This window comes from Anolis carolinensis, chromosome 4 (assembly GCF_035594765.1).
Source record: "Anolis carolinensis isolate JA03-04 chromosome 4, rAnoCar3.1.pri, whole genome shotgun sequence".
NCBI lineage: Eukaryota > Metazoa > Chordata > Lepidosauria > Squamata > Dactyloidae > Anolis > Anolis carolinensis.
The window spans coordinates 130,555,379-130,672,348 of record NC_085844.1 but is presented as its reverse complement, the minus strand read 5'-3'; the positions used below and the strand labels follow the sequence as shown (position 1 = coordinate 130,672,348).

General features: G+C 41.3%; 2 protein-coding genes and 1 long non-coding RNA gene across 5 annotated transcripts; 2 read left to right on the top strand and 1 right to left on the bottom strand.

Annotated features, from left to right (window-relative positions):
• The first annotated feature begins 13,641 nt into the window (after nt 1-13,641).
• On the top strand, nt 13,642-81,772 carry nos1ap (nitric oxide synthase 1 adaptor protein). Of its 3 annotated transcripts, XM_062977809.1 has the most exons (12): nt 13,646-14,035; nt 23,274-23,345; nt 44,595-44,690; nt 46,784-46,842; nt 48,254-48,362; nt 50,886-51,027; nt 51,301-51,461; nt 57,501-57,668; nt 60,204-60,369; nt 64,509-64,661; nt 78,118-78,388; nt 78,900-81,772. In XM_062977809.1, the coding sequence occupies exons 1-12, from the start codon at nt 13,913-13,915 to the stop codon at nt 79,372-79,374; spliced, it is 1,995 nt and encodes a 664-aa protein (XP_062833879.1). In that variant the 5' UTR covers nt 13,646-13,912; the 3' UTR covers nt 79,375-81,772. The 3 variants fall into 3 exon arrangements, with proteins under 3 accessions (XP_062833881.1, XP_062833879.1, XP_062833880.1); XM_062977811.1 differs by lacking the exons at nt 78,118-78,388; nt 78,900-81,772 and having other exon boundaries at nt 13,642-14,035; nt 64,509-72,161; XM_062977810.1 differs by lacking the exons at nt 13,646-14,035; nt 23,274-23,345 and having other exon boundaries at nt 44,601-44,690; nt 46,771-46,842.
• Nucleotides 79,192-86,483, bottom strand: LOC134298260 (uncharacterized). Its single transcript, XR_010005235.1, has 3 exons — nt 84,544-86,483; nt 81,091-81,299; nt 79,192-79,329 (listed from the first exon to the last, which is right to left on the bottom strand). It is a non-coding gene; the product is annotated as an uncharacterized LOC134298260 (long non-coding RNA).
• A 76-nt stretch (nt 86,484-86,559) lies between these two features.
• On the top strand, nt 86,560-104,198 carry uhmk1 (U2AF homology motif kinase 1). The gene is made up of 8 exons (XM_062977812.1): nt 86,560-86,791; nt 88,116-88,408; nt 89,200-89,391; nt 90,348-90,442; nt 95,153-95,229; nt 97,003-97,101; nt 98,824-98,912; nt 100,777-104,198. The coding sequence occupies exons 1-8, from the start codon at nt 86,560-86,562 to the stop codon at nt 100,921-100,923; spliced, it is 1,224 nt and encodes a 407-aa protein (XP_062833882.1). The 3' UTR covers nt 100,924-104,198.
• Nucleotides 104,199-116,970: the final 12,772 nt, after the last annotated feature.

The following is a 116,970-nucleotide window of genomic DNA, read 5'->3' as shown; positions in this document are numbered from 1 at the left end:
TGTATGAGTCTTCACTGACCATAAAATGCACCTTCAACTGGATTATATGGCAGTGTAGATGGGGCCTAAGTCAGAGGGATCTCTTGGACTGGATTATATGAGTCTACAATGCCATATAATCCAGTTTAATGCAATTAATCTACATTCTGAAACTGCATCATATGGCCATGTAGATCCAACATGGGCTCTTCAGTTCTGCCTCCTAGTCTATGAAAACATATGGCTGCCTGCTATAAATAGCTTAGTTGAGATCTGAATTGCTCCCACACCGGCATGTCTATGTGAATTAATTCTGGACTTGAGTAGGAAATTGATGCTCTCCAAGGAGTAACCATGGCTACTGATGCATGTAAATCCAGATATACACACTAATGACTTCTCCCTTTCATTGCTATGGAAATAAAATAAATATCTGTGGAGGGAACATTTTCAAAATGGCAGAGTGCAAGGTTTATGACATAAGCCAGGGGTCCTCAAACTTTTTAAGTGGAGGGCCGGTTCACGGTCCGTCATACTGTTGGGGGGGGGGGGCAGACTATGAAAATTAGGATTGTTGTTGTTGTGTGCCTTCAAGTAATTCAAGTAATTTCAGAATTAGGTCAACCCTAAGTCTAAAGTTTAGGACAGGGGCCAGGTAAATGTCCTTGGAGGGCTGCATCTGGCCCATGGGCCATAGTTTGGGGACCCCTGACCTAGACGATCTCATAAGACCATCGGTAAGGAAAGGGACCCTCAAAGGCCATCTAGATGATCTCATAAGGCCATCAGAAGATCATAGGTAAGGAAAGGGTCCCTCAAAGGCAATCTAGATGGTCTCATAGGACCATAGGTAAGAAAAGTAACCTCCAAAAGCCATCTAGATGTTCTCATAAGGCCATAACTAAGCAAAGAGACCTTCAAAGACCATTTAGACGATCTCATAAGACCATAGAAAAGCACAGAGACCTCCAAAGACCAGGTAGACTTAGGTCAACCCTAAGTCTAAAGTTTAGGACAGGGCCCAGGTAAATGACCTTTCATGTGCTAAATTGGCAACATGGGCAAACATACTGCCAACCTAAAGGCATCAGATTCTGTCTGCTCTTGGAATCTAAGCAGTGTCAGCCCTCAATTATTTATTTATTTATTTATTATTTACAATATTTATATTCCGCCCTTCTCACCCCAAAGGGGACAGGGTAAATCACAATGTGCCTATACATGGCAAACATTCAATGCCGTTAGACATACAACATACAGACAGAGACAGAGACAAAGACACAGAAACAATTTAACATTTTCCAGCTTCTGGCTTCCTGAGGGTATGCTTGATTCCGGGTCACAGGGGGAGCTGCTGCTTCATCATTCACTGTGACACTGAGTCCTTGATGGAGTACTTCCTCATTCTTCCGCATGCTGCTGGACGATTTTTATGGTGTCGTAAATTAGTTAAATTAGCCTCCCTGCATAAACGGTACCTACATTTCCTGATAGATGCAACTATCTTTCGGGTTGCTTAGGTCAACAACAAGCTATGCTATTTTAATGATCGGACACTCAATTCGACCCGGGCTGGTTCAAACTCATGACCTCTCAGTCAGTAGTGATTTATTGCAGCTGGCTACTGACCAGCTGCGCCACAGCCCGGCCCATTTATTCTTGAATAGGAGTTCATCAATCAATGTCAGGTGCTATAGGCTGTATTTCTGAGGAGGGAACAGGCCAATGCACCTCTGGGTATTTCTTGCAAAGAAAAAAAAACTTATGGACCTCATCACATGTAGAAATTTCCTTGTTTCTACACATTTTAAAAACAAAGTTCTGTGGTGGCGATCACATGATGCAAAGCTACTTCCAGGGGTCACCTGTTGGATCCCATTTTTATATTTCATAATAATGCTGAGTTTTTGGAGTCGGGTATCTATCAGCTCTACTGGTCTCTATGCATGTGGAAGCAGCAAACTTTCATGTGTGATGGAAAGTGTGAACCTTCATGTGTGATGGAAACGGTTGGAGTTCTCTGAGTAATTCTGTATTATGATGTATATTTGTGGGCAGTCTTTACACTTTCCCCTCAATTTCTCTTACCGCCATTACTCTGTGAAGGCTAACCCTTTTAAAGTAAGTTTTATTTTATTTTTAAAGGACACCCTGAAATTACACAATCTTCATTATTCAATGTATTGAGATTGTACTCTTTCCTTTTAAAGTAGTTCTCCTTTTGAGATAATTTTTTTGGAAATTATTTTATTAATTATTTGACACAAACAATCAAATATAAAACCAGAAAATATACATTCTAAAATAATGAAATGTGTCTAGATCTGTATTCAACTTGTGCAAAATAAGTATAACATACTTTATCATTCACTCGAATTCAAGACATTTTCAAAGCAAAATCCATGCAAACTACAATAGAGTCTCACTTATCCAACATAAACAGGCCGGCAGAATGTTGGATAAGCAAATGTGTTGGATAATAAGGATTAAGGAAAAGCCTATTAAACATCAAATTAGGTTATGATTTTACAAGTTAAGCACCAAAACATCATGTTATACAACAAATTTGACAGAAAAAATAGTTTAATACGAAATAATGTTATGTAGTAATTACTGTATTTACGAATTTAGCACCAAAATATCACAATTTATTGAAAACATCGACTACAAAAAATGAGTTGGATAATCCAGAATGTTGGATAAGCTAGTGTTGGATAAGTGAGACTCTACTGTATTCCTAACTACAGTTATTGGTTGCTATGTTTTAGGAAAAACTGTTTCCATCTGGATACTAGCAATAGTGCCACTAGCTATTTCTCTCCCCCCCCCCATATCATATGCAAAAACCCTAATGTAATTAAAAAAATAATTTTGAAGTAATTTGCATGGTAACTAACCTGTGCACAGTTCAATAGAGAAACTTTTTTTTAAAGGAAAAATTAAATGAGATGTGTAGGGACTCCACTTCTCCGTGTGATAGCAAATTAAGTGGGGGATTGCGGATGAGACGGGCACATGTGATGGGGAGACTGAATTCTCCGTTTTATTAATACACAGACTACCATTGAACACCATGGTTCAATCCACCTTTTTTGTCTAATGTGATGAGGTTTTATGAAATTCACAGGATTGCCAAAAGTCTTCTGATAGTGACTATAATCTGGACTGGACTATAATCTTGTGGTCTCTTCCAACTCTTATGATTCTATAGTTAGCAAGTGACTTGAAAGCACACGGGCAGACATCAGAAAACATGAGCCATACTTTCCCTTGCCTTACTCCACTTGAGAGCAAGAAGTGGAATTCCCCCACTGCCTATAGTTTCAGTGTGAGTTTGGATGACTAGGTGTTCCTCAATAAAGCTTTACTCTGAGCATTTCCTTCAGTTCATGGAATGTCTGGAAAATTAAGTCAATGCTATCTTCTGTTTATAAGCCTCATTTGTTTTATCACCATTTCTTCTGTTGGGTGTCACCTGCATATTGAGTAACAAATATTGAGTAACAAACTGTCACCCAGAGTTCTGGAAATGATAAATCAAGCATCATGGAAAGAACCTCAAAAACATGTGTTAATACATTTTATTTCTGATTAGGTCTGATGTCTTCACTCACTTAAAACAGAAAACATTTCTTATTGACTGTCATGTTTAAATTTATTGTTTTCTAATGTGGAATTTTTATTATAATGTGTATGTTATTGTCATTTTATACTTTTGATATTAATGAAGAAATTGTGGCATTGAGTGTTTGCCGTTTATATGTATGTTAACTGCCCTCAGTCCCTCTGGGGAGAGAGGGCAGTCTAGAAATAAAGTTTTAAAATTATTATTATTTTATTATGACACAGCAAACAAGTTAGATATGCTGGATTTCGTATCACAAAATCACAAGTCGAACACTTCCCAAGTGTCTAGGACTGTGTGATGTATTTTCGGATGATGCGTGCAGATCCCAGCAGGGTGGCCTTTTGCAGTTGGCAGATCGTAATTTTGTCAATGTCTATTGTTTCCAAATGTCGGCTGAGATCTTTTGGCACGGCACCCAATGTGCCGATCACCACCGGGACCACCTGCACTGGTTTCTCCCACAGTCTTTGAAGTTCAATCTTGAGGTCTTGATAGCAGCTGATTTTTTTCCTATTGTTTTTCGTCAATGTGACTGTCACCTGGGATGGCAACATCAGTGATCCATACCTTTTTCTTTTCCACAACTGTGATGTCTGGTGTGTTGTGTTCCAGAACTTTGTCAGTCTGGATTCGGAAGTCCCACAGTATCTTTGTGTGCTCATTTTCCAATACTTTTGCAGGTTTGTGATCCCACCAGTTCTTTACTGCTGGGAGGGGGTACTTGAGGCATAAGTTCCAATGAATCATTTGGGTCACATAGTTGTGCCTCTGTTTGTAGTCTGTCTGTGCTATTTTCTTACAGCAGCTGAGGAGATGATCAATGGTTTCATTGGTTTCCTTGCACAGTCTGCATTTTGGATCATCAGCTGATTTTTCGATCTTGGCCTTGATTTCATTTGTGCTGATGGCTTGCTCCTGGGCTGCAAGGATCAGGCCTTCTGTCTCCTTCTTCAGGGTCCCATTCATGAGCCATAGCCAGGTTTTCTCCTTGTTGTTGTTGTTGTTGTTGTTATGAAACTATTGCACCTGAGGATTTTAGATGAGAAAACTGCTGAATTAATACCATGAAACCTCACAAGATCTCGTTTTCATTCTCATTCAGTATGTATTCATTCATAAGTCTCTGAGTTGTTCAGGTAAGTGAAAAATGGAATCTTTAATGACTTCCTAAACTTCTGATTTTGATTTTTAAAACAAACAAAAGACTTGTACATGCCACTCTTTAAGATCTTCCTCGGCATTCTTTAAACGTGCACATTAGTATTTATTTGAAACCCAAACAGTGTTATTGAACAGGAAAGCGGAAGCTGAAATGTTTAATTAAACTGTCTTAAAGCTATCTCTGTTTGCATTCACTTGAAGGGAACAAAAGCTGCAGCTGCATTTTGTGCTCAGAGAAATAGTACTGCAATGTTTGCTTCCTTCCAATATACCCAGCTTAGCAGCGTGGGGATTCACAGGGATTTTTGTGTGGGTTTAATTTTGTTAGGAGCACTCCCAAAACTACAGCACACACATGTCTTCCTGTACACGTGCTGATGCTTTGTTTCCTTAACATCACATACAGAAACTTCAGTGTGACAGAAAATGCTAGATATTGCCAGCATTAATATGGAAGAGCTTTATATGCTTGTTTCACACATGGGGCATCATGAAGTTCTTATGAACTCGTCATTGACCGTAATAAAGTGAACTTGAACTTGAACTTGTTTTGAAATCACTTTGATTGATAGCGATCTCATCCTTAAATCCAATTAGCCCCAGCAAATCAATTCAATTAATAGCTTTTAAAACTAAATCTGCTCTAGTTAAAATAACAACTGGATTTAGGCCTTTGGAATGTACTAGGCATTTTTCTGAAATCACTGTTATCACATGGATGGCTGTGCTAAGAATGCTTCGCTTTAATGGGTTCTTTAGGGCAAATATGTCTTTGGGCATATATAGAGTGACTGTCCATCATCCCACAACAAGAAGAAGCTTTTAAAAATGTGAATGATAGCTATTACCAAACATAGAAAGAATTCCTCAGGCATCTTTTCAGCACTCTGTTTCTGGACAAGGAAACTAATTTCTTTCAAAAATCATGACAGGAGATATATAGATGGTTTCTGACACCAGAGAGGTTTTCTAAAATGTATAAAAGTAGATCCAGCACCTTTTGGAAATGTGAAAAACATGCTGGGACATTTAACTATATGTGTTGGTCTTGTAAAAAGGCCCAGAAATATTGAACTCAGATACACATGAGGCTAGAAGATATTGTAAAGGTTACAATGAAACCAGAACTATATTTGTTGGGGATGATGGATGACCAATTAGAAAAGACACATGGAAGATTACTATTATATATGATTACAGCAGCAAGAATAATCAATGCACAGATATTATAATACAAAATGATAAAAGTTTATTTCTAGACTGCCCTCTCTCCCCAGAGGGACTCAGGGCGGTTATGTGGAAAGAACCAGATATACCAATAAAAGATAACTGGCTGATGAAAATACAGTACTGTCTCACTTATCCAACAAAAACGGGCCAGCAGAACGTTGGCTAAGCAAAAATGTTGGATAATAAGGAGGGGTTAAGGAAAAGCCTATTAAAATTAAGTTATGATTTTACAAATTAAGTACCAAAATATCATGTTTTACAACAAACCGACAGAAAAAGCAGTTCAATACATAGTAACATTATGTAGTAATTATTGTATTCACAAATGTAACACCTAAACATCACAAACAATGTATTGAAAACATTGACTACAAAAAATTGACTACTAAAAAATTTACTACAAATAAAGATAAATAAAGGTAAAGGTTTTCCCCTGACATTAAGTCCAGTCGTGTCTGACTCTGGGGGTTGGTGCTCATCTCCATTTTTAAGCCAAAGAGCCAGCGTTGTCTGTAGACACCTCCAAGGTCATGGAGCACCGTTACCTTATTGCCGGAGCGGTACCTATTGAACCTACTCATATTTGCATGTTTTCGAACTGCTAAGTTGGCAAAAGCTGGGGCTAACAGCGGGCGCTCACTCTGCTCCCTGGATTCGAACCTTTGACCTTTCGGTCTACAAGTTCAGCAGCTCAGCACTTTAACACGCTGCGCACAAGGACCCCCACACAAATAAAGATAGAATTGCGTAAAATGAACTTACAGTAACAACATTGTTGGAAGCTAAATCCGTAAACAGGCTCTTTATGATATTCTCACAAAGAAGGTAGTAAATCGTGGGCTAGACAACACTATGTTAAGTGGATTGGAAATTAGTTAACTGCTTGAACCCAAAGGGTGCTCACCAATGGCTCCTCTTCATCCTGGAGAGGTGACTAATGGGGTGCTGTCCCTGGCCCAGTGCTGGAACATCTCAGAGCCGGCCCTAGGTATTTTTCAAGTGTAGGCGAACAGAATTTTGCCCCCCCCCCCCCCAAACCAATCACTGAAAAATAAAAGCGTTGGATAAGCAAAAATGTTTGATAATAAGAAAAAGCCTATTAAACATCAAATTACATTAAGATTTTACAAATTAAGCACTAAAACATCATGTTTTACAACAAATCAACAGAAAAAGCAGTTCAATGCCTTGCGGAGGCAGGCCGCAGGAGACAGGAGTTGCCTCGATGGCGCCCCCAACAAGATGGCGCCACAGGCAACTGCCTAGTTGGCCTGGTGGTTGAACCGCCTCTGGGACATCTTTATCAATGACTTTGATGATGGAATAGAATCACAGTTTGGAAGAGACCACAAAAAAGTCATCCATACATGCGCATCAAATTTGTAGATGACACCCATTTGGGAGGGGCAGCTAATACCCCTGAGGATCAGATCAGAATCCAAAATGACTATAACAGGTTAGAGAGCTGGGCCCAAATTACCTAAATAAATTCCAGCAGGGCCCAAAATACAGTCACTACACTTAAATCATACAACTGAAATGCAGAGATGCAGGAAGAGTGATACCTGGCTTGAAAACAGTACATGCGTAAAGGATTCAGGAGTCTTAGGAGACTATAAGCTGAACATGAGTCAACAGCAGGAGAAAAAAGCCCTTCAGTTCACTGCAGAAATTGCTCTCTCTAATCCCTGCACACCCAGTTTCTGGGTTTGTTCTTTTAGAGCAAACTACAGTGGCATCCTGATCTTCCAGTTCACCTGCAAAAGCAGGATTACCGCCCTGAGCTCAGGGGGTAAGTTGCTGTTTTATACACGCAGTTGCAGTCTTTCAATTTCCTTTGCCTGCTGTTTGCACTTCCAAACCTTATGGACCATGTCAACACAGAGAAGCCTGCAGGGCCACTGTATATATATATATTCCTAATTTATTAGAGAAAATGTTTTGTTTATTTGTTTTTACTATTATGACATAGATTGTTTTAGCTGCTTTGTTTTAATTTATATTGTCACATTTGGGGAGAAAGATGGAATATCAATCAATCAATCAAATAACCAGACAAGGTGTTTATTTATTCATTTAAATGGAATAATCTGGGAAACCCTGCTACATGCTTAATGTATCAATCTGAATGTCATAAGTAGCGTCTGTCCCCCTTTTGTGACATCATCACTATCTGTATCAATGACCTCTCAAGGGAAACTTTCACCCGTACCAGATCAGATCACAAAATTGTAGATACAAAAATTAGAAGCTGGTTTTGTTATCTCTAACACACGGGATATTTGTATTTTTAAAAAATTAATAAATTTCCTATAGACAAAAATGTCTATAGATGGTGTTGGTCCATGTGGTACATCACACATACAGAAAAACTGATGTCCCTATAGTGATACTTAGCAAATTTTTGTCTACACAATACCAACTTACTAGAAGATTAAATTGAATGTTTAGGTTTCTCAGGGAACAATTAAAATTTTGATAAAGATTTTTTTAAAACAATCTGACAAGAATCTTCGAGACAAACTTCTAACGGAGAAAAGTTGGAAAAGAAGAAAAAAGGACACGAGCTAATACAAGAAGATATAAGAAGATACGAATATCAGGTTTAAAATTAGTTGAGATTCTCACTCTTCTTTGTTATAGAGAATATAAGGAATTTTTAATACTTTAAGTTATGTAAATATGTGTAACAAAACAAACAAAATAAATGCAATAACGATAACTATGTACATTGCCTTTTTCCTGTCCCCTCAACCCTTTCCCCCTCCTTTGTGACATATTAGATATCAGTAAATACTTAATCTACTAACAATAATTCAATTATCCCAGCCTCCTCCCCCACTCTATTTTAACTGGACTTTTTAATCTTCCCCCTTTGGGTACCATTCCATTATCAGGACGGAAGCCACCAGGGGGTGCTAGAGAGAGAAGGATGATCCATTGGGGCGGGGGGGTTGAAGGAGGAAAACAATTTCCCCGATTTTTGCTGGTTATTCCCCCTCCCCCTATCATAAACTAGGGTTGTTTCCACAACGGGGACATGAAAGGGGAGGAATAAAAGGAAAACAGGGGAAAATAGTTTTCCTTCAAATCCCACCCCCATAATATGGACTATCATTCTCTCTCTAGCACCCCCTAGTGGCCTCCGCCCAGATAATAGAACAATACCTGCTGGATATGTGTGTGAAAAAAGTCAGAAATGATTAGTATGTGTGTGTGTGTGTGTAGGTACTGTTTCATTATCCGTGCAGAGCCACAAGGGGATGCTAGATAGAGAAGGATAGTTCATTTTACAGGGAGGAAGGGGGTTGAAAGAGTTAAACCATCCCCGCCATTTCCTGTTATACCCCTCACCCATGTCGCCATTCTTAAAACAACCATAGTTTGTGATGTGGGAAGGAAGGGAGGAATAACCAGCAAAAACTGGGAAAATAGTTTTTCTCCTTCAACTCCCCCACCCCCACAAAATGGCCTATCCTTCTCTGTCTGCCCTGATAATGGAGCAGTACTATATATATATATATATATATATATATATATATATATATATATATATATAGTGTTTCCCAAAAAATAAGACAGTGTCTTATATTAATTTTTGCTCCCAAAGACACGCTAGGTCTTATTTTTCAGGAGATGTCTTATTTTGCTCCCTCCTCCTCCCTTGAGGAAAGTGCGTGCGAGGAGAAGGAGGGAAAGGCGGGCACCTTTCTGTCCTTCTTCTTGCCACTCAGGCCTTCCTCGGCGGAGGAGGGAGCCACCGCCACCGAGGAAGGCATGTGCATGTGCCTTCCTTGGCGACAGCAGCTCCGTCCTCTATGGTCTTACTTTCTGGGGATGTGTTAGATTTGGCAATTCACCAAAATCTCTACTAGGTCTTATTTTCAGGGTATGTCTTATTTTTGGGGAAACATGGTGTACTGAAGTATGAATTTTTATTTACAGATGATATGTTAAATTGTGTGTATTTGTTTTGCAAGGGTAAGTATTATAGTTATTGCATGAAGGGGGTAGCCATCTTAGCATTCTGAAGCTGGTTACCATGGAGAAGTAGATGGAGCCAACTGCCGTTTAGCAGAAAAGAGAGCAGAATTTGAAAAGAAACTCAGTCTGTGATCTGAGAGTCACAGGGAAGAGACTGGTTCCAGGTTAGGGAAACCAGGGAAGCTCAGATCTCTAGTTGTGTCATATTAAGCAAGTCAAGTGACTTGTTTGGGTTTATTGGTAGAATCTAAGTGGTAAAAAGGAAGCAATTCCAGTTAGATCCGAAGTGTTCCGTTAATAGCATCAGTTGAAAGAATAGAAAAAGGTTTAAGCTGCTCAAGGAAAGGAGAAAGTCTTTTGAGAGTGGATTCATCATATGTTATTATTGCAACTGTTGAAGAAAGTGTACCTCTAAGTGAGAAACAACATTGTAACCACTAAGCTCTGTGCCTGAATAAACTTGCTATTGTTCTTTCAACACCCAAGCCTCTGTCGTATATATTCTAAACCAAGTTACATTACCATCTAAAGTGAAGAAGAAGAAAAAAAGTAAAAGGTCTCCTCCCTGAGTCTGAGTCTTTGGTGGCCGCGCATTGCTGAAATTGGAGGCACCTCTTTGCCAATTGGTGCCGCCATGTTGCAAACTGGTGGCAGCGGTGGGATAAAAAAAGATTCACCCCGCCTGAAAGAGCCTTAGTCGTTATTAGTCCTTTGCACATGGTAATATATATATATATATATATATATATATATATATATATTGTTCCATTATCTGGGCAGAGGCCAAAAGGGGGCGCTAGACAGAAAAGGGTAGTCAATTTTACAAGGGGAAAGGGGACTGAAGGAGTTAAACTCTCCCTCCCCCCCCCATGTCGCCATGGAAACAACCATTGTTTATGACATTGGAAGGCAGGGGGTGGAAACAACCAGCAAAAATGGGGGAAATGGTTTTCCACCTTCAACATCCCCCCCCCCAATAAATGGACTATCCTTCTCTGTCTAGGCTACCTTTCAGAGTCCACCCAGATAATGGAACAGTACCAAACACACACACACACACACACACACACACACACACACGAAGAACTTCACATAAAGAAGTTTTGGTACTGTTCCATTATCTGTGCAGAGGCCACAAGGGGGTGCTACACAGAGAAGGACAGTACAGGAATGAAGGGCTTTGAAGGAGGAAAATAATTTCCCAGTTTTCCTGTTATTTCCTCCACTCATGCTGCCATAGTAGTTTATAATATGGGAATGAGGGGGGAGGATAACCAGTGAAAATGGGGAAAATTGTTTTCCTCCTTTAACTCTCCTCCTCCATAAAATGGACTATCTTCCCTCTAGCAGTCCCCACTGGCCCCAATAATGGAAACATACTTATATGTCTATATCCATACACATCTATACACATAACAGAAGTGAAAAATGTGTATGTGTGTATGTGGCAGACACCCTCCAGCCTATACTAACAGCTGTAGTTCCTACTGAGCAGGAGATACCAATGGCCCTCCCTCCACTGACATGCAGGTTATAGTGAGCACCATGAACATGGAGCCCAAACCCTGCCCATGTCCTCCACAAACACCACTCTGCCTCCCACCCAAGTGAAGGCTTTCATGCAGGGACAATTTCATCCTAGATGTTGTTTTTCCTCCAGAATGGACATCCTTGGGTTCCTTAATTTGCATGACCCCACCCACTGCCTCTCCCTTAACCCTTTCCTCTGGTACACAGTTAACAGAAGAATTGATCAGCAAGAACAAGAGGTTTGGAGAGAATTAACCATGATTTACAAGAGTTGTATTTGACCTACATCCAGAGAGCACTGTTAACCCAACCAAGGATGGATCTGGACCAAAATTGCCACGGTTGATGGAAACTTCCAGTACCTTCACTGGTACTGGGATCCCTACCAACAAGGGACTGGTACCGAACTTGGCACAGAGAAGCCCCATGACCAACTGAACATACTGCAGGGCTTTGTGGGAATGGATCTTGATTTTGGGAGTAGTAGTTCACCTGCATCCAGAAAGCTCTGAACCCAGCTGACGTCAGATCTGAACCAAACTTGGCACACAGACCCAACTTGGCCAAGTGTGCATACTGGCAGGGTTTGGGAGTAATTGCCCTGGGAATCTGGGAGTTGTAGTTCCCAGAGCCGGCCCTAGGTATTTTTCAAGTGTAGGCGAACAGAATCCCCCCCCCCCCAAACAATCACTGAAAATGTTGGATAATAAGGAGGGATTAAAGAAAAGCCTATTAAACATCAAATTACATTAAGATTTTACAAATTAAGCACCAAAACCTCATGTTTTACAACAAATCAACAGAAAAAGCAGTCTCGACTGCGCCCCTGTATGTTTGGCGCCCGAAGCGACCGCTTAATTCACCTCATTGTTAGACCAGCGGAGATCAGAGGAGGAAAAGGAAGAGGAAGAGGAGGAGGAGGAAAAAGAAGAAGAAGAAGAAGAGGAGGAGGAGGAGGAGGAAAAAGAAGAGGAGGAGAAAAGAGGAAGAGGAGGAGGAGGAAAAAGAAGAAGAGGAAGAGGAGGAAAAGAAGAAGAGGAGGAGGAGGAAGAAAAAGAAGAAGAGGAAGAAGAAGAAGAAAAAGAAGAGGAGGAGGAAGAGGAGGAAAAGGAAGAGGAAGAGGAGGAGGAGGAAAAAGAAGAAGAAGAAGAAGAGGAGGAGGAGGAGGAAAAAGAAGAGGAGGAGAAAAGAGGAAGAGGAGGAGGAGGAAAAAGAAGAAGAGGAAGAGGAGGAAAAGAAGAAGAGGAGGAGGAGGAAGAAAAAGAAGAAGAGGAAGAAGAAGAAGAAAAAGAAGAGGAGGAGGAAGAGGAGGAAAAGGAAGAGGAAGAGGAGGAGGAGGAAAAAGAAGAAGAGGAGGAGGAGGAAAAAGAAGAGGAGGAGAAAAGAGGAAGAGGAGGAGGAGGAAAAAGAAGAAGAGGAAGAGGAGGAAAAGAAGAAGAAGAAGTGGAGGAGGAGGAGGAAAAAGAAGAAGAAGAAGAAGAAGAGGAGGAAAAGAAGAAGAGGAGGAGGAGGAGGAAGAAAAAGAAGAAGAGGAAGAAGAAGAAAAAGAAGAGGAGGAGGAGGAGGAAGAGGAGGAAAAGGAAGAGGAAGAGGAGGAGGAGGAAAAAGAAGAAGAAGAAGAAGAAGAAGAAGAGGAGGAGGAGGAGGAGGAGGAGGAGGAGGAAAAAGAAGAGGAGAAAAGAGGAAGAGGAGGAGGAGGAAAAAGAAGAAGAGGAAGAGGAGGAAAAGAAGAAGAAGAAGTGGAGGAGGAGGAGGAGGAGGAGGAAAAAGAAGAAGGGGAGGAGGAGGAGGAGGAGGAGGAGGAGGAGGAGGAGGAGGAGGAGGAGATGTCCCTGGGTTTGTCACTGCCTTTCTCTAAGGCTGAGAGAGTGTGACTTGCCCAATGTCACTGGCTGGGTTTGAATGAGCGGGAGGGGGGATTTGAAACCTAGGCTGGATCTATTCTACACTATCCCGAATTATCTGCTAGTCCCAGGCCCCTTCCAGACAGCTGTATAAAATCCACATTGAACTGGAATATGTGGCAGTGTGGATTCAGCTCGAAGCAGAGATTGTGGATGATCTGCCTTGATATTCTGGGTGATAGGGCTGTGTGGATGGGCCCCCAAGGCCAGCCCTCCCTGGTCCTGCCATTGCCGTCTTGCACAAAGAAACCCCGGAGGAGTGGGAACTATCCTCCTGTCCCAGTCCCTGGAAGGGAGGCTTTGCCGCTGGATTCTCATAGGAAGGGAGGAAGGGAGGGAGGGAAGGAGGAGGGAGGGTTAGAGTCCAGCGGGTGGCCAGGCAGGGCTCCTCCTCCTCCTCCTCCCTCCGGCCCCTCCTTCCTCCTCCTCCTCCTCGTCCTCTTGCTGCTGCTGCTGCTCCTGCTGCTGCCCTTCGCGCTGGCTCCCCGGAGGCGCCATGCCGGTGGGCGCCTCTCCCTCGGCCAGGTCCCGCTACAGCCTGGTGGAGGACCGCCACGACCCGCGCCTCCCGCCGCACAACGACGACGCCTTCCAGCACGGCATCGCCTTCGAGGCCAAGGTGAGGCGCCGCCCGGGGAGCGGCTCGACAACCGCCCTCCCTCCCTATCCGCCCAGAAAGTGCCCCTTGCCGCCATCGGCACCATAACGCCCCAAACCAACCCTTTTGCCGTCCCTTTTGGCACTTCCTCAGTGGCCTGGGACATCTTCTGGGAGGGAGAGCCTGCGCCAGGCCACAGCTTGGCTTGGCACTGTTGCCTAGTGGTGGCCTTCCCTGTGCAGTTTGTGTGTATAGGCTGATTGCTTATTTGGATAGACCTACAAGTGTTTCAGCCGGTGGCCAGGGCAAGTGTTTTAGACTTCAACTCCCAGAAATCCCAGCCAGTTTACCGGGCTTTCCCCGTGCAGTTTGTGTGTATAGGTCAGGAATGGGCAAACTTCGGCCCTCCAGGTGTTTTGGACTTCAACTCCCACTATTCCTAACAGCCTACCGGCTGTTAGGAATAGTGGGAGTTGAAGTCCAAAACACCTGGAGGGCCGAAGTTTGCCCATACCTCGTATAGGCTGATTGCTTATGTGGATAGACCTACAAGTGTTTCAGCAAGTGGCCAGGACACAGGCATGGGTTGGGCAAGTGTTTTGGACTTCGTTGTTGTTTCCCTGGTGGCACAGTGCATTAAAGCGCTGAGCTGCTGAACTTGCGGACCAAAAGGTGCCAGGTTCAAATCCAGGGAGCGGAATGAGCGCCTGCTGTTAGCCCCAGCTCTTGCCAACCTAACAGTTCAAAAACATGCGAATGTGAGTAGATCAATAGGTACCGCTCCGGCGGGAAGGTAACGGCGCTCCATGCAGTCATGCCAGCCACATGACCTTGGAGGTGTCTACGGACAACGCCGGGTCTTCGGCTTAGAAATTGAGATGAGCACCAACCCCCAGAGTCGGTCACGACTGGACTTAACATCAGGGGAAAACCTTTACCTTACCTATGACCATGTTCCAGAAGCATTCTCTCCTGACATTTCTCCCACATCATTCTCAGAGGTTGTGAGATATATATCTGGACCTTCCACAGATATATAAACCTCCCTTGCGTCGTTTTCCAACAGACCTCACAACCTCAGAGGATGCCTGCCATAGATGTGGGCAAAACGTTAGGAGTAAATGCTTCTGGAACATAGCCACACAACCCGGAAAATGCACAACAACCCAGTGATTCTGGCCAGGAAAGCCTTCGTCAACAGGTTTTGGACTTCAGCTCCCAAAAATCCCAACTGTCATGAATTGTGGAAGTCCAAAACACCTTGGGCTTCTGGGGCTGCATCTGTTCGTGGTACTGCCATTAATCAGGCCATGTTATTATTTTAGAATCATAGAGTTAGGCCCCTTCCACACAGCTGTTTAAAATCCACATTGAACTGAATTATATGGCAGTGTGGACTCAGGGTCATTCCACACAGCCATAGATAAAGTAAAGGTAAAGATTTTCCCCTGACATGAAGTCTAGTCATGTCCGACTCTGGGGGTTGGTGCTCATTTCCATTTCTAAGCCAAAGAGCCGGCGTTGTCCGTAGACGTCTCCAAGGTCATATGGCCAGCATGACTGCATAGAGCACCGTTATCTTCCCGTCAGAGATCACCTATTGATCTACTCACATTTGCATGTTTTTGATCTGTTAGGTTGGCAGAAGCTGGGTCTAACACAGCCATAGAACCCAGAATATCAAGGCAGAATAACCCATAGTATCTGCTTTGAACTGGGTTATCTGAGCCCTCCTTCAAGGTCAAACCATTCACTTCAAGAATACCATCCATCACTGCCATATATCCCAGTTCAAAGCAGATAATGCAGGACTTTATTCAGCTGTGTGAAAGGGGCCCCCAGACAGGCCCTATATCCCAGGATCTGATCCCAGGTTTTCTGTTTATCCCAGATTATCTAGCAGTGCAGACTCATATGACCAGAAAATCTGGGATGAGATCCTGGGGTATAGGGCCTGTCTGGAAGGGCCCTCAGATAATCCAGTTCAGAGCAGATACTGTGGATTATCTGCCTTGATATTCTGGATTATATGGCTGTGTGGAAGGGCCCTTAGAAGAGACCACACGGGTCATCTAGTCCAACCGGCTGCCATGCAGGAAAAGCACAATCAAAATACCCTCGACAGATGGCCACCCAGCCTCTGTTTAAAAGCCTCCAAGGAAGGGGCTTCCATCATATTTGTTGTGAACATGAGTGGTCAGGTTGCCTGTCCCAGGCCCCTTCCACACAGCTGAATAAAATCCCACATTATCTGCTTTGAACTGGAATATATGGCAATGTGGACTCAGATGACCCAATTCAAAGCAGATATTGTGAGATTTTCTGCCTTGTTATTATGGGTTTTATGGCTGTATGGAAGGGCCCCCAGACATTCACTGAGTGGGCTCTGCCTCCTTTGTTTTGCTTCTCTGATCTGGTACGGGTGGATCTATGACATCCTTTGTGATGTCATCGATACAGATATTGATGATGTCACAAAAAGGGGATGTCCGCTGCTTATGACATTCAATTTGATACATTAAGTTTCTAGCAGTGTTTCCCAGAATTTTTTTTTAATCCAGGGCTGGTTCACGGTCCCACAGACTGTCGGGGGGACAGGGATGGGACGGGACAATAGTTTGGAAAAAACACAAACGAATTTCTATGCACACTGCACATGTCTTATTTATAGTGCAAACAATGAAAACAATATATTATTTAAAATGAAGAACAATTTTCACCAACATAAACTTATCAATGGGAAGTGTGGGCCTGCTTTTGTCTGATGGGATAGTCACGTTAATTCAGATTGTTGTTGTTGTGTGCTTTCAAATACCCTGTTTCCCCAAAGATAAGACATCCCCCAAAAAATAAGACCTAGGAGAGGTTTTGCTGAATTGCTAAATATAAGGCCTCCCCCGAAAGTAAGACCTAGCAAAGCTTTTGTTTGGAAGCATGCCCGGCGCCCGCCAAACAAAACACCATAGCATGTAGGATTGGTAAATGTACATACCAGTTGTATATGGAAATAATGGTAGTAACAAGAAATTCTTGACAGGAGTCACAGTTTGTCTGGTTTAGTTATGTTGGTTTGTGATGACAACTACTGTACAGTATAGAATAAATGTTCATTTTTTTGTTCAACAATAAATGTGAATTCTTCATGGAAAAATAAGACATCCCCTGAAAATAAGACCTAGCGCATGTTTAGGAGTAAAAAATAATATAATACACTGTCTTCTTTTTGGGGAAACATGGTAGTTTTAGACTCAGGGAGACAAGAGTCTAAAATTTAGGGCAGGGGGCAGGTAAATGGCTTTGGAGGGCATATCCAGCCCATGGGCCTTACTTTGAGAACCCTGGTCTATTTATCGTGTCAGAAGTGACTTGAGGATCTGCAAGTTGCTTCTGGTATGAGAGAATCAGTCATCTAGGGGACGTTTGGATGTGTTATGATCCTGCGGGGAGGCTTCTCTCATTTCCCCTACCCCTGGTCTAAACAGAAGGAAGTAGGTGAGATTTACATTGGTCAGATTTCATCTGGAATACTGGATCCAATTCTGTGCAAAATGGTGTGGAAAAGGACAACGTCAATCTGGAATATATCCAGAGAAAGGCCTTTAGTTTGGGGATCCTTGGTCTAACGTTTCAGGAGCCAAAGGTGCCTTCTCTCTTTTCAGCAAACACATCCTTGCAGTTTCTCAAGTCGCTCCTGACAAGAAAAAATAATAATCCTGGAACAATCACAAATCGGTTGCATGAATGTTTGGTTTGTTGAGGAATGAGAATGGGTGGCACATGGATTCCCTAAAAGTACTAAGCTGTTCGTCCCCTCCTGAATCTGAGCAGCCAAGCCCTGATTCAGCTTGCTGTGTTTGTTTACCCACAGGAGAGAGCACCTGTGCTCCGGGAATAAAGACAGCAGCTGAAGAGCACCTGTGCTTGGAGTATTGTATTTCACTATGTAACAAAATTTGGAAAAAAAAATTATGTTCCTGGTTTGAAAGTGTTATTTCCTGTTGAAGTGTGCAGTACTTATTTTGAAAGTAGTTATTATACTCCAGAAACTTTGTTTTTGTGACTGCCACAAACTCTGTTGAATTGGTTGACACTTGAAAAAGATCACAAAATGTGCTGCAGGATGTCCCACAAAAACGAAAGTTTTTGCAGTTTAATTAACTTTTTCCATGTTTTTATGATAAAACCAATTAGGAAATGACATTTATAGCCCAGGAACAAACACTGTGTTATATAGTGTTATTGCTTCTCAGGATCAGATCTTAACAAGAGTGGCTGTGCTATTGTATTCCTTGTTGTGGGAGGAAATGGGATTGCCTATGCTAATGAATAGCTAACTCCAATAAGGAACTTCCTTATGCGCTGTTCAAGGCAAGGTAGTTTCCTGAGTGCCTTTAAACCTTCCTTGATTGCATTACTCAATGCTTTTTTAAAAGGACAAAACTGAAATGTTGCTCATGCAGTTTCCTACTGCACTCAGCTGGACAGGAGGCTCAATAGGGCCGCACTTTGTAGAGATTTGCACCTGTGCTGAACAGCAACTGTCAGAAAGAAGGATTGCCCTCCCAGTCCCCTGGCATAATACATGTACTTCAATATCTGTGCAAAAGAAAGTGGAGGAAAGAAAGAGTATAGCAGGAACAGATCCTCTTGGTGCCAGAAATGGGAATGGTAGAAATCCTGGGGATGAACAGTTAGGCATGGATCAATGGTGGAGCAGACCTGTGTTTGTTAGCTCTTGAATAAATTATGCTTTTAATTAGTTATAACTTTAAAAAGTTTTTAAGTGCATTATAAACTTTTGCATGCTGTGAATGTTTTATCTGTTACAAGCCACCATAAGCCCCAACTGGAAAAAGATGGGAGATTAGTATAAAATACTACACTTGATCTTAGCCAAAAGGGCAAGAAGCGCTGCATAGCCAAATCTATACACATAATAAAAGTGAAAAATGTATATGTGGAGTGACCACTTACACAGTCAGCCTCCCGCCTCCACAAAAAGCTATAGTTCCCACTGAGCAGGAGACACCCATGGCCCTCCCTCCACTGACATGCAGGTTATAGTGAACACTGTAAACATGTAGCCCAGACCCTGCCCATGTCCTCCACAAACACCACTCTGCCTCCCACCCAAGTGAAGGCTTTCATGCGGGGACAATTTCATCCTAGATGTTCCGTTTTTCCTCCAGAATGGACATCCCAGGGTTCCTTAATTTGCATGACCCCACCCACTGCCTCTCCTTTAACCCTTTCCTACCCTTTCCTATGGCACACAGTTAACAAGAGGTTTGGGAAGAATTCACCATGATTTACAAGACCTACATCCAGAGAGGACTGTTAACCCAACCAATGATGGATCTGGACCAAATTTTTCACGGATAATGGGACTTGCAATACCTTCACTGATACTGTGATGCCCACCAGCAATGGACTGGGACCAAACTTGGCGCAGAGAAATCCCATGACCAACTGAACATACTGTACGGGTTAGTGGGAATGGACCTTGAATTTGGGAGTTATAGTTCACCTGCATCCAGAAAGCTCTGAACCCAGCTGATGTCAGATCTGGACCAAACTTGGCACACAGGGATGATTGCCCTGGGAATCTGAGAGTTGTAGTTCACTCTTATCTAGACAGCACCAAACCCAGCCAACGATGGATCTGGACCAAACTTCAATGATGTTACCTAACATCACAAAACATACAATGCCTTCTTCTAATAACCCATGCACCACTGGGTCCCCAAGCTAGTTTATTATAAAAGCTGCCCACCTGAGAGATCTCTTTCTCTCACAAAATGGGCTCTCTTGTCGTGGTGATGAACTTATTTAAAATCATTTTGTAATTCAATTTAATCTGATTTTACCAAATTTATTATTTAATCAAGTTTTAAGTGCTTAAATGTCTTTTAGCTAACTATTACAGGAGTGTTCGGATAGGGATTTGTGTTTATTACGTCTTTGTAAACCTGTCTTTTGTCTTTTACTGTTGATATGGTCAGGGGACTAATCAATAAACAAATCTAATCTAGTATAAAATACCATAATATATATAATAACATAATACTCCTACCACATTAACCTAATTTATTAGATTTATAGTTGTGGAAGGCTTTCACAGCCAGAATCACTGGGGTATTGTGTGGTTTCTGGGCTGTATGACCGTGTTCTAGTAAAATTTTCTCATTTGTAGCTGGCATCTTCAGAAGATCAAAACAACCATACAGCCCAAAAACCACACAACACCCCGGATTTATAGTTCTTTTTCATTCTAAGATTTCACACATACACCCCCTTTGAAGTAATACTATATTGCGCATATTATCAATCATTTCTTCATCTTCACCATCTTTTCCTAGTTTTGTTTCCTATGGATTAGTGATGGAGATTCTAAAATCCCCCAGCTCTCACTGTTTCTGAATTGTTGAGTGCCAAAGCTCTGAGCTCATACATCTGAATCAATCACTTCTGGTTGTGCAAAAGCCTGATGGTTTTGTTTTCATAATAACCAGTGTGGTGGGTAACTTTGAGGTAGCAGGAAGCTTACAAATAGCTGTTTCCCTAATTGACTGTGGGAAATAAAAATTGTGTGGCCAGGTGGTTTTTGCAGAAATTGGATGTTGTTTCTTCTGTATATATATAACTGGTACTGTTCCATTATCCGGGCGGAGGCCACAAGGAGGCGCTAAAGAGAGAAGGATAGTCCTTTTTAAAGGGAGTAAGTTGAAGGAGGAAAACCATTTCCCCTGCTTTCTCTGGTTATTCCCCCTCCCCCCCACCCTATATCATAAACGGGGGTTGTTTCCATGATGGGGACATGGGTGGGAGGACAGAAAACGGGGGAAATTATTTCCCCCTTCAACACACTCTCCACCCCTGTTAAATGGACTGTCCTTCTAGCACCCCCTTGTGGCCTCCGTCCGGATAATGGAACAGTACCAAAATGGCTTAATGCAGGTACAAATGTTTATTTAACTTTAAAAAGTTAGTCAGCCCAACTAGCATTGGGTATTTATTTAATAAGTTAATATAATATTTAGTTCTGTGCAACTGTAATAGCTTTATTGGAACAACAACAATTATATTCCCCTTTCCAATCTATATATATAAAATGGTAATGAAATTTCGGCCTAGGACAAAACAACAAAACTACACATCCCAGAAACACTAAACTTGGCAGCACAATCCCTCATCCATGCCTCTACGTTCATACAACAAAAAGGAAAGAAAAATAAAGTCCTAATTAGAGGGAGAGGAAGAATTGTTTTTATCCAATTGCTGCTAGTCTTTATATATAAAAATATAGCTTGCGTATGTTTGTGCATGCAGAACTCGAAAAGAAGTTGGTCTATCAACTTGAAATTTGGACACAACATGGCATACCAATACATGTGTGTTTTAATAATGAGTTTGGGAGAGAGAAAACCATGGATGATGGGATATGCAGTACTTTCAAACACTTCACCTCCCACAGACCCCTGTGACTTGCACCAATGACAGATCAGGACCAAACCTGGCACACAGACCCCCCATGCCCCAGTTTACTTCCTGGTGCAATTAGGGGAGGACAAACCACAGATGACGGGATTTGCAGTACCTTCACCCAAATCAGACCACTGCCACGCCCACGAACGACGGACCTGGACCATATTTGGCACACAGACACCCAATTAATTACCCACTTCACGTCCTAGTGCCAAAAGGAGGAAGATGGATCACGAATGATGGGATTTACAGTACCTTCACCCGATTCAGCTCCAACTTCAACAGACCGCTGAGACCCACACAAATGACGGACCTGGACAAAACTTTGCACAAAGACTCCCCATGACCAACAAAAATGCTGGAGAAGTTTGGGGAATATTGACCTTGATTGATGGGAGTTATAGTTCACCTACATCCAGATAAACTGTGACCCACACCGACAATGGACCAGAACCAAACTTGGCACAGAAAACTCCCATTACCAACTGAACATACTACTGTAGTTTGTGGCATTGACCATGATTATGGGAATTGTAGTTCACCCTTATCCAAAGTGCACTAAACCCAGCCAACAACAGATCTGGACCAAACCTGGTTGTTAGAGTGGTCCAGCATTTCTGTGTTCTCAAATAATCAAGCTGGCCAATTGCAACATTGACAATTGCCTCCAACAGACAAGAGTTCTTTATCCCACCCTGGACATTCCACAGATATATAAACCCCAATTGCTTAGATTCCAACAGACCTCACAACCTCTGAGGATGCCTGCCATAGATTTGGGTGAAATGTCAGGAGAGAATGTTTCTGGAACATGGCTATACAGCCCAGAAAACTCACAGCAAAAGTTGCATCAAAATTTTCAAGTACACATGTTCACGGATGGATTTTGATGCATCTGTTGTAACATTGCTCATTCTGGTAAAAAGTATTACATATAGGTAGATGAGCTTTTGTTATTATTCTATGAGAAGAATCCTGTTTGTGGAGTTTCAATCAAGCGACAATAAGCAGCTGCCTCACTGAAAGGAATATCCCAAGCAGGGGAAGTCTGATATGGATTCATGGTGGTTTATCTGTTTCATTCTCGCAAATGCTTACAGGCAGATGTTTTTAATCTGTAAGTATGTGTGTGTGTGTGTACTTTGGCCTTTCTATCCGTAGGCCTGAATTGAGATACACATACAATGCAGCAATAAGCATATCTAGGAAAGGGATTTAGGGCTGATCAGGGAAATAACTTTTCTCCGTCCTCGGGACCTTCTTCTCTTTTTTACATGTCTTGTTTCCATAGGACAGTGGTTCTCAACTTGGGGTCTCCAGATGTTTTTGGCCTACAACTCCCAGAAATCCTGACTAGTTTACCAGCTATTAGGATTTCTGAGTGTTGAAGGTCAAAAATCATCTGGGGACCCCAGGTTGAGAACCACTGTCTTAGGATAAGGCTTACACGATCTTGGGGTAGGCGATCTGTTCTTTCACTGTCAACAAGGTGCTTTGACTGAACAGTTGTTGCTATCACATACACAATTTAGCTGGCTGGATGTCTTCCAAAATAAGAGTTTTGTAGCACTGTAAAGCTCAAGCATGTAGAGTTCATTCAGGTCCATGAATTGGTCGATTTAGGCAAGAAATGTATACATGCCATGAGTACAGAGAGAAGGTAAAAAGGGATACATCAGCATGGACAGAAGCTGCCTGGAAGATTGGATTCCAAAGTAATTTTTAACTATTTAATTGATTTCAAGATATTATTGGGTGTTCTTTTTTCTTCCAGTATATTGGCAGCCTGGATGTACCCAGACCAAACAACAGGGTGGAGATTGTGAGCGCTATGAGACGTATCCGGGTAAGTGGTGGCATCATTTAGATTTCAGCCTCTTCTGAAAATACTGACCCAAGATTTGGGTTCTCTCCAAGTTAGCAGCTGTCTAGACAGCTGAGCAAGTTCCTAACCAGAAGTAGTAGCGGATGTCTTGACTGTCATCCTGCGTTCCCTGGATTCAGGCAGCCTGGGGACATTAACATCATTGTTTCATTTCTTATGCACATCTCCTTGTATCAGGTTACAACATAGCTAAAAACAAATAAATATTATGTAAAATACACATATTTAAATTATTTCTATGAAATACATACCCGTATTTACTCAAGTGTAGTGTGCCATCAAATCTTATGCTCACCTCAATTTCTCAAACCCTGAAACCAAAAAATGTATTTTCTGGTGAATGTAATGCATAGCGGCGAAAAGTGCACTCTTTGTCATTTGGCATTGAAGTTGCTACCTGCTTAGGATTTCCTCTTTAAAAGCAAAAGTGTTAGAGCACCAAAGCTTCCAACAATGGAAAGGAAAATCTTGGGAAGCATCTATGCTGTAAAATGAATGCACTTACTGCTTTGGTTCAATGCTATGGAATCATGGGGGCTGTGATTTAACAAGGCCTTGAACCTTCTCTGCCAAAGAAGGCTGATGCCTCACCAATCTACGTCCCAGAATGGCATAGCATTAAGCCATGGCCATTAAATTAGAGAAGACGTCCCTTGAAGAGGAGCTCCAGGTGCAGCTCCCAAATCAACTTACACTTGGCTTTGGCTCACACTAAGATTATTGTATGACATGAAACTAATGCACACCCTAATTTTGGAGAGGTCATTTCGCCAAAAAAGGTGAGTGTTAGATTCAAGTAAATACAGTATATTAAAATACACAAATAAAAAATTAAAATATATAAAATATTACAAGATATAAATTAAATTCATAGTTAAAACTAGCTGGGTAGGACTGCCAGTAGAGATAGATCTTTAGATGTTTAGCTGTTGGAGCTGCTCTGGCAGGTTGTTCCACAATCTTGGAGCAGCTGATGAAAAGGTCCTCTGGGTGACGGTTGTCAGTTGTGTTCTGTCGGACTGGAGTAGACGCCACCAGAGAACCTCATTGTTGGGGGCAAATTGTACCGAAGAAGGCGATCCTGTAGGCAACCTGGACCCAAACCCTGTAGCGCTTTAAAGGTTAAAACCAACACCTTGTACTTTGCCCAGAAACTAATTGGCAGCCAGTGAAATGACTTTAGTATAGATGTAATATACTCACTCATAGATGTTTCTGTAACCAATCTGATTGCTGTGTTTTGAACCAACTGTAGTTTCCAAATTTGTTACAGAGATAGCTCAATTTAAACCGCATTCCAGAAGGCCAAAACATCTGGGGACCCACAGGTTGAGAACAACTATTCTAGGGAGAGAAACCTATGGGAGGAAGAAATTTCAGCTTCTCCTCATCTTCATAGTTGGAGCTTCAACAGTTTCCCTGGTGCTTAATTTTGTTGGAATCTCCTTCCATTGTTTGAAAACTTCAATTTTGAGTACAATGTTAGGAGCACACACACAGTTTGCATTTGGAGTAGAATCAGCAATGCTTAGTCATTACTTTCAATTCATATTTTAATTTCCTTACTGGAAATTAAGTCCTGTTGGTCTGTTGTTTGACTGCTCCGATAAGCACCAGTGCTATCCACCCTCCTTCCACTCCCTCATTCCTAGTTAGTCCTATACAAATGAAGGTAATTAGAATTCCTCAAATTCCTGTCATGATCTATTGCTCTGAATCCCGTCTTGAAGAAATACACAAAGGGGAAATAAGCCAGTTCTAAGCAGTATTGCAAGAGTCCTTGGCCTTTTCTGGAACTTATAACCATAGGGCGTGAAGGTCGGAAGCAGGTTGTTATGAGATAATAGAAAATACAAAGCCAACTAGTTGTACACCCTCAGGGAATCCTATAAATTATCATCAGTTCAAACCCCCGCTGCTATCACAAGCTGGGAAACAGTGGAGATATTGAGAGGATGTGCCACATAAGGAAAAAGATGCACTTAAATTATTAATTTATAAACATTTTAAATACAAAATTGAACTAGAATAGTATTAATACTACTACTTATATTTCTTACCTGCCGCTCCTCATAGTACATTACTAATTAGCTAAAAACACACAATCAAACATTATATAATTACACATGTCAAAACTTAAGGTAAGGTACAGGTAAAGATTTCCCCCTGACATTAAGTTTAGTTGTGTCCAACTCAGGGGGTTGGTGCTCATCTCCATTTCTAGGCCCAAGAGCCGGCGTTGTCCATAGACACCTCCAAGGTCATATAGCCGGCATGACTTCATGGACCACCGTTACCTTCCCGCCAGAGTGGCACCTATTGATCTACTCACATTTGCATGTTTTGAACTACTAGGTTGGTAGGGCTAACAGCGGGAGCTCACCCCACTCCCCGAATTCGAACCACTGACCTTTTGATCAGCAAGTTCAGCAGCTCAGCAGTTTAACCTGCTGCGCCATTGGGGGCTCCTCTGCTAAAACGTATTTCCACAAAATACACACCGTATTTACTTGAATCTAATGCTTCTAAGCAGGCAGCCTCTCTACATAGTTTATTTGCAATAAATCTTTTACTTTCTCATTTGTGCTCTTTTTCTGTGGCATGTTTGCACATAGAACTACTATATGTCCTCCTTTTCCTAGACTAATTCTCTCTTTCATAAATACACATTTGTGCCATGGGGACTTTTTTAAAATGTCAGATCTTTTCTCACTGAATAAACAGATGTTCCGTCAAGACTCTCCATCTGTTGCCTCTTCACTGTTTACAGCTGTTACTTTTCCTCTCCAGTGAAATTTTCACTTTTTCTTAAGTGTAGAGTTTCAAGTACTGTATTACAAAAGAAGTAATAAAATCTATTTAGAACTGAAACCAGTGAGCAGAGAAGAGTTGTAATAGGCCTGGCCTGTACTGTCTGTTTTAGAGTGCAATGGGTTGAAAGGCAGGCCCAGTTAAATCAGTGGCTTTTGACTTAGCATGTATAGGATTTATAGGATTATATCAATCTTGTATTTAGCTACATTTCTAGGTAGTGGCAAAGGGAAGCAGCAGTTATACTCAAAAGAGCGACAGATAGTTCACAATGCGCCACACCTTCTTGGGAATAAACTACACTAAAACTGGTGGGTTAAGTTTCTGCAGATCCACTGCATAATTGTTACCTGAAGCTGTTTTGGTTCTTAAGCTAGCAAAGATTCTTCATCCCGGCACAAAAGATTATATATATACCCCCTGCAGAGAAGAAAGCGTCCAAGGAAAGAACAGTTGGCAGTAGCTAAGCTACAGGAATTCCTTGAATATTTGTCTAAGGGTCTGTTGAAATTGAAATCTCAAAGTGCTTCCTAATCAGTATTTATCTAACATCATAAAGCATTATATCAGATAATAGATTTGGGAAGGCCTGGGAAACCTGTGAAGATTGGGAAAACAGGGCCTTTCCCACTTTGTTTCTTTGTTTTCTCTCCCAATTTTTCCATTTTTTCCCCATCTTTCCATTTTTCTTCCCATGCCTTTCCATCTATAGATAAGCTCCATCAAAGTTGATCAACCATTACAGTAGAGTCTCACTTATCCAACATAAACGGGCCAGCAGAATGTTGGATAAGCGAATATGTTGGATAATAAGGAGGGATTAAGGAAAAGCCTATTAAATATCAAAGTAGGTTATGCTTTTATAAATTAAGCATCAAAACATCATGTTATACCACAAATTTGACAGAAAAAGTAGTTCAATACACAGTAATGCTATGTAGAAATTACTGTATTTACGAACTTGGCACCAAAATATAACGATTTATTGAAAACATTGACTACAAAAAAGCATTGGATAATCCAGAATGTTGGATAAGAGAGTGTTGGATAAGTGAGACTCTACTGTACCTTGTTAATGTGCCTATAGGGTTAGTCCTGCAAACCCTAACTAACCAGTATCCAGAAGCATATGGCTTCCTTTCCTACAAATATAAATCTTCTAACTCAGGAAAACCACCTCCTTCTGGCATAGGAACAGAGTGCCTCCTATATTCAGCCTGCATACCATATTTAATTGCGTGATAGTTGTCACTGCGTAATAATCACACACCCATTTTTGGACCCTCCCCCCAATGTGGTATTTTTGCTTTTAAGTACCGTAATAGTTGACCTGAACTATCCACTTAATTCACGCTCCTGCCCCCTTCAAGCTATGGTGCTTTACTCAGTAAGTGCTTTGCTCAGCCAAGTGAAACCTTGTAGGTGTACAGGTGGCAGGTATTCAAATCCCTGTAGCTATACATTTTTTGCCATCTAATAGTTGCACCCCAATTTTTTCAGCCCCCAAAAGAGATTAATAGTGCAATTTTTGTGCAATGAAATCTGGTATTTAAAATGGAGACTTGATTTTGTTGCTTATTTTGTCATAAGTAAATGCTTTATCAGTGTGCAGCTTTAGAAGACCTAGAGGCAGCTTCTTTCACTGGGATCTGCTGTAAATCCTCCACCTGTTGAAATTTAGTTCTTTAAAGGTTCTTTAAAGCAGTAAAAACCTTTAAATATTAAAACGGCAGATGCTGGGACTCCAGTAGGGGACCTGCATGCACTGTCAGCTGAGTAATATGGGGAGCTATTATGAGTCCAAGGATTCCAGACAATATTTTTGTAGTGTTTTTGCCTTGCTTTGCTAGCATTTTTGGTATTTGGGATTTTCTAATTCTTATCATCTTCTATTTGAAATCCTCCTCTGTTTTCCCACTGTGTCTTCTACATTTACTTAATACCAAAAATCTCTTGAGCAGGAATTCATACAAGAATAAAACAATGGTAACAGACAAATTATAATCCTTACAGGGTCATGAGTAATACATAAATACAAACTGGTTACAGCATTACATCAAATATTATATTCATGTTTGTATGTTTTTTCAGTAACAGATAAGTATGTTCAATAACTGAGTACAACACTTTAAATTCCAGTATTGTCCCACGTAGATGGGACAATACTGTTACCATTGTTTTATTCTGTATATCAGTTAGTAATAGGACAACTGTATTTTTACACGTATTATAGATTGCTGTGTACTTTAGTGTCAGGAATTCATACAACCCAGACAATTCAAAGTTTTTTGGAAAAGGTTTCCTGTAGCATTAAGAGTCCTCCATATGGATGAAGCCTGTTTTCTATTCACGGTCCTTCACTTTAATGAAGCCCTTATTCCTCTCTCTGCTTGAAGAAAATAGTTTTGGAGGGAGGGAAGAGGGGTGGCCTCTGGCATTTGTCTGGAATTTCTGGAATTACTGCTGTGTATAGTAACCTTTCACCTTTGCCAGTACAGATATTTTCTCATCTGCAGCCAAGAGAATCAGTAGGCTATCTGAGATTTAATACATTTCTCGGACCAATTTGAATATCATTTATATCAGGTGATGTTCAACAAAACGAGGATTGTCCCTTGGTCCAGTGTCAGGATTTTTTTTGTCTGTTTCTCCCAGTAACTGTAGTTTTGCTCATGTTGAAATCTGTGTTTATTGTTGGCTCACAGCCCAGAAGCAGCTGCAAAGAAACAGGAAGGACGTTGAGTGAGCTATAGACCTGACATTTCTGTTTAACATCCTAGCCAGTGAACCCAGTTCATGTGTTGCATCTTGGGAGGTATTAGCAGGCTTGGGTAAAGCTGAAATTTCAAGAAATAAAAAAAAGTCTAGCAGGAGAATTCTTTCCAAGTAACAGACAGAATATACATAGTGCCTGTGGAATGCTGGCTGGCTTTTGGAAATGTGATGTAGATGAGAGAAACCAACAAGGTGGGAACATGGAGTGGAATTCAGTATCTTGGAAAAGGACATGGCTGCCTGAAAAACTCTATTTTTTTTTACAATTTTTTATTTTTTTAAAACACAAAAAATACATACCATAGACATACAAAACATTTACAATTCCCACCACCAACACGAGGATTGTTTTCATTTTACATATTCATTTCTTTGTGAGACAATCTTTATATCTTTTTATCCATTTTCATCCTATATACTATATAACATTTGTATCTTATTTCTTATGGCTTGATCTCCAGATTGATTCATGATATAGTTCTTTACCCTTGTCCATCTTTCTTCCATTTCTCTTCTTCTATTTTCATTAGTTTTTACAACATTTAGTTTCACATTTGGAAATGTGATGTAGATGAGAGAAAACAACAAGGTGGGAACATGGAGTGGAATTCAGTATCTTGGAAAAGGACATGGCTGCCTGAAAAACTGATTGGGAGTACCATGCCACATTGCCATTGCTTTTTTCAGACCACTTCATTTTTAAACAATTTAAAATGTATTGTATCCTGTTTTCAAACATGAAATAATAATAATAATAATAATAATAATAATAATAATAGCTTATTTGTATTCCACCTTATTTCCAACATACAACGGCAAACATTCAGTGCCCATAGAATCCCATAGAAACCCCACATATGAAAATAACATTAAAAACCTAACATCAAATTAAAACTTTACATCAATAGATTAAGCCTAACATTAATAAATTAAATTAGACATAGTCAAACGAGATCATATAATTGCATAAAATCTAAGCAAACATCCACATTAATTTACAGCAGCCAACTAGAGTTCACAAAACAATGTGAATTGGTTGTGTAGTCAGACAATGGTCATTGGCCTGGTGTGGACTAGGAGAGTCCAAATCCAAAATAGTTCTCAACCATGGGCCTGGTAGTGATCTCTTATTATCAGTTGATGGCTACCCACCCATCTCTCACTCCATTCAAATTTCATATAAGGAGGGAGAAAATGAAGCCATAAAAGGAAGGGGAGAGAGAGAGAGGGGAGGGGGGAGAGAGAGAGAAGGAAAAAGAGATATAAAATCTGTAAAGTAGTTGTTCATTGAGTGATGTAGTGTGATGTTTTCCAGCTTTCAGAAACACAGGTCTTTATTCTACATACCATTCAAGAAAGTTGCACCAAATTCTTTGAAATTTCCATGTATAATTTTACGTTTATAAAAAATACTCTTCATGAGCTCCAAAATATTGATCTTCCAAGTAATTGATATTAAAGCGTTCTTGGATTTCCAGGTTTGCAAGCTGTGTAGTTTTGCAATTTTGTTCGGCTACGAATGAGACTCAGGAAGCTGCCCTTTTAACAATTTGTCAAGGACCATACTAATTATTTCCACAATGTATGAGATCCTGCTTGTAGTGGTCCACATCTCCATCATATATGCTGTATCCAATTACTAGAAGTGAATTGATATCTTGAAGGCTCTAGTATTAACTTCAGCCTAATATTTGACAAGATTGTCTTTCACTGGATTTAATTTTAGCAGTTAAACCTGTATTTCATCTGCTCTTTGAAAGTATGTGTGAGGGTCTAATGATTTCTGAATATTTTCATACATAAAATTATTTACACGTAGTGTGATTTCAGGTAGGACCATGGCTAAAGAGTCCATGCCCAGCAAGCATATGCTAAACCAGGTAGGCTAGGACAGAGAAACAAACTCACCAGGTTGAAGACAAGCTTCAGACAAGCAGTTTGTGAGGAAACAATAGTAGAAATATGTTGATGAGTTTTTGATTGACTCAAAAGTCCAGTTTCATGTGAAACAAAAGGTGGAAGACTCTAAAGACAAAGGTGTTGGTCCCAAGTAATCAAGGGCCTGGCCATCGGCAAAGAAAGTGGCAGACTCTCAACCACACTTTAAATGAGCAAACATCCTGAACTTAGGGTTGTTGTGTATTTTCCAGGCTGCATGGCCATGTTCCGGAAGTATTCTCTCCTGATGTTTCACCCACATCTATGGCAGGCATCCTCAGAGGTTGTGAGGTATATGGAGAAACTAAGCAAGAGAAGTTTATATATCTGTGGAAAGTCCAGGGTGGGGGAAAGAACTCTTGTCTGTTGGAGTCCAGTGTGAATGTTTTAATTAATCACATCGATTAGCATTAAATCATAATTCCGGCCATGAAAGCCTTCGACAGCATCCTGAACTTATCTGACTGATAAAAAATATCATTTATCTTTATATACACAAAATGGTCTGGGTAGTTGTCTGGCTTGGGAAATAGCTGGAGGGATTTGGCCAAGTCCCTTCTCTCAAGGGATTATGTAAACAGGGTCACCGGGAGATGGATGCCTTCAGGATACATTCTGATACATTCAGGCAAAAATTTATACACTTAGTATAAGAAATTGATACAGTACCACAGCAAAAAGATACCAATTATACAGAAATCATTTATTGATACAATTTATTAAAATGTTAGACACAATATAGTTTTAAGAGGTACAGCTGCTGCTGAGTCTGTTTCTGATCTTCTGTATGTTTAGAACTTCACAACTCCGGACCTCTAGAATTTTTTTTAATAAAAACTATAAATCCTTTAGGGAGGGGGTGTTACCGTGGCTCGATAACAGTTGGTGGAGGCCTGGAGGGTTTGTCTGTTGCACTCAATGTATCTGTATATGTGCTTCAGCTAGAGATTTTGATGTGTAGTGTTGTGGGGAGAAGAATGAAATTAGTACAGTACTGTACTCCTTTTGGCTTGAGCAGTATGTAAAAGTGGAGTTCTGCTACTAGAGGTGGGATCCAGTACAACTGGGAAGTGGAGAGTGGGTGCTGTTTCCTCTCCCCCATGCACTTCCCAAGCTGGATCTGGAGATCTCGAAAGTGCTTTGGAACCATTTTCAGGCAGTGCTGAAGGCTGATAGATTAGAGGGGAGGTAAGGGGAATATTGGTGCAACTATCAGTGGAATGCTGGATTTAGCCTGTTCTCTTTGGTTAATAGTTCATATATGATGTTCTGGGCTTTCCACATGATAAAACCTGTAGAAAATAAAAATATGAAGGTTGTCCCAAATAAGGAGCTGATAATAAGCAAGCGGTATGAGGCACTGCTAATGCATTATTACATTCCAAACCAGTCTACTAACACTGACTGTGTCATTGTGATGTGTACAGCGTGGAGAGAGATTGAATCTAGTGCTGTCCAGCTGTCAGGATCATGAGTCCTGCCATGCTTTACTTTAATCTTTTAAGATGCTCGCATTTGCCTTGTATAATTGTGTATTGAATGTTCGGTCTTGTCATGCTTTTAGCCATGCTAATAATTGCATGGACGATGGAGTGTACAGTATTAGCTTGGAATTATTTCTCCTGTGCAGTTCGACTTATGGCCTGTTGCATAGAGAGTGAAAACTACAGCCAGAAAGCTGCAAGGTCATTCTCATGAGAGAAAGAATATGAGGAGGGATAATTCCTGCCATGTTTTGGTTAATTGAGGAATGGGACTAGAGCTCACATACAGTGAGTGTTTTTATTAATTGTATTACTTGACAAAAGCAGTTGTAGCTCTTAGATTGGATTGCTTATAAAATGTACTACTTCAGTCTTGACAACAACTATGCGCTGATAGCTACTCTATTTTTGAAAAATAAAGCTTCTATACTTTAGAGAACTTTTGTTTTCTTAACAAGCACTAGGCTATACATAACACTCGTCTCACTCGTTCAGTCGTTTTCGACTCTTCGTGACCTCATGGACCAGTCCACGCCAGAGCTCCCTGTTGGCCGTCATCGTCCCCAGTTCCTTCAAGGGCGAGCCAGTCACTTCAAGGATACCGTCCATCCATCTCGCCCTTGGTCGGCCTCTCTTCCTTTTTCCTTCCATTTTCCCCAGCATCATGATCTTTTCCAAGCTTTCCTGTCTCCTCATGATGTGGCCAAAATACTTCAGCTTTGCCTCTAATATCCTTCCCTCCAGTGAGCAGCCGGGCATTATTTCCTGGAGGATGGACTGGTTGGATCTTCTTGCGGTCCAAGGCACTCTCAGGATTTTCCTCCAGCACCAGAGTTCAAAAGCGTCTATCTTCCTTCGCTCAGCCTTCCTTATGGTCCAGCTCTTGCATCCATAGGTTACTGTGGGGAATACCTTTGCTTTGACTATGCGGACCTTCGTTGCCAGTGTGATGTCTCTGCTTTTCAGTATTTTATTGAGGTTGGCCATTGCTCTCCTCCCAAGAAGTAAACTTCTGATTTCCAGTCTGCATCTGCAGTGATCTTCGCACCTAGAAATATAAAGTTTGTCACTGCCTCCAGGTTTTCTCCCTCTATTTGCCAGTTGTCAATCGGTCTGGTTGCCATGATTTTGGTTTTCTTGACGTTTAACTGCAACCCAGCTTTTGCACTTTCTTCTTTCACTTTGGTGATAAGGCTCCTCAGCTCTTCCTCACTTTCAGCCATCAGAGTGGTATCATCTGCATACCTAAGGTTGTTAATGTTTCTTCCAGAAATTTTAACTCCAGCTTTGGATTCGTCAAGACCCGCACGTCGCATGATGTAATACTAGCTCTCTAAAAACATTAATAGAAGCTCATTTCATTTTGAGATTTCATACTCTACTTCTGGCCTCGAGCATTACAACTGTGCTATCAGCTATACATTATATATCTCATACATACCTGGATGTTTCAGCTAGCATTTGAGAACGTCTAGTCCCTAGTTATAAATACCCAGTCCGTAGGTTCCCTGATAATAGTTTGTTCTCTGTACTTCATCCAATACCCCAGCCCTATGATGCACTGCTTGCACTATCCCACGCCCGGCCCCTTTATAGCCTGGTCACGGCCATTGTACCACTGGTTATTGGTTTTGCTGAGCATTAGTTTTGATTGAGTCCCAATGCTGCTGTTTTATATCAATACGTTTTATTTTAATTGTGTGTTTTATCTAAATTGTTTATATTTTACCATGTTCTTATTCATTTTGTATGTTTTATATGTTTTGATATGGTCAAAACTGACTAATCAATAAAGAGTTGTTGTTGTTACCATGTTCTTATTACTATGTTCTTATTTACATTCTTATTTACTTATTTGCTTTAATGGATGTTCTGTATTTATGTCTTGTGGGCATTTTTTCCCCATATGTAAGCCGCCTTGAGCCCCTTCAGAGAGATAGTGACAGGATATAAGAATAAAATTACTATTATTTATTTATGTATGTATGTATTTATAAATGGGTTGGAAAGATTAGCCATTTACAAGAAACGTTGCCCAGGGGACACCCGACTGGATTTACTCGGTCTTCAGGGAGGCTCTTTCTGTGTCCCCTATCATCATCATCATCATCATCATCATCATCATCATCATCATCATCATCATCATCATCATCATCATCATCATTATTGTAGATGAGATTTGGATGCCCAAATCTTCCTCGTCTTCTTGATCATTATAATTTAGCACATACAATACCTTTCAACAATGTAGAATTTTATTTTTAAAGTTGACAAAATTGTATGAAGTATTTATTGGGGCTTATAAGCAGAAGACCTCACTTATGTCTGTTTTGTTCCTTGTGATCTATGTGAACTACACAAATGTGTCATCTGCACCTGTGCAGTGCATCTCTCGTAACCTTCTAAAGCAAGGTTCTAACCTGTGGGTCCCTGGGTGTTTTGGCCTACAACTCCCAGAAATCCCAGCCAGTTTACCAGTTGTTAGGTCTTCTGGGAGTTGAAGGCCAAAACATCTGGGACCCACAAGTAGAGAACCACTGTTCTAAAGCTATTCAATATGTGCTTGGGCGGTAGCTATTCTCATCCTTCACGTGCATGACCAGCACCTTCCCACCTAAACCTTTCGTTTATTTTCATATGCCACAACATCATAAACATGAGGAACTGCTCTGAGTGCTTTTTTCAGACACAGTCTTCTGTTACATTCTCTCTCTGCATTTTGGCTTTAATCTTGGTCACAAAGTTCAGGTGACTATCAAAGCTTTCACTTTGATGAGGGTGGATTGTTTCAGCTGAAAACAAATGACAAATTAGAATATATGCATAATGTGTGTTCCACAGAGAGAAAATGTGGTCTTCACCTGACACAATCATTAAAAGAAGCATCTATGCTGTAGAAGTAATGCTCTTCTCTAGGCTTCATCCTCCCCTTGATGTCCTTTGGCCTGTGCACTACCATACATGTATGCCAATGCAATTCTAGGTTGCATCAATAGGAGTCTAGTGTCGAGATTGAGGGAAGTCATAGTCCCACAATATTCTTCATTCATCAGACCTCACTACAATTCAAGAAGGATATTGACAAGCTGGAGCATGTACAGAAAAAAACCCAAAATAATTAAAGTTTTGGAAGCCAAGCCATGTACGGGGTTGTTTAGGGTGATGGATATGTTTATCTTGCAGAAAACAAGGCTGGAAGGGGACATGAAAAGAGTAATCTTCATATCAATGCCCTTGGGATGCTGATGAGCATAAAGACCTTTCAGGGGTTCAAATAAAACTTGCTGGGCAAGATGATTTAAGTAATCTCCTACAATAATGTGATAGCTTTTGTACTGTTTGTACTTGAACTTACAGTATTTACAAGGAATAATATCAGACACCTTATTCCACTTCAGAGTTCTTTAGAATTGGTATATCCTTGAGTTAATATAGTCTATTTGATTCATCTTCTAGTGGAGGAGAACATCTTAGTAGATGCCCTCAGTCATATAGCCATGTAATGTTACAAATTGAAGCTACACTTGGGCACTTTAACTGGATATTCAGCACATGGGGTGCACCAGCAGTTGACCTTTTTGCATCATCACTGAACAAATAGTGCAAGGTCTTTTTGCCCCAGAACCTTCTGAGGGAATCATAGAATTGAAAGAGACCACAGGGGTCACCCCGTCCAACTCTCTGCCATGCAGGAAAAGCTGTCTTGATGTAACTTGTTTCTGCTCAAACATGGAGAATCAATATCTAATCCAGAGGTCATACACAGTGAGTTGTTGAATCAAAGCCTAAATCCACAGTCTGAGTGCCAGTCGTCAGTGTCCATGTTCTGAGGTCAAACAAGCCAGTAAGTCACAGTATAACTAACTGCATGACAAAATCCAAAGTACTTAAATCCAAATCCGGTTCAGGGTTCACAAAGCTACTGACACCACGAGTTCACGATAACACCATCCAGCAAAACGTTGCCTCTAGCAACAAGACTGCGAACTCAAGAGACTTTTATGTTAAGGTGTTGCTTGTGGATAGCTTGTTTCTCAGCTAATCTGGCCGACCTGAATAATTGAGCTTGCTGTCTGCAAAACTGTACATGAGGAGGTGCAGTTAACCCTTCAGCATCCTGCCCTGAAGTGCTGGCTTCTGCTTCCTCCTCTTGCTGGGATGTGGTGGCTACTGCTAAGGGTCACGGCACCAGAAGGCTGAGAGGAGACATGATGGCCATGTATAAATATGTGAGGGGAAGTCATAGGGAGGAGGGAACAAGCTTGTTTTCTGCTGCCCTGGAAACTAGGATGTGGAACAATAGCTTTAAACTTCAGGAAAGGAGATTCCACCTGAACATTAGGAAGAATTTCCTCACTATGAGAGCTGTTCGGCACTGGAACTCTCTGCTGCGGAGTGTGGTGGAGGCTCCTTCTTTGGAGGCTTTTAAGCAGAAAATGAATGACAATCTGTCAGGGGTGCTTTGAATGTGATTTCCTGCTTCTCAGCAGGGGGTTGGACTGGATGGCCCATGAGGTCTCTTCCAACTACAGTAGAGTCTCACTTATCCAACGTTCTGGATTATCCAATGCATTTTTGTAGTCAATATTTTCAATACATCATGATATTTTGGTGCTAAATTCATAAATACAGTAATTACTACATAGCATTACTGCGTATTAAACTACTTTTTCTGTCAAATTTATAATTGTATAACAATTATACAATTGTATAACAATTATAACAATGTATAACATGATGTTTTGGTGCTTAATTTGTAAAATCATAACCTAATTTGATATTTAATAGGCTTTTCCTTAATGCCTCCTTATTATCCAACATATTTACTTATCCAACGTTCTGCCGGACCGTTTATGTTGGATAAGTGAGACTCTACTGTATATGATTCTATTCTTCTTCTCATACTGCTGTGCAAGCTGCTGAAAACTCCAACCACTCGTCCTCGATGTCAGAGGTGATCACGACGCAAACACATTCAGAAAATTTGTGACATAGGACTATCCAGCCTCTGTTTAAATGCCTGCAGAGCAAGAGGCTCCACCACACTCTGAGGAGCATATCCCACTGTTGGAAAACTCTTACAGTCAAGAAATTGTTCCTAATGTTTAGGCAGAATTGCTGTTCCTGAAGTTTGAATCTATTGCCCTGTGTCCTAGTTTCAAGAGCAATAGAAAGCAAGCTAGCTCCATCCTCAATGTGACATCCTTTCAAATATTTAAACATAGCTATTAGGTGCCCTCTCAACCTTCTCTTCTCCATACCAAATATATCTCCTTGCTGACGCTGTTCCCCATAGGGATTTGCTTCCAGACCTTTGGCTGGAGTTTGATCAAAACAATAGCAGTGGTGACCTTCCTCAGGAGAGTCCCTCACCATGACATTTGCAGGATGGTCACCTGGTCCGACCCTTTGACTGTTATTTCACACTGAATTCAAGGTCCCTATGCTTAGCGGGAGCCTCCAGTGACTCAGTATGTTAAAGCGCTGAGCTGCTGAACTTGCAGACCAAAAGGTCCCAGGTTCAAATCCTGGGAGCAGAGTGAGCGCCCGCTATTAGCTCCAGCTTCTGCCAACCTAGCAGTTCGAAAACATGCAAATGTGAGTAGATCAATAGGTACTGCTCCAGCGGGAAGGTAACGGCGTTCCATGCAGTCATGCTGGCCACATGACCTTGGAGGTGTCTATGGACAACGCCAGCTCTTCGGCTTCGAAATGGAGATGAGCACCAACCCCCAGAGTCGGACATGACTGGACTTAATGTCAGGGGAAACCTTTAACTGTACTATGCTTAGCGAGTTTCTGGAGCAGGAGAAACAAGCTGCTGCATCTTCAATATGACATCCTGTTAAATATTTAAATATGGTCATTATGTCCCTTCTTAATATTCTCTTCTTTAAGATAAGCATACCCAGCTCCCGAAGCTGCTCCTCATAGGGCTTATTTCTAGAGCTTTTACCATTTTGGTTGCCCTTCTCTAGAACACGTTCCAGCTTATCAATGTTCTTCTTGAATTGTTATGCCCAAAACCATTATTCCAGGTGAAGACTGATTGGTACAGAATGAAGTGATACGATTACTTCCACTGATCTAGACCAGTGGTTCTCAACCTGGGGTGCCCAGATGTTTTTGGCCTTCAACTCCCAGAAATCCTAACAGCTGGTAAACTGGCTGGGATTTCCCAGGGTAGTAGGCAAAAACATCTGGGGACCCCAGGTTGAGAACCACTGATCTAGACAATATATTTCTATCTCTCTAATCTGTTAAGGCTATTCAGGATTCTGATCCTGTTCTCTGGGGCATTCATTATTCCTCCCAATTTGGTATAATCTCCAGATTTGATAAGCATGCCCTCTATTTCATCATATAAATCTCATTATCCAGAATTCTTTTCTGAGCAGGTGAACAGCAAAACAAAGAGAAGGTAGTGGGAACAGATAGTTCTGCCTTGCCAACACAATTTTTCCAACACATTGAAAAAAATGAAGATCTATATGTGTTACCGAAGGCTTTCATGGCTGGAATCACTGGGTTGCTATGAGTTTTCCGAGCTGTATGACTCGGTGGTGAAGTGTGTTAAAGCACTGAGCTGCTGAACTTGCAGACCGAAAGGTCACAAGTTCAAATCCCGGGAGCAGAGTGAGCACCCACTGTTAGCTCCAGCTTCTGCCGACCTAGCAGTTCGAAAGCATGCCAATGTGAGTAGATCAATAGGTACTGCTCCTGCAGGAAGGTAACGGTGCTCCATGCAGTCATGCCAGCCACATGACCTTGGAGGTGTCTACAGACAATGCCGGCTTTTTGGCTTAGAAATGGAGATGAGCACCAACCCCCAGAGTCAGGCATGACTGGACTTAACATCAGGGGAAACCTTTACCTTTGCCTATGACTATGTTCCAGAAGCATTCTCTCCTAATGCTTGTGTAACATGGCCATACAGCCTGGGAAACTCTCAGCAACCCAGAAGATCTACAATATATGTATGGCCAACTAAATGAAAATAATAAGAAATGTGGAAGAAAAGTACATTCTTCAGTGCATGTGGAAAAAGCTTTCAAGTGTTTTCTAGAAGGTTACAATGTGCTTGTCCACTTTGAGCAATTTACCGGGTTGTTTCATTTCTGCATATTGTTAGTTTTGAATTTAAAATGCTATTAAATCTTGATCTGAGCTCCTTTTTTATGTGCAGGAACTTATTCCCATTCTTTCCGTTTTAGTTCTGTCTCTTGTACCATTTTTTTTTCTGTTAAAATAATGTGCTGTCCTCGTGATGAAGTTTGTCAGCCTTTTAGCAAAAATGCTTCTGCGTACTACTATAAGGTGCAACATACCATTTGCCAGAAGTCTGTCTTCATGAAATTGCAGGGCACGTTCCAATACACCAAACCTTTCTGAACAACACATCTACAGAGACAGTTCATCTCCAGTATTCTTCTTTCCCATCCTGGATTGAGTTGTTCAACCGGAAGGAAAGGCAAAATGACAGTCTATTTGTCAAAGCCCTTCAGCTTTCTACCCAGACAATTCTAATCCTTTGTACTATTCTGACGTCCATTTATTTATTTTTGTTTGTTTACTTAATTTTTACCTGACCTTTCTAACAGTAGATACTCAAGGCAGCCAGGAATAAATGTGGTTACGTCTTGCAGTTATTAGTTCCCACGTGGACCCAAAGGAAGGAGTAATAATCAATAGGCTTGGCAAGTCAGCATCTTTGTTACATCATAGATTTTTCCCTCAGAGATAGTACATTTCTGAGACATCCTGTCAAGCTTGAAAACTGCTTTTGTTTTCTTTGGTAAGGAGTCCCCTACCATCCTTTGCACATCTCCTCCGAGTGTTGGCAGGGGACCTGCAGTTATATGGAGCTGAAAATTGAAAAGCTGTATTAGAACATTTCAGCTTATCCTTGGAAACGTTTGGCAAGATGGCTCCCTTTTGCTACTTTTTTGAAAATTAGATTTGGAGAACTGATGGTTTTATTCTGGAAGCCTCAGTTCTTCTTAGAAGAAGATCCCTATTGGGTCAAAGGAAGGGCCCGTGTAGTTCAGCATTCTCACTGACCTTGCTTCTTATCACTATACACTGTTCCCGATCTGGTCAAGAACATCAAACAATGCTTCATTCAATCATTCTAAAATCCAGAAATTGTGGAGAAAGGTTTTTCTTCTGTCACCTTCCTGATCCCTGGCCAAGTTCAAATGAGCAAACTGAATTGAGGAGATTTATTTGAGAAATAAACTGAATTTTCAAGTAATACTTTTCATGTCAGTTAATTCTTGTTAATAATTTAGTCCTAATGTTCTTTGCTAATAAAACTGTCCGATACTAATTCATGTTGTGTATGTTTTAGTAGTTTTAATATAGAAATTGGGATGGCTCTGTCACAATAACTAACTCTTAGTTAGGTAAAGATAAAGGTTTTCCCCTGACATTAAGTCTAGTTGTGTCTGACTTTGGGGATTGGCGCTCATCTCCATTTCTAAGCTAAAGAACCAGCATTGTCCCTAGACACCCCCAAGGTCATGTGGCCGGCATGACTGCATGGAGTGCCGTTACCTTCCTGCCAGAGTGGTACCTATTGATCTACTCACATTTGCATTTTTTTAACTGCTAGGTTGGCAGAAGCTGGGGCTAACAGCGGGAACTCACCCCACTCCCTGGATTTGAACCACTGATCTTTTGGTCAGCAAGTTCAGCAGCTCATCGATTTAACCCACTGCGCCATCAGGGGTTCCATAACTCTTAGTTTATATTGTATTACTATTTTCTTCACCCAAATAAAAGTGAGAAAAGTTATGTCCCCTTCTTTAACTTCATATTCTTATTACATCAGTGATCCTGCAACTTCTTTGTTAAAATGTGATGTGGGATATTCATTTTTAACACTTTTTGCTAAAGAAATAAAGGCGACATATTGAGGAAGCCACTGTTGCTTGCTATTGTGTGGACATCAAGGACTAGACTTATAAGGAAGTGCCTTCTGTTTCCTAGGAGTCTGCCTGAAAACTTATTGAAGCAACAGATGAATCATCTTTTGATGGAACCTTCTTTTCTTCTGAGAGTTGTTCTCTGAGCTAGATGTAGAACTGAAGCTTGCTCGTTCTTCTTGCTTTTGTTAAATGTTGGCAGAAAAGTTGTATTCATAGGACTTTGGAAATAGGGGGAAATGATTAGCTGTTGCTGTTCACTATTCTCCTTAATGGCACTATAAGTTTTTGGCTAGCACCTTAAATATAAATACACTTTATCCAAAAGCAATATAGTGTGATATTATGACCTTAGCTATAAGGTATATTTATACAGTTGCGAGAGAGGGGTAGAATGTAATAACATCCAAAAAAAAGGCTTATTTATTTATTTATTTATTTGTATTCCGCCCTATCTTCCCAAGAGGTCTCAGAGCAGATTCCAGCAAACACAGACACAAGGCAAACATTCAATGCCTAGAAACAACAAACACAGATAAAGAAAAAGGTTTCTCCTTCTAGCACTTGAGGAATGAAGCTCATCTCCAGCTCTGGGCGTGGTGCTCATCTCCATTTCCATGTTGAAGAGCCTGCGTTGTCCATAGACACCTCCAAGGTCATGTGGCCAGCATGACTGCATGGAGCACCGTTTACCTTCCCGCCGAGGCGGTACCTATTGATCTAATCACATTTGTATTTTTTCAAACTGTTAGGTTGGCAGGAGCTGGGGCTAACAGCAGGAGCTCACCCCATGCCGCAGATTTGAACTGCCAACCTTCCAGTCAGCAAGTTCAGCAGCTCAGCGGTTTATCCCGTTGTGCCACTGCAGCCTCTATAAATCATATCCCTTGTCCTAAATTTCCCCAAGGTAAGGTAAAGGTTTTCCCCTGACGTTAAGTCCAGTTGTGACCAACTCTGGGGGTTGGTGCTCATCTCCATTTCTAAGCCGAAGAGCCGGCATTGTCCATAGACACCTCCAAGATCATGTGGCCGGCATGACTGCATGGAGCACCATTACCTTCCCGCCGGAGCGGTACCTATTGATCTACTCACATTTCTATGTTTTCAAACTGCTAGGTTGGCAGGAGCTGGGACTAACAACGGGTGCTCATTCTGCTCCCAGGATTTGAACCTGGCACCTTTTGGTCCACAAGTTCAGCAGCTCAGCGCTTTAACGCACTGTGCTACCAGGGGCCCCTAAGGACTGGGCAAAATATTTCAAGTCTTTCTATGGAAGCTTCTGCAAAATAAAACCAGTCTTAAAGATCACATTCCTGTTTTCTCCCCCTTCCTTCCCCGTTTTTATAGAAAGAAGTCAGGAGTCCATTCATTGAAAGTTAAAGGGACAAGAAAGAGTCTGTGCTTGTTCATATGTCTTTGAACTGAGTAGTTGTTTGCCTATTGCAGTATTTCCCAAAACCTTCCTTCCCTTTAAATGCCTTGCCCTTCTGCTTCTTGTTTTTCCAGCTTTCCCTTTAAATAGGAAAAAGCAGTTGGCACAGGATGTCACTGTCATTTTTCTGAAATGTGTGAAATTGCTGACCTATGTGTGGGCAGAAGATGTTGGGAGAGGAAAAGCAAAATGAATTAGTTTGCTCACCCACAGGATGGAGTTTGGCCCAGATTTCTTGGAAGCAGCAAACCTAACCATTTTGCCCATGCTTATTATTAGAGTTATGTGTGTTACCTATTTCTGTATACCAAACCATAGGTTTGAGGTGTTAAAACAAGTGGGACATGAACCAAACATGACCTAGAACAGAGCTTTCCAAACTGTACATTGAAACACATTTGTGTGTCAGCTGCAGTGTGTAGATGTGTCACGCAAATGTAATGAGAAATGTCAAACATCTTGGAATGTATGTTACTATCTTTCAGATACTATGTTTTTAAATATATAAATGAAAGGTTTTCATGAGATATGTTGTGTCCCTATGCATTCATTATTATAGTGTATGTATGTGTCCCCCTCTTATAAGGGGTTGGTTTAACCTCCAGTTTGCTAGTGAAACAGAATTACTGTGTCGTGAAATGATGCATGTCTAAAAGGTGTGTCACCAATATGAAATGCTCTGACCTAGAGACTATCTGAAAGGTTCCTTCATACTACCCTGTTTCCCCTAAAATAAGACATCCCCAGAAAATAAGACCTAGTAGAGGTTTTGCTGAAATGCTAAATATAAGGCCTCCCCCGAAAGTAAGACCTAGCAAAATTTTTGTTTGGAAGCATGCTCACTGAACAGAACACCAGAGCATGCAGGATTGGTAAATGTACGTACCATAGAGTGTTGGACATGGAATTAATGGGAGTAACAAGAAATTCTTGATAGGATTCACAGTTTGTCTGGTTATGCTGGTTTGTGATGACAACTAATGTACAGTATATAATAAATGTTCATTTTTTTGTTCAACAATTAATGTGAATTCTTCTTCATGGAAAAATAAGACATCCCCTGAAAATAAGACCTAGAGCATCTTTGGGAGCAAAAATTAATATAAGACACTGTCTTATTTTCGGGGAAACACGGTAGTACAGATAGCAATTAACTCATTTGTTTCTGCCACCATTGTGTCTTCAAGGAGCCATCTCACAGAGGTGTTTCAAGTGATCAGAGGATCATCTTCTGTCCCTCAAGCAAAACATCTAGATCAGTGGTTCTCAACTTGTGGGTCCCCGGGTGTTTTGGTCTGCAACTCCCAGAAATCTCAGCAAGTTTACCAGATGTTAGGATTTCTTGGAGTTGACGGCCAAACATCTGGGGACCTACAGGTTGAGTACCACTGATCTAGACTGTTAACAGCCTGCTGTGAAAAATGTGTATAACACTTTGCAGAAACAAATCAGATGAGCTCCATCTTGGATGCCATAGCTGATACAGTTCCAGTGGATGTAATTTTTTCTAAATGCAAAATTTGGACATTGCAAATTTCCATCTTGGTCCATATTTGAAATCACAATGAATGAGAAAGTACATAGTTGTATAGCATGCTGACTTCACATCCAGCCTTACATTAAGGTTTATGCTTCTTATATGCAGTGCCTGGGTGTGTGAGAGAGGTAAAAAGAAAATGAATGGATGACCAAATGGTTCAGTCTTCAAGTATTTCTTTTATCTATTTATCTGATTAAATGTCCAATCTCATTAAACTTAGGGATTAAAATTGGTAATTTTAGATATTTCCCATATCATGCCCTACAAAGGGATTTATGACAACATGTGTATTGCTCTCCACAGTATGAATTTAAAGCAAAAAGCATAAAGAAAAAGAAGGTTAATCTGATGGTGTCTGTTGATGGTGTAAAGGTGGTGCTGAAGAAAAAGAAGAAAAAGGTGGGTTCTTCATTTGATAAATTTATACTTAAATAATCTTTATATTACAGATTTATTCATAGCATGTTAATAACTGGAAAATGATCTGTTTCCATTTTTTTACAAATCCATTATTATAAATCATTGACTGTAAAAGGCCACAGACAAAAATGGGTTACATGCTTTCCTCATGTGGCAATCTGCCTTGTGTTCAAGAGAGTACTCTCCTTGGTCTGGTTGCTACGGGGTGTTTGTATAGGATTTTTGCACACGTGGATGTAATTGTCCAGAGAGGTAACCTCATTGATTGCATATCTTGCTGTGTGCAAGTTGCCCATAGATTATTCTTTTCCTTGTTTTTTGTAAAATAATAATAATAATAATAATAATAATATATTTTATTTATATTCCGCATTTCTCCCCTACTGGATTCAGGGCGGATTACAGCATTTTACATACATTGGACAAATATTTAATGCTTTGATATCATGCCTGAGCCTTTGGGAAAACTATAGTGTCTGGCTTTATTCCGGTCCTATTTGTATACCTTCTGTTAAGATCAAGACAAAGGCACTTTAGGCAAGGTGAAAAGATAACCAAATGAGTTTACTGAAAACAAGATGAATAAAGGGTTAATTCCACCCGGGACTATTACAAGATAGCTTAGAACAATATGTTACGAAAGGAGATTTTGCTGGTTGCAGTCATCTCTCTGGAGTCTTTGAAAGTCTTTTGCCTCTGATGTAAAGCGATGGTTTACAAGTTGGAGCTTCTAAGCTGTCTCAATCTTCTTTCTTTGTGAAGCTTAGGCTGACCAAAAACTTCTGTTGTCTCTGGGACTGGTGGTATATGAATACTGCTGAAAGCAGAGTTTAGTGCTAAGGATGCCTGTTTTGGATTGCTTTGGGCCTAGGATTACCAGACATATGCCCAAGCCTCTAGTCACTGTAGCTCTGCTGCAAAAAGAAAAGGAGTTTAGCAAGAGAGCTCTGTGCAGGTAAATAGAATAAACCAACTAAGGCTGGCTTTTAGGAGTTTTTTATGTTTCATCCAAAATTAGTACAAATGGAAGTATCTACACTATTGAGAAAACCTATAAACAGAGGCAACTAAAGCAAAGGAGAGGAAAAGACAGAGCCAAGACTTCACAAATGCCTTTACAATCATATACAACGGGACAGACAAACACCACCAAAGGCAACTTTATGTGTAACATATCACACACTAACTGTAACTCCAAATTGTAGTTGGATGTGCAAGCCCTGCTTATGTTCCTGTCACAATTTTGTACCTGACTGCCCTGGAGTCAATCTCCATCTGCATAATGGACTATGAGTGTGCCTTATCATTGCCTCACCTTTTGGATGGCTTATTATTGCTTCTGACAATCAGATCTTCCCCCAAAGGAAAGGCTCAGTGGTAGAGCACATACTTTCTATTCCATTCCTTGTTATCTCCAGGTAAGTGATGAACTTTAAGAGCCACTATCGGTTAGTACGGTATTGACTATACTGGACTAGATAGGCTATTGGTCTGACTCTGTTTAAAGCAGCTTTCTATGTGTCTTTGCCTATCTCATGTATTTCCCTCTACTTGATTTGGTTCCAAGTTGTGAGGCCAGTATAGAAAGAGCCTTTGAGTACTGAACTGGGGATTCAAAATTCAGAATGTGTGGTGGTCTAGTTTCATAAACCTATTTCATCTAATCTTTGGGGTTTAGAGCAAATTTTAAACACGGAGACTCCCCTATTGTTGTTTTTCAAATTTATGTTTCATGTTAATTAGTTATTCCTGAATTTGTGTGTTCCATGACTGCCAGCCCTAATTGCTATGTAATGCAAACTTAATGGAGGAATTCTATGATGAACTTTTGGATCACTGTTTTGTCAAGACAGCCTGCACCTCCTCTTTTTCCTACTCCTGCTGATAGGATATTGCTTTAAGGCAATCGGGAAAATGTAGTAGTGAGAGAATATGGATCTGAATGAGGATTCCTAATGTCTCAAATATTATTACCATAAAAAACCTTCCTTGGTTGTTATTTTTCACCCTTGTTAATTGTCGTAACACTCTGTGAAGCATCTGTCCTGCTTATACGCAGATCTCTTTTGCAGAAGAAAGAGTGGGACTGGGATGAGAGCAAACTACTGATGATGCATGACCCAATCTACAGGTGAGCAGGAAAGAAGTGGCATTGTTGAAAAACATGGCATCTAATAGGAAATTGGCATTATCTCATTTTATACAATATGCATAATTTTGATGAACCCAGAGCAGAGGCTTTTGAAGAATGATTTTAATGAAGAGAGGATAGTAAAGGGAGACTTTTCAATCATATAGGCAGTATTATTTATTTATTTATTTGCAGTATTTATATTCCGCTCTTCTCACCCCGAAGGGGACTCAGGGCGGATCACATTATATACATATAGGGCAAACATTCAATGCCCATATACACATAGAACCGAGACAGAGACAGACGCAGAGGCAATTTAACCTTCTCCTGAGGGGATGTTCAGTTCTGGCCACAGGGGGGAGCAACTGCTTCATCATCCACTGTGATGGCACTTCCTCATTCCAACATCGTAAATTAGTCAAATTTGCCTCCCCACTTTATAAGTAGTACCTTATTTCCTACTTGATAGGTGAAATTATCTTTCGGGTTGCTAGGTCAGCAACGAGCAGGGGCTATCACGGGCTGGCCCAGAACTCATGACCTCATGGTCAGAGTGATTTATTGCAGCAGGCTGCTCACCAGCCTGTGCTCACCAGCCTGTGCCACAGTGTGAGAATACATAAAGGCTAAAGATTTCAAGTCATCTGGAATCAGTCCAAAATGAGTCTAGATCACCAGGAATGGGCACACTTCAGCCCTCCAGATGTTTTGGACTTCAGCTCCCAGAATTCCTACTGGCTGTTAGGAATTCCAGGAATTGAAGTCCAAACACCTGGAGGGCTGAAGTTTGCCCATGCCTGGTCTGGATGGAGTTCTCAGCACTGCCTTTTGATCCATCATGACATTACTCTCATTGGGTGGAGAGACTTGGGCCCTCCTTCATCCTCCATGAGAGATGACTTGCCAGCCCTTTTATGTGCCGCTTTCTAGAAGTCTTCCATTGCAATGTGAAAATTGCAGGCAAACCTTGAGGCCTTGAACATCCAAACATGGCAGGAAAAAATAGAAGTCTTTAAGAAATGTTGGACTTTTCTGGTTAGATTTTGGGCGGCAGCTCTTGGAAGTTATTGGTGTCCCATGGTGCATGAAAGGGCCACATCTGGAAGAAGAAAATGGGGTGGTTGGAAGGGGTTCTTAATGCTCTTTAAATGGGAATTTCACTATGTCCTTTCCCCCACAATCTGTTTTAAGCCCAGATTGGATTGTTTCCCGTTGAAATGATGGAAGGCAGGGGGCTTAAAACAGCTCTGAGAGTAACAGAATTTACAACATTGCCCCAAGTCTGCTAAACGTGTATGGATTCAGGAGAAGCCTAAGAGCCCCATGTTCCTCATCCCTGTCTTCAAGAGTGGCAAAGAGTCAGTTTCCTACACATACATGTATATATACAGATGTGCTGTTTCTGCAGGATATTTTATGTGTCCCACGATTCCCAGGACCTGAAGATCTTCAGTTACATTGCCAGGGATGGCTCCACCAATATATTCCACTGCAATGTCTTCAAGTCCAAGAAAAAGGTAAGCTGGAAACTGGCATGACTAAATAAGGTACAACCCTAAATATCTCTCATGTCTCTAAAGTGAACTAAACATCTACCTTGAGTTTTCATGTAACAAGCCATGCCAAATGGGGACTTGAAGCCCATCTAGATGAAAACTGGGACAAGCTTGCAGGGAACACATTTATTTTTCTCTAGTCCCTTCTACACTGCCATATAAAATCCAGATTATCTGCTTTGAGCTGGATTATATGGCAGTGTAGACTCATAATCCAGTTCAAAGCAGATAACATGGATTATCTGTTTTGATAATTTGGATTATATGGCAGTGTAGAAGAGGCCTCTGATTGATGTAGGTCACTGGTGATGAAAGGAGAACAGGGAGAGCATCCATGTGTACTAAAAGAGGAATAATATTTCCTGAGCACAGTAGTTTGTATTATCTGAAGTTTCCAAGTGCTTTCCAGAGGTAGACACAATGTGGTAATAAAATGTGTTTGAAGCATCCAGGGGTCAAGGAAAGAGGCCTGTCCTTCATCGTCAAGAATAGGAGGGTTTCTGGCTATGGAGGAACGCCCTTTTTCCAGGCAACATGCACTCCTTCCCTTTGAGATAAACAAAAAAAACCCTGATAAATGCAAGAACCCCATACCTTCCCTTTCCTACCTCTGAGGTTAAGAATCAACAATCAAATCAACTCCAATTAGGAAACTATTATACTATTAAAGGACTTAGCAGAAATAAGTTCAGAAATAGCTATTTACTCTTAAAATAAAACCTAAACTAACAGATTTAATTAAGCTTTCTGTACCAAACAGTAACTCAGCCAAGTGGCTTTGAGATGAAGGAGTCTCTGAGTATAGCTGTGTGGCCTCTTGGCTGTCTAGGTGAAGAAGAAGAAAATTGAGATCTTTTATGCAGAGATGCATCCGCTTGAGAGAGAAATTGAATCATCCAGGGGATTTCTCCAGGTCTGAGTCAGCCTGCAATGCACACAGAAATGTGCACATTCGAGCTGCTTGGCTTTTTGAGATGCATCCAGAAAACAGGAAATAGGAAGGTTGGATTTGTTGCAAATTCCCGTTAGATGACACTGCTTGTATCAAATTATTCTGGTAAGACCATCAAAGGACTTCTTGCACACATTGACCGTATCTTGCCTGCTCTGATTTTAGAGTGCCTGAAGCCTACCACATATGATTGTGGTATCTATAATAGCTAAGGTAAGGAATTGCATTCGTAGGAATTTTCTTAGCAGGTCTGTAGATTGTCTGTAATGTGTTTCTTCATCAGTTTGCCTATGCGGTCAGAGGTTCCCTTGATGTATGGTGAGAACACTTTTCCTCTAGGTGGATCTTTGTCTTTACTATCGTGGCTTGTTCTTGGTCTTGTAGCTTTTCTGATGTCTGTCATAGATCTGTCATAGACCCATTAGCCTATAGAGCCCAGTTTAGGTGGTTCAGTTCACCTTGGAGGAGGTGGAGTTCACAGATTATGTTCACACAGTCTACCAGGGCTTTAAAGCTGATGAAGAAACATAACCTACAAACAATCTACAGACCCACTAAGAAAATTCAACCAATGCTACGTTCAGCAAAGGACAAGAGGAATCCTCTAACCGCTGCAGGAATCTACCTTATACCCTGCAGCTGTGGACGTCTACATAGGGACCATCAAACACAGTGGCCAAACACGAATCAAGGAACTTTAAAGGCACTATAGACTAACTCAACCAGAGAAGTCAGCCATAGCAGAGCACTTGATGAACCAACCTGGACATAGAATATTATTTGAGAACAAAGAAATGCTGGACCTCTCTGACAACCACCATGTTGGACTACACAGAGAAGTCATTGAAATCCACAAGCCTGTGGACAATTTCAACAGAAAACAGGGAACAACGAAAATTTTAAAAAAATCTGGTTACAGATATTAAAAAACACCAGAATCAAAACAGTAAATAATGAACACCACTGAAAAAGAGGAGTACTCCGGAAAACAAGCAATCAAGGGACAATTAACACCACCCAAACAGAGGAATCCTCCAGGCAACAAAGGCCAAGCTACCTTTATGTGGATATCCTCACTGATTGACTTTGCAAACTTCATAGCTATTCAAATTCTAATTCAAGCTTGCTAATTGCAACATTCACACTTGCTTTAAACAGACACGGGTTCTTTCTCAGGTATATATATACTTCACTTGCTTCACTGCCAACAGAACCTCTGAAGATACCAGCCACAGATGCAGGCAAAACATTAGGAGAGAAAGGTGCTGGAACATGGACATACATCCCGAAAAACTCACAGCAAACCAGTGACTCCGGCCATGAAAGCCTTCGACAATATATTTAGATTTCCTGAGTCACTCGGCTTTTGTGCAACTCTCCAATGACTTTGCACCAATCCCGAATGGACCTAAATCTCTGATATTTTGCCTGTCTAACTGTGTGTGTGCACATATGCAAAGTGGGGGAGGGAATGAGGGCCTGTTTCACAGAGTGGGATCGGTTATCTCTCTCTCCCACTCCTTTTTCTGCAGAGCCAGGCCATGCGCATCGTCCGAACGGTGGGGCAAGCATTTGAGGTCTGCCACAAACTGAGTCTGCAGCACACTGAGCAGAATGCGGATGGACAAGAGGACAACCAAAGTGAGAAATGTAGCGAAGACATGGAGGCACCAGGTATGTAGAAAAAAAGAGACTGAGTGGAAAGGAAATTGAAAGCTGGGTTTCTTTTATTGTACACAGAAAATTTCCAATAAGCAATTATAGACCCAAAAAGAAAGAAAAAGAATTGTTCCCACTCCTCTGATGCAGTGTTGAAAGCGTGAGCAGAACCACTACTTCTTCCTTTCTGCGCATACTGGCCACACTAAGACCCTACTATCCTACTGAATCCTCACACGAGAACTGCCTTGGTTTTCCCCACTGACAAGAGTTCTTAATTTCCCACAGTTCCTGCCTTAACTGAAGGTGAGCCTGTCAGTCCAGTGGACGAAACAGACATTGATTCTATGGACATTGGACTTCCTGGGAACAATCACTTGGAATTCAACAGAGGAGTAACAGATCTTGACGCTGTCAGTCGAGAGGCTCCTGAGCTGCTTTTTGCCAAGGTACTTTACAGCTGTAGGGAAGAATGAGCAGGAGAACTATGTGGCTTGCCAGTTCATTGAATTAAGTGTCTGGGCAAGAAGAGGTAATCAAATCAATTACTCATGTATGTGACAGAGGGCAGGAGGGAAGGCTCCAGGCTACTCGAGCCAAAGCCACACAATCTTGAGCCAGTCTGGCAGGAGGAACTCAACTTCAAGAGCTGATTATGATAATGAGTGTGGTTTTTGTTAGGTGAATGGGCTTACTAACAAAAGAACCTCCCCATAAATGTGCAGCAGAGTAACTTATTAGCAGCAGCGTGTCCCAGTACCAGTAGCCAAATGTGTTAAAAAGAACAAAAACACACAGACCAATGTTATCTTTTCCTTTGGAGGCTTTCCTCTGTAGTAAAATAATATGGTTGCGCTATTTACAAAAACAAGGTTTCCATAACACAAATAAAATTCTTCGGGGAGATGGGGCAGGGTATAAGAATAAAATAATAATAATAATTATTATTATTATTATTATTGTTATTATTATTATTATTATTATTATCAACACAATGACGTTGTATGGCACAGCAAACAAGATAGATATGCTGGATTTCGTTTCGCAAAACCACAAGTCGAACACTTCCCAAGTGTCTAGGACTGTGTGATGTATTTTCTGATGATGTGTGCAGATCCCAGTAGGGTGGCCTTTTGCAGTTGGCAGATGGTGATTTTGTCAATGTCTATTGTTTCCAAATGCCGGCTGAGATCTTTTGGCACAGCACCCAGTGTGCCCATCACCACCGGGACCACCTGTACTGGTTTCTGCCAGAGTCTTTGAAGTTCAACCTTGAGGTCCTGATAGCGGCTGAGTTTTTCCTGTTGTTTTTCATCTATGCGACTGTCACCTGGGATGGCAACATCAATGATCCAAACCTTGTTCTTTTCCACAACTGTGATGTCTGGTGTGTTGTGTTCCAGAACTTTGTCAGTCTGGATTCGGAAGTCCCACAGTATCTTTGCGTGCTCATTTTCCAATACTTTTGCAGGTTTGTGATCCCACCAGTTCTTTGCTGCTGGGAGGTGGTACTTGAGGCATAAGTTCCAATGAATCATTTGGGCCACATAGTTGTGCCTCTGTTTGTAGTCTGTCTGTGCGATTTTCTTACAGCAGCTGAGGATATGATCAATGGTTTCGTCGGTTTCCTTGCACAGTCTGCATTTTGGGTCATCAGCTGATTTTTCAATCTTGGCCTTAATTGCATTTGTTCTGATGGCTTGCTCCTGGGCTGCAAGGATCAGGCCTTCTGTCTCCTTCTTCAGGGTCCCATTCGTGAGCCAGAGCCAGGTCTTCTCCTTATCAGCTTTTCCTTCAATTTTGTCAAGGAACTTTCCATGCAGTGTTTTGTTGTGCCAGCTGTCAGCTCTAGTTTGTAGTGCGGTTTTCTTGTACTGGTTTTTTGTCTGCTGTGTTTTGAGGAGTTTCTGATTTTTGACTTCAATCAAAGCAGGTTCTTCACTTTGCTTGACATATTCTGCCAGGGCATGTTCTTCTTCTTTGACTGCTTGCTTTACTTGTAAGAGTCCTCTGCCCCCTGATCTTCTAGGCAGATATAGCCAGTCAACATCACTGTGAGGGTGCAGTGAATGGTGAATGGTCATGAGTTTTCTTGTTTTTCTGTCCAAATTGTCCAGTTCCACCTGTGTCCAATTTATAATGCCAGCAGTATATCTTATGACAGGTATGGCCCAGGTGTTTATGGCCTTGATGGTGTTGCCTCCATTGAGCTTGCTTTTGAGAATTTTTCTGACCCTTTGTGTGTATTCTTTGCTGACCACAGTTTTCACATGTTCATGCTTGATGTTGTCCAGCTGTAGTATGCCCAGATATTTATAGGCCTCTGGCTGGTGACACTTTATTGTTTGGCCATTGGGCATATTTATGCCCTCACTTTCAATGATTTTTCCCTTCTTCAATGCCACTGTCGAACATTTGTCCAAACCAAACTCCATGTTGATATCAGTGCTAAAAATTCGGACAGTGTTGGTCAGAGACTGGATTTCAGTTTCCGTTTTCCCATATAGCTTCAGGTCATCCATGTACATCAAATGTGAAATTTTGTGAGAATTCTTAGATATTTGATAGCCGAGATTTGTTTTTTGTAAGATTGTTGACAGAGGGATCATGGCAATAATGAAAAGCAGAGGGGACAATGAATCTCCCTGGAAAATTCCTCTCCTGATGTTGACAAGTCCATAGCTTTCATTTCCAACAAACAGTTCAGTTTTCCAGTGCTCCATCATGTTTTCAATGAAGGTGCCAACTGTTTTACAAATCCCGATGGCGTCCAGGCACTTGATGATCCAGCTGTGTGGGAGTGAGTCAAAGGCCTTTTTGTAGTCAATCCACGTCATGTGAAGATTAGCTTTTCGGCTCTTACAGTTCTCCAGAATCATTTTGTCAATCAATAACTGGTCTTTTGTGCCCCTGCTTTTCCGTTTGTTGCCTTTCTGTTCATCTGGCAAGATGTTTTTTTCTTCAAGATAGTCTTGAATTCTGTCAGCTATGATGCCAGTCAGTAGTTTAAACATAGTGGGCAGACACGTTATTGGCCTATAGTTTCCTGGTGCTGCTCCTTTTGCTGGATCCTTTTGTATCAGGTATGTTCTTCCAGTTGTTAGCCATTCACTGATACTTCCTTTCTGCAGCATCTCATTGAATTGTTGGGCCATTTTTCCATGTAAACTAATCAGATGTTTGAGCCAAAATCCATGAAGTTGATCACTACCAGGCGATGTCCAGTTCTTGACTTTTTGCACTCGTTTGCTGATCATTTCAGTTGTTATTTCCATCAGTTCCATTTTGTTCTCTGAGAATTTTCCTTCAAACTCCTTTATCCACCCAGCGTTTTTGTTGTAGTTTTTATTGTTTTCCCAAAGTTCTTTCCAGAACTTTGTTGTTGCAGTTTTCTCTGGTTTTATGGTTACTGTGTCTGTTGTTTGGTTCAGACTCTGGTAGAACCGTCTTTGGTCTGATTGAAACAGTTGATTTTGTCTGTACTGGATGATTCTGGCTTCATACCTTTCAATTTTTCTGGCTGTTGCTGTAATTTGTTCTTTCACGATTTCCAAAGCTTCTTCAATTTTTCTGGTGTTCAGCCAGTACTTTCGGATCAGGTATTGCTTGATTTTGTCATTCTTCAGTTTCCTCTCTTTCATATTTTTCAGGTTACTTGCATCTGATCTAAGTTTCTTGATTTTCAACTCTAGCCTGACCTTCCACTTTGGTTTTCCAGTCGATTTTCTTTGGGGCTGCCTTGGTTGTAGGAGCCCAAGTTCTTCTGTTACTATCACTGCTGCACTGTAGGCAAACTGGTTTGTTTGTTCAATTGATGTTATTTGGACAGTGGAGAGTGCTGCATTCACATCTTTCATGAGAGGCGCCAGGTGTCTCTTGGGCACTGTTTTTAGAGTTGGGAGCCGCTGTCTTATTGCATTTGCTGCAGCATGAGCCATGATCTTATCCTTGAGCTCTTGTTGTCTTGCTGTCAAGGTTCCTGGTGGTTCAACAGATGTTTCAAGTGCTGGTTCCTCAAATTCTTGCAAAAGCGCCACACTTTCTTCTGGTTCAATCTGTTCCACCATTCCAAGTGTTGCTGGAGTCTCTGCTGCTGTCTGTGCTGTGGTCTGATGGTAATCTACTTTGCAAATTTTCTGGATTTCTTCGAGTTCAACTTCACTGAACACTTTGTTTCTGATTATGAATCTTCGTTGGTCAGCCAGTCGGGGTTCTGTTATCTGTGAGTCAGGGTACTCTTGTTTCCATAGCTGATGCATCCTTTTTTGGTAGCCACGCCTTTGAGGTTCAGATTTGTAGTAGCATTTCATAATTGTGTGGTTTTCTGGCATTGTATATTTTTGCCGCTTCTGTGACTGTTCATTTGGGTTTTGATGATTCCGTAGCCCACTTGTCGATGGATGTCCAGAATCAGCAGCATCCACCGCGGTCCTTTTTATCCTGGGCGACGACCGAGCCAGTATAGACTTCGTTTGGGTTTGATTCTCCATAATGCTAATGGGTTAGGTGCTCTTGGTTGTGCTCCTCAGCTGAGGCCTCTCTGGCTTGGTTGGACCTACCGGTAGTTACACTACCGCCAGCACAGCCCTCAGTCATCATTGGAGCAGCTAAGCCCCACCACCACGTCAAGGTGGCACCTGCGGGGGGGATTATTATTATTATTATTATTATTATACTTCCTTCTTTGCTTCCACGTTGGACTTCTTTCTCATTCAGATAAACAGCTTCGCTCTCACAGAGCCTCCTCTCAAAATGAACTTACACAGGAGCTTTACACACAGCAGCCTTAACACTGGAGCTTCACACATGAGGCCTTCAACTGGGGCTTCTCACACTGAAGCTTCTCACACCAGGCCTCCTCAAACGGAGGCCTACTTCACACTGAAGCCTGCTAAACTACAGGAACACCTGCTTATACTGAACTGCAGCTTTTGCTGAGTTGTTGCATCCATTTAACCCTTTTAGTGCTCGACTCGCATATTTGTAATTAAAAATACCTCATTAATTTTTAACATTCCTGACAGTTTTCTGTATATTGAACTTCTGACCATGTTTCTCATGTTCCTGGTGACTCTAGTGATGTGCCTGGGTACATGATACTGGTCTCTGTGCTCCTTAATGCACTCTTACCTCAATGTTTCCAGTAAGACAGTATCCTCTTCACAACTTAGGGTAACAAGGGATGTCGGCTGGTCCTAGAGAAATAATATGCAGACAGAGCAGTCCTCTGGATTCTTGTGAGATTGAGGCTGCATATTTTGAATTGTTTTTGATGTAGCAAAATAATGAAAGGACAGGAATACAGTAGAGTCTCGCTTATCCAACATAAACATTGGATAAACAAAATTGTTGGATAATAAGGAGGGATTAAGGAAAAGCCTATTAAACATCAAATTATGTTATGATTTTACAAATTAAGCACCAAATACTCATGTTTTATAACAAATTGACAGAAAAAGCAGTTCAATGCACTGTAACCTTATGTAGTAATTACTGTATTTATGAATTTAGCACCAAAACATGTATTGAAAACATTGACTACAAAAACATTGACTACAAATAAAGATAGAATTGCTGCCTAGAAATAGCTATGGATCCAGGCAGGAGGCAGACTGTGTTGGATAATACAGAACGTTGGATGAGCAAAGGTTGGATAAGCGAGACTTTACTGTAGTTACCACTCTACTTCACCCTGTTTACTGCAATTATGTGATCATAGGACATAAGGACATGGGCAAGGGGATCTGTGTGACCTCCTTTCCTGGGTAAGGCTTGGGATTAATAATAATAATAATAATAATAATAATAATAATAATAATAATAATAATAATAATTTTATTCTTATACCCTGCCCCATCTCCCCGAAGGGACTCGGGGCGGCTTACATGGGGCCAAGCCCGGTCATCAACATTATAAAAACAAGCAGTAAAACAAATCAAACAACAATAAAACAAGTTATAAAAACACATACAATACATAATAATAAATCACGGCTATCACGGGACAGCGGCCCGAAAACAGTAAACAAGTACAACAATTAAAACATATTACAATGAATAAACACAGAAAAATCAACATTATGCAAACAATACATTACATTAAGCATAAAAGCCCATTAAAAACATATAGTAGGTAAAAGTAAAATAAAATAAAATGAACCACCAGGCTGGTGGAGGGGGATAGTATGGAGTGGCCAAATTGAACTAACGTGCCATAGTAAAGTTATAAAGTTACTCTGATGTATGATGTCGGCTCCTCTTGTGAATATTGGATGCATGACGATCAGCTTAGGTATTCAGAAAAGTAGTGCCCGCAGGATGCCAGGGAGGGGGTTCTGCTGAATAACACCTTATGGAATACCCCGGTGACCCAGCTGCCAATATCATTTTTGTTCTTCTAGGCTAGTTCAAGTGTGTTTGTTTGTGTGGGGAGGGGGGGAGGGGGGAAGAAGAGCCCTTTTGATCCCTGCATCTATTTGTATTTTCCAGAGTTTGCTTCACAAAGAGAATATCCTAACTGCTTCTCCCAAGATGCTGCTTCCATCTTCTGTCCAGTTGCCTGAGCCAGGAGTCCCTCTGTCTACTCACCATCAGATGCAGTTTCTGCAGCAGCTCTTGCAGCAGCAGCAACAACAAACTCAAGTTGCTGTAGCCCAGGTCACTAATCATTCTGCAAGGGAGGGGAATATAGAGGATTCTTAGCACTGATCACTTGAACATGAAAAAGAGACCTTCTGAGTGCCCTATTTTTCTGGTTTTTGAAGGATTTTAAGGGGGAAGGACCTTGGAAGGTAGCCATACATTTTGAGAGAAGGGGGTCGTATTGGTGACTGCTGTAGAGACTCTGAAGCCTTTTTATTCAGACATGGTTTTAAAACATAAAGTTTATAAAGAACCGTGTACTTTTTTAACTGAGCTAGTTTTAGAGCTTTTAATTTTTTTATTTGCTTATGTATCCATGGGTGCCCAGGTTAGGAATTTTGTAATGATATTTATTAAGAAATACTCCTTGTTTTATTTTATAACTAGCTTGGGTGCCCGGCGTTGCTCGGGTTATTTGAAAAAGCCAGTTTTTAATTACACAAAATGCATAAGGTTGTGGATTAACTGCGACTGACCCAGAAACTCCATCAGTACTTAAAGTTTGTTATGTTGGGAGAGTTTGCTCTAGATCAGGGGTCCTCAAACTTTTAAAGCAGAGGGGCCGAATTATAATTTGGGGGAAAAAATGAACAAATTCCTATGCACACTGCACATGTCTTATTTGTAGTGCAAAACAACAACAACAATGAAAGTACAATACAATATTTAAAAATGAAAACAATTGTAACCAACATAAACCTATCAGGATTTCAATGGGAAGTGTGGGCCTGCTTCTGGCCAATGAGATAGTCAAGTTAATTAGGATTGTTGTTGTTGTGTGCCTTCAAGTCATTTCAGACTTTGGGCAAGCCTAAGTCTAAAATTATTTATTTATTCATTTACTACATTTATTTATTACATTTATATCCCGCCCTTTTCACCCCGAAGGGGACTCAGAGCAACTGTATGCACATACAATATATTATATTATTAGCATAGCACAATATTAGCATTATATATTACTATATTGAACTATACCACTATACTATAATATTATATGTAATATATATCATATAATTAATATTATTATATGGTATTATTAGTATTATATTGTATAACATTATATTATTATCAATATTATATGTATATACAATATATTATATTATTTAAAATGATATAAAAATATTATATTATAAAACTGAGGGCGGGGGCCAGGTAAATGACCTTGGAGGGCCGCATCCGGCCCCCGGGCCTTAGTTTGGAGGCCCCTGCTCTAGATGCATCATCGGTGGAGTTCAGTGTACTCTCCGGCTGTAAGGTAAACTACAACTCCCACTAGGACGAGTCAGTCCCCTCAAACCCCTCCAGTAGGTTGAGTTGGTCATGGGGATTCGGTGTGTCCATCATTGGTGGAGGTCACAGTTTCTCTAGTTGTAGGTGAACTACAGCTCCCCCAGTAATCAAATTTTGGCATCTCAGGTATGTGTGCTGAGCTTGTTCCAGATCCCTCGGTGTTTGGGCTCACAGTGCTCTCTGGATGTAGGTGAACTACAAATCCCTCAAATCAAAGTGAATTTTCCCCAAAGACCTCCAGTATTTTTGCTGGTCATGGGGGCTCTGTGTGCCAAGTTTGGTTCAGTTCCATCTTTGGTGGAGTTCAGAGTGCTCATTGATTGCAGGTGAACTATACATCCCAGTACCTCCAACTCCTATAAATAATGGTGAATTCTCCCCAAACCTCTCTAGTCTGTTCAGTTGCTGATCAATTCTTCTGTTTGCTGCGTGCCATAGAAAAGAATAGGAAAGGGTTATGGAAGAGGAGTGGGCGGGGTCATGTATCTTCCACACCAATGGAGAGAGTCAGAAACACTGGGATGCCTGTGGTGAAGGAAACACATAAAATCTAGGATGAAATTGTTCCCGTATGAAAGCCTTCACTTGGGCAGTGGGCGGTATGGTGTTTGTTGAAGACATTGGCAGGGCTCTTGGACATGTTCATGGTGCTCACTATAACCTGCAATGTTCTTGGAGGGAGGACCATTGGTGTCTTCTGCGTGATGGATGTTATAGCTTTTTGTGGAAATGGGAGTCTGTCTGTATAAGTGGATACCTCTACTACATACACATTTTTCCCTTTTATTATGTGTATAGTTTTCACAATTTGTCCCAATGGACAATGCATAACTGTATAATGGGACATTTTCTAAAATCATACAGGTGATGGGCTGGAACTGTGATTTGTCAGCCCCCCCCCCCCCCGATCCTGTCATTATTTTAAATTGGATCATGATAGGTTTTTGTACAAAGTTTGGTCCAGATTCATCGTGGGTGGAATACACATGGCTCTCTGGACTACAGCTTCCATCATTTAGACTGAATTAGGAGTGGGTACTTTGTTAAAATTCACCCTTGCTGAGACTATTATGTACATATTATTTGGAAACACACCGACAATACAGCAAAATATTTTCCACCCATTAGCTTCCCTCTTCCATCCTTTAAAAACTGGAGCAGAATTTCAATTGGCAGTAGCATGTACATCAGGGAGTAGCTCCTGCCAGAAAAAAATTGGCACGGCATCCAAGGCTCGCTCTTATTTCTATCCCTTAGGTGCGTTTACTGAAGGATCAACTGGCATCAGAGTCAGCTGCCCGCCTTGAGGCCCAGGCCAGAGTACATCAGCTCCTGCTACAGAATAAGGACCTCCTTCAGCATATCTCAATCTTGGTGAAGCAGGTGCAAGAACTGGAAGCAAACCTGTTGAAAACTAGTACCAGTAAGAGTTTCCTTTCTCATTTTTTTAATGCAGATCCTTCTGTTTCTCCTATACAGGCAGTCCCCAGGTTACAAACAAGAGAGGCTCTGTAGGTTTGTTCTTAAGTTGGATTTTCATGTAAGTTGAAACAAGTTAACCTCAACTAGTGCAGATTTGCCTGCATAGTCCTCATACCATCTTCAGCTAAATAAAATTAGGTTCTATCTCACCCTGATTACCTAGGAGAGCCAACGCCAGTCAGTGTGAAGCAGGTGTATATGTTCACTTTGCTGTTTTATAGAGCAGTAAATGGGGCTGAGAGTATATAATATATCTAAAAAATATTGAAGGTATCACTTGGTTCTCTTTTCTGGATTATTCTGTAGAGATATCCAGAAATTCCTTTGAGAAATTCCAGTACAGTAATTGTATTACAATATATTTTGTTTCCCAGATGTTTTGCTGAATAGAACCTGCCATAAGTTTATTTTAAAGTACATTATGTGGCAGTTGATTGCTGCATCTTTATATCCACAGATCTTTGAGATAATATTCTTACTACTACCTTTATCCTAGGAGGCTTACACTTGTAGAGGTTGGTCTAAGGGCACATCTCCATTGAGCACTAAATGCAAAGGTCCCACAAATCTGTTCCATAGTGACCAAACTACACATGGCTGACTGGGGGCAAGGCCACCTTACTGCAGCTTTGACTCATTAACTCAAGTTGTGTGTTGCTCTAAATTCTGCCCGAGAATTCAGATAAACCTGTGACTTTGTGCCCATATAAACAATTGGGCCGGTTCCAAGACAGAACTGTTTCAGTTTGTATCTTTAACTTATAATCTTTAACAGTCTCTTTAAAAAAAACTATATTGCTCTGCATAGCTCTTTTTACAACAGTCTACTTCCAAAGATGCGCAAGCCTCAACTTTCTTCTAACTCCTAACACTGGCTTCTGTACTCAAACAGACTCAAGCCTCAACTGTCTTCTAACTCCTAACATAGGCTTCTGCATTCAAACAGACTCGAGCCTCAACTGTCTTCTAACTCCTAACATAGGCTTCTGCATTCAAACAGACTCAAGCCTCAACTGCCTTCTAACTCCTAACATAGGCTTCTGCATTCAAACAGACTCAAGCCTCACTGCCTTCTAACTCCTAACATAGGCTTCTGCATTCAAACAGACTCAAGCCTCAACTGTCTTCTAAATAGTCACTGAGCCAGTCACATGGTCTGCAGTCCCTCCCACTGCTTTAAAGTATATAGAGATAAGGAAACTGCAAACCAAATAAGACATTTCAGGAAATAAACCAACACATTATAAAACAGACAAAACATTAAATAGAGAAGGCTGCTATCTCCAACACAAACTAGGTTTTATGCCACTGGACAGTGAGGATTTCCTCTTTTCTCTGCAGTGGTTAGAGGAATGGCTATGTAAACCATCCCAGGTTTACATGCTGGATTGTACCCAGAATAACCAGTTAGTGTAGATCTGCCCTAAGACTGCTAGTGTGCATAGACACGTAACTGAAACTGCTGGAAGACTGTGGTGGGAAACAGCTGGGAAATGTTTCTCCTTGCATGTCATAGTTATGAAGAAAATTGTTCTTTCTGGTAATGAGTCACCTGGGTTCCAGACCTGAGCCTCTGGCTGTTTATTTGCATTTGAATTATATCTGAGTAAGCAAGGAATTTGGCAACTCACTCACTCTTGAGAATTTTAGCTTCTGTTCTCTGGCTCTTTTGCTGCAAAAATAAAATGTTGTGTCACTGGTACCTGATGAGATCTCAGGTATCAGATGGGAAGGGACGGCTGCAAAAGGGGATCTGTAGAATTATATAACTTTGCTCATATGCTTCAGCATTCCCTCGTTGCTTCCAGAAGCAGAATCTACAGTGACAAATCACAGTTTCCCAAATTTCACTTTTACTGTAGAGTTTAGTTCTCCTTGTGCAGTCCTTCAATCATTTGGGCATTTTTAATGCTGAATTGTGCTAAGATCATAAGGATTGAATTAACAAATGCCTGCTGAATATCTGAAAGAAATGTCAGATCCAGATCCTCTGCATGGGATGGGAACAAGAAAAAGTATTCATCGGGAAAGCAACCTAAGCGAGGAACAGCACACATGTGATTTGTGACTGAATTGGGGAACAGCAGGTTTGATGTCGGGTGTTGTCATTTCAGTGGGAGTTTTTTTTTTTAATCATGTCAGAAGCAACTTGAGAACATACTACAAGTCGCTTCTGGTGTGAGAGAATTGTCCACCTACAAAGACGTTGCCCAGATGTGTTAGCTGGTGGCTTCTCTATGTCCCTGCCAACTTGGGCTGACAGATGGGAGCTCACCCTGTCACGCTGATTCGAACTGGCAACCTTTAGGTCAGCAACCCAACCTTCAGGTCAGCAGTTCAGCCGGCAAAAGGGTTTAATCCAGGGGTCCCCAAACTAAGGCCCGGGGGCCGGATGCAGCCCATCAAAGCCATTTATCCGGCCCCCACGGCACAAGGGCAGAAGGGGGTTGGGCTAAATGACCCAAGGGGCCTCTTACAACCATTATTATTATTATTATTATTATTATTATTATTATTATTATTATTATTATTATTTCTATTAAGATTGAGGCTGGGTGGACATCTGTCAGGGGCAATACTAATGGCTTTTGGTGCACAAAGGCAGAAGGGGATTGGACTAAATGGCCCAAGGGGTTTCTTCCAACCCTCTTTGTTGTTGTTGTTGTTGTTGTTGCTGTTGCTGTTGTTATTATTAACATTGAGGCTGGGTGGCCATCTGTCAGGGATGCTTGGCTTGTGCTTTTGGTGCACAAAGGCAGAAGGGGATTGGACTAAATGGCCCAAGGGGTCTCTTCCAACCCTCTTTATTATTATTATTATTATTATTATTATTATTATTATTATTATTATTATTAACATTAACATTAACATTAACATTGAGGCTGGGTGGTCATCTGTCAGGGGTGCTTTGCTTGTGCTTTTGGTGCACAAAGGCAGAAAGGACTTGGACTCAATGGCCAGAAGGGTCTCTTCCAACCCTCTTTTTATTATTATTATTGTTGTTGTTATTTATTATTATTACTATTATTAATTATTATTGCTCGGTGGCCAACTATAGTCCGGCCCTCCAACGGTCCGAAAGATCATGAACTGGCTCCCTGTTTAAAAAGTTTGGGGACCCCTGGTTTAACACTAAAGTACACAGAAATCTATAATACGTGTAAAGATACAGTTGTCCTATTACTAACTAATATACAGAATAGAACAATGGTAACAGACAAATTATAATCCTTACAGGCGCATGAGTAATACACAAATACAAACTGTTTACAGCATTACATCAAACATTATATTCATGTTTGTATGTTTTTTCAGTAACAAATAAGTATGTTCAATAACTGAGTACAACACTTTAAATTCCAGTATTGTCTCACGTAGATAAACGTCTTAGAAATGGAAGGCAGTAGGATCATTATCCACAATTGAAGTGCTACAGCAGAGCCACAAACTCCTTAGTGGAATTTACAAAAGCTGCAGAAAAGTCTACAACAAACGCTAGAAAGAACCTTCAGAAGCTACCTGAAGAAGGAATTTTGATCCAGAAACAAGGGTTAAAAAATACCCGGGAATCGTTGTTGGTTTCTACATTCCTTTGTTCTACATTCCTTTATAGTTTACATTCCTTTTGCACATCTCCAAAACATTAACTTACATGGGACTATGATAAATTGATCTAAAGTGTGAACCACAATATACAGTTGTTTACTCCTTTGAACAAGCATTTCTAAGACGTCTATCTATGTGGGACAATACTGGAATTTAAAGTGTTGTACTCAGTTATTGAACATACTTATTTGTTACTGAAAAAACATACAAACATGAATATAATGTTTGATGTAATGCTGTAAACAGTTTGTATTTATGTATTATTCTTGCGCCTGTAAGGATTATAATTTGTCTGTTACCATTGTTCTGTTCTGTATATTAGTTAGTAATAGGACAACTGTATCTTTACACGATCTCTGGTTTAATCCATTGTGCCACCACGGCTCCTATTTCAGTGGGTGAGCTGCCTTCTTTCATGCTAGAGACAGAAGAGATGACTGACACAATGCTTCCCTTTTTCTCCCTGTTTTTCAGTGGATTCTCAAAAGAGTTTGGTGGAAACCAGCTATCGTCCAGTGACGCTACCTGTTCTGTGCGACCCTACCACCCCAGCGCCTGAGGACAACTACCCGCTCCAGTTTGACTCCAGTTTTTCCACCATTACCAGCTCTCTGGTCAGCCCCTTAGGTAGGAGTGACTGTTTGGCAAAGCTGGAATGCTTCCATTTCCACTCCAAGGCTGTGCCTCCCTTGGGCAGCTTGGAGCTTATCAGGTTCCACGATTCTGGGCTCACCTCTCAGCATGAGTCCAGCACGGATGAGAGCGAGGAGTGGGACTCCTGGGTCCGGGAGGAATCCCTTCGCCTGCTCTGTGTTCTGAACAAACAGGGGCTGGGAGATAACTTGGATGAAGACATTCCAGTATAAAAAGGAAGTAGAGCTGCTCTAGGTTTGTTGACAGTAATGGGGGAGGAAAGCTGTAGTTCAGGAGTCCTTGCACATATGCCTAAATATTCCCAACTATTGCTGTCTGAGCACAGATTCTTCATTGGAGAAGGAATATGCTGCCCCATATTCTATTGGGAAACAGTGTTTCATCAGCAACAGAACTCCCCCATGCTGTTGTCCCACCTTGAATACTGAGGACGGGATTGCTATTGGCAGGCATTTCCAAAAGATTCCACTGTTACACCATCAAGATTGGCATTGTCTGCTACCTTTAGTACCGGGAGAATCTCAGCTTGTTTATTTTTCTCAGAAAAAAATGGCTAAACCTTTAAGGATGAAAAAAATAGCTGGGTAAGAGTAAGCAAGGATGCTAAAGAACAAGAGACATGTCATAGAATCATAGAGGTGGAAGAGACCACAAGCGCCATCCAATCTAATCCCCTGCCAGGCAGGAAAAAGCACAATTAAAGCATCCCTAACAGATGGCCAGTCTCTCTTTAACAACCTCCAGCAAAGGAGACCCCACCACACTCTGAGGCAGAGAGTTCCACTGCTGAACAGCTCTTACAGTCAGGAAGTTATTCCTAATGTTTAGGTGCAATCTCTTTTCCTGCAATTTGAATCCACTGCTTCGTGTCCTAGTCTCCAGAGCAGCAGAAAATAACCTTACCCTTTCCTCCATGTGATATCCTTTCAAATATTTAAACATGGCTATCATGCCTTCGTTTCTTCAAGCTAAATATACCCAGTTCCCTAAACTCCTCATAGGACGTGGTTTCCAAAGCTTTGATTATTTTTGGTCACCCTTCTTTAGATACGGTTGAGCTTGTTGATGTCCTTCTTTAATCATGGTGCCCAGAAATGGACACAGTAGAATCGTAGAGTTGGAAGAGACTTTGTAGGTCATCCAATCCAACCCCCTGCCAAGAAGCAGGAAAATTGAATGAGACAGATGGCCATTGTGCTTCTACTTAAAAGCCTCCGAAGAAGGAACCTCCACCAGAGAGAGTTCCACTGCTAAACAGCTTTGACAGTGAGGAAGTTCTTCCTAATGTTGAGGTGGAATCTTCTCTCCTGTAGTTTGAAGCCATTGTTCCGCATCCTAGTCTCCAAGGCAGCAGAAAATAAGCCTGCTCCCTCCTCCCTATGACTTCCCCTCACATATTTATACATGATTATCATGTCTCCTCTCAGCCTTCTCTTCTGCAGGCTAAACATGCCCAGCTCTTTAAGCCGCTCCTCATAGGGCTTGTTCTCCAGACCCTTAATCATTTTCATCACCCTCCTCTGGACACCTTCCAGCTTCTCAACATCTCCCTTCAATTGCGGTGCCCAGAACTGGACATAGTGTGATTCCAGGTGTGGTCTGATCAAGGAAGAATAGAGAGGTAGCATGACTTCCCTGGATCTAGACACTAGACTCCTATTGATGCGGGTCAAAATCCCATTGGCTTTTTTGCCACTGTATTCCCATGAGGTCTGACCAAAGTGGAATAGAACAAGACTACTATTTCTATTGAACTAAATCCTGCATAGTTTTTTTACCTCCATAACAGAATAGAAGAACAAATTGGCAGTAGATCAAGGAAACACAGTGCAATTTTGTCTAATTTACATAATATATGTAATTGGCAGAATTCAGGTGTGTTTGTGTGGAATGTGTTTGGCTTTGGCACGCACTGAAATTGTGAATCTTGTGGAGGTACATTCCTGTTTTCATAGCAAACTGTCCAAGGACTGCCGCTGTTTAGTGTCCAGACAGCCTTAGGTGTGTGCAAACTGAAGGAAATGTTTTAGTTATGCACATGGTTATATTTGAAGGAATGGTTCAATATGAGTTGATTTCTTCTGGAAATGTGAACCTGGGCACTTCACAAATCAATGCTGCCTCAATTCCAGAAGAGTACTTGTGATATGTCTTCATTATGGCACCTTCAATACTAACTTACACATGTTTTGTGGGTTCTTTTATGTTCCCTACACTTGTACAATAATACATATTTCCATGTAGTCCTGTGATCACATGTGATGCTGACCGCACAGTAAAAACTGGTATTATGTAGGTACATCACTCTGCTTTTGCTCTGGCTCTCTAGTAAAAACGAGCTACTTCCTTTCCTTGACCGTCTCCTCACCCACACCTCCCCCCCCCCCCAGCTACATTCTCATTCTTTTTCTTCATTATTATAAATACTATTATAACCCATCAAATAAAAAGATCCTCTCCTATTTTTAGCAATCCTAAGTATGTTCCCTCTATGCATTTTTAAATGGAGAGAACAATATTTGGGTTGCTGCGAGTTTTCCAGGCTGTATGGCCATGTTCCAGAAGCATTCTCTCATGACGTTTCGCCCATATCGGTGGCAGGCATTCTCAGAGGTTGCAAGGTCTGTTGGAAACTAGGCAAGGGAGGTTTATATATCTGTGGAAAGTCCAGGGTGGGAGAAAGAACTCTTGTCTGTTGGAGTCAAGTGTGAATGTTGCAATTGGCCACCTTGATTAGCACTGAATAGCCTTGCAACGTAAAAGCCTGGCTGCTTCTTGCCTGGGGATCTTTTGTTAGGAGGTGTTAGCTGGCCCTGATTGTTTCTTGTCTGGAATTCCCTTATTTTCTGAGTTTTGTTCTTTATTTTCTGTCCTGATTTTAGAGTTTTTTTAAAATTCTGGTAGCCAGATTTTTTTTTCATGGTTTCCTCCTTTCTGTTGAAATTGTCCACATGCTTATGGATTTCAATGGCTTCTCTGTGTAGTCTGACACGATGGTTGTTGTTGGAGTGGTCCAGCATTTCTGGTTCATCAAGTGCTCTGCTACGGCTGACTTCTCTGGTTGGATTAGTTGTCAGTGTCTTTAATGTTCCTTGATTTGTGTTTGGGCAATGCTGTGTTTGGTGGTCCCTAATCAAGGAAGCCAATTGCAACATTCACACTTGCCTCCAACAAACAAGAGTTCTTTCTCCCACCCCGGACCTTCCACAGATATATAAACCTCACTTGCCTAGTTTCCAACAGACCTCACAACCTCTGAGGATGCCTGCCACAGATGTGGTTTAAACGTCAGGAGAGAGTGCTTCTGGAACATAGCCATACAGCCTGGAAAACTCACAGCAACTCAGTGATTCCGGCCATTAAAGCCTTCAATAACACATTGAACAGTATTTGTTTGGTACATGCCCCTAGGTTTTACTCTGAATTTACTTTTATTGCTATTCCAGCAGAGGCAAAGAAGGGACATGGCCGTTCTGTCTTCCACCCTCTTCCCCTTAATGTTTGCCATGCTTATGTGGGCAGCTAAGTGCAGAATTGAAAGAGCATTGGGTAATTGCCAATACTATATACCTAACAGGCATGACAGGAAAATAACCTTTTCCCCAGCACTCTTTGCATGGCAATAGATCTGGAATAAGAAAAGAGGGAAAGACAAATTTCCTGCCTTCTTCCAGTGCTTAAGAAATAGTGGAGGTAACATCTAGCTATTATAAAAGTAAACAGCCTTCAGAACAGATTCTTAATTGTCTTTAAAAAATAGAGGAATGTAAAACTTACTCATGCAAAACATCAGTTCCCAAAATTATGGTATGTTCACCATATTATGGTAGGTATCCAGCAGCAGCAGCACCCTGCCCTTCGTTTCGTATATGCCATGTACCAAACCCTTAGCTGCCTCTTTTTTTGCATCAGAGGGAACAATTAGGTCAAGGGACTAGACTTGCCATACCCCACTGCCAGATGCATGATGTCAGTTGGTGACCCATTTTCTGTTTTCCTATGTGGGGAAGTTGGGCAAAAAAAAATGGAGCATATTCCGATAGTGTTTCAGGAACTGTCTGAGTCATGAGGTTAAGACTCAGTGGAGAAGGCAAGGATTTAATCAAATGATAGCTGTGGCCTTGCTGCTAAGGGTCACTTGTTTTCCTGCCATCTTTTCAGATAAGCTAATTTGGCAAACCAGATAAGGTCCAGAGACTGGAGGATCTCCATCCATGTTATATGTAACTAGTTACTTCCTTGAAAAAAGTTGATGTTTTGATTGTCTGTTTTTATTCAAAAGTACGTGCTGAATTTAGATTTGTTTTTCCTGTTGTTATTGTAGCATTTGTCATTATTTCATTGTCAGCTCATTATTTTAGGGTTCTGAATAGCAGTCACATTCAGTTACCTGGTGTAAGGAAAATGAGCCAGTAATGGAAGATCTACTGTCAGTATTTGCCAAGACATTCTCTATGAAGCCAAGGCTGTTAAATGCAAATCATGTTTCTTCTTCGTGGTCTCTCTGAATCACACAACTAGGTTTCACTGTTCCTGTGCAGTGTCTCTTTGCAAACCTCTATTTATTTATTTATTTATTTATTAGCGACATTTATATCCCGCCCTTCTCACCCCGAAGGGGACTCAGGGTGGCTTACAAGCCATATATACATACAATATATAACACTATATTGTAATATTATTACATATAATATAAATATACCATTATAATAGTGCATTCTTATATTTTGTATTACATTATTAATATTATATGCATATACAATATATTATATTATTAGTATAGCATAATATGATGATTATATATTATATTGAGAGGGGGTTGGGGCACAATGGCACTACTCTAGAATCACTAGGTAGAATTTTTGGCTTGTAAAACTGTGCACCCTCCTGAGGGTATAAATGTGCTAGTTGGTACTTAATAACCAAAGGTGGCATTATGCCAGCAGGAAGGATAAATAGGGCTGTGTAAATTCACAGATGATTACTCAAAGAATGGTAGCTGCGGTGATACAGTTAAGCTGCAGAACTTGCTGACCAGAAGGTCGGTGGTTCGAATCTGTGGGAGGGGTAAGCTCCCAGTGTTAGCCCAGCTTCTGCCAACTTAGCAGTTCGAAAACATGCAAATGCAAGTAGATCAATAGGCTTTGGCGGAAGATAACAGCACTCCATGTAGTCATGCTGGCAACATGACCTAGAATGCATCTACGAATAACGCTGACGCTTCGGCTTAGAAATGGAGATGAGCACTACGCCCTAGTCAGACCCGACTAGACTTAATGTCAAGGGGAAACCTTTCCCACTCAAAGAAATATACTTACAACCTGTTCTTCTTTGTGGCCTCTGTGACTCAAACAAATGGTGACTAACAAGCTCACATAATCAAAAGATGGGTATCATTTCACAAGAAAACCAAGACATTTATGGAATAATCCCATTTATTAACATCTTTCCAAATATGAGAGATCAGCTTTTTCAAAAACTGAAATTGTAATGGCTAACGGACTAGAAGTCATGAAATACCACTACAGACTCTGGAAACAAAGGTGCTTTGCAGAGTCATAATACACTTTGAATTTCATAAACATAATAAAACACGTAAGATGTTTTCTGACTTTTCATGCAAGTCAAGACAGCAACAGTGACCACCTGAAAGCATAGTGATTCTAGATGTTTCCAAAGAGGTACTGCACAGTGAAAACCCAGTTGTATGAATTCACAGATGTCCGCTCAAAGAAATATAGTTACAGTTAAGCAACCTGTCCTTGTGGAATGTGGTAGGAACAGAGAAAGATCAACGCTGCAACACAGGAAGGCCTTTCATGTTAAGTCGTGAGCAGCTGTGCTGTTCTTTTCTCATTAAGCTAAACAGATTTTTGGCTGTTTGTGTGATGTTCAAACAGTTGTGTGATTGAAGAATCATTTAAATTGTTTGGAGAAGGAACAATTGGAACAACTTTCAAATAATTTCCATATATGAGACACTGTTCAGATGTTCAACCAGGAGTCTCCCATGTTCCCTGGATCAAAGTGGGCATTTTTAGCATCACTGATAGTGAGGTGGGAGTAACTCTTCTGGGATAGACACTTTCGTACTCATAAGGGTGATATTTAAGAGGAAAGCTGAGCAGCCTAAGGAAGGTAGAATATTTCTTCTGTGTCGGTGATAATCCAATTCTCCAACCTCACTTTCTTTTCTACTATCTGGCCTACTTTTTACAAAACAATCTCTTTAGATAAACTACAGGTTAGCAGGCAAAATATAAGCTTTCTACCTACATACTTCCTCATTTCCTCTCCCTTTCTCCCTTTCTTACCTGTACCTTTTTAAACATCTTCTTTTTTTAAAAAAAAATCAGAGTTACTTCTGTCATTTAAACCTAATCTTGGCATATGGATGCTATCTTGCCTTAGGCCCCTTTCAACCAATGTTCTAGTTTGGAAACTATGATTTAAGAAACAGTCATTTTTTTACTGAAGCACATTGGGACCATGTGAGCCAACGACTTGTTTGTGGGCTTATAAACTGCAGACTGATAAGACGTAGAAGTTTCTGGAATTATAAACCAAGACCATTGCTTGCTTATGATGAACTAGATTATCAGGGATCCAGCTCAGGGAGAAAGTGCCTTCAAATATGAATTGGGTTGAGGATTTGTTTCTTCACCCTTGTTATTTAAACATTAATCTAGTTGTTTGGTTGATTGGTAGCAGCAGAGCCACCGAGCCAACAGCAGATAAGATAGTATGGGAAGGGGATAGTGGCAACTGTCAACATATCTTAGGTATCTTTCATGTTCAGACCTGCTGTATAAAAATAGTCTCTAGTCTTTTCTGATGACAAAGATAAGGAAGGAAAACTAAAAGTGATGAGATAAAATGTCTGAAATGAACATATAGAGGTGGAAAGAGAATGCGTAGGCGAAATGAGAAGAGAAGGGTGTTGATATAGAGAAAAGTTGGTAACACGAAGATTGGGCCTTTTAAGGAACTGGAACCATCACCATTATTATTATTATTATTATTATTATTATTATTATTATTATTATTATTATTTATACCCCGCTTTTTTTTCTCCACAAGGAGACAAAAAGCAGCCATTCCAGATATTAATATGCCCATCTGATCTATGATAATATCCATTGCCTGGGATGGCAAAGGATAATTGGAAAAGAATATTGCTAACTCAGTGCAATAATGCCCATTTTAGCAGGTATTGCTTAGCAGTGGCTCTACATTCACTCATGTCTAAACTTAAAACTTTTTTCAGACTGTCTGTATGGAGATTCTGACATTGTTTATTACACCAATTTTTTTTCCTTTATAAAACCCTTTCTGCATTCTTTTGTTATCTCCCTTATTTAGAAGCGTGCTTATTTATGGAATTACTTTCTCTGTAAGTGCACTTAAGGCCCGTGTGGTGGTATTAGCATCTTGGCTTTTGTGAAATAAATCTTTCTTATTTTTAAACCTAAACTGTTGTTTTTTCTTTCTTTGCTTCCTTTGCTTTCTCTGTCTCTTCTCAAACTTGTGTCTGAAACATGAAAGCGGCTAATTTAATCAAGGCTCATCACAACCACTACATACAATTTTCCATAATTGGGAAGAACAAAAGGGACATGCACCTCTCTGAGACAGAGACATATTTCACACAAACATTCACGTGCAGATTCTCTCTATCTCACCTGTTTCTACCCTCTGAAGCAGCACAGAATAGGCCTGTGCTCCATTACCTGTGATCAACACAAACTTATCTAAAGTCTACAGTCAATTTACCCCTCACTCTCCTCTTCACAAACTGAACATACTCAACTCTTTCCATCTCTTCTGATATGTTTTGTTCTCTATACCTCTTACTCTGAACTTGCTCCAACTTGTCTCTTTTGTTCCTAAACTGAGATGCCTAGAACTGAACGAAGTACTCAAGATGAGGCCTGATTAGTGTAGAATATAATAATACTCATAACATCAACAACAGATTTTGTTACTTGCCTCTCCCTCACTGCCTGAGGCAGGGTACAACGCAGGCAAAACACCTATACCAAAATACTTAGTACACAGATGAAAAAGTGCTACCGACAGAATACAAATTTAAAATTCGCAGCTCAAAATTGACTGGGTACCCTTGCCAAAAAGGACAGGACTACAGTTCTGTTTTAAATTCTGACAGCTCCTTTAGCTATCGAAACTCTTCTGGTTTACAGCCATTTGAAGCCTTTTTTCTCATTATTTTAATACCCAATTTATTCTCACTATAGAATTCACGCCCTTGTGTTTAGAAATTGCTGTCTGAGCTGTTACCTTCAACTCCTGAAGCCTATTCATCTCGGTCTTAATCAGGTGCAGTTCAGTCATGGCCAGTATGTCTAAAAAGGTACTAGAAGACACATCTCACCCATCTATAATGCCTACGTAACCAGTGGTTTTCTTTTAATATCTATCCTAATAGCTCATCACTTCTGGTGTAATGTATTCTGAAGGAGCTCTAAAATCACAACATTAATATTTGTTGTACTCTCATGAGTGGAAATAAATACGTCCCTGTGCCAAAGGCATACCCAGCAAGGTCTCAAAAGAGAGCCATGGGGATAAGTAGTGAGAAATAATTGCCTTGGTCAAAATACCTGAATACAGTAATTAAAATGAACTGTAGCAACTCAATTTTTTTATACAAAAGAGAGTGTTCAATTGGGCCCCTAGACTTTCTGTGATAAGAATCTTCTTTCTCTAAATTTTGGGGGTGTGGTGGCAGTGTGTCTAATACTGTTGGCATTGAAGTAGCCCTGAGAAAAGAAAGCTCCATTCACTGATCCATCGAGTAATAGTGTCCTTTAGGGTTTGGTTTCAGGACTCCTGTGGATACGAAAATCAGCAGATGCTCAAGTCCTATTATGTCCAATGACATAGTGAAAAGGCATCCATCATATCAGTGGTGTCTAACTTGAAACTCTATGGGTGTTTTGGACTTCGGCTCCCAGAATTCTTCACCATTTGACAAGCTTGCTAGGGCTTTTGAGAACTGGAGTCCAAAACACCTTCAACTTTCAGAAATCCTAACAACTGGTAAACTGGCTGGGATTTCTGGGAGTTGTGTGCCAAAACACCCAGGGACCCAGAGGTTGAGAACTACTGACCTGGAGGGTCACAAGTTGGACACCTTTCCTGTATATAAAAAGGTGAGCAACTCGAACAAGTGCCTCAGAGACCCTGAAACAAGTGAAATGGCAGAAAGCTATAGCAGGGTAAACCTACACATCAGCATAGTGCTCAGTGCCCAGAAAAATCGAGATTTGAGGGGTATTTTCCCCAAATATTTTCAAATCTATGGGCACAAAATACATGAATATGGAAATCTGACAGTATATAGAAAATGGAAAGCATCTGGAGAAAAAGTATGAGCTAAACTGGCCCTTAAATTACAATATGAAAATCTAAGAGCCCTACTAATCCATCCCAATTTATCCAGTATCCCATTTCCAGCAGGGATCAGTTGTGGTGTTTCTGTGAACAAGGGTTACAGCATCCTCTCCTGTTCTTTGTAATCCCAATAACTCGAATTTGGAGGAATACCGTGCTTCTCAACCTCAAGATTTCTTTAATCTTGGCAGACACAAATTCTTGTCCCTGTATGACCTTTCTAAATTTGTCTAATTGCTTTCACTCCGTCAAAGTCAATAGTCTTTATCACATATTGTAGTAACAGATTCCATTAACTAATTGGATTTCAATCCATCAAAGTCAGTGATCGTTACCACATCTTGTAGTAACAGATTCCATTAATTAATTGGATTTCAATCCATCAAAGTCAGTAATCGTTACCACATACAGTAGTAAGATTCCAATAATTAATTGGGTTTCCATCTAAAGAAGTATTTTCATATTCATTTCCTGACCCTGAGTGTTAGTGTTATGAGAAAAGATGACAAATCTCCGTCTTCTACATAAGGCATCATTGTAAAAACCTATCATATATCCATTTCATATCCCCTTTTATATAGATTTTTTCTGTAATTAATTTCTTTCTTCATAGGGACAACGTTCCCAGCTTCCCTACTTTTCATTTTGTTGCCCGTTCCTTCCCTGCTAAAGCTCCACAAAATCTTTCTGTGATGAGTCAACCAGAATTATGCACCATATTCCAGATTTAGTACCTGCAAAATATATTTTTCAACAGACATTGTCATACTGAAAATGTTGTCTTCACTCCCTTTCCTAATAATCCCTAGTATTGAAAACACTTTTCAAAACCAAGAACAGCAGTCAGTACTTGTAATTGAGTACCTGCCATAATCCTCTTTTTTGGTCACTCATCTATTGTTCAGACCTTGTTGGTGTATAGATAGGAATTTTATTGCATTATTTGCTCTGGTTTGGACAAGGAAGGGATAACAGAGTGGGAGTTTCTTGCCTCTGTCACTGACTTTGCATTGAATTCCTAACAGAGACAGGTAGCTTTCCTTGCTGTTCACACATAACTGAATTAGCATTTTAAAGCATATTAATAATTAACAATCCGTTAGTCCTTTCCCGGGAATTATGTTTGTTTTGATTAGTAATAAGTTTGTCAATTACTGGTGAACAATCATGGCAGTTAAAGGGTGAAGTCTTCTTACAGATTGGAAACTGATTAGAATAGAAAACAGAAAAGAATTAAATTGATTTATTTATTGCATTTATATATGTTTTTCTCACCCCTGGGGTGAGAAAAGCGATACATGGGTCACAACAGAATCAATGGCAAAATTCTATGCCTTACATGGATAAGACATCACATATCAAACCGACAACATATAACAACAGATTAAAACCATTAAAACTATAACAACAATCACAGACCCAATATAAAACCTTTAGATCTTGCATCGATCCCAGAGTATCTTTAGCTACTTCCATATTTCCAGATTTCTGTCATTCATCGAATGCCTGCTTGAACAACCAAATCTTAAGTTGTTTCCTAAACACTAGGAGGAAGGGAGCCAATCTAATCTCATTGGGGAAGGAGTTCCACAGCCATGGGGCCACCACCGAGGAGGGCCTGTCTCGTCCCCACCAACTGCACCTGCAAAGGTGGCGGGACCGAAAGCAGGATCTCCCCACCAGATTTTAGTGTTCTACGTAGCTGGCTCATAAAGGGAAATGTGTTTGGATGGGTAAGATGGACCAGAACTGTGCAGCTTTTGTAAATTCTTACAAAAGTATCTGTTGGGACTGCTGCTTTCTCACTTGATCATAAATAAACAGGGTCTGGCAGTGAATAGTCTAGCGGTCAAATTTTCTGGTGGTCAAGATGATCAAAATAAAAAAGGGGTAGAAACGTTTCTGAAATAAGCTTGAGAAACAGCTTGTGCAGGTGTAGTGTCCATAATCCCAGTGTCATCTATATGCTGGTTGGTCTGATATCATGTTGACTGACCAAAAAAAAAAAAGATCTTGATATTTGAACAAAATGTGGACTCATCAAGCAGTTGCTGAAAAAATGGCAAATTCCATGTCAGGAAAGAATTAAAAATAGATAAAAATCCCAGTACTGTAATGGTGCTCCATGCAGTCATGCTGGTCACATGACCTTGGAGGTGTCTATGGACAATGCCGGCTCTTCGGCTTAGAAATGGAGGTGAGCACCAACTCCCTGAGTCGGACACAACTAGACTGAATGTCAGGGGAAAACCTTTACCTTTACTAACATAATTAGGGTACAACTACTGTATATTCAAACTATTTAATATAGGTTTTGTCATAGCACTTCAAAAGAGATAATGTGGAAATGGAAAAACTGCAGAGAGGGTGACAAAAATCATGATGGTTTTGCTGAGGTTGAAGAAATGTTACTGTACTTGGGACTGTTTAGCTTTGATAAGGTTAAGCCATAATTCTGTAACCATGAGTAGTAAGAAATTCTGGACAGATAAAAATGGATATTTCTTTACACAAGATAAAATGAACACATCAGTGAACCATACACAAAAAGAATCTTGACAGGATTATTGCTTCCGACTGTTTTATTGTGGTGTTTTTTCAATGTACATTCAGAAAGAATTCAGAAGCACAATCCCATAATTCATTTTATAAATTCCATAATTCATTTTATAAACTCTCCTACTTAAATTAGAATTCAAAAGTAATACTATAAGCAGAGTAAATCTATAGAACAGCTAGGAAATCAAATGGAGATTATCTGAGTGCAGAGATAAACATTAGAGCCAGAGGTCATTGTCAAGAGAAATACAAAGTGGGGGGAGTCTATGGAAGGTGACAACAACCTGTTGGAGGACAGAAATAGATGTGCCAGATGGTCTGTCCTTCATACCCTAAACTGGGCTGCTGCCTTTGGGCCAAATCCCACTGCTAGTGTAACGAAAGACTGAACTGCTAATCAGCGCAACTGAGCTTATTCTTTTCATTAAGGAGCAAAGGAACTTCTGGTGGCACAATGGCAAGGCTGGTAAACCCTTGTACCAGCAGGACTGCTGATCGAAAGGTCAGCTGTTCGTATCTGGGGAGCAGAGTGAGCTCCTGTCCGTCAGCTCCAGCTTCCAATGTGGGGACATGAGAGAAGCCTCCCACAGGATGGTAAAACATCTGGGTGCCCTCTGGACAAAGTCCTTGCAGACGGCCAATTCTCTCACACCAAAAGCGACTTGCAGTTTCTCAAGTTGCTCCTGACACAAAAAAATTAAGGAGCAAAATATAAATAAGCCAAACTTATCTCCCACATTCTTCAGTCTATGGCCTCATCTACACTGGCATATAATGCAGCCTGACATTATATGACAGTGTAGATGGAGCCAAAATATGGCAACCAAAAATGTTGTTCTTGAGTTCTGTTTGTAGGTGGCTTTAATAATAATAATAACAACAACAACAACTTTATTTTTATATATCCCACCTCCATCTCCCGGAAGGGACTCGGGATGGCTAACATGGGATCAAGCCGGATAATCACAATAATACAAAAAATACATACATAAAACAGTCATCCACAAACAGAATTAAAATAAGATAAAAACACATTTAAGAGTAAACAATTCAAAACAGAACAAGGATTAAAACGAGAGTGAACTGGGTCTAAGTTCAAGGAGTGTATATTGTAAACCTAGTGGGTGAGGTAGGTGGATAAAGTGCTGCATTTCATGGGAGATTTGGGGTGGGAAAATGGTATTATTTCCTACTATTGGAGCAGAATAAGAATGCATCAGAGCATAGTAACTGTCACTGAGGCAGGATCTGTCATGGGGATTTATTATTCATTCAGTGTTACCCTGAGTTAGAGGTGATCTATGAAAATGAATGGGACTTCTTTGTCACTATTTCATTTAGCCGTATTGTTATTGGGTTTCACCTGTTCTGGATCATCTGCCAAGGTAAACAATGCAAAATTCTTCTGCCTGAAACTTGCCCCAATCATGCAGGTGTTGTTTTCTTTCTTTTGCAGTCGACCAAAGCATGTTTGAGAATTCCAATACTAGCCATGTGCTAAAGCTGCCAATCACTAAACCTGCATCCCTACACTCCCAGTCTTTCCCAGGAAGCCAGCCCCTCAAGAATTTTGGAAAGACCGTGGGTGCAAAAGTCAATGACTTCCTGCACAGGAAGGAACCTGCCAACCATAGCAACATGGGGGTAACGGAGGTCAACAAAAATGCAGGGGCAGCACTCTCATGTGCACACAATATGCTACAGGACGGCCAAGACAATTCAGAGGGGTAAGTGGCATCATGAGCCTTCTTGGCAACAACTCTTTGCAGGTTTCCCAACTCATATATGCTACAGCAAGAACATGGTTGCCCTCATCCTCTTCCTCTGTCTATTTTTGCTGACTTTCTGCTGTCTTCTGCTACAGCAGGATCATAGAAAAGGCTGCTTAGAAGGTTAGGACACCCAGCCAGCACACCAGAACATATCACACCCCAACAGACTAATAAGGAAAAGGGATTGTTCCTGATTTAGCAATGGGGTAAAAAAGGATCTGTAATGGTAGCCACCTTTGTCTTGTGCAATCCTAGAAGAAATGGTTGCTGCAATTGACGGCTTCATGTTTGAGCTGTATTTGAAGTGGCAGGCATTTCTTATCTGGCAAAAGCAGATTTTTGCACTAAGATGCTGATAATACCAAGAGATAGAAACCTATATTGGTTTCCAGTCATCCTTGGTGAAGGATCTGGCAACACGCAGTTCTGAGAGCTTTTTCTTTAACTATATTTATTGTGCTTGTAGGAAGACACTAAATGACTCCATTCCGCGACTGAACTCACCCCCACCAGTTACCAAAAAGCGCATCCCAAGAGTGCTGAAGACCACTCAAGATATGCTGATTGCTTCTCAGCCGTTGGTAGGCAGCATGGAAGACTCCTTTTGTGAAGAAAACCAGGAATGTTCATACCAACCTAGCAGGACAAAGGGGGACCGGAGAGAAACTAGTCCATTGACACTAGAGGATATTAGTACTGGTCCTTGTAAGGCATTTGGTGTGCTTGATCTCACTCATAAGGAAAATCTGGAGCCCAAGGTGAGCACAGCTTATGAAATATCTTCTTCTGCTTTCCAAGATGATGCGGCTCATGGACTCAACTCGCGTGATGACAAGAATGTTTCTGAATGCCAGTTGCCAGTGGGCATGGAGTCCTCAAAGCCGAAGTCTTCTGCTCTAGAAAATGAAGATGACAGACTAGATTTGATGTCTTTTGAGTAGAATTGCCTTCTTTCACTAGCTGCTGTAAGTGTGCTTTAGCTGTATAGTTCTATAGGTCTGTCACTGTATTTGTTCTTCTGTAAGATACACTGAGCCAGATAACAGAACAGAACCCATATTCTCTGAAAGTAACGTGCTGTCCTACAAACACTGAGTAGAAAGCATCTTGGGAGAAAATCAAGCACTTTTTCTAGCAGCTGAACATCCTTACATGTATCAGGGGAGGCCAGCTGATGTGGGATGGCCTGCTTGTGAAAGTATGGCATCACGCCCTGGATGTGAACTGTATGGGAATTAGTCTGAGCAAAGATAAAGTTCATAATTCTGCATGTTTGCACAACATACACATGCACAGTATCTGTCCCATGTGTACAACAGGCACATGCTCCTGTGTTATTGGAACAGATTGACATTTCACATCAGCCCTTCAATTCTCAATTCTGATCACAACAGCTTGGTTAATGATTGGTGACACAGAGTACCTTCTGAAGTGAGATACTCAAAGAGTGAGACCCCAGTTCTGAGAGCAGTAATCTATTCCCTTCACTGTTGCCTTGACCAATGATAATTCTGTTTTGATGCAAGTTTTCTGGAAGATCTAATATGATAGCACTTTAATTTCTCTTTATGAACAAATGTCTTGGTTTGAGAAGCAAAAATCACCCCTGCTTACTCTCCCAAAGGCAATTTTGCAACGATATTTGGCCTATTGCCCATTTGTACTTGGAGATGCAGAACCTGTCTTCTATATCCAAAGACCAGCTTCCTGATAATCCTCCATGCAGATCTTATTCTCAGTAAGTATAGCAATAAATGCTGAAATGCAGGGAAATCTCCTAGACTGAGTGGCATCCTGCTCAAATGTGATGCTAATGTCTTCCAGGAAATGTTGTCTTGCCAGCACTTGCTCCCTTACCAGCCCAACCCCTAACTTTTCTGGACATCGTTGGTACTGGTCTTAATAGCTTTCATTTGCTATCCAGATTCAGCACTGGATTGTTTGATTCTTAAGCACTTTGTGTGAGGAGGGTGTATTGCCATGAACCTGTCTCCTCTAATCTCTTCACTAATTAGGTACTTGGTGACTGATACCTTCTCATGTTTCTTCTAAATTGAGACTGGAAGATATTGCAGAAAATACATTTTTCTCTGTGTTCTGCATGAGCACATTCAGAATGATGGCATACATATTCAGTAATATTGTCTGGAAATAGCAGTTTCATGGTGTCAACCTCCTTGCATAGAAGAGCTGGAGGCCCAAACATCTGGATAGTCACAGGTTTGACACCTCTATATTAGAACCTCTCTCAGGAAGGAAAATAAGAGCTCATTCTTCAGTATAATTAAACTTATGGAATCTCACTAGAATCAACCACCTTATTATAAGAACACTATCTAGGACTGGGCAAATCATCCAGTTCCCCCATGTAATTCTTAATAAAATGTCTACTTTGGTTAAAGTATACATTTCAGTTCTTGGGCATTTAGACAATTCGTCAGGTTTTTCATGTCACTTTTCTTCTAGATTGGGATCCTAAGCAGCTTCCAACCAATTTAAAATATCTTAACAATGGTGTTACAATTAAAATCCCCATATCAAACAGTATAAAAGCATTTAAAGGACATACAAAACTGTTTTATGTATAGAAAATACACATCCCAATAAACTTCCCTCCTTACACATTAAAAGTCTGCTTAAGAAAAAACGATATTTACCTGTTAGCAAAGGAAAGCAGGGAAGGAGCTGGGCATTTCAAGGGATGGGAGCAGCCATGGAGAAGGTTCTTATCTTCTCCAAGCAAGTCTGTAATGGTGGTGGGAATGAGCAAAAGTCTTCACCCATGGATTTTAAAACTGACAAGGGGAAATATGGTCTTTCAGATAATCTGGATCTTGTCATGAAGGGCCAGTAGTTTGACTAGTGCCTGGAAATGAGAGAATAGCCCGAGAAGCTGTTTCAACAAGGCAGTGGCCAGATATGTCATACATAATAAGGGTATAATAGGTCCAAAGAAGAATGGTCCTGACATGCATTGTATGCATTATCTCCTATGAATTATACTATATTCATGAAGGATGAGGTCTTTAGTGGCTACTAGTCATGTTAACTCTCTATTCCCTGTAGTACTTGTGGCAGCGTCCCTAGCAATATCAGTTACTGGGAAGCATGAGACAAGAAGATGCTATATCTCTGTGGGTTTTAAATAAGAACATATGGTTGACTATTTTGAGAACAGAATAGATTTTGATGGGATTCAGAATGCTAACCCTTACCTTTTTACAGGCTGTTCTACAAAAAATTAAGACAAGTTCCACACCATTTTTAAAATCTAGAAATTGCAATGAAATTAGTGCCTAAAAATATTTTTCAAAATAAATAAAGCAACATGCAAACAAACTGGACTTTTTGTCTTTGTGGTCTCTGTGAATAACAAATTGATTAATCTGTGTAGGCGTAGAGCATCCCTGGAATTTCCCAGAATTCTATAAATATATATTTTGGTGATAACCCTGCCCACGCTCCCATTCAGTATATAATAGTGGTTGTCACCAAAACCCTAGTTCCTTTTCATCCACAATAGCAGCACCGGTAGAAACCTCTTGCTTCCTTTTGGCTTGACTAGCTTACAATTTGTCTCCTATGTTTTTTCTGGCTATCTGTTTCTGTTTTCCTCCTCTCCTGTGCCATGACCTCAGAGTGTCAGACTTTAATTGTGACCCGGACCACCTTACAGATCTTGCCAAACTCTTGTAACCTGGCTAGAACTGTTATTTGACCTATGGCTTTGTTATGTTCTCCACTGAATTCTTTGTGTGTGTGTACTGCGGAGGCAAGATTCGCAACACTAATGTCTTTTTCTTTTTTTGGTTGAGACCCACGTGGTACACTTGTGCTCACATTGTTAGGCTTTCATGCCTCAGGTGAGGAATCAGGAGATACCCCTGAAGGTCCTCCTATATGAAAATTTCTTAGCATAATCTTCCTCCCCAGCTAAGCCATCAGAATCAACCAAGCTGGCTAACCTCAGACTCCTCTCTTCATGTCTGGGGAGCTCACTGCAGAGATCTCACCAACCACAACTGTTAGTCAGCAGCAGAAGCTAAGGAACACATCAACTTCCTGGAAGTACAGGTTTTGGCAGGCAAAATCACAGCAGTGTACTATGTGAACAAGATACCCCAAACTACTGGACTTGACTCTAAAAATCTGTCTACAGCATAATGCCCTCCCAATCATTATCTACCTTGCAGGGGTCAAAAAATAGTTGTTTGACATGTTTGAACCATGAGTGGCACCCCTATCCTGATGTGATCTGTTCCCTATTCAACTATGCAGAGCCTGAGACTTCTCCAACACTCACTCACTGTCACAAGTTTTGCACATAACTTTGGCCCAACAACACCGCCTGTCTGGAGGTGCCTTAGTCTTCCATTGGTCAGGACCACTGATGTACACCATCCTTCCAATCTCTCTCATTACCAGGGTGGTAGAGAAGATAATGAGTCTTCCTGCATCCCCATCACCGCATGGTGGCAGAGGCAGAAGTGGTTTACAACTCCCCTTACCTTCTCAATGCTGGTACCATTTCTTTTGGTATCAAGCAGACCTCCTCCTCATGCCTCTTAGTTCAGCTTCCTGATCTCAATTCCCTCCAGCTTACAAATCAGAGGATATGAGATTGATACTCCTCTTGATCTCAATGAGACAAATCGTCATGGCAGCTCACAAAACATCCTCAGTTATCAAACACCCTCTTAATCAGCTTCTATGTGGAATGTGTTTAAGAGGGTGTTAGCACTTACCTCTAGTGCTAGTGGCTGCTGCTTTGACAGCCACAAAACCATGGTTTTGGTGGCAACTGCTATTATATAGCAACTAAATGATTTTCTACCATTTTCTATAGAATTCTAGAAGGTTCTTAAGATGCTCTGTGCAAGCACAAATTGACCCATTTGTGTAATTTCATGGATAGCAACTCAAAGAAACAATTACAGATAGGAAACCTGTCCTTTAGTTCTCTAATTTTCATTTGTTAAGGATTTCTTTTTCAGATTACCTAATAAAAATAGTTACACATTGTGAAAGTTATTGACTTCAATGTGAAATTACATACCAAGTCTATTGATTCTGTTTAGAGGAGAAAAAATAGTTTAGTCTGTTTACAAAAGAGTCGTGTAACATCTTAAAATTATTTGGCAGATTTTGTAGAGTGCTACCTATTTTATCAGATGCAACTGACACTAAGCAAAGCAACACTGTGTTGTGGAAGTAAGTCTTATTGTGATCTGAGGAAGTAATTGAGAATTGCATACTTTTTCAATAAACTCAGATCAGATGTGTCTAATGAAGGGTCTAATGAAGTTAAATAAAACTCCTTAGTCTTTAAGGTATCCCGAGACCTTTTGCTGTTTCATATTTTTTGAGATTATACCTTACTAGAATACAGAAGAGTTTATTTGACTGGATGTTAGGAACAGTTAATATATTAAGGCAGTGGTTCTCAACCTATGGGTCCCCAGATGTTTTGGCCTTCAACTCCCAGAAATCCTAACAGCTGGTAAACTGCCCAGGATTTCTGGGAGTTGTAGGCCAAAATACCTGGGGACCCACAAGTTGAAAACCACTGTATTAAGGCCATTGTCCTATCTCCACCACTCAAGTTGGTGATATTCCTGAATTTCTGAAGTTACTGCTTAGGCGTATTCAGTATTCTCAAAAAGATGCTGAGCCACCATAGGAACCAATGAAAGCAGGCATTAGTAAACAGGCAACTTGAAGACACACATAGAGAAAGTTCAAAAAAGACTTGTTTTACTTGTCTATAGAAGGCCTCAGGTTCAGTACATATCAGTTCAACTCTGGGCTGGGAAATCTTATTGAACTGAAATCCCAATGTCACCTTGTACACTGCACTTTTCTCATTATAAACTATTATTTCAGTCTTCTTAAAACAATCTAAAATTCTGCACCAGAACAATGTAAATCCACCAGGAGTTCTGTAAATATTTGCAACCACTGAAATGGTAATGTTTATCCATATTTGTTTGCTAAAATGAGTTTATTTGGCTGTTAGCATTGTTATAGTCACAGGAGCCTTGTCTACTTTTTATTGCTGATAGTGTTCATGCACTGCATAATTATATAATTTCTAAATACAACATACTCACTGGTGCCACCATAAGGGAGGAAAGGAGGCAACTTGCTTCTAGGAAGAAAGGCAGACTGGGCCTCAACAGATGGTTTACAAATTGTTTCCCCTCACTTTCTCCTTAGCAGCCTAGAAATGCTAACTTCTGTGGCTAGCTTCCTCCACCAATACAAATCTCCCTTTCCCTTGCTGACAGTCAAAGTGCAACCTAATCACTACCAAAATGAAGAAATTGTCAGTTTTAGTTCAGTTGCCAATTCATACAACACTTCTATGTGTGCCAAGAGTCCCTTTCGCCTAAGAGCTCCCCTGAATGCTTTTTCTAGGAGTGTTTTACCACCTGCCACTTTTATCAGTAGAGATATCTCAGGTAGCAAAATGCATGTGCTTCTTGGCATTACTCCTTTAACAGAAAATGTGTTATCAGAAACTGAAATAACATGAGAAATAGGTTTCAGTTTTACAAAATAGAGTTCAATGTTTCAGGAAGCTTTTGATTCACAGCTAACAGTATGTATGTGCAGAAATGAAACCACCAGGCCATGTTAAAAGTCATTCAATCCTAGAGTTGGAAGAGACTACACAGGCCATCCAGTCTAACCCCATTCTGCCATGCAGGAAAAGCACAATCAAAGCAACCCTGCCAGATATCCAGCCAGCCTTTGCTTAAAAGCCTCAAAAGAAGGAACCTCCACCACTCACTGAGACAGTGAGTTCCACCATATTTTGTAAGTAAACAAAAACATGTTCTGGCAACCACTTGAACGCTTCTTTCAAAATGTATTCAATTATTACTTTTTCAAACAGGCTCCTATTTTCAGTGTTTCCACTTTGTGGCCTGTTTCACATGCTGAGGGTGTCAGGCAAGGCTGGCTTACTGGCTGCAGGGGCCTCTTCTGCACTTCCTGGCAAAGCTCACTCTGCAGGGAATCAATCCTAGAATCATAGAATAGAGTTGGAAGATACCACATGGAATACCTAGTCCAACTTCCTGCCAAGCAGGAAAAGTACTCGACAGATGGCCATCCAGCCTGTTTAAAGGCTTCCAAGGAAGAAGCCTTCACTAGATTCTGAGGCAGAGAGTTCCACTGCTGAATAACTCTTATGGTCGGGAAGTTTTCCTAATGTTCAGGTAGAATCTCCTTTCCTGTCATTTGAACCTATTGCTACATTGAATCCTAATCTCCAGGGCAGCAGAAAAAAAGCCTGTTCCCTCTTCCTAATACCGTAAGATTTTTTCAGGTTTTTAATCATAGAGGTCATGTCGCCTCTCAACCTTATCTTCTGCAGGCTAAACATGCCCAGTTCTTTAAGACGCTCCTCACAGGGCATGGTATCCAGATCTCTGATCATATTAGTCGCCCTCCTCGCTCTCCTCTGGACATCTCCTTTGAACTGTGGTGCCCAGAACTGGACACAGTATTTCAGGTGAGAACTGACCAATGGGCAGACTTGGTGACTGAAGGTACGGATGCTGCTGGCACACAGCATCTTTGACTTTGGGTGGAAAGGAGTAATAGAGTTGGGTGTCATCGGCATACATTTGACAGGCCAAGGATAGATCTCAAAAATTTTGTCTATGTGGATTCAAATGGAAGAACAGGTTCAAATGGCAGGGAAGGAGATTCCACCTAAACATTAGAACTTCCTGACGGTCAGAGTTCTTTGGCAGTGGAATGGATTGCCTTGAAAAGAGGCTAACAGACAGCCATCAGGTGGAGGGGGGGGGGGATTTGACCAGGCATAGGCAAACCTGGGCCCTCCAGGTGTTTTGGACTTCAACTCCCACAATTTTCCCCTCAGCTAAGCGGCTGAGGGGGGAAAGGAAGGGAAAAGGAAGGGGCCTGAGGCTGTTAAGAATTGTGGAAGTCCAAAACACCTGGAGGGCCGAAATTTGCCCATGTCTGGAATTAGACTATGTATCCCTGCGAGGTAAAAGGGAGAAGCGGCCGAGGGAGAGCTCCCCCTCCCTCCCGAAGCAGGGCTCGCGCAGATGTGACGCCTCGCGCCTGCCCTGCCCTTTCCCGCCTCCCGCATGATGGCGGCGGTGGTGGAGGCGCTGGGCCGGCTGTGGCGGGTGGAGGCCCCGCTGGGCCGCGGCTCCTCGGCCGCCGTCTTCCAGGCGCGCTGCCTCAACCACCCCCGCGCCCCTCCGGCCGCCATCAAGGCCTTCCTCCCGCCGGGCGCTGGGCCGCCGGCTCCCGAGGCCTACGGCTTCCGCAAGGAGCGCGCCGCCCTGGAGGAGCTGAGGGGCCACCGCAACATCGGTAAGCATGCGCAGTGGGGAGCCGGCATCTGTGGGGAGGGGGGCTGCGCATGCGTAATTAAGAGATGCTTCTCAAGTAGCTTTCTGCTGCCTATTGTCTCTCCCAGCCAGCGCTAGAACAGGCCTGAACACCCTCAAGGCCCAGAGCTGGCATCTTCTGGGAAGCTAGGCAGAGTCAACCATGTTTAGTGCTTGGATGGAAGCATTAAACATCATGTGTTCTGTAGCCTGCATTTGAAAGGGAAAAACTTGAGTATTCCGTGTGTAAGAAAATCCTATGAAATTTGTGGGGTCAGTTTGAGGTCCCATATACAAACACCGGGAGCCCTCGGTGGCGCAGTGGATTAAACCGCTGAGCTGCTGAACTTGTTGATCGGAAGATTTAATGTTTGAACCGGGGAGTGGGGTGAGCTCCCGCAGTTAGCCCCAGCTTCTGCCTACCTAGCAGTTCGAAAACATGCAAATGTGAGTAGATCAATAGGTACCGCTCCGGCGCTCCATGCAGTCATGCTGGCCACATGTCCTAGGAGGTGTCTATGGACAACACCAGCTCTTTGGCTTAGAAATGGAGGTGAGCACCAACCCTCAGAGTCGGACATGACTAGACTTAATGTCAGGGGGAAAACTTTACCTAACCTTTACCCTATACAAACACAGCCATGTTTAAATTGTGTTGTCGAAGGCTTTCATGGCCGGAATCACTGGGTTGTTGTAGGTTTTCCGGGCTGTATGGCCATGTTCCAGAAGTATTCTCTCTTGACGTTTCGCCCACATCTATGGCAGGCATCCTCAGAGGTTGTGAGGTACAACCTCTGAGGATGCCTGCCATAGATGTGGGTGAAACGTCAGGAGAGAATACTTCTGGAACATGGCCATACAGCCCGGAAAACATACAACAACCCCATGTTTATGCCTGGGTGCAGAGTGCAAACATTATTATCATCTTTTTTTATAACCCCCCCTACTTGTTGGGACTTAAGTGGCTAATAACGCAATGTAACACGATTTCTTTTTCCTAGTTTGTTGTTATTATATTTATTGATACACTGCTTTATCTCCCCTGAAGGGGTCTCAAAGCGACTTAACATAAAAGCGTCAGCAGAACCATTTAAAATACACAAACATTCAAACAGGATTAAATATAAACAGTATTTTAAAATTCCCAGTTAAAAACCATTAAAACACATTCAAAGTTAAAAACCATGGCAGAGTTATAAATGTCATTTCCTAATTGGGTCTATCATAAAAACATGAGAAAGGTCTATTAAACTGGTTCTACACAGTACAATTCTTGCCAATATATTTTCAATCTCTCCTGCTTGTAGTGACCCTCTATGGTGTATTCTCCAACTGCTCCTCTCTCAGAGGTCCCTCATACTGCCTTTTATTGGAGCTGCTGGATGTCAGTGTGTCAGAACTGCTTGTGTATTCCAGTCAGAAAGGCTGCTCCATGTGGGTCACCCAACACTGTGCTAGAGACATTCTGGAAGCTTTGGAGTTCCTTCACTACAAAGGCTATGTGCATGCAGACCTGAAGCCACGCAACATCCTCTGGAGCGCAAAGGAGGAATGTTTCAAGCTCATTGACTTTGGACTCAGCTTCAAGGAAGGGAATCAGGTTGGTCACACCAAACTAAATCAGTTAGGCAATATTTCTTGAACTTTCTTCAGTGGCAAGGAATTTGATGGAGGGACAAACAAGAACATTGCAGAAAGGTATGAGCGTTCAGGTTCGCTTGACACTTAAGTATACCTGCAACCTCATGCTTTCCCATTTGCTGGGTTATTTCTTTTGCAATCAGCTTAAGCAGGATCACTATTTGTGGTACATGTATCTCAAATTGTGCATTTGGCAAACAGGTTTGCAAGACTTGTCTTTGACCAAGCTTGCAGAAACTAGTAACCAAAGAAAGCACAGAGAAAATGCTTGTTACTTCTGTGAGAGGTTCTTGTTTCTTTGCTTCTCCTTTCTCCTGCATGTTTATCAAAGTAGAAGACTGGCAAAGAAAAGTATCAATCCCGACACTCTGTCAGGGTCTGTGCAGCCTACCTGTTTTTCCAAATCACTCAGAGTGAGGAGTTAACTTGATTTCCATTGATTAACATTGAAATATTCCTGTCTCAAGTAGACCATCAATTTCCCTTCCACTTCAAATAATATAAAATTAAATTATAATACAAAATTATTGTGTACCTGCTCGGATTTTATTTGGGAGAGTGTATTTTTAAAATAATGTAATGAACTATTGGGATTGATTAGAGGCATGCATTTCATAGCGCCTTTTGAATTCTGTTGAAGCAGTTCAAGTAGACAATGTGAAGTAGTGACTAGAGAAGGTGATGTAAGCATGCAACTATATGATATTTGATTTTAATTTTCAGTCCTAAAATACTCTTACTTCTCCATAGGATGTCAAATATATTCAGACAGATGGGTATCGGGCTCCTGAAGCTGAGCTGCAGAACTACCTGTCCAAGACAGGTATGCAAGGAGGAATTGAATGTACATCTGCTGTAGATCTCTGGAGTCTTGGAGTAGTATTACTGGAGATGTTCTCAGGAATGAAACTGAAACATACTGTCCAATGTCCAGAATGGAGGGTGAGTCTCTCTGCAGGATTTTTCCAAAGAGATCCATTACTGTTGAAGGTTTAATCCCTAAATTTCTTGATGTTTGATTCTAGTTTTAATTGCCATGCAGGTGAAATACTAAGACAGGTTAACAACTGTCAGGCCTGAGGGCCAAATATTTGCCTTCAACACCCAACATAGGCTGCAACAGGTCCAGAAATATTCAAATTATATGGAGAATCTTCTAGGTTTTTTTTTTGGTGGAAAGGCTAATGCTGGATGGGGTGAGGAGCCCTGTAATATTAAACTGCATGCAAGAATAGAAATATTTTTGGATGGTCACAAAAACAGCCTGGATTAGTATATGGGGAGGGGAGTTGCGTGCAGACACAACATGCGACTTTTGAGCCACACTTTTCTTACTTTTGTAATGAACCTTCTACCCTCCTTGATATGCTAGAATGGTAGGTACTCTATCTATCATAGCAACTCTATGAGAAATGGCTTACAATTTACTTGAAATCAGAATGGCTGAAATTGATACTTGTTATTGGAACATAAGAAGCTGCCGGCATGGAGGAGGCCCATTGTTAACTTGCAGGATCTTAAAGTAACACATAGAATCAAATGTACTTGCTCTTTCCACTCAGAAAAACCCAGAGTGTATTGATGTATATGCCATGGTGTTGGCTGAATGAAGTATTCAGATCTCCGAAGAGAGGAGAAGCATAGCAGATTTCACATGGGCTATTTTAGGAACAGATTAAATGTTCTTAACATATTTCACTGCCATTGCTAATGTGAAATTGTACTGTTGAGCAATTTTGAATATTATCCCAACATGGAGACATGGATCTGGTAGTAATATCTAACGGTAGCTTATAGCATGATCAACCAAGAAGATCAGATATTAGGAGTAAAAATGTGTTTTTCCTGTCAATGTTGTTTCCTTCCTTCCTTTTTTTATTTCTTCATCTCCTTTCTAGGCAAATAATTCTGCCATTATTGATCATGTTTTTGCCAGCAAAAATATGGTAAATTCTGCCATCCCGGCCTATCACCTCCGAGACCTCCTTAAAAGGTATGATGTTCCAGGACGTGTGAAAGGAGAATAGCTTATGCAGTGTTTTCTTCTTTTTCTAGAAGATCGTATCCTCCAACTCTAAGACAGCATTCTAAATACAGTTCACCCATGGAATATGCTACTTTCCAAGACCGGAATTGTCATCCTTGAAGGTTTGAAGAAGGGGTGGGCTCCGCTAGGGGCAATTATGTAAATAGAATATTTGCCATTGCCATTTCCATGTATTATTAAAAATGTTACCATATTTTTGCCAACAAACAATAAGTCAAACTACCAATGACAATTAGATAAATTGCATTTTGGGCACACTCATAATTAACATTTTAATGTTCCATGTTCTCTGAGTATCCTTGCCTGATCAGTGAGGAGAAAAGACAGCAAAAAAATTATTTTTTTGTTCTGGATTTGCTTTTCCGATTTTTTTTTGCAAATTAATTTTGTAGCTGGAAACTGAGCACCTTTTAAAAACTTCTATTGCCTTTTTGGGCCCAATTTCGTACAGAAATTGCATTTTTTCATACTTGCATTTTTTTGAGGCAAACCAGTATAACGTATAATTCAGCTTGCCTGATAAAATCTTAAGCTGCTTTGCTTTGCAAATTGATTTTTTGGAAATAAGAACTGGGGACCACATTCTGTATGGTTTCAGAGGCTCAGCTCATTGAAAACAGTTCAGGGCATTCTGTCAGGTGAGCTTCAGGAAAGCTCTAGTAAGATTATTGGACCCCAGTATCAGCTGACTCATTAACAAGATAGCTCCTGAAGTACTATTTCCTTTCCATAAAGTGTTTGTATTTCATCTTTTAATGGATGCTAATATTACTGAACCATGTACTTGGAAAATGGATTTATCATTATTTAAAAGCAGTGACTGGATAAAGTCTGGCATATCACAATCTTAAAAACAGAATATATCCATTTGAAAATAGGTGGAAATCAGGATAGCCAAGCTGATTTTTTTATTAATCATTTGGGGGGAGGGGTGTTGCCTCTAGTGTCATTCTTACAAGATATATTATGTAGTGAGTAAATAAACATGCAGTAATATTTTGTATTTTATCAGCTTATATTTCTAGTAAGTCTTCCTTTAATCTTTCTTATCCTCCGGGGGTTTGTATAGAGAGCCATGAGTGAAAGACATTCAGCTAGCAGCTTTTATAGTCACATTTTTCTTTCTTATTTCTAAAATAACATAAAAACAGTGGTGTAAAAATATGCATATAACATGCAGCTATAGTCTTGTATACAGAACTCATCATGTGATGTGTGGAGCTTGATGAATCCAAGGCTGGAGTTAAAATTGCTGGAAGAAAATTAACAATCTAAGATATACAGATGATGCCACTTTGATGGCTGAAAGTGAGGAGGAGCTGAGGAGCCGTATAACCAAGGTGAAAGAAGAAAGTGCAAAAGCTGGGTTGCAGTTAAACATTAAAAAACCAAGATTATGGCAACAGACTGATTGATAACTGGTAAACAGAGGGAGAAAACATGGAGGCAGTGACAAATTTTATCTTTCTAGGAGTGAAGATTACTACAGACGCAGACTGTAACCAAGAAGACATTTGCTTCTTGGGAGGAGAGCAATGACCAATCTCAATAAAATAGTAAAGAATAGAGACATCACACTGGCAGCAAAGGTCCGCATAGTTAAAGCAATGGTATTCCTCATAGTAACCTATGGATGCGAGAGCTGGACCATAAGGAAGGCCAAGTGAAGGAAAATAGATGCTTTTGAACTGTAGTGTTGGAGGAAAATTCTGAGAGTGCCTTGGACCGCAAGAAGAGCCCACCAATCCATACTCCAGGAAATAATGCCCAGCCGTTCACTGAAGGGAAGGATATTAGAGGCAAAGATGAAGTACTTTGGCCACATAATGAGAAAACAGGAAAGCTTGGAGAAGATAATGCTATGGAAAATGGAAGGAAAATGGAAAGGGGCCAACCAAGGGCAAGATGGATGGATGGTATCCTTAAAGTGATTGGTTTGATCTTGAAGGAGCTGGGAGTGGCGATAGCCGACAGAGAGTTCTGGCGTGGACTGGTCCATGAAGTCCCAAAGAGTCGGAAGCAATGAATGAATAAACAACAACATAGTCTTTCTCTCTACTAACGTGCATCCCATTAGTAAGGTCAGCCGTGTGTTCAGCCAATAGGATGTCTTTATTTAAAGTTTTACTCCCTCTTTCTGATACAAACCTAATATGATAAGAGAGTCTGAGTGTGTAAGAGAGGTTGAGAATAAGCTAGACCAGTAATGCAGCCCTTCAGGTGTTTGAGACTCAAACTCCCAGAAACCCTAGGCAGCTTATCTAATAACCAGGAATTCATGGAGATGAAGTCCAAAATATGTGGAAGGCTGCAGGTTCTGCACCACTGAGCTAGACATTGTAAAGTAAAAACAGAATACAGTAGAGTCTCACTTATCCAAGCCTCGCTTATCCAAGCTTCTGGATTATCCAAGCCATTTTTGTAGTCAATGTTTTCAATATATCATGATATTTTGGTGCTAAATTCATAAATACAGTAATTACAACATAACATTACTGCGTATTGAACTACTTTTTCTGTCAAATTTGTTGTCTAACATGATGTTTTGGTGCTTAATTTGTAAAATCATAACCTAATTTGACATTTAATAGGCTTTTCCTTAATCCCTCCTTATTATCCAAGATATTCGCTTATCCAAGCTTCTGCCGGCCCGTTTAGCTTGGATAAGTGAGACTCTACTGTATATAGACATTGCAATGTTTGGGGTCACCAGATTAAAGTAGATGGCAATTGGACATTTTCAATCAGATAGTTCCATGTTATTTAATCTAAAAATGACAATCTAAGAAGAAATGTAGCAAAGTACTCAACAGAAGAGAAGTGATAGTTCTCTGAAATCTATAGAAAACTGATATAATGCAAAGTCTGACCTCAAAATATCAGTATCTATGGAAATTTATTTTCTAATATTTTGATTCAGAAAAGCATTTACAGGCAGTCCCTGAGCTATAAACATCCGACTTAACAAACTCCTCCCCACTGAAGCTTTATCCAATCCTTGTTTTCAAAACAACCCATTTTTTTCAAAATCGAAATATCACAGGGACAGAAAGTGAGGTGAAATCTTCTGAACAGGGACATAGACATCAGAACAAACACAAAAGGGTTGTTAACCCTTCCCTGTACTATCCAAAGCCCGAACGTACATACATACATTAATACATACATTTGGCTGAAGTTGTACTTGTTCCAAATTCAAATTAAGAATAAACTTGCAGAACCTATCCTGTTCATAACTAGAGAACTGCCTTTATATATAGTTACACAAGAAAAATAAAACATGCAAGCAAGTTTTTGTTAAGGTTATATGTTTTTTAAAACTACTTATCTATCTACATTTAGCCTAGAGATGGATACACTCAATCGAAGTCATGGCACAGAGTCTACCAGACCTGAGCAGGGCTGTTGATGATAAGGTGACTTGAAGGTCTCTCATTCATGGGAATGTCATAAGTCAAAGTCAATCTGGCAGCAGTTAACAACAAATAATAAGTTTGTATTATACCGAATCAACTGTGAATTAGAAAAACCGTGGATTGAAGCATATTATATTATCAAGAAAGGCTTCAAAAGACTTGTCTGTAACGGAATGACTGTGTTTACCTATATAAAGGCTTACATGTAAATTGTAACCAGGTTCATAAATCATATTCATCTCCTGTAACGCAGTGAAATAAAGGACTTTCCTCCCTTCCCACAATCTATGGGCAATTAACATTTATTGTTTCCTGATGATGCTTTTAGGTTCCTGCCATATGACCCCTTCACATTTACTACTAACACATTTCCCCACCCCAGTGTTATGACTATAAGGAGGAGTCATGACAACAAGATTAAGAGGAAGGAGGTGTCTTTGTTGTGGGAGGGAACAATATCGTCAAGAAATCAAAATAGAACTAAGCGTTGGAAATGCAATTGTAAATGAAATACATAAGATCCTTAAGCATATATGTAACTAAATATCAAAGTGAAGAAAGCCATCACAGGAGAAAATACATGAAATGTAGTACCGGAGAAGGCTTATATAGCTACAGTGGTCTGCCAAAAAGAAAAAAACAGGTTTGAAGACAAATCAAGCTGAATTCTTACTAGAAGTCAGAATGATGAAACTGAGGCTATTATACTTTGGGCATATCATAAGATGAAATGACTTATTGGAAGAAATTGTAATGTTCAGTAAAGTGGAAGGAAGTACAAAATACATCATACAGGTGAATTTACTCAGTCAACAAATCTATTGCCATGAGGTTACAAGATCTGAACAGTTGAAGATCATGTCTATTGGAAGTCTTTTCATTTATAGAATCACTCTAAGTCTAGGCCAAGTAGATGACACACTTACAACGTTAAAGTTGATTAAGTCACTTTTAATTCATGAAGGCAATCTATAGTTGTTGAATTTGTGAGTTTAGTTTGTGGCTTTGAGGCTTCATTTGTTCTGCTATGTTACTGTGACTGGATATGGAAAAAAAATAATGAGCAAAAAGTGAAAGTGTTTTCTTATTCTCTTTCCTTCTCTTATTTTGTGAGCTCTTGAAAATGTTGTCTCACCTTGCAAGGCATAGAGCTGTAGTTATATTCATTTTAGTTTTACTGTTTTCTAGACTTCATTACCCTTAACATTACAGTAAATTAAATCCTGTGTTTCCTTTCCAGCATGCTTCATAATGACCAAGAAAAAAGAGTTTCTGCTGCAAAGGCCTTGTGCAGTCCTTTCTTCAGCATTCCTTTTGGTAGGTTATCCTGTATTTCACTAGTCCAAGTCCAACTTTCATTTAACGTACAATATTTTCAATCCCTTCTCTTCATCAAGCTAAGAAACAATTCAAAAACAGAACTTTGCCTTCTAATGGACTCTTTGGCAGTAGATCCATTTTAACTGGTTGCTTAATTCATCCATCTATCTCCCACGTGATCATGTTTTGAACCAAGGCAAGGGGATAGGGTGCTGAACATAACTAGCATGATCTCTTTAGGTAAAAGTGGTGGTAATTGGTATGTGATTTTTTAAAAAAATAGAAAATTTATTACTATGAGAATAGAGCTGGGTCAGTTCAAACAACTGTCTTATCTGCAGGAGGCAGACAATATACCTGTAGGCAAGAGTGAATGTCCCAACTGTTCTAGGAAGAACTGGGCAAAATTACAAAATAAGGAAATAACCTTAAATAACCAGCTGGGGAGTTGCCCATACTCTTCAGTGTCTACCTACTAATGCATAAAGCATGGGAAATAAAAAAATGGACATCAACTAATACAACAAAGCAAATCTGATATAACTGGCATCCGTGAAACCTCGTGAGATGAATCTTATGATTGGAATGCAGTAATAGAGAGTGATAAACTATTTCTGAAAAATAGACTGAACAGAAAAGTAGTAGGTATAGTATGTTAAAAATATTTACACCTATGAGAAGACCCATGACTTAAATTCTGGAAGCTGGGAGTATCTGGGTAAGAATTGAGGGGGGATGAAAATACAGGGATGCCATTGTTGAGGTATACTACAGATCTCCAAGCCAGACTGAGGACTGGGTGGTGTCTTCCTAGAACGGATGACCACATAATCACAGGGAGATATGTAATAGTGAGGAGATTTTAAATATCCTGATATTTGTTAGAAGCAAAAAAGTCCTTGTGAAAGGGATCTAGGAATCTTAGTGGACCACAAGCTGAACATGAGTCAACAATGTGATGAGGCAGCTAAAAAAGCCAATGCAATTCTAGGGTACATCAGTAGAGTGTAATGTCTAGATCAGTGGTTCCCAGACTTATTTGGCCTACCGCCCCCTTTCCAGAAAAAATATTACTCAGCGCCCTAGAAATTATTTTTTAAAATTTTTTAATAGCAATTAAACAGAAAGATATAAGTACCTGCATTGCCCACCAGGGGGTGGTAGCACCCACTTTGGGAATCACTGGTCTAGATCAAAGGAAGTCATGGTTCCATTCTATTCTGCTTCGGTCAGATTTCATCTGGAATGCTGTGTCCAGTTCTAGACATCACAATTTAAGAAGAAGGATATTGATAAGCTTGAATGTGTTCAGAGGAGAGAAACCAACCGCTATGAGGTGCAGGTTAGAGAGGTGGATATGTTTAGCTTGTATAAAAAAAGGCCGAGGGAGCACACAATAGCCATGTTTATTTAAAAGGATATCACATTAGCGAGGGGACACGCTTGTTTTCTACTATCCATGAAACTAGGAGCAATGGATTCAAATTGCAGGCAAAGAGATTCCACCTAAACATTACAAAGAATTTTCTGACAGTAAGAGATGTAGAATATGCTACTTTGGAACTTAGTAGAATCTCCTCTATAGGTTTTTAAGCAGAGGCTGGATGGGCATCTATCAGGAATGCTTTGATTATACTTTTCTGCGTGACAGGTTAAATTGAACAGCCCTTGTGGTCTCTTCCAGTTCTGTGATTAACTCTTTGTAACAACATACTGTTTATCAGTTATATATAATGATGACTTCTACCTGTATTTCTGCTATTTGAATAGCTCCCCATACTGAAGATCTGGTGATGCTTCCAAGTCCTGTGTTAAGGCTGCTGAATATTTTGAATGATGCTTCTTTTCAAAGTGAAGAAGAATTTGAAGGTCAGTGCACTGTTTTCACATACTATATTCTGAAATGCATTGGGAAATGTATTGTTGGTCCCCTGCTAATGGAGGAAAATAGGTTATGTTCCCTGTGGGTGAAGGGGGTGGGGTGTACCTCGTTGTGGGCAAGAAAGGAAGGGGGAGAGTGCCCCTTTCCCTCTGGATATGCCTGATTTCTCATTGCCCAGGGGGAGGGAGGCAGCAAGCAATGAGACAGGGAAAGAAATAAAGGAGCATCTGCATATAGGTGGTGGTGAAATGTTAACAGGGGATAGAGGAAGGGCAGAGCTACTCAACACCTTGTTTGCCTCAGTCTTCTCCCAAAAAGTTAACAATGCTCAACTTGGAAATTATGGAACAGTAGAGAAAATGCAGCACAAAATAGGTAAGGACGCAGTATAGGAATATCTGGCAAATCTAAATGTATTTAGGTCTCCAGGGCCAGTTGAATTACATTCATGGTTATTAAAAAAAACTGGCAGAGGTAATTTCAGAACCACTGACAACCATCTTTGAGAATTCCTGGAGAAATTCCAGCAGACTGGAGGAAGGCAAATGTTGTCTCCATTTTCAAAAAGGAGTAAAAAGAAGACCACACCACTACCTCCTAGTTAGCCTGACATCAATACTAGGAAAGATTCTGGAACAGTACATTAAAGAGACAGTCTGTAAGCATTTAGAAATGAATGCCAGACTCATGAAAAATCAACACGGGTCTCTCAGAAACAAATCAGGTCGGACTAACCTTATCTCTTTTTTTCTTCATTAAGCAAGCATTTCAAAAACGGAATTCCCATCCTCTGTACTCTGTCTTGAACATTTCACTGGCTAGGTTGCTGTGAGTTTCCCGGTCTGTATGGCCATGTTCCAGAAGCATTCTTTCCTGATGTTTTGCCCACATCTATGGCAGGCATCCTCAGAGATTGTGAGGTCTGTTGGAAACTAGGCTAGTGGAGTTTATATATGTGTGGCAATAGGCTACCTTGATTAACATTGAATAGTCTTGCACATTCAAAGGCTCACTACTTTCTTCCTGAGGAAATCCTTTGTTGGGAGGTGTTAGCTGGTTCTGATTGTTTCTTGTCTGGAAACCTTGTCTGGGCCCGGGCTGTGGCGCAGGTGGGAGAGCAAGCCAGCTGCAATTAACTGCAATGAATCACTCTGACCAGGAGGTCATGAGTTCGAGGCCCGCTCGGAGCCTATGTTTGTTTGTCTTTGTTCTATGTTAAAAAGGCATTGAATGTTTGCCTATATGTGTAATGTGATCCGCCCTGAGTCCCCTTCGGGGTGAGAAGGGCGGAATATAAATGCTGTAAATAAATAATAAATAAATAAATAAACCTGTTTTCTGAATTTTGTTCTTTATTTACTGTCCTGATTTTAGATGCTACACCAGTATTTAAAAAAACTCTAAAACTAGGACAGTAAATAAAGAACATTTTCTCAGGCAGGAAGCAGCCAGGCTTTGAAATTGCAAGGCCATTAAATGCTAATCAAGGTGATCAATTACAACATGCACATTAACCTCACACAGACAAGAGTTCTGAGGATGCCTGCCATAGATGTGGGCAAAACGTCAGGAGAGAATGCTTCTGGAACATGGCCATACAGCCCGGAAAACTCACAGCAACACAGTGATTCCGGCTATGAAAGCCTTCAACACCACATTTCACTGCCTGTTTGAAGTGTATGTTGTTAGTTTTCTTTCTGTTTCCACAGATATAGTGGATGATATAAAAGAAGAGTGTAGCAAGTATGGGCAGATTGTTTCCCTGTTTGTTCCTAAGGAAAATCCAGGCAAAGGTCATGTAAGTAAACATGCAGTTGAGGGGTTTATTTGATTCCTTTTAAATATATGGCTCTACTGACTAACTTGTTATTTCAGTGGAATAAACACACTCTGCTTTCAGAGACACTTTATGTTCTGTTCTGACAATTGTCCCGGGTGATCCTTAGGCAGATTCATGCATTGGTTTTGAAAAGTATCATTTAAAATGCTTTGCACATGTACATGGAGTTGCTCCCATGTCCATGTGCTACAGACTGTATTTGGATGCAACTTCCAGCTACAACAGATTCTGCAGGTAGACATGGTATGAATCATAGGCAGGAATCTTAGGCAGGATCAGAAAGCACAGGGAGTGGAAAGAAAGGAGAGCAATAGGAAAACAAAAGCAAGTACCTTTTATTGCACAACAGTCATTTTCCAAAAGAAGGACCGCAAAGGAGGCCTAGTATAACTTCATTAGGAAGGGAGTAGCGAGCGACACAGAACACCCTTCCTCACATTATAATCCAATAGTACAGAACTATTTTTCTCTTACCCTCTTTTAACTGGGAATACATTGGTGCCGGGGGAGAGGGAATCAGCTATTTCAGCAGCCAAGGTGTTCCTTGGGTACATATCTAGCTTGTCACTCTTTAGCATCAGTATAATTTATTGTTGGTATATATAAATAAATGGGCCCCTGGGTGGCACAGTTTGTTAAAGCACTGAGCTTGTGGACCAAAAGGTCCCAGGTTCAAATCACGGGAGTGGACTGAGCGCCCGCTGTTAGCCCCAGCTCCTGCCAACCTAGCAGTTTGAAAACATGCAAATGTGAGTAGATCAATAGGTACCACTCTGGCAGGAAGGTAACGGCACTCCATGCAGTCATGCTGGCCACATGACCTTGGAGGTGTCTGCGGACAACGCTGGCTCTTCGGCTTAGAAATGGAAATGAGCACCAACCCCCAGAGTCAGTCACGACTGGACTTAACATCAGGGGAAAACCTTTACCTACCTTTTTATATATAAATAAATATATTTTAATACAAATGTATATTGCAGCACATAATACTTTGATCCTATAAGCATAAAATATATGACATACATAATATAAAATATACTTTAAAATATATTACTACTTTTGTCAGAAGCCTATCAAATGAGTTGTTTGGGCATTATACCTTGAAAGAAAACAGTAATACAGTGGCACACAAGCAAATTTCTAAAAATGCAATAATATTACATCAATATAACAAAAAGGGAAAACAGACCAAACCAAGGTATTTAAAATCCAAAGAAAAGTCAACATACTAAAATAAGGCAGAAAGTAAGGACTTCAACTCAATCATAAAATCCTGGGTGTTATTTCCAATTTTAAATTATTAATAGATGATAGTATGATTTATAATCACTAGACACCAGGAACATCAGTATGATAAGGAGGAATTGTATGTGCATGTCAGTTTTTCTGGAAAATCATAGAAACATAACATCCTAGAGTAGACAGGGGCCACAAGGGCCATCCAGTCCAACACCCTGCCATTCAGGAAAACACAATCGAAGCACTCCCAACAGATGGCCAACCAGCCTCTGCTTAAGGACAATAACTGTTTACTTCTCTTTGTCATTTGCTTACCGTAAGTCTGAAATCTTATCACTTGATGCTGCCAAGGGGTTTTAGTCTGGACGTGAATGGTTCAAGGTGGAAGTCACTGTTTTGCAATTTCAGAAGCAAAGGGATTGCAGGGGATAGTTTCTGTAGAAAGGGGTTGGTTAAGAATCAGAGTGGGAACTTAATTTCTACCATGTGTCTTCAATATATCTTGCTGTCAACTTACTTTGGTCTGCTGCCTGTTCTTTGAAACAATGCAAAAGAGATTAATGTCCTGTCTGTTTCTTTCTAGGTTTTTGTAGAGTATACAAACGCTGGTGATTCCAAAGCTGCTCAGCAGGCACTTACTGGGAAGAGATTCGATGGCAAGTTTGTTGTGACTACATTTTATCCACTGAGTGCCTACAAGCGGGGGTACCTTTACCAGACCGTGTTTTAGTCTCCAGTGGCTGCAGTCAGAAGAAGCGCATGTAGGCAAAGCAGCCTAATTTTGCTTGAGTGAGATGAGATTCATCTGTGCCTTGCAGGAAAGCCCCAAGTGTTTTTTAATTTATTTATTTTGCAGCATACAAAAGTTGCCCCCCTCTTTGCCTTTGGTTTATTGTGGAAATCAGAATAACATGAAATAGATTTCTGAGATGTAAAGCAAAACAAAAGCTTTATGTGAAAAAAGAGAGTCTTAACGTGTATGACAGTGAATTCTGAGCCACCATGCACTGAAAAATTAAGGTGTGGGGGAGGTTATAGTCAATAAAACATCAGTAGAGCTCCTCATGATGGCAGAAAAACAGTGGAATTTGTTTTGCCTGGTACAAAGAAGACCAAGACTACTAATCCAGGCTGGATTTCTATATTTTCACATGTAAAGACATGAATCGGTAGGGCTAGCTTTGCAACAAATTTTGACTGAATCATTAGCAATAGTATTGCTCTCCCAACTGAAAATTCAACTGTGGGATTATTGCCCTAATAGCACAATATCTTGTGCCATGATGGACTTATTCAGATGCACTTCCCAGAGGCTGGATAGCAGCCCATGATTTTAGTCATTCCCTTTAATCTGCGGAGCCCTTTCTCCTGGGATCAAAGCTAGAAATTAGTGAATGCACTTTTCAGCTATGCGTGGGACCATAGTAGCACGAAAAAGCTTCATTCTCATATATTCAGTTAGAGAGATGCACTATTTTAAAGAAAATTTTGCTTTGTGCAGAGTTCTGATATTTGGAGTGCAAATCAATTTCAGCTTTTGTTCAGAAGAAGAAAATACTCATAGATAAATTATACATAACAGCAGAGCAGGAGTGGGCTTCATAATGGAAAGGAATGGATCCCTTTTAATGTATCTGATGGTACTCGTTATGCTGACACCCCCTGAATTCATCATGTCCCTGGCTAAATTACTTGGTGGTATCTTTCCCCTTGGTCCTTTGACAAAAGACCTGACTTTGATTCTCTTTTCCTTTCTTTACGTGGGGAAAGGTAAGAGGAGCAAAATGCTCTCAGCCACCCCTGAATTCTGGAATCAAGGCCCAGCCAGTATCAGCCTATGTCCAAGGGGTGACAGGCCAGCTCTGTGCACTGCTTCTGGTTGAGACAGTGAGTAACATGCAGAATATCTTTGGCAATCATTGCTGTGAGAAAGGTGAGATGCAACTAAATCAGCAAACAAATTATTCACTCCATAGTAGGCAGGTAAACTGGTAACGTCTGTGCATCAAATTCTAACCCTCAGGACCATGGAAGGCACTCCCCTTGCCCCTAACAGTAGAGCCACTTACTGTGACAAGATCTGCCCTTTTATGCCCATTAACCTCTTGGTGTGTTTGTAAGTACCTGTCCTTCTCGGGCCGGCCTTAGCCTGATTTAGATTTGACAGACAAACGAACACCCGAAGTAGACTTTCATTGGTACACATAAAACTCTCTTATTAAGGCCCCTTCCACACTGCTCCTGTATCCCAGAATCTGATCTCAGATTATCTTCTTATCCCAGTTTATCTGGCAGCGGAGACTCATAACCCTGTTTAAAGCAGATAATTTGGGATCAGATCTTGGGATAAAGGGCAGTTTAGAAGGGGCCCCAGTCTTCTTAAATATTCCAGCATGTTTTATTTTCAGTAACTGTTGAAGTGGCCAAATTGTCACCCTCCAAATGTTATTGGAACTTCAGCTCCAGTACTAGCCAATAATAATAATATTAACACTTTATTTATATTTTGCCCTATCTCCCCAAGGGGATTCAGGGCAGATCACAGTACACATACACGGCAAACATTCAATGCTGTTTGGACAGACAGGACAGAACAGAAAAGACAAAAAGGAGGTATGTTGTCTCAAAGTCCAGTTTTGATGCCTTTGAGGTTGAGTTCAGATTCAGTCACGGGGGGTGCTGTTGCTCCATTCTCTATGACGAAGAGCCATCAGGACTTCCTCCTTCCACCTTCCTTTTGCTCATTGCATTTCTGGTCTTGTTCTTTATGGTGTCGTAAAATACCTCCCCAGCCAATTAGCAGTACCTAATTTCTCTATTTACAGCTCTAAGCCGTTTTTGAACTGCTTAGGTAAACAGTGAGCTGGGCTTGACGGTCGAGTATTCACCTCGACCAGGCTTCAAACTGGTCACCTTTCGGTCAGTAGATCTTATTATTGCTAGTGATTTACCAACTGTGCTAAAGCCCAGCCAAGATAGTCAGTGCTGAAGCATGATAGAAGTTGCAGTTCTATAACCGCTGGAGAACCACAATTTGTTTGAACTCTGTTTTAGAGGCTTTGTATAACAATGGCAATCTTGCCTTCTCAAATCATTGTCATCCTTGTGATAATCCTTATGATTTATTCCTGTCTTTCTCCACATGGCCTTAGCTCAAGTTGATCCTTGTCATCAAGCATGATACCCTTTCTACTGTGACAGGCTATTATTCAGATTTATAATTATTCAGATTTTTCTAATGTGTGCTTTCTCAATTGCATCTGCTTTCACAGGCTGAATCAAATCATTCAGATACAACATGTTTTCTCTTGTTGCCGTTCTTGCTATCTTGAGTTTGCTCTTTGGATTAATAAGAACACACTGCTGTGCTATGGGGGGAATGTTTCTAGCACATTTTTAGCAAGAAGCTAAAACTGAATCTAAGACATTACATAGTTTTTAAAGAAGACGTGTTTGTTGCAGCATAAAAAGACAGATGGAAGTGGGGGGGGGGAAGAAATGTGGCAGCAATCTTTTAGACTAATTGTGTAAACCTATTTCTTTGAATACAGTACAGAGTGAATTTTGGAGTTCACTTTGCTGCATCTGAAGAAATGGGTTTATAGCCTCAAAAACTCATATGAAATACAAACCAGACATTCTTAAAGTTACTGCCACTTTTTCTTTCCCTGTCGTCCCCCTTATCAAAAAAGAAAGATATTCATGTAGTGTGGAAAGGCAATGGGTCTGTCTGATAACCAATATACAGCTTTGGACTTCCAAACAACAGATCTAACTTGGATCCAGTATTGATCCCAGTGAGTTTTCCTGAATCTACCCTAAAGGGGGGGGGGGGGGAAGCACTACCCATCTTACTTTATTTGACTCCTTCTAATCAATGGAGTTGGGGTGGGTTGAGAAACTGTTCTGTACTCAAATGCCTTCTGTTCAAACTGTTGTGCAGTAGATGCCACTCTGCTTGAGAAGGAGGGAAAAAGTGCAATTTTAAATAAAGAAATAGAAATATGTTCTATTTTAAAGTGTCATTTGTTATTCAGGCCACCCTCACTACAGATGTGGTTGTGAGAATGGAGTCATGATGAATGTGACGGCACGCTGAGGGAAGAGGAATCTATATGTGTCTGGCTACTCCGCAGCTGTCGGTTTACCCAATGGTGTAGCTCAAAACCTTTAAAGTAAATACTCTGGATAATAGATAAATATAACCAAAATGTGTTTATTGAACAAATGCAGTGTTAGAAATAATATGAGGTAAAATCATTGAGATATGTCACTAGTAAATCAGTATAATTCAGAATATAAATGGTAAAGCACTAAACTATAAAGTTGTGAGGTAAAACACTCCAAATTACAACGAAATAAAACTATATTATTGTGAATGAAAGCTATAAAGACTATGAGGCAAGGTAAGCACAGAACTAAAAGCTATAAAGGGTATGAGGTGAGTACTTTCTTTGGCTATGATGTCTTTATGGTAAGCACAAGCTGTGAGATAACTAAAAGATAAGCACACAAAGCTATCATGGTAAATACTGTAGGCTATAATAACTATGTGGTAAGCACATGATATAGGTTACCTGTTTGGTTTGCCAAGCCAAATTTTTTTATTTCCATAATTTCTATCCCGCCCTTCTCACCCGAAGGGACTCAAGAACTCAAGAACCCAGACAATTCTCTGACCTAATTCTAAGAAGTTTTAATCTAATGAAATTGGAGGGAAAAAGGGCTCTAGAGATGAGCTCTCAGGCTGCAGGGATGAACCATTTTAACCAAGCCTACAGGGGAGTTTTAAGCTCCACCCCTAAAATAAGAGCAAATGGAATAGTCCACCCAAGAGAAGCAAACCAGGAAATGAGCAGGGGAGAGAAAAGTTAAGTAAGACATCACAATGAACATACAGTAGAGTCTCACTTATCCAAGCCTCGCTTATCCAAGCCTCTGGATTATCCAAGCCATTTTTGTTGTCAATGTTTTCAATATATCGTGATATTTTGGTGCTAAATTCATAAATACAGTAATTACAACATAACATTACTGCATAGTGAACTACTTTTTCTGTCAAATTTGTTGTATAACATGATGTTTTGGTGCTTAATTTGTAAAATCATAACCTAATTTGATGTTTAATAGGCTTTTCTTTAATCCCTCCTTATTATCCAACATATTCACTTATCCAAGCTTCTGCCGGCCCGTTTAGCTTGGATAAGTGAGACTCTACTGTATCTCCACTAAATGGAGATATGTTCATCTATATCCTGGCTTGTGTCCTATTGCTGGCATCCTTCTTCCTTTCCAAATCAAACCTATTTCATATTGTTCAAAGCACTTTACATACCCCAACTTGCAGCTGACAAGTGACAATAGCAAAAAAAAAAAAGAAGCCTGGGGTCAGATTAACCCTGACCAGCATGGAATTTATGCAATTACTTCCCTTGAAATGGCAGACAAAGGTTTAAGGTAATGAGACAAAGAGAGTTCCGGTTGCTGTAGAAAAAGACGTTTATTCTCAGTGGCCAGAGAGAATAAGCATAGGAAGGGCTATCTCCTGTAATCAGGAAAGCAAGGGTACAGAACAAAGAAACACAGGCCTTTTTATACCATTTTTGCCTTCATCTACCTACGTCATATAGGCATTATCCATCACCAATGAGTGTCAAAAAAAGTCTTAATTTGCACTTTACTAAAAGCTACTTTTGCATTTTCCTAAAATATAGGCGACTTTCAAGACCTCTGACCCTCCATTAGGCCTTACCTAAAGAATTCCTACCTAGGCTTCCTGGGGTCCCATTAATTGAGGAATTTTTCCCTATCTTAGCTTTTAGGGAGTCATTAGCACTCCTACATGGCGCCAGGTTACTTTAAGCTTATTTTGACATCCCAAAAGCCTTAATTTATCTTTTGTCCATTAGCATGGAGCTTATCTATTCTTGCTAACACTTGACAGATGTCTCTGCTACTTTGGGTGAACTCTGGTCTCTGTTATGAGGAGACGGTTATTTGCTAGGCAGAGTGTATTTTGGACTATATGCACACATTCTGCTTGTGATTATATATATTTTCTATTCCTATTTCTAATATGATTACATTCAATATATAGTTTCCAATACAAGTATTATATTTTTCCAATACACCTTCATCACCCTCAACCTGGAAACTATGCTTTATTAATCCAGGCTAAAATAGCATTTGCCTTGCTTATTGCATCATAACACTGCTGACTCATGTTCAGTTTATAACCAACTATAATCCCATGGTCCTTTTTACATGTTACTATTGAACTACGTACTTATTTATTTATTCATTCATTTTATATCCCATCTGTCTACCAGAATGTATTCCTGATCCTGTACCTATTAGAGATGTGTGCAAAATTTGTTTCATATGTTTCATTTGTGCTTCTGTTTCGTATTGTCCATTCGGATGGCACAAAACAGAAAGACCCCCAATGAAACAAAATGAAAGGCAGGTGGGACGAATATTGGCTCCAAGCCTGCCTTTCGGATCAATCAGCTGTAGGTCCTGCGGGGCCCGGGTGTGTAGGCCCAAAGCCTGCACCCATAGGGCCGGATGGGGCAGACTATACAGGAGATGTTCATCCTGTATGTAAGCTGGATTTAAAGGTAGAGGATTATGATGATAGGGTTGTTATGATGTTGATTATGATGATGATGTTGTCATTGATGATGATGATATATATCAGAATCCTCCCAGCTGGCATGGACTCCAAATGTTGCTGTCACAAAAATATGAATTGAATGAATGTATGTAAGGGATGAATGAATGAGAGCTAAACTTTGAAGACACCATTCTAAAATATTAAGGCCTGCAATGACTAACTGCCTGGTGGCTGAATTGTAATTAAAAGTTGCGAATGAGAGCTGAAATAGTTGACCTGTCTGGTAAAATGTGATGAGAACTGTGACAATGATAAGAGAAATGTTTACATCAAGTTAAGGAAATGTTTACAACTGTTATGAAGGAAGTCAACACCAGGCTTATGGCATTACCAACACCAATCAAGAAGAATCAACATCTGGTCCAGGAAACTGAGATGGAGCCAGGATATTCCAGGATGGAGGACGTCTCTCATTCATTTACAACTTTGTGGACAACATCAGCAAAATATTGCTATATAAGTGACCTTATGATAATCCAGAAAGTGTGGCAGACCTCAGGAGTCTAGCTAACGTGCCATTCTCAGTGGAGATTGTTTATGGGAGTGGCAGATATGCAATGGAAGCAGTCTGGTCACTTTGGGCCTCCTTTTCTCAAGGGAAGAGAATGGAGGGCATTTTGGAGTCATGATATGTGTTGCAGTTCAGCTGTATGGAAACGGGGGTCTGATTCTTGGCATTGCTCTTAGGAAAAAGGAAGCATTTTGGGATTTTGAAGTTTTGGCAGTTTGGCATTTTGAAACTATGTGTTGGCAGGCTGCAGGGAAAGCAGGGCTTGGCCTGAGCAGGTGCTTCTCCAAGGAGAGAAAAAAATATGGTAATATTTGGATGCATGATGAATGCATGTACATGTGTATGAATGCTCAGTGAAAATGTAGCCCTTTTGTTTGTTATTAGCCAGTGTAACTGTAGGTTATTTGTAAATCCAATGTCGTTACATAGAATCTGTATGTCTAATGTCTAAATGTTTTTCTGTGAAAGATCTGATAGACCCTCTCATACTAAAATTGCAATAAAAGAAGCTATGCTTTAAAGTTATTGAAAAGTTATTCATAACATTGCTGGACCTCAATTCCGTCAGATCTCATCAGCACAGCTAATAATGGAAGATCAGTGTTGCAATCCAGCAGTCATTCCTGTGGATTTGGCATTACATGAGAAAACCCTTCTCTGCCCTCCCCTCCTATATGTTGGCAGGCATTATAGGACCATCTAATACAGTTATATGGCCACCTTCAAAAAGAGGGGAAGAAAAAGAACAATTTATTTAGGTTTCTTTATTTCTTGTGTTTTCAGCTTTGGTCAGAAATGCTGCTTACAGAAGCAACACTGTGCTGAGAGTGGAGGATATTGTCACCAGTGAAGCATTTTAAAGTGAAAAACGCTTCCCTGGGGTTTGTTCAAACTATACAGTTGACGTGTGATATTCCCCTTTAACTGATGTTCTCCCTCAACTGCCGACGTAACTGCCACGGCAGCATCCAGTGGAATCCTGAGGTTTTCAGTTTGCTCAGGCGGACTCAGGCTCTCTGCCTCAGGGTTTGCTTCCACGCAGGACCTTTTGGAATGGGATTAAAAAAAACCATATCTAAAAATATTAATATGACTATCATGAAATAGGCTATTTTAGTAAGACAGTTGCTATGCATTTGGTATGAATATTAGTTCTCGTTTAAAAACATCCTGAAACATTTCACTGAGGAAGAACATCTTAAGGATACCGACATTTTTAAGGTAAACTCCACTTTATGGTAGCATTCACTCCTACCTTGATGGCACCTTTTTTGTTCCTGGAAGGTTAGCATGCCAGTTATTATCTCTTAGCCATTGAAACCTGTTGCCTCCATTTCACTCCAATCTTTGACATGTTTGAAATGGTCAAAACAGGAGAACCAATCAAGATGGATGTGATCATTCACTTGTTTGGGATTATAAACAGACATCCATGTAAAACTAAGGCATTAAAATCTGAAATTCAAATCTTGATGAAATTGATGGTCAGATTTAATTCATTTCCCCCTTTATTCTTCTCATACCTTGAGAGTGAGTTTTTGCTATCTTTAATTACAAAATTATTTTTTAAGATTCAAAACATTTTCTTTCCCCAAATTACCTGTCAATTTTCATTCCTTCCTCTTTCATTTGCATTAATCTGTTAATGGCAGGGATGGAGACTTCAGCAGAAAAGCCTTTCCCTGTATTTTTAGAATTATGTTTGTTGTATTGAATTGGGTAAACATCTTTTCATGTTCCCATCTATGAAGTATTTATGATTGGTATTTATTCTGATAAATAGTAATTCAGAGATATGTGCATTTCATGTCATTCTTTAACTGTTTTGTCTTATAAGAACTATTGTTTTTTTTTTCAAAGGTTATGCTAAAACCATAAGAAATAGAAACTGAGAAGACGGTGCTATGTTTTTCCAACCACTGGGGGAGAGGGAGGGAAGCAGCCATCCAGAAGGACAGACAGACAGACAGACAGACAGACAGACAGACACAGCACCATCTTGTCCCTTAGACAGTTGTTGGGAGCCCCTCCCTCTTTGACTAGTAGCTATACTGGTGGCCAGTGAGTGAATGAATGGCTGTGACGCAGTCAGAAAAGCCACCAATTGTCATCATATCCATACCTTTGTGTTGGAACCTCTTTCTGTGAAGATTATATGTTGGTTGCTGCGCACCATCCCCACAAATCAAACAAATTATGGCAGAGGCATCTTCCAAACCAAAATCAACCAAATCCCATGGTGATAAGCGAATGACGACAGGGGCAGGACTGTGAACTCCGAGAGGCCCAATCCGTGGAGCGGCCCATGGGAGGGGGATAGGGACAGGGCTTACCTTTGAAAGACAATCAGAGACTGCCATGAGTGATAACCTGTGGCGAATACCGAGAAGAGAGGGGATCAAGGAAAGGAGAAGACAATGAACTGTTCAAAATCTGTATTGGAATTTAGTGGCCTATGATATCCGCAGAATAATACTAGGGGGTTGACAGAGCCCTTCTATTTTCCCTTTCAACTCAAAGCATCTTGCAGTCCCTCCAAATGTGGAGACCTCCAATGGACTGCATCAGAAGGAGAAAATAGGAATAAGAGGTTCTTGGTCGCCCTCTGTTCCTTAGCAGTGGCTCCTACAAGTAAGTCAAATGCAGCAAGGTACAAAGTGTGTTCTTTAGGACCTTCTGTAGTCTTTGCATTTCCTTTTCTGGCCAATTGGAAGAGCTTCAGTTGAGGTGGACGGGTTCCTGGCAGGGGGGTTCTTCCACTCCTTCTTTCCTGCTGGAATTCTGATCTGGCAAGAGAGCTTACTCCTCCGTCCATGTTTGCTGTTTGGATGGAGGAATAAGCTCCCATTTTCCCCAAGAAATGTTCCAAGACCCTGGAGTTTAACTGAAACCCCAACAGGAGAAAAGACTGAAGCACTTGCCATGCTCCATGACCACAGGGGGAACTGCAGCCCAATTCTGTGTATTTTGTGAACAAAAATTCTTGCACTCAAAAGGAAAACTGCGTAATTAATGGAACATTAAATTAGCTCCCTTTTGATCGTTCTCTCTCTTTTCCTTTAAAGAAGAAGTGAAACACACAAGCACACATTGCGGCTTGGACAATTTCTTGAATTGCTCAATCTTTCTGCTCTACTTTCTTGACACCAGGTTTTGCCCAGATACAGGGGCGGTTCTAGCTATATGCTAAGTACATGACTGTGGAAGGCGCCCAATCCTCTAAAGGGCACCCCCGCGTGCGTGCCCCACGCGGGGGAGAGCGGAGAGCAGGGACGAAAGTGGCCGCTGTTGTCATCGTCCCTGCCTCCTCCCTCCCTGGCCTTGCTGGGGGCCCTCCGCCGCCCCCTTCTTCCTGTTCCTGAAGAGGAGGAGGAGGCCAAAGTGTCTTCTTCCTTCCCTCCGTTCTGGCCTGGCCTGGCCCCCTCCGCCACCCCCTTCTTCCTGCTCCTGAGGAGGAGGAGGAGGCCAAGGTGTCTTCTTCCTTCCCTCCGCTGGTGACTCAACCGGCAGCAGTAGCAGCAACATGAAGGTGAGTGCTGCTGCCAGTGGAGTCACCGTTGGAGGGAAGGAAGAAGATGCCTCAGCCTCCTACTCCTCCTCAGGAAGAAGGGGGCCACGGAGGGCCTCCGGCCAGGCCAGGCCAGGATGGAGGAGGAGGAGCAGCAAGGCCAAGGAGGGAGGGAGGGAGGAGGCAGGGACGGGGGGGGGGGGAGACTGGAGCCCGTGACAGGCCTGGTCTGGTCTGGTCTGGTCTGGGCTTCTGCTGCTATTGCCGGCCACCGCCTCCTCTTCGTCCCAACATGAAGGGGAGCTCTGGGTGGCAGGCCTGGGTGTCCGTTATGGCTCCCCTCCACCGAGAGCCAGGCCTTGTAGGCCTAGGCCCCGCCCTGGGGTTGGGTTGTTCAGGCAAAGGGAGAGAGGCACGCCCCTTCCACACAGCTGAATCAAATCCCAATTTTTTTTGCCCTGAACTGGAATATATGATAGTGTGGATTCCGATAATCTAAGGTCCTTCCGCACAGCCATATAACCCAGAATATCAAGGCAGAAAATCCCCCAAGATCTGCTTTGAACTGGATTATCTGCGGCCACACTGCCATATAATCCAGTTCCAAGCAGATAATGTGGATTATCTGCCTTGATATTCTGGGTTATATGGCTGTGTGGAAGGAGCCTCAGTGCTCTTCCACACAGCCATATAACCCAGAATATCAAAGCAGAATAACCCACAATATCTGCCTTGATCTGGGTTATCTGAGTCCACACTTCTATATAATCCAGTGCAAAGCAGATAAAGTGGATTATCTGCCTTGATATTCTGGGTTATATGGCTGTGTGGAAGGACCCTCAGGGCGCTTCCACACAGCCATATAACCCAGAATATCAAGGCAAAATAACCCACAATATCTGCTTTGAACTGGGTTATCTGAGTCCACACTGCCCTATATCCCAGTTCAATGTTTGGTGCTAAATTCACAAATATGGTAATTCCTACATAACATTACCATGTATTGAACTGCTTTTTCTGTTGATTTGTTGTAAACATGATGTTTTGGTGCTTAATTTGTAAAATCATCATGTAATTTGATATTTAATAGGCTTTTCCTTAATCCCTCCTTATTATCCAACATTTTCACTTATCCAACGCTTTTATTTTGCAGTTATTGGTATGGGGGGTGCCAAAATTCTGTTTACTTACACTTGAAATTACCTAGGGCCGGCCCTGCCCAGATAATATACTTTCCAGCCCATTTCATATCACACACTGTGTGGGCAGGAAATTTCCTGTGAAATGCAGGTAATGCAGGCATCAGTTGGTGATTTCTGTATCTTGTAACTTTTGTATGTTGCCTAAGCAGACGATTTTCCAGTCCCTTGACTTACATTGTGAAATTTTGATGAGTGTAAGGAGGCACCGAACACTCTGGGTACCAAATGCCTTGTGCCTGTTTCTTTCCGCAGGAGCACAGCTTGGACTGCAAGCCCCACAAGCATGAGGGGTGAAGCGAAGATTTCAGCCAAAGTTACACCCTCCTCACATCCAGCTGGCTATATTATGGGATGTGTGGCCAGATGTGGCAAAGCTCTGACTGCTCAATCTTCCTACATCCTTATTTATTTATTTTTATTTATTTACAGTATTTATATTCCGCCCTTCTCAGCCCGAAGGGGACTCAGGGCAGATTACAATGAATACATATATGGCAAACATTCAATGCCAACAGACAAACAACATACATTAGACAGACTCAGAGGCATTTTTAACATTTTTCCAGCTTCACGATTCCGGCCACAGGGGGAGCTGTTGCTTCACCGTCCAGTAGTGGCTGTACTTCCTCATTCCTTTCCTCGTGTTTTGCTGGCAGTTTTATGGTGTTGTAAATTAGCCTCCCGCATAAAGCGTCCCTAAATTTCACTAATTGACAGGTGCAACTGTCTTTCGGGGCTGCATAGGTCAACAGCAAGCCGGGGCTATTAATGGTCGGAGGCTTAACCCGACCCGGGCTTCGAACTCATGACCTCTCGGTCAGTAGTGATTTATAGCAGCTGGTTACTAGCCAGCTGCGCCACAGCCCGGCCCCTTCTCCCATTCCCCTCCCCTTCCTCCCTGCCCTCCCCTCTCCACTCTCCATCTCACCTTCCCCACCCTTTCCCCTCCCTCTCCCTCCCTCCTTCTCCTTTCTCCCCTCCCCTTCCCCTCCCGTTCTCCCTCCCCTCTCTTTCCCCACCCCTTCCCTTTCCCTCCCCTCCCCTCCCTTCCTCCCCTTTCCCTCCCCCCTTCCCCTCCCCTTCCCTCTCCCTCCCCTCCCCTCCCTCCCTCTTCCCTTCCCCTCCCCCTTCCCTCCCACTTCCCTCCCCCTCCCTTCCCCCTCCCTCCCCTTCTCCCCCTCCCATTCCATCCCATCCCACCTCCGTACATCTCACACACTACAGCACTCACACATCACAGAGAACACATACATTGTACACCTCTCTTCTTCTACGTGTTGTCTGTGAAATACGCACATATGGGTTTCAACTGCGCCTGCGCAAGACTTCGGAACATTCTAGAGCTTCAGAAAGCAGCAAATTGGCGGTAGCCTCGCCCTTTCTCCCCATACACAATATAAGCCCAAGGGAAGAACTCCTCAGTTCTTCTTTTCCGCCAAGAATGCAAGACAAAGAACTTCTGCTAGCTTGATTTACTGATTTTTGATTCGGACCGTTTTATCGCTGATCTGCCTGTTCCCTGACTGACACAGACTGTTTTTGACTACGTCTCTGCCTATCCCCTACTTACCTCATCGACTAGTTACCTCATCGTCGCTCCACCGGGTACAGGCCAGTGATGTCTACCCTCTTTTTCAAAAAATGTGGGGCCTGTGGTGGCAAATTGCCTGATGCGGATGGCCACTTGATGTGTCTCATCTGCCTGGGGGAGACCCACAACCCGCAGATTTGCCCAATTTGCCAGGGATTTACTCCCCAGGCGCAAAGTAATAGAGATGCCCGCCTCAAGGCAACTCTATACGAGCAGGCTCTGGCCCCAGAAGAGGCGAGGCGGGAAAATCACCCCTCCTCAGAGCTCTCGTCCTTACCTTCAACCTCCCAGGCCATTGATTCCCTCCCTGTGGAGGAGTCATTATCGGAGGCCGCTCCGCGGCAAGATGAGCCACCGAAGTAAAAACCGAGGCCTGCAAAACCTCTGAAGGAGGCAGGATCCAAGGAAGGCCACCATAAATCTAAAAAGGGGAGGCAACTCTCTGGCGCGAAGCCCCAGAGTCCTCCAGATCGCCTCCCAGCAACTGCTCGGGATCGAGCAGGCCAGGCCCCGCCTCCCTCTCAGGAGGCTTCTCGGGATCGAGCTGGCCAAGCCCCGCCCCCTTCACAGGAGGCTCTGCCGCAACTCTCTCCAGCCAAGCCTTTGCAGAGACCAGCGAGGCAAATGGAAACTGCTGCTCCCGAGGGCCCGATGCAGGCCTCAGGTTCGAGCTCGGAGGCGGGCTCGCCCACACGGTCCCGGCAGGGACCTGGGCATTGCCCTCCACCATTGTCCCCGGAGGCTCGTAGCCTCCGTACTGAGGGGCGGGCTGGTAGATCCATGAGACGCAGCAGGCATCGTGACCTCTCTCCAGCTGCTTCATGGAGCTCTGGCCCTGATAGCCCTTCGAGAGTCTCCTGCTTCTCCCGGTCTACAGGGCGCAGTTCCCGGTATCATTATCCAGATTATTTTTACCTTTACCCACCTCCTCCTCCCTTCCTGGGTTATGGTTATTTTGATTCTTTTAATTTTCACCGGGACCGCTCTGACAGGGGCATCTCGTGCTCGAGACGCTCCATGAGGGCTCAACCAGTGGCACAACCATCTGCCCCCTCTGCCCCGGTACCGGCAGCAGCCTCCTCATCAGAATCAGGCCCTCCCGTCCATACTGTGGATTCCGATGTTAACCGCCCACAGGGGGAGCTCTTGCGAGCCACCACTCCTCGCCTCCCAGGGGATGATATTGAGCCACCCTTATCCGAACCAGCTGAGGATGCTGGGAGGGCGCTTTCTCAGGAGAACCCTGACCAGGACCCACAACAGGCAGAAGAATTTAAGAATTTTGCTGCACTGCTGATAAGGCTCTCTGAGGCTTTGAACTTGCCCACCCCTAAACCAACTGATGTAGTTGAGGACCCCTGCTTCTCTTCATCAGAGCAACGGAATCCCTCCTCTGCGCCCCTCCCCACCTTGCCTTACCTATTGAAAGTCATTAAGGTCGAGGGGATTGCCCCTTCTCTTGTACCTGCAACTCCTAAGAGAGCAGAGAACTTGTATAAGATTGACCTTGCTTCTGCTACTTGGCTTGCAAAATTACCAAAAGCGAATTCCATTGTGACTGACGCACAGCCTAAACCTGTCCAAAGATCCCAAGCGTCACCCTCTGACAAAAAAGGAAAGAAGCTTGATGCTATGGAGAAGAAGTTTTATTCCTCCGCCTGCCTTTTTGCCCGCATAGCTCACTATGGGGTTTATATGAGTGTTTATCAATCTTTCCTTTGGAACAAACTTGGACCTTTCATTGATTCTCTCTTCCAGCGACCAGACGTTAGCTAAAGCCTTTAAGCAGGAGGCCCTCCTCTTGTCGGCTCTCCAGAAGGACCTTGCGAAGAATACAGCGGATGCTTCTGGGAAACTTCTTGCGGGTGATGTTGCTTTGAGGCGACACGCCTGGCTTCACGCGTCAACGTTGTCTCCTTCGGCACGTTCCCTAATCGAGGACCTGCCTATGGATGAGGCCGGCCTCTTCAATCCAGATACAGACTCCCAGTTGGAGCACTCGCACAAAATAAAACAGACAATTAACAAGTATGGTCAGCCTTACCATCCATATCACCATCGCCAATGCTGGCCTTTCCAATCGCAATACCAGCGCAGGAGGTTCAGTCCTCCCTCCTTTCGTGGAAGGCAACGCCAGCAGCCGTCAACTTCGGGAGGTAGGCAACCTCCCTTGCCCCTTAAGGGCCAATACCGAGGCTCCAAAGCCACGGATTTCAGAAAGCGTCGCTTCTAGCTCTGCTCAATCCCCCCCCCCCCACTCCCTAGGTTACTTCCAAGTTCTACAGCCCTGTCACCCTGTTGCCCCGTTGTTGGCGATTCACATGTTTTTTCGCCCTTACTGTTTCTTGACAGACTATCTCCCTTTTTTGATACATGGAGCCAGATAACAACTGACTCCTGGGTTTTGGACATTGTGTCAAGGGGTTATGCCATCGAATTCTCTGAGGTCCCACCAGTGGGCCGTATCTGTGTTACCCCCTTTTCTGACACGTTGTTAGAGGATGTTTCTTCTCTCCTTACTAAGGGAGCAATTTCACCTGTGCCACCCAACCAGGTGTGTCGTTGTTTTTTCTCCTGTTATTTTTTAGTATCCAAGAAGGGTGGCGGGCTTCGCCCCATCCTCGACTTGCGAGCAGTTAATTGTTTCATCAGACCACGCAAGTTCCATATGATTACTCTTCCTTCTGTTCTCCCTTTTATTAAAAAGGGGGTGTGGCTAGCCACGGTGGATTTGAAGGACGCTTACTTTCATATTTCCATCAGGGAAAGCCATCATAGGTTTCTTAGTTTTGCGGTTGATGGTTGTTTTTATTCTTTTAATGTATTACCCTTTGGACTTTCCACGGCCCCTAGAGTCTTCACGAAATGTGTAGCAGTTGTGGCGGCTTTTCTCCGCCAGCAGAGTATTACCGTTTTTCCATACACTGACGATTGGCTCCTGGTCTCTGACTCCCGTGATCAGTTGCAGTCCAACATCAATTACACTTTATCTCTTCTGCAGGCTCTTGGCCTTATAGTCAATCGAGAAAAATCCCATCTGGTCCCCACCCAATGTATCACCTTCATCGGCGCCGTCTTAGACGCCAGGGAGCAGAGAGCTTATCTACCCGAAGACTGGTTCAGAAACCTGAGGTCAAAAATCAATACCTTGCGCTTCAAAGGCCATTCATCCGCTTGGGCTATCCAATCCATCCTGGCCCATATAGCTTCTACTACGGCTGTTACCGAATTCGCCCGTCTAAGACTAAGACCTCTCCAAAACTGGTTTATTCATACTTTCGACCCCCGT

Bases quoted from the DNA above. Each gene is read 5' to 3' on its own strand.
- nos1ap (XM_062977809.1), top strand. From the start codon at position 13,913: ATGCCGGTGGGCGCCTCTCCCTCGGCCAGGTCCCGCTACAGCCTGGTG. The intron at 23,346-44,594 runs GTAAGTGGTGGC...TGCTCTCCACAG, and splicing joins GCGCTATGAGACGTATCCGG to TATGAATTTAAAGCAAAAAG. The intron at 44,691-46,783 runs GTGGGTTCTTCA...TCTCTTTTGCAG, and splicing joins TGAAGAAAAAGAAGAAAAAG to AAGAAAGAGTGGGACTGGGA.
- uhmk1 (XM_062977812.1), top strand. From the start codon at position 86,560: ATGATGGCGGCGGTGGTGGAGGCGCTGGGCCGGCTGTGGCGGGTGGAG. The intron at 90,443-95,152 runs GTATGATGTTCC...TTTCCTTTCCAG, and splicing joins CTCCGAGACCTCCTTAAAAG to CATGCTTCATAATGACCAAG. The intron at 98,913-100,776 runs GTAAGTAAACAT...GTTTCTTTCTAG, and splicing joins AAAATCCAGGCAAAGGTCAT to GTTTTTGTAGAGTATACAAA.